Genomic DNA, 144,179 nt, shown 5'->3' on the forward strand with positions numbered 1-144,179 from the left:
TTGCTTTTTCTTCTGTGGATGCCCCTCATTTTCTTCCCAATGTTATAATTGAAAAGTGTAACATCCAATCATATTTGTTTCTGATCTTCGCGACGATCTGCGTCATCGCTAAGACTTGTAATTCAACAGAATAATATTTTGTTTGAAAAAAAGTAGTCAAACATAAATGTTAGTGGACTGATATTAATCCCCAAATGAGTATCATGCAATGTAACATTGTGGTTACAGACATCATTGGGACTTCCGGCATCGCCGCTATCAAACAAAACACCAATTGAAAGGCTTTAATTGAAAAAAGTCTTCCAAAAGTTAGGTTTAAAGTGTATATAAATAAACAACTTGTGTCAAATATTAATTAAAATATGTCCAAGTATGTGTCCCCGAGTTTTGAAAAACATGTGCACTTCGCGAATACCCCTTATAGAGCCATTTTGAATACAAAATAAAATGTAAAAACCTTAAAAAGTAAATTAAAAAACATAGGTTACATAAATGTTATAGTTGGGAAAAAGAATTTAAAAAACTTTAGAAATTCACTAAAAGAACCAAAGGTTAAAGGAAAGTTATAGTGAGGATTTAGCATTTAAAAAACGTTAGAAATTCACTGAAAAACTTCAAAGGTTACAGGGGCACTCTAGTTAGGAAGTAGAATTGAAAGAAACCTTGGCAATTCTGTGAAAAAACAAAGGTTACACGGATGTTATGGTTGGGCTGACATTTCACTCATACAAATCTAGAGACCTCACGTAATATATCACTCTTGACATGGTCAGTGACATCACTGATGATATCACTGATGACATCTCAAATGAAATCACTGATGACACCATCCAGTGACTATTAGTGTTTTTTAAATGTTTATGACAAGGTGTGTTGATGAATTAGTGACTGTATTGTTATATTCCATATAGGTACCCTGTGTAGGCACAGGTAACATTTCAACCTTTTGCCTATATCCTTCCCTACATTACATACATAACGGCTCATAGGGACTGACCTTTTACCTAGATACAACACTACATTCAGAATGCGGGTTATTCCCTAGTTCAAAACTCATACATTATTCATGAGGCTTCTTGTGAGCACAGCAGGACTGACAGCAGGAGGAACATCTCCTGTATAATATCTCTGTATAAAGTTCAGGCCCGACATCATCCTTTAGGCCAACACAGTAACACAGCAAGGTAGGTCCCCTAGGGAGACCTATGGGTATAAATACATCATGTCTTCCTTAGAACGACAGAGGAGACTGTAACTTCCCGGCTGACATACTGACCAGAGACGCTGAGGTTCCTGAATGCAGACGCTCTTGCTAGCAGAGGTCTAACATCCCTCACAGGGTGTCCATCTCGAGACCAGATAGGGGTCCAACATTCTCTAATTAAGGATGGGCGAATTTTGAAGATTTGCGGTCTGCGAAAATCTCGCGAAATCGTATCTACTGGCTAATCAGTAAGTGCTAGCTGGTTGGGTAAATGTATAGTGCTTTCACTTACTGATTAGCCAGTAGAAAGTACTCCAGTTGAGTAGAGGTATTGCACAAAATGGTGGCATCTTCGTGGATAACTATGCAGGGCAGTATTCATTCTGGCATGAGGCTCCTGTCAAGAAAATTAAACCTCAACAGGAAGCACTTACAGATATAAATAAAGCAGGTGCCCGAGTTGAAGCTCAAATTCAGTAACGTTTTAATCAGCCCAAAACATTAGTGAGTACGGTCGAGGCTGGGCAAGTGTGCTTTAACCCCATATCTGCGATCGAAAATTAACTGTAATAATTGAGGGAGGTCTTTGCATCCATGAGTTTCTCGAGTGCAACCCCCGTGTAGTTCCTGTGACCAGGAGGCTGCTTTCTCATCATCTGCTGGCCTGCTCGCTCTCTGACCCTTTATACATAAGAGGCATGTGAACATGCATAGCAGCCCCGCCCATTTGGCCCCACACACCACACACTAGCGGTATCAAACGTCTTCCCGCCCCTTCCCAGCTATGATGGACAGCTCACTCAGGGGACCTCGGCGCCTTTTGGCGCGGTGGCAAAGTTACAGGCACACATGGTCAGTGGAGAAAAATCTTCTGGCCCTTTACGCAGCTGCAGTGTAGAAAAAGCACTATACATTTACCCAACGAGGTAGCACTTACTGATTAGCCAGTAGAAAGTACTCCAGTTGAGTAGAAGTATTGCCCAAAATCTTTGTGGATAACTATGCAGGGCAGGATTCATTCTGGCACGAGGCTCCTGTCACAAAAATTAAACCTCAACAGGAAGCACTTACAGATATAAATAAAGCAGGTGCCAGAGTTGAAGCTCAAATTCAGTAAAGTTTTAATCAGCCCAACACATTAGTGAGCACGCTCGAGGCTGGGCAAGTGTGCTTTATCCCCATATCTGCCATCGAAAATTAGCTGTAATAATTGAGGGAGGTCTATTACATCCATAAGTTTCTCGAGCGCAACCCCCGTGTAGTTCCTGTGACTAGGAGGCTGCTTTCTCCTCATCTTCCGGCCTGCTCGCTCTCTGACCCTTTATACACAGGAGGCATGTAAACACACATAGCAGCCCCGCCCGTTTGGCCCCGCACACCACACACTAGCGGTATCAAACGTCTTCCTGCCCTTTCCCAGCTATGATTGACAGCTCACTCAGGGGACCTCGGCGCCTATTGGCGCGGTGGCAAAGTTACAGGCACACATGGTCACTGGAGACAAATCTTCTGGCCCTTTACGCAGCGTGATGGCGTTCATGTTGAAGGAAATTCATTGGCTGATGAAGCGGCAAAGGGGGTTGTACGCTCAGCATCTGTAGCTGCAATCACTTGTTCTAAAACGAGAATATAGACATTGAGATTATGGTACCTGTGATTGCTTCATGCAAAAACAGCGAAGCACTACCAAAGAAGTTTCCACTCAATTACTCATACAAGTTAGATAACAATAGCATTCCATTTGCTCAGATTCCTGGAGTGGGAAATTAGAGTAATACCAAATATGGATCTTAGGTTAGGTTAGGTTAGGTTCAATTCTAGCAGGAGACAAAGGGATAGGTTCTGTACATGCAGGAGTTATGGAGACTGTTTCTTTATTGAAAAAATGCTATCGGTGGCCTGGGTTAACAAAGCAGACTGAGGACTCTGTCTTGAAATGCAACATCAGTCAGCAGATCAAAGGTTCCACCGTAACTAACCCTGGGCAAAGCACTACGCTATGCTCGCGTAGTTTGCGCTACTTTGCACTACGCGAACAGCATGTAGCACAGTGCAAACACGCATAGTGTAGCATAGCATAGTGCAGAGATCTTTTTTTGCTTGCTCCTGGTCCTCAACGTCTAGTTGGCGACTGCGAGCAAGCAAAATGACATCCCAGCGAGACTTTTTCCTCGTTCGCAATCAGCAGCATCAAGTTGCCGATCACGAGCGTGGAAAATAAACCTCCTGGCGAGATTCTCATAGCAGGGAGGTCAGGTTTCTCATTGTGAGTGGTCGCGTATGCTCGCGATCTCTCGCGATGAGAAACTACCAGTCCGCATTGAGAAAGCTGCTGCTCGAGTAAAATCTACTCGAGTGGCAGAAAACTACGGCTCGCACTGTGCAAGATGCCTTTTTCAATGATTGCACAGTGCCGGATGCTTGTCCATACTGTGCAATATTTGAAAACGGCATCTTGCACAGTGCGAACAGGGTACTACGCAGTTCGCATAGTGCTACGCGTAGCTCGCATAGTGCGAACAACGCCCAGCCCAAACCCTAACACGTCCAGCGCAAACACCAACTTTATTTTATCTGACAAACCACTAGTGTGTGTTTATTTAGACCACTGCGGCCCCTTAAAAAGAGATGGGGCTTACATTTATATCATGGTTGCAGTGAATTCCTGCTCAAGATTCCTATGGGTGTTGCACCAGATCTCGGCTGACACTCGAACTGTCATCAAAGATTCGCAAGTCTTTATAGGGACATACGAAATTGGCACATTACATTCTGACCAGGGCCCCGCGTTTAGCTCAAGGCCTTACAAGGAAGCCATGGGAAGTTTGGGTGTAGCATTGCGGTACTCATCTCGGTACCATCCTGAGGTAAATTCTGTTGTGGAGAGAAAAAAACGAGACTTAAAGCAATCTTTGACAGGTAGAGCATTATGCACGGGCTAAATTTTCTTCTTTGGGATTTTTGCATGATAAGTTGCTGTGCATGGCAGTGCGTCTACAAGCGGCACCCTGACTGAGGAGCACCACAAACAAATTGCCATCGTTTGTCTGGGGACCGCAGTCCGTATTCTCCCTAATCAAACTCTAACAATAGCAATATTGTGTGTCTGTTTGCCACTGCGAATACTGCCAGCTTAATTATTTCTGATTTGATTGAGCAGTGGGTCTAATTTATATCCTGCCTGGTACCAACACCAGTTCAACAAAAAGAGAGGTATGGAAAACGTAGTAAAACACTCTTAATCCCCAAATATATCGTTCAAAACAAGGAAAGAGTGTAGAGAGACTCTCAATAAGACAACCAGAACAAAGTATACAAGACCAGTTGGGTTTGTATAGAAGGCCCTCACTCACCAACCTGGTTGGTGACATGCTTCATCATCCGGCCCCACTGGTAGAGGCCGAATGCCTCCCCAGTGTGCTTCAACGCCAGATTTACTGCAGAGCGGGTAAAGTGAAAGAGTGCTAAGTGATAGTGTTGATGGTGGGATTAAAAATCCCCGGGATCCGGTTATCGAAGGTGTATACAGGTTTCCAGTGGTTGCCTGCCGTTGAGGGCGGTGTGCCGATTTCACCACCACCCCCCTCCCGAGGTCCATGACGTGAGATTGTCTCACTATCTAAGTGCATTTTAATTTTTGAGCTCCGTAATTGATAGCACCCCTAAGGGATTATTTTTCCCTTTGCATGCACTTTTTCACTAATTTTTCACTTTGACGTCCGCAGGTCAGGGTGGGCCTTAGCATGCCCATACCGCTGGGGTTTACTTCACGATAGGTCCTGATGAATGCCAGGTAAATTAACACCTGCATTGGCAGAAACATGTTGACCACCTCTTAAGTCTATGGGAAACAACATAACAATGTATTTGGCTTAGTTTCCAACACATTGTTTTTAAACATGTCCAACTGATCAATTAATAAATCTTTTTTTGATACTTTTAGACATTTTTAATCCCACCATCAACACTATCACTTAGCACTCACAATTTCACTTTACCCGCTCCGCAGTAAATCTGGCTTTGAAGCACACTAGAGAGGCATTCGGCCTCTCCTAGTGGGGCCTGATGATGAAGCATGTCACCAACCAGGTTGGTGAGTGAGGGCCTTCTATACAAATCCAACTGGTCTTGTATACTTTCTTTGTTCTGGTTGTCTTATTGAGAGTCTCTCTATACTCTTTCCGTGTTTTGAATGGTAGCAACACCATTCATCTCCCGTTCATTTACCTTGGACCGTATGATGTCTCCAGCTTAGGTCCTGTTCGGACTGGGTTCCATTAAATGAAAGATCATTCGACCTGGCTTTGAGGCCTACTCTCTTTTAGACTAGATGCCGTCTTTTCCTACGCTGTGAGGGGAACGGCTGTGCTACTCCCTCTGCCTACTTCACTCACCTTGACTCCTTTTTGCGCCGTGAGGGCAACAACAGGCATACCATCATCCACGCCTCCGTGAGGACAACGACCGGGTGGAGACTACAGTTTCCAGGAGGCTCTCTGCGGTGACAGCATAAGGCGTCACTACAGGGCGCCAGAAGCACTCAAAGACAGCGCAGCACTCCCGCAACACGGGACGCCCCTGAACACTTTTCCTACGCCGTGAGGGGAACGGCTGTGCTACTCCCTCTGCCTTCTTCACTCACCTTGACTCCTTTTCATGCTGTGATGGGAACGACAGGCACACCATCATCCACGCCGCCTTGAGGGCAACGACGAGGTGAAGACTACAGTTCCCAGTAGGCTCTCTGCGGCGACAGCAGAGGGCGTCACTACAGGGTGCCAGAGGCCCTCAAAGGCGGGCGGCGCCCAGGCAAAGCCTGGGCCAAGGGCGGGCCCATCTGCGCCCATCAGAGCCAGGAGGAGGCAGGGCTGGGCCACCCCTCTTTCATCCGACTTCCCAGAAACTGGTCAGCATTTTCTGTTGTAAATACTTATTTGTAGTGTTTCGAGTGTCACCACCCAAAAATATGAGTAATGCTAAACGCAAGGGGGCAGGAGGACCAGGGGTTGTAGTCACGGTGGATGCCTTTCTGACACAGGCTGAGTCCGTTTTAATTCATGAAACAGAAAGGAGAATCTCTCTAGATCCACGTAGAGTCTCCTCTGAAGCCTTTCCGCCCCCCCTTGCTGATACCAGAATTAGACCAAGCAATTGATTGCACGCCCCTAGTGAACCCTATCTCCCAAGAACCCCAACCAAATGAGTCGTCTGTGGCAGCTAGCATTCCATCTCCATCACCCACACCCCCAGTAAAGATACTTACACGTCACCTAAGGTCTGTACATCTCACAGGTGGGGAAGGCAAAAATAAAAAACAGGAAGGTGCGTTGCTTGCCTAATACCACGCATCAGGCGTCAGGCATGCAAAGTAGCAAAAATGAAAGTTACTATCCGGGGTAGCGAGGGTGGTTCCAACGTTGTTTCGGCCCTGGGCATCATGGCTCTAGAGATGCAAGAACTGTGGCCAATGATAGACAGGTGTCTAGTGTTTTCAAGGATGTCTCTCTAGCTAAATTTGAAGAGAAACTTGCGACTATGCTTGACCCGTTATACGCAAAGTTGTCTGGTACAGACTCGAGATTAGCTAAAATAGAGCAACATCTTTTTTCCTCAACCCCCTTGGTTAGTGAGGGTGTGCCAGGTGGCTTGACTGAACCTAGACTGGCAAGTGCGTCTAAAACCAGAACACCCAACAATGTGGCAGGTCGCAGTGCACACGCTAAAGAGAAGGCCCCTATGGTAAATCCACAGAGTTTACACACTACTTCTGTTAATGCTACCCATATTAGGAAACAAGTAGAGCACCAAGACCCAGGGTTGTCACAAGGAGGTACAGAGAGTCCCAGTAAGTCTCTCCCCCTTCCACCTGAAGCCACACCATACACTATTATTTTATCGAATGTGCCAGTACTTTCCCCAGGTAGTGACGAACGCTGGTCATCACTCAAGAATAAGGCCCTTCATTTGTTGAATACCAGAACTGGGCTGGGTAACTCCCTATTTAGCGAATTCAAAATGATATGTAGAATTACGTGGTTTGGGAAAACCCTGAAAGCCTTTGGTGACTGTGTGGTGCTGAGCCTTGGGTCCCCGCGCCTAGTCCAAACTATATTAGATAGGGCTGGGTCCGGGCACCTAAGCAGGGATAATATTAATATTTAGCAGTTAGGATTTTTCTATCGGAACATTTCACCTCACGTAAAGGGAAGGGTCGGCTCTAGGGACGCATCCCTGTTTTCAGGCCCCTATGATTATGTGGTTCCCACACATAATAGATTTGAGCTTTTTTCCAACCTGGAGGATATTGACTGACTAGGGCTCTGCAGGGATAATAATAAGACTCTGCCTCCAATGGTCAATCTGGGTGAGGGTGGTTGGGTATTAGGTTCCTCCAACCAAGGAGATTTGTTACCACCGACACCGGATGGTCTGAACTGTGTCAAGGCTCTGGGTGTAACCAGGGCGGGCAAGGCAGGAGAGTGTAGCTCACCAACTATTGGTAATTATTCGAATGTAGGGGTAACCGCTCCAGTGGAGGCAACTAGCCCCAGCCATCCGCCAGGTTATAGCCACAATCCCAGTGCCATTGTAGGACTTAAATTAGCCTCATGAAACGTAGCTGGACTCCTTAAAAAAACAGCTTCAGTAGATTGGTCCATTTTTATCAAAGGCCTAGATATACTGTTTTTCCAAGAGACCTGGGCTTTGGACCATGTATATCGCCAGGGCTATTTAAAATTTTCAAAGGTTGCGGAAGGCAGGCAGCCTGGTAGACCAGGGGTGGGCCTTACAGCTTGGGTTAGACAATCCGATCATTACAAGGTGGAGGAGCTTCACATCAATTGTAGGGACATCCTCATAATTAGGATACAGCAGGCAAATGTACCAGTCCTTCTGCTTATTAAGGTCTACTCAAGGGGTGTGCAAGGTGGAAAAACCTCACCCACTGTTGATCTTTTAGACACATTTTAACAGAACATAGAGGTGATAATAATTTGATAATAGCTGGTGATTCTAACTGTACGTTCGGACGCCTGGACCCATATGATGTAAACCTTAGTGCAGAGGAGGATGCTCAGTGGTCCATTCCATTGTTGGATTTTCCCCCAATCAAAAAATGGACAAGTACAGCCTTACAATTAAATGTGTTCTGTTTAGAACCGGGAGTCAGGGCTGTTAATGGGAGATCCGCTTCAGATAAGCAGGGTTCGCATACGTTTAGCACTGGGCTGTGCAGCAGTCGTATTGATTTCTTCCTGCTTAATAAGGAATTTTGGTCCAACCTAATTGACATGGTGGTCTGTGAACGCACTGAGAGTGACCATAACCCGCTAGTGCTCTCTTTATATCCCGCTTGTACTCCATGTGGTGTTTGTATGGTACCACAAATAGATTATGTGGAGGCCCAATTAACAAATAATACCAGGCGAGTAAAATGGGTAAATGTGATCAAAAAAGATGAGCACATGAAGCAAATGAATAGTTTGGTAGTTAATTCTCTAGGCACATTACTTACATGTGTAACACAGGAAGAGCTTAACTCTATAGTAGTGCAGTTCCATGAGGAATTATTTAACCAGCTTAAAAGCTTTTTTATTTCCAAAATTAAAAAACCTCTGATGCACTTTGGTTTCAAGGCGGCCGCCTGGTATGACACTCCGTGTCGCACAGCCTATAGAACCCTAGCTAGGGCAATTAGGTCAAAAAACAGGGACGAAATACGAAGGGCTAGGGCTGAATATGAGGCAGCCCAACACCAAGCTAAAAGAGACTGGGATGAACAACACTGGGCCAAATTGCTTAAGGCATGTTCGGGGAGAAACATGACTACCTTCTGGCACCTGGTGAAGTGGGGCAGTGGGGCCCCTAGTAAGGTGCCAGTAAACCATGTAGATTCAGACCAGTGGGTATCACATTTTAAAGCCCAATTTGCACATTCTGGGGAGGTGCAAGATTGTTTTGACATGCCACCTCCCATTTCCACTTTGTACTTTACCAAGAAAGGGGTGGAAAATGCTTTACTCTCAGTCCCAAGAGGCAGGGCGCCCAGGCCGGATTGTATTCCCGCTGATCTGTTCCTTTATGACTACCTAACTGGGCATCTTACATTCAGCTCCTTGTGAACCCTATTGCAAGTGGAGCAACTGTGCCCGGTACTTGGGCAGGAGCAGAAATACTCCCTATTTATAAGATAAGGGATTGCTCACAACCAGGAAACTATAGGCCGATAAGCCTTATTGACTGCATACAAAAAGTGTCAGCTAGGTTGGTACTGAGCAGAATCCAGGCCTGGATTGAGGAATGTGACATTCTGTCCCCACTACAGGCGTGTTTTCGGTCCTGTACCAGCACCATTGATCAGGTGTTCAGGTATATCTTGATATATTGGCGTACTGTAGTACTAGGGGGAGGTACAATTTATGCAGCTTCTGTCGACCTTAAGTCGGCTTTTGACCTTGTTCCTCATACTAAGATGTGGCGGATCTTTTTGGCGCTAGGTATGCCGTTAGATATCCTGGCATTTCTAGTCAAGCTGCATGCTGCTAACTATGCGCAGGTGCAATGGGATGCGCAGGGGAGCACCACTGGGAAGTGTCCTGTAGAGAAGGGGGTTAGACAGGGGTGCATTCTAGCACCAACTCTCTTCTCATTATATATCAACATGGTAGTGCAGTATTTTCACAAATATTCCACGGATGCACCCACTCTAGCAGGGATGAAGATCCTGTTGCTTATGTTTGAAGACAACACCCTTATACTCTCCAAGACACGGAAGGGCCTTCAGTGTGCCCTTTCGAGATTCGAGGAGTTTTGCCAGGACCGTGACCTCGTAGTTAACTCACTTTGCCACTGGATTCAAGCAAGCCTGGCTGAAGACGGCTGGAATGCCAGAAACCGGTCCTCGGAGGCTTGTTTCCAGTCCAGGGAAGACACGGCTTGGCAGTTCGGGCTGGACTGTTCCCATGAGGCACAGGATAAGACTGATTTGCATATAGCCATGTCTGAACTGGGGTGGCAGAGTGGGCTAAAGAACGGTGATGGATCAAACCCAGATCTTTTGACTGGGTGTGAGTGTTTGATTGGCTCAGATGCTCCGTCCATCACCACCCCCTTTTGTACCTCGTAGTTAACGTAGGCAAAACAAAATATATGGTCCTACACAAACATAGAAATATTAGGGGCAGAGTCAAAATAAAGGAATGTACTCTGGAACAAACACAGATTTTTACTTATTTATGGGTAACCATTGGTAATAAACTAAGCTGAAAGCCTCACATAGATTTGAACTCTGTCAAGCATGCGCAACTCTCAGGTGCCTTGTTGAAGGAGCAGCGATCATCTTATACCAAACCAATTGCTCCCGCACTACAAATTTATTCCACAAAAGTTAGTGCCTCGATTTTGTATGGGGCGGAACTGTGGAGTTACGCCAACTTAGATCTGTTAGTGACAGCTCAAAATAAATGTTTTAGGTCATTAATTGGCCTCCCACAGTCCACCCCGCTACTACCCTTATTTTTAGATCTGGGCTGCTACTCGATTGAGGATGTGGCACACTTTAGGCCAGTGGCATACTTGAGAAGGCTATGGGTTACCCCGGAGCTCTCACACTATGCCCAAGCTCTCTTATAAGTTAGGGGGCTGACGGAATGAGCAAAATGCCATGGTTATGGCGAGTAAAAGACACTCTCTGTGAGATGGGGATGAGCAGTTTATGGACATTCCGTGCTGACAGTGTATTTCCAGCTAAAAATGAGTTTAAGGCAGCATACTGGAACTCGCTTGGTATGAGGCGGTTTGCTGCTCTATCTGGCCCCTCGTTATCCAGAGTCTTTCTTGAGATCAAGCATGAAGTAAAATATGAAGGATACTGGGATGTAATTACTACCTCTAGAGACAGGAAACTGTACCATCAGTTCAGGGTGGGTTAGCTTCCTATTAATGTATTTACCAACAAATGGCGTAGCTCTAATAGTAGCAAATGTCCATTTTGTTCAAGTTTTAACGAATCACTGGCACACATTCTGTTTGCTTGCCCAGCCTATAGTAAACCCAGGTCCAAATGGCTAATACCTCTATGTCTAAATCTGGGGACCAGGTCAAGTAGCGAGGCATTCAGGATTCTAAAAACATCCACGAAAGAGTCTATTGTGATTGCTGTTGCCAAGTTCTTGGGCTGGCTTTGGATGATTTGTTGGAAAGAGAGGAGCCTTAGGTAAATGTTTTATGCTCCTTAGTTTTAGATGATTGTTCATGCACTATGTACCTTACTGTATTTATACTGAATTAATTTAAACAGATTTGTAAGCCGAATCAATGAAAATCTGGCACCCTAGACGACAGTAATGCCGGGGTGAATTTTTAGTTGTTTTTAAGCCATTTCTGGTATAACTAAGAATTTTAAAAGATGGTTGATTCAAATTTACATAACCCATTTTTATGATGTCATTTGGTTATATTCTATACATTCTCACCTCTATGTATTATGTATTAACTTTTGTGATTTTTTTAAAATCGAAATAAAGTTTTTTGACTGACTGACTGCATTAGGCACAGGTTAGAGTTGGGTTAAACATCTGTATGGAGTAGACAGAGCTCTGACCCACATACCAAGAAGTTCTCAAGGGGGGGTGTCACTCCTTATGAGGTTTTATTTGGGACTAGAATTTAGGTACCTGATCTTGATTGTTAAGGCGCAGGGCGGATGGAAAACCTTTTGACGTACATGATCGTTTGGCTGTTTTACAGGATCTAAATGAATCCAGGACACAACAAAGTAATTTCCATCTGAAGCAGATTGCCACTGGGGAAGTCAAATCAGTCACTGCAAGACCTGTCTGGATCCCAAAATTTGGGGATATGGTCAGAGAGAAAATAGCGGACAAAAAAGAATGTGGGCCTTGTTACAGAAAACCTGTACCAGGGCTAGCAATTGATGGAACAAGAACTGCTTCTACTGCCTCTTGCCGTACAAAAGGAAAAAATATTTGTCTCAATCGACCTAATCAGACCACCCTATGGGGCCAATACTAAGTAGTAGGCCATGTGGATATTTAAAAGTAGCAGATGCCCTCTTCTCACTATAATTCAAGTAGTTCAAACGGAAAGACTCCTCACGTTCGAAGAGCCACCAGTATGGAATTATGGACTATGCAACAATGTTATTTAACTCCTTCCTCTAGAACCTGAAATTCAACTTCAAAATCTAACTCAAGATAATAAACAAATTGCTATTAAACCAGATACAGATGTCTACCACAACATGCTTCGACAAGAGCAAAGTACGATTTCAACAAATACTGATGCGGTTCCAACATTTGATCAAACTGCTTGTGGCTACTTCATAAACGTTGATATGTTTTCTTTGGATCCAAGTGAACCAGAAACAATGCCAGCCCAAACATCACGCAAGAAGCAAGTTAAGGACTTTCTGAACTTTCTTAAAAGAAGCTACCTGGTATCACTTTGGATAGAACTATGGATAGTTACCGGGGTACTTTATTTTATTTTCTGGTTAGGCTGTGTGATAGTTTTTAACATGCTTATTAATGGACAATATATTCAGCAAAGCTCTGCAGCCCAAAAGGTAAATTTACTTTTAAAACAACACCAATCATCTCATCGAGAATGAAGAAACTTGTCATCAGTGAACATTACAGTAGTTCCTACACCTGATGGTATAGCTTGGGACAAGGTTGATTTCGATATAGTCGGCCCAACTGAACTTTTCAAAATTCCACATTTATTTAAAATATCATTAAGTGATATCATTACCTCAAGTGCATTTTCCGATGATTGGGATTTTTAAATTAAAAATACCATGTTGTCTGATTTGGAGAAATCTGCTGCATTTTCAAAACTATGTATTGTTATCAACATTATGGTCATCACTTTCTGCATAAATTGGCAAGTCCTAGAAATGTATATACATACCACCAGTGGGAATATTGTCCAACACTGCCGGATGTCATGATTCCACACCTGGACAGTAGTAAAGCCCTTATGTCTAGTACCAAACCAGTGGTTTAAAGGCCCTTACAGGACAGCACTGGCGTAGAGTCTGCAGGATGTAAACTCTTAAGGGATCCCATTAAAAACCCACCCCATCCTGTGCTTCCAGCACTCCAAAGTATGTAAGCCTAGTGTTGTGTATATTTTATTTTGTAACTATTTGTTTACTCAGTATACATTACTTAGTTTATCACAGTTTGTTTTCATTAGGTATATATTGTTACGCTCTCTGCGTATGTGTAAGCGCTAAAGAACTTGTTTGCTTTAAAACACAAAGCGGTTAAAAAGCCTCACGTTTCAGCAAACAGCAAAATGGTAGAAAAATCCTTGCGCTGAAATGCGCATGAAAGACTGAGGCTTTTCCTGACCGCACGTCGCCTCGCGTCTGAACGCGGGCGACTTAGCAATCATTTGGGTGTGGTTCGGTTGTGGCAGGGTTATAAAAGCCACACCCGAATTTCCAGAAGCCGCTTAGCCTTCAGACAGCGTATGTGGTAATATCGTCTCTGCATACCTGAGTGTTTCCATATTCCAGGGATTTCAGCTTCTGCAGCATCCACAGTTCCTGAAAGGAGAAAAAGAAAACTAAGTTATTTCTCAATTCTTCTATTCATAAGGACGCCTCCGCAAGACAGCAGAAACTAACAGCGCACACAAGAAGGACAATTGTTGGAAACTCTTTTTGAATTACAAAAAGACATTTTGTAAAGCACAGTTTGTGTGTTATTAGTAGAACGGTTAATCCTAGGTATATTGTAGCATTTTCAGAGGAATGTTTTCTATGTTTTGGTGCATTTTCATTTCTAAGGAACACAATTGAGTGATGGAGTAATCAACTGTTGTTTTTGCATTTGTCACCCCGAGTGGGACGGGTATACTCAGACGTGACTCCCGTGCTCTCCATGCCACTGGTATCAAGCTATCCAGGCTGATGAGGGCTGAAAGCCCGAAACCGGTCCTTGGCTGCTTGTTTCCAGTCCAGGGAGGACCTGGCTTGGCAGTTCGGGCTGGACTGTTCCAATGAGGCATAGGGTCAAGACTAATTTGCATATGGCTGGGTTCAAACTGGAATGGCATGGTGAGCAAAAAAATGATGGATTTAGGCCCAGATCGCTGTACTGGGGGGAATGTATGACATTGTTCTGCATTCTGTCCACCAACTGTTGTTTTTGCATAGTACAACTCGAAGGCAGAATAATATTTAGTAAGTGAATAAGGGCAAAAACAGAATGTAAAAATATTACTAAGTTAAGTGATGGCATCTTCTGTACAGAAGAATTGAAAAGTAATATTTATCTTTTATTTACAAGTACAGGAGAGGACATCATACAACTTCTTACGGTCACATCCATCGAGACTCCATTTACAGGACAGCATCCTTCGTGACTACACTTACGACAACAACTTCCATCACTCAATGACAACCAGGACGCTAAGATCATTCCTGTAGATTCGCAGGTAGGACATTTACGCTATTCATTTCTCCTGACTAATACGATAGGGCCTGTAGAGCTAATAGTATTCCCCATCGAACAACATACCATAAAAGTATTTCTTGTTGCCTCGATGGTTGACAACAGGAATTAATCAGCGTCTGAGTCCGGCCCTTCACCCTAGTTTCTATTTTGTAGCCATAGTGTTTTGCACAAATCTCTGGTTATACTCTAGGGGTTCCAGGCGTTTGGCTCATAGCGTCTCTGCAAAACGCACCAAGCACCTTCAGGGCCGGACTGGCTACCGGGCAGTTAGGAATGCTGCTGAGCTGGGGGATGATTTTGTTAAAGGGGACCTGCGTGAGCTAAACGAAATTCGTTTTGCTTTCAGTATTTCGCAGCACACACAGGTCTCCATGGACGAAATTAGCCTCCACTGCAATAAAATCAGGCAGCAGCTCGGCAGCATTCCTAAATGCCCGGTAGCCAGTCCGGCCCTGAGCACCTTACAGGTAAGAGAACAACATCTTACAGGTAAGAGTGAATTGGTAACCTGACACCGAAAGACAGTTCAAAAACATTTACACAGGAGTTTCCCTATTTTTCAGGGTTTGATATGTCTGACCAAGCCTCATATTATTTTAAGGCTGCACCAACATCAGCACAGAAAAATATGTTAACATGCACCAAACAAATTTACTCTGCATCCTTTATTGCCCAGTTGTCTGAACAAGGTTTTGACTTATGGAGAGACACCATAGAACTAAAATCTGTCTCGAGTCCTAGAGATTGGCAGGTGCAGGGGAAAGAAGCATTATTTAGAGCATGCCTCATCCCTCCACAAATCATGTTTTTGAATAAGACAGTGCAACAGACGTCTTGCCTTGGACTAGCCACGAACAAAGACTTGAACACACCTCGGATGCTGACTCCTTCACACACCGAGGGTAACATAACATCACAGGAAGAGATTACACTAGATGACATATTACAATACAACAGGTCAGACCCCGATTGGAAGAAATGGTTGATTTGGCCCACAAACACCAATGGTTGTCAGGAAAGATTCATGGGTAAAACTGAAGGGTTCACAATCCATAGGCCAGATCAGAGCTTTGTACAGAGACAACATCCAGGGGTAGTGATGTCATACAGTGCTGAGAAGTTGTGCCTCGATTGGCTATAAACCTCAACACTCACACAGGTGAAACAACACTTGTCCTTATCACCCAGGTTATGGATCTTAGAGATGTTTTACTAGGTACTAGGAAGCCATATCAGAAACGTTTCATATATGCTGGCTTGTATACTGCCTACAATGAAATATGGAAAATATCCCAACAAGAGGCTGCAGATAGACTACAGGAGATAGACCGTATAAATCTAGAATAATCTCTGGCAGTGGTAGACAAAGGGTTAACTAGATTGACCTCCAGGATATATTCTTTAGGCATCTTCTGCGATAGACATACTAGAACCGGATTTAGCCATATTACAACATGGGCAATTTCAATTACGTTCTATTATGTTGTTAAGCTGGATGCTGCAATCTTTGCATGAGGCTATGTGCTTTGGCGTTTTATCAACTGCACATCTCTGTTTTCTGAATACAATCTAACAGATAAACAGATGGCACAAAGGGAACCAAAATATACAATGCTTCGTATCGAAAAACTGGATAGAGGCATTTACAGTGGCAGAATCACTGTCCACAGAATGGCTAATCCATGGCGACATAACTCTACCGGTCGCTACTTTTCAGTTTCGGTATTGCCTTGAACAAAAGCAGTCAGGCAGATATGACAAAATGGGTAAGGAATACATTAAGGAATATTGGGAATTACCATACAGAGTTTGATGCCGGAGTGGGGATTGAGAAGTGTTTCTAAGCGGAATAAACTGTGAGAACGCTTTAAGTGGATCACTCATATGCCAAGATATAATGCTGCACAGGGCTTGTAATGGTTCTGTAGCAAACTAGTCCTGTCATCTGAGGGGTGCCCCAGCTACAGTGATTTCTCCAGCATTTGGGCTACGTTTGAATGGGAATTACTTGATGCTGAACGGTCAAGGCTGCTGCAGAATGCTCTTGGGCACTGCATATCTGGTAACCGTGAGTTCCAGGGTTACTTAGTGTATGCAAGTATTGTTTCCACCGACACATACAGTCAGCGAGGCGCCGTTATGTCCTTCACTGAATGTTTCTTTAATATGGTTTGATACTCTAAGTAGAATGAAAGCCATGCTTCTACAGAAGTCGGTGCTCTTAACCTCCACTCCTTGATCTCTAGCTTGCAAGGTCTTCAGCAGAGATACAGGCGCTTAGTCATAGTAACTGCCCTTACCATTTCACAGAAATGGTAAATCGTATTTTTAATATGTCTGATACGAGTTGCATTGTTCACCTATTTAAGACCATAGGTTCTGGACTTATAAGCACCGTTCAGATGGTACTTGGAGTTATACCAAACTTCATGCACTCTGTATTTGGAAGCATCTTTGGAGGACGTCTCCTAATCCTGTTTATAATAGCAAGTACCTGAGTGTCTTCTATCTGCTACGCAATGGCTGTCTCAGTCACCAAGGAGATGGAAAAAGCACTCCTGGAGCGGAAATATGGTGACCCCATGATACAACATCTAGGCATGCCTCGCCTAAGAGAACTAAGTGCATCTTGGTTATTATCATTTCCACCATCCAGATCGACTGCATATTACCTGTCCTCCAATGCCTGTTTTGCAGAGAAGAATGTGTGTTAGACCTTTGTTTGACACTTCCATAGTGTGCACAAACGGATGTGAATGCTCTACTGGATCCGATAACAGCCCATGTTCTGCAATGTCCTCAGCGTATTCCTATGTTGATGGTGGCATCCCTTGAGCCACCCAGGTATTAACTGCACCTGTTGGTATGGACACCAGCTCCTCCACTGACATCCAGGCTTTGGACAGCACACAGGCTGCCCCAGCACTGGCTGCGGACAGCGTGGAACATCAGCTGTGCTCAATTTATGTGCTTTGCTAGGTGCTACAGGGTCATCCACTGCGGAAGCAAGCAACAAAAATGTTCCGTCTACCGGCCAGTACACATAAACATTTGACTCACATTTGACTTGTCGTGTGCTGGAAGTAATGCACCCTTTTTAAACAAGCTCAATTTGGAACTCAGACACATAATTGACATTCCTTTCCTTATTGGACATGCATGGCTTTCAAATGCTTATAGTGGTTCGGACTATATATACAGACACTTTAGAGCTATGGCTTGCAAATATTTTTGTAATCAAAAGAAGAGTGACCATAAAGATAAAGTATATAAAGGAGGTGGGTGTCGCACGTGAAGTCTGAGGCCAGTTGTAAGTGGTCCGATGGTAAGACCAAATTTCAAGAAAAAATACACTGTTTTTTCAGGAAACCCTCACTCACCCTAGTGGTGACATGCTTCATCATCGGGTCCACCGGGAGAGATCGAATACCTCCCCGGTGTGCTGCGACGCCAGGAGACTGCGGAGCAGGTTTTTGTGTGAAGATGAAGTGTGAAAAAATATACTGAGGTTAAAAATGTCAAAGGTTGTACCAAACAAAACTTTATTCATTGGTCAACCTGACATATTAAAAAATGAGATATGTGAAGGGAAACTAGCCAATTACTTTATACTGGTGTTTACCCTGTAAAGAAGGTCAACATGTTTCTGCCCGTTTTTATGTTTTACTTTACTGGCCTTTCATCAGGACCGGTAAGCGAGTGTGCCAATGACAGGAGGGGCGCGCTAAGGCCCGCCCTGCCAATGGTCGTGAAAGTTAAAAATAGCACTATGTGTAGCAGCGAGATCCAGCGAGGGTGAAGCTAGGTGCCGAGCGGGTGCTGAGCGTTGCGGGCGGTGTGCCATTGTCGCTCCCACCCCCCTCCTGTGTTCTATGGGGCGTGGATCTATTTCTTTACAAACTCCTAGGTTCCTCGCAAAAGAGGTAAAACCCCACTACTTATGAGTTTGTTTCTTTTTCTTTTTGCACCAATTTACACATAGTGCTATTTTTAACTTTCACGACCATTGGCAGGGCGGGCCTTAGCGCGCCCCTCCTGTCATTGGCACACTCGCTTACCGGTCCTGATGAAAGCCCAGTAAAGTAAAACATAAAAACGGGCAGAAACATGTTGACCTTCTTTACAGGGTAAACACCAGTATAAAGTAATTGGCTAGTTTCCCTTCACATATCTCATTTTTTAATATGTCAGGTTGACCAATGAATAAAGTTTTGTTTGGTACAACCTTTGACATTTTTAACCTCAGTATATTTTTTCACACTTCATCTTCACACAAAAACCTGCTCCGCAGTCTCCTGGCGTCGCAGCACACCGGGGAGGTATTCGATCTCTCCCGGTGGACCCGATGATGAAGCATGTCACCACTAGGGTGAGTGAGGGTTTCCTGAAAAAACAGTGTATTTTTTCTTGAAATTTGGTCTTACCATCGGACCACTTACAACTGGCCTCAGACTTCACGTGCGACACCCACCTCCTTTATATACTTTATCTTTATGGTCACTCTTCTTTTGATTACCTGTATATTGCTTGGGGACTAAGAGTGCCCTAAAACCCTCTCTCTCCTTTTGTTGAGATATTGCAAATATTTTTGTAATATATTTTAAAGGTTTTTTTAGAAAATGTTTAGACATTTTTAACATTTTAGCAAAAGAAATGTTTTTACACTTTGTGTGTACCAATATCTAGTTAGGATGATAGTACAATAATAGGTAACATATGTTGTCCAGTCGGAAGAGGAGTGGGTGTCATATTCCATATAGGTACCCTGTATAGGTGCAGGTAACATTGCAACCTTTCACCTATATCCTTCCCTACATTACATCCATAACAGTTCATAGGGACTGACCTCATACCTAGATACAACACTGCATTCAGAACACAGGTTTTTCATGGGAACAGACCGTCCCCAAACTAATAGATGAAGTCCCCCTTAAGGAAAACAAAGGCAATCCCAGTCTGTTTTTGGTCTTATTGGACCGCATCTAAGAGGTATAACTTTGATCCTGTGGCACAGTGATTCAATGGGCTTATGTCTGGGCATTATCTTACCTACTTAACGGATTACATCAGACTCACAAAAGGTGGTAAGAGTAATATTTGCAAAATTGTCTTAACCACTGTTAATCGCTCTAGGTAGCATTCAATCCTGTTTTTTATTTCACCCACTGTGCACCTCTAGACACAGACCCACCCAATGCAGATGAGCTCTGCCCCTGATCCTCATGGGAAAAAGTCATCCGGAAATGTCAGGTGAGGCCTCCTCCAGAAGGGAACACAAGCAATCCCAAACTCATCAATGACAAATGGCTTGGATTCTGAGGTACAGAGAGACAGGGACCCACATTTGGCCATACAGGATGTTATGTCAAACTCAAAAAGGGTAATTGGAGCAATACTTGCAAATAGTCTAAACCTCTGTAATTATTCTGGTTGGTAATCCAAATCTTTTTTTTAACACTGTTCCACCTGAGACACCAGCCCGTCTTACGCGTATCAGATGTGATCTTGTTCCTCTTAGGAACTATCCATCTCAATATATCAGATAGTGTCCCTTTTCTGGGGGAACATGAGCAAAACCAGATTGGTTTTTGACTTATTAGGCTTCATCAGTGAGGTGTGGCTTGGACGAGGAGGCACAGAAAGCAACAGGCCCACTCTTGGGCATACAGTGGCCCAATTAGGGCTTTAAATCAAACATACAATAGAAGTTAGGAGGATTACAAAAAAAATCCCATCATTTTGTGTTCTCTCTCCCATTCTACACAGAGCCCCGCCTTCTGCCAATCAAGTCTGACACTGCTCTGTTTAAAAGGAGTTCATCTCAAACAGCCAGGCAAGTTCTCCTCCAGAAGGGAACAAAAGCAACACCAGACTATAGTTTTGGTTGCAGCAGCTTACTTGAGTAGTTCTTCATATGAATTCCAGAAGTAAGCTAGGGGTAAAAGAGTAACTTTCCCCTACTCATAACAAAATCTTTGTGGATCGTGTCATGAACTTTTATCCATTTCAGAAACGATACTCAGGTTGTATAATTTACTCCTGAAAATCATATTATTACTCTCCCTGAAAATTGCTGGCTTTTTGAGTAAAGGGATATTCCAATGAGGTTATATTTTTAACATGGAGAAATGTAAGGAAAATTATTGGTTGCACAAAAGCAAAGGCATTTTCCCATGTTCATTAGCAAACTCTGTACAATTGTCCATGCAGATAGTCATTTGCGTAGATACAAATAGGATTTTCCTTTTCCAAGATTACTTCATGCTACTGTGGCAGGTTTCCAGGCGTACTGTCAGAAACCGCTCAGAATCCGCAAAATTTGTAGTTTTCTTAATTAATTTGTGAACAGAGCTACTAGTTAAGAATCACCCCCTCCCTTTAACAACATCTTAATTCAGAACATAAAAAATTCTAGATCTGAGGTGCTATGCAGACTACATTGAATAATGTTAATATTTATTATGCGGAACTCACTGAATAAATAACTTAAAACCTGGAAAACATTCCAATAAACTGACCGTGCCCTATTCACATATATATTGACTTACTCTTGTATTCTGCTGACTCCTTATTTGGGTCCATGAGTAACCCAAGAATGTATATAGCTTACTCTTAGGTTATATGTGTGTGTAGTCCTGAGAAATGTTCCAAGCTATAAAGTTAGTTAGATTGGCAAAAACTGAGAAGGTCATCTGAGGCAACTTAGTTGCAGAGCACAATCCCACACCCACCAAGTGGTGGCATTCTTCATCTTCTTGGGCTGTGCTCCTCGTTGGACTTGCGCTGCAATGCCCAACAGGCCCTTCAGAGAGGTTGTTTGCTGATGTTCTTTTCCAAATAGCCAATAAGTGTACAATACATTTCATCTACCCATAGCATAATCTTTGTGAATCAGGCCTTTGGATTCTGATTACTTATAAAGTTAAGTCTAAAGTGTTTTTTGCACAACTCACAAGGTATACTTCATCCCAAGCCTATCCCTAACATTAATTACCTGGGGGATAAATATTCCACATGCAGGAACACGTTCCCCTAACACCGACCTAATTTATTTCTGCCCTTGCTAAAAGCAAACTTGTGATCATTTCCGATGTGGATATATTTCCATTGCAAAGACTTGTGATTACTACAAATGTACAAAATTTGTGGAAGAAAATAAACTTCTAGATGAAGTTCAATTTGGGTTCCGCCCGGGACACGGCACCGAAGCTGCACTGGTGACAGTCCTTGATGACCTTCGAATGCGGGCCGACAATGGCCAAACTGCTATCTCAGTACTTTTGGACATGTTGGCCGCATTCAATACAGTCAATCATAAGATCTTGATTAAAAGGCATGAGGAGAATGGTATTAGAGATAAGGCACTGAACTGGCTGCAGTCTTATCTCTGTGGTAGGCAGCAGGCGGTAACCCTGATGCCATTTCTCTCTCAGAATTGTCCTGTAAAACATGGGGTACCACAGGGGTCGGCTATTAGCACGATCCTTTTTAACTTCTATCTGCAACCACTTATCTCCCTTATAAAATCCTTCGGCATTGAAGTCATCAACTATGCTGATGATACTCAACATGTTTTTTCCTTGGAGGACAATAAGGCAATTCCCCTGGAAAAATTCCATAGCTGAATGCAGGGAAAGAGAGGCTGGCTTAGAGCCAACTCCTTACAATTGAATAGAGATAAGACGGAAATACTCTACTCCTGCGCAAATAAAATTTCTCGTCCTCTCCCGTTTGATCTCTGGCCAGCCTCGGTAAACAACCCTCCAGTGCCTGTTAAGACAGTTTGCAACTTGAGAGTACTACTAGATAGTAACTTACAGCTAGACTCCCAAGAGGGCAAAACAGTGAGCACCTGTCTATCTCCGCTCCGAGCCTTGCAAAAAATTCTCCCTTTTTTACCTATTTCGGCTAGACCACAAGTGGTAAGGAGCATTATTATGAGCAGATAAGACCACTGCAATGTGTTACTACTGGGAGTCCCTGCCTCCCTGCTTAAAAAGCTACAAAGGATTCCAGTGAACACAGCTAAGCTGGCATTACATAGACAACACAGAGCCTCTGCCTCGCTTGCCTTGAAGGATCCCCACTGGCTGCCTTTGGCACAGAGAGTCCAGTTTAAGGCACTCTGCATCGTCTACAGAGCAGTTCACAAAATGGGGCTTAAGCCTCTGCAGAGGAAATTCCTCTGGTATTCTCCAACTAGAAACCTCGGCTCTTCCTCGGCTAATTTGATATGTACTCCACATTTCAACAAGGCCCGATTAGGAGGTAGATCATTCAGTCTGGTATCATCCAGACTTTGGAACTCACTACCTATTGAGATTAGACAAAGTAACACCTTACTGAGGTTTAAGAAGATTTTGAAAACCAGACTCTTTCTGAGAGACCAACTCTCAGCCTTCTGATCAGACCTTCAATTAAACACAGTGCAATCTTTTAATGGTAATCCCAGCGCCAGGATACCCGTTGGGTGGCAGCCACACTAAATAAGTGCTTCATACAATACAATACAATACAAGTGTATGGCTGTTCACCAACTTTCCGAAAAATACTTCCCTGTGGAATGCACACTCCCTCTGTCTCAGTTTTGCTCACATGGGATTTCACATCATGCTAAGGACATATCACTGACCAGAAATAGCAACAAAAAGCTTCTGATTTAGACAGCATTTCAAGATTCTTGTGTGATATACAGCCATTTTATTGAGCAGCATGTGTGGATTTGTGAAAAAATGATTCAGCAACTAAGGGTAAGTACAATTTCAACAGCTCCTGTGCTGGGTGAAAGCTGATCAGACATTGTAACATAACAACATTAGGCATATCAATATACCTGCAGGTGTACTATAGTAGTTTTGCACCAAAATGTTGCCCCTCGCGTGGAGGCAAATTTATTGTGTACATTATCTCTTCTAAATAAATAGTCTAAAGCTGTTACAAGCAGATATATTTCTGGAATCTGTTCTGCTAAGTTTTTTTTTAGCAAATTTTCTGGCTCACCGTTTTTCATAAAAACTCACCAGAAGTGAAACATTAATACCAGCTCTGCAGCTTTGAATACAAACAATGTATGCATTGTTTATCCCCTGAATGTGTACAGAATCTATTCAAAACACATCCAGAACATTGCATTCCATTTCTAAACTGATGTCTCTGTTTCATATTATTCTATACATCACTTACCCCCCAACCAGAGCTTCAAGTAGCAGACCTCCGACTACTTTTCAGAACTGCCAGTCATTAACTTCAGTACAATTGAGGAAAGGTGAAACACGTCTTTATGAGATAATTTCTTTAGAAGATAAGACTTGTTTTTCATTCTTATTGTGCATTTCAAAACGTTTGTTTTATCCTACATATTGTGACCTATAAGGTACCTTTCTGTCCTTGAATGAAAGGCAAAAATCCACTGGCATAAGATATCCTAACAAAGGCACCTTTATCTATTTCACTTGTGTTTCACTGGAACGCGTTAAAGTTATCTCTTTAAAGAGTGCAATTTCCTTCATAACAGGAGAGCTGCAGAAACATCTCTGACATTTCCAATGTATTTTAAAGAGAAATAAATATAAAAAGATGAAAGTGAAGGTTTGACTTTCCAATTAAACATCACTGCACATCACACAGTACGTTGTTACAGCAAATCTTGAGAAAGCCCAAAATGATAATTTCCATCATTCACGTAGAGAAGAAGAAAGGTTCATGAAATGTTGGTACAAAATTAATGATATAAAATATAGGTGCAAATACAAGTTGATCAGCAAACAGCATTTAAGTACAATCTGTTAACGTTAGACCTTCTCTTAGGCCTTCAAAACTGACGACAGTAGATCCTCGTGATCCTCGTGATCCTCGTGATCCTCGTGACTTCCTATGCTGACGACACTCAGCTCGTCGTCACCATTGACAAAAGACACCCTGACGCTGCTCTCGGATTTCAAAATTGCCTCTCCCAAGTTTTTTCCTGGCTTAACCTCAACCATCTTAAATGTAACAGTGCCAAAACTGAAATAATACCCCTAGGCAAAGACATCCTCTTTTCCCCTAAAGACTGGTGGCCTCAGAACTCCGAAGCACCCCCGTGTGTGGTCACCTCAGCCCGCAATCTTGGAGTCCAATTTGACTCGTCCCTTAGCTTCGACGAGCACGTACGCATTACTGCTGGGCGCTGCTTCAGCCTGATTAGGCAGCTAAAGAAATTTTTTGACTTTCTGCCCATCTCAGCCAGGAAATCAGTCGCGGTGGCCCTCATCCTCTCCCGGCTGGATTATTGCAATGGCCTCCTAGCAGGCATAAAGAAATCTTCCCTTAAGAAATTGCAAAGTGTGCAACATGCAGCGGCCAGGCTAGTTCTAAAGCTCCCCCGCAGGTCCTCGGCCTCTGCAGCTCTTAACACTCTCCACTGGCTGCCCCTCCATAAGAGAATTCTTTTTAAGCTCCTTGTCACTGTGTTCAAATCCACCAGGCACACCGGCCCATCTTACCTGATCAAGCGCTTTCCGCGCTATATTCCAACGCGTTGTCTGAGGTCTTCAGGAGCCAATTTAATTTCTGTACCCAAAATTAAACTGAAAACTAAAGGTGGGAAAACTTTTGCTTTTTTGGCTGCCAAGGCATGGAATTGTCTTCCCTCCAACCTTAGGCATGCCCCTTCAGAAAGCCTCTTTAGGAAACTCCTGAAGACCTGGATCTTCGCTCAATCTGACTCATCGGTCCTCGCAGCTATCTGATCCTGCTCTCTAACGCTGGTTCTCTGTGTGCTCAGCGCCAAGATGCTCCTTCCGGAGCGATAGCCGCGCTATACAAATTTTAATAAATATCAAATAAGTAGGGTAGATACTATATTAACCATATTTAAATAGACAAACCAAGATTCAACAGGTGAAATTGTACAGTAGCTAGATCTATCACAGTTCAATGAGAACTCAGATAAGAGAATAACATTTGGGCAATCATCAATTTGCCCGTAATGGTCTTCAATCATTGTGACAACCAAAGTTCTATTCCTTGTTGTTGTTTAAAGTCGAACCAAGCAACTGTGTAACAGTTTATTGTTTTATTCATTGTACTAATGTATTATTTAAGTGCAACAAATTATTTTACTCAGCCTAATTCTTTGCTTAAATTAACAATACTTATTCTGGTTGTTACAACTCACAAAAGGGTTTTGATTTAAACTCTAAGTGAATTTAATGTAATTAAAATGATAGTGTAAGTGGCAACGCACTTAGGCCCTCAATACTCGCTCTGCTTGCATCCTGATTCAGCTATTATGAATTAACAGCCAAATCAGGAGTATGAATTTGGATGAAAAAACGAACACTTTAACGTTTTCTCCAGGAACCCTTATTCAGTGAAAAGCAGTGGGAACACATGTGGACAAAATGTGTTGGTATTAGGAGAAAATATGCAGAAGCTGGTGCACAAACATTTATTTTTTTCTGCAATTCCTCATTACCTGTATCATTCATTGTGGTTTCAGATATTCATGAGCAATATGATCATAGTTTTTGTGATATAATACCCAGAAAATGTCTTTACCCGATTTTAATCAAGTTTATAGCATCATATCTTTTAAAATCACATATATCTATAAATATATATTTTACCTACTGGCGGTTGCCAGTAGGTAGTTATAGTTAGAACCTATTTTCCATAGGAAATCCGCAATATTCTATTCCCAATACCTTTGGTGCCGATTGACGAATCTTCGCAAAATGTTCCAAACTTATGGCCAGCTCCAGTCCGCTCCTATCCTGAAAGTTTCACGTTGATTCGTCAAGCGGGGCCTGGGAAAAAAGGGGGTCCCAAAACTTGTTTTCCCCATGCAATTTCCCATAGGATACTTTAATCGCAGCTACAGCCCGAACTGCTGACCGGACTTACACCAAATTTGGCACAGAGGTAGTCCTTGGTTCACACTCGTGCCTTTTGGTTAAATGGTCAATGGTCAAATGTAACACAAATATCATCCAGATGTAGCCCAAGCATAGCCCAATGACAGAATGTACCAGAGTGATCTAAAAAAACAACTAGAGTGCTAACAGTTTTACTTATGACAAAAGTATGGAACACCTGAAGCCATCTTGATTGGAATAAAGTGGTATCACTTAAAACATTTAATTTAAAAAGGAACAAAATGAGGGGGTTCATTTGGTCATAGAAATTATGGTTAGTGTTGTAGAAAGAAAAATTAGGGCATGTTTTAATAGAGATCTCAAATCCTCTTCTACTTAATTTGAAAATTCTGACAGGCAGACTGAACAATCACTTTCAATACCAGCAGTAGAATTTCTGTTAACTCCCTGGTGAGTTCTACCCCCTAAACTACCCAAACACCACTGCACTACCCTAAACCCTAAAACACTACCCGTAGCACGACCCCCTACACTACACAAACACCACTGCACTATGCTAAACCCTAAAAGCCTACCCCCTACAGTACACAAAAACCAATGCGCTTCTCTAAACCCTAAAACACTACACCCAGCAAGACCCCTATACCACTCAAACACAACTGCGCTACACTAACAGTAAAACACTACCCCACCATGACCCCCTACACTGTGAAGAAGTGTGGCTCAATGGTTAGAGTGGCAGACCCTGATGCAGAGGTCTAGCCCGGAACCAGGGTTCAATTCCCCGCCTCGGTGGGTCTTGGGCTCAAAATTCCACGGACCTGATAATTCTCGCCTCGGTGCCTATTCCAATCATGGAGTCCCACTCTGCAACTCTGGGCAACAGCTTGCTTAATCTCCACAACGGCCCCCACAACGCTAAGGATGCCTGGCCTCCACCTTGGGGGTGCCCAGGAGTGGACACCTCACAGGGAAAGCCTGGATGGGTTCCACAGCGGTATTCGTACAAGCGCCTTGAGACCCTTGTGGGTGAGTAGTGCGCTATACAAGTATCAATTTACATTTACATTTTTACACTACACAAACACCACTGCACTACCCTAAACCCTAATACACTACCCCAGCACGACCCCTACACTTCCCAAACACCACTGCACTACCTTAAACCCTAAATCGACCCCCAGCATGACCCCCTACACTACCCTAACACCACTGCACTACACTAAAACCTAAAACACTACCCCCCACACTACACAAACACCACTGCACTACCCTAAATCCTAAAACACTACCCGCTACACTACACAAACACCACTGCACTACCCTAAACCCTAAAAAACTACCCCCAGCATGACCCCCTACACTACACAAACACCACTGTACTATCCTAAACCATTAAACACTACCCCAGCACGAACCCACAAACACTACACAAACACCACTGCACTACCCTAAACCCTAAATCTACCGCCAGCACGACCCCCTACACTACACAACAACCACTGCACTACCCTAAACCCTAAAAAACTACACCCATCACGATGCCCTACACTACACAAACAACACTGCACTACCCTAAACCCTAAAACACTACCCCAGCACTAGCCCCTACACTACACAAACACCACTGCTCTACTCTAAACCCTAAATCTACCCCATCACGACCCCCTACACTACACAAACACAGCTGCACTACCCTAAACTGTAAAACACTACCCCCAGCATGACCCGTACACTACACAAAAAACACTGCATGACCCTAAAACACTACCGGCAGCATGACCCCCTAAACTACCCAAACACCACTGCACTACCCTAAACCGAAAAACACTACCCCTACAGTACACAAACACTACTGCTCTTCACTAAACCCTAAAACATTACCCAAACACAACTGCGCTACCCTAAACATTAAAACACTACCCCAGAACGACCCCCTACACTACCCAAACACCTCTGTACTACCCTAAGCCCTAAAACACTACCCCAGCACGAACCCCTACACTACCCAAACACCACTGCACTACACTAAACCCTAAATCTACCTCAAGCACGACCCCCTACACTACCCAGACACCACTGCACTACCCTAAACCCTAAAACACTACCCTCTATACTACACAAACACCACTGCACTACCCTTAACTCAAAAACACTAGCCCCAGCAGGACCCCTACACTCTACAAACACCAATGCACTACCCGAAATCCTAAGACACTACCCCTACACTACACAAACACCACTGCACTACCCTTAACCCTAAACACTACCCCACCATGACCCTCTACACTACCCGAACACCACTGCGCTACCCTAAACCCTAAAACTCTACCCCCGGCACAACCCCCTACACTACACAAATACCAATGCACTACCCTAAACCCTAAAACAATACCTCCTACACTACACAAACACCACTGCATTACCCTAAACCCTAAAACACTACCCCCAGCATGACCCCCTACACCACACAAACACCACTGTAAAACCCTAAACCCTAAAACACTACCCCAGCACAAACCCACAAACACTACACAAACACCACTGCACTACCCTAAACCCTAAATCTACCCCCAGCAAGAGCTCCTACATTAACCAAACACCACTGCACTACCCTAAAACCTAAATCTACCCCAGAACAATCCCCCACACTACCCAAACAACACTGCACTACCATAAACCCTAAAACACTACCCGCTACACTACACAAACACAAAGGTACTACCCTAAACCCTAAAACACTACACCCAGCATGACCCCCTACACTACACAAACACTACTGCACTACCCTAAACCCTAAATCTACCACCAGCATGACCCCTACACTACCCATTCACCACTGTACTACAATAAACCCTAAAACACTACCCCAGCACGACCCCGTACATTATCCAAACACTATTGAACTACCCTAAACCATAAATCTACCCCAGCATGATGCCCTACACTACCTAAACATCACTGCACTACCCTAAAACACTACCCCAGCACGACCCCCTACACTTCACAATCACCACTGCACTACCCTAAACTCTAAATATACCCCAGCTCAATAACCTATACTACATAAACACCACTGCACTACCCTAAACCCTAAAACACTACCCCAGCACGACCCCCTACACTACACAAACACCATTGCACTACCCTAATCCCTAAAACACAGCCCCCAGCATGACCCCTACTTTACACAATCACCACTGCACTTCCCTAAACCCTAAAACACTATCCCCAGCACGACCCCTTACACTACTGAAAGACCACTGTACTACCCTAAACCCTAAAACACTATCCCCAGCACGACCTCCAAAAGTAAAGAAATTCATGAACATTATAGTGTACATCGTTTACATTCAAAGGAAGTGATTGGAAATACTATTGAATTATTCCACATGAAGAAAGCAAAGGGAACTCCCATGAGTGTTTGGGAAAGAAGTTTGGAAGCCCGTTGTTTTCCACAGCTTTTCCCCTAGATGATATGACAAACGACCAGTACAGATTCCAGCATCAGAATATCGTACAACAAGATGGTACTCAGAAGATCGAATATTATGACAATGTTTTCCAAATATCTTTCACCATTTGTTCCATACGCCTACACTGCGGTCAGCAGGGCTCACAATTCAAATTCAGTCTTGATTCATTAATTGGAGAGTCACTCCCTGTGCACAAGCTGAGTACTTCAGGTGCCACTAACTCTGTGAGGCTCAAGTCAACGCCACATGGCTGTGTGCCCTTGCTGACCGCTGCCTCCGGCCTACACTGCAGTCAGCAGGGCTCACAATTAAAATAGAGTCTTCATTTAACTCCTGTACCGAAACCTCATGTGTACCATCATTTAATTCTCCAACTAGGGCTGAACGAACTGATGGGGGGGCAGTAATCCTAAAGGTGAAGAAATATTTGGGTTAGTTCATATTAGTAGGAACTACATTGAAATTGTGTTGGGGTCTCTAACTCAGTTTTTCAAAGTGGGTTTGTACAAATAAACCAGCTTGATCCTGTCCCCAAAACAGCTCACCCCAAAACCAAAAGCTTTAGAGTTCTTTTCTGGAAGTTAGCAGGCCTCAAGAACAAAGTGAAAGACACAGCTTGGAACAATTTTATGAATAATTTTAATATCTTGTGTACACAAGAGACCTGGGCTATCAATGAAATACACATAAGCGGCTTCAGGACACTGCATACACCAGCAGTTCACTCATTGAGTGGAAGACCTAAGGGTGGAATCTGTGTTCAAGTTCAAAAGACCTTTATTCGAATTTCTTAAAATTCATAAAAGTACCGATCAGAATAACAACACACAATAATAATATATATACATACAAATGATAAATATAACATATGGCATTAGATTCCATACAGTGACAATACAATATGCCTCAATTCATTTAAACTAAGTACCCAATGTAGCAAAGATAAAACTAATTATTATGTTCAGGGATTTTCCATCATTTTACGTGCTTGTATAGCCAATCTTAAAAAAGAAGTCATACGGAAAGTTAATTCATCACTGTCCAGAGTAATTAGCATACAATATGAATCTTTAAGTGACAGTGGTCTGAATTTTTTAAAATACGGAGTTAAAAACCATTTGATAAATTTGAGATAAAATTTACAAAAAAATAAAAAGTGCAAATCATCCTGTTTGCTCACTCCATCACAAGGACATAAAATAGAGTCAGCACTATGGCAATGTTCCAATGGAAAAGACAACATAAATTTTACAGTGCCAGCCCTTAAACGGAACAGTAATGATCGCTCCCACCCAGTCATAGGCAGGGAGAGATAGGGCGGCAAAGTCTGACTACACAGTCCATTTCCTAAGTATTTGCTGACACTTGATTTTTGTGATTCGCTTCTTATCCTTTCACTATTGTAAAGTGCGTATAGTGCATATTTGACCTCAGCTTTGTCCTTCGGTTCTATTGTCATGGGATTGTTGAACAGAGTACCTTTGTCAACTTCATTGAGTGATTTAGATACTTCCGAGAACCATGGGATCTTCATTCCATATACACAACTTAAGCAATCTTTTATGATGTTTTGTGTAAGAGCAGCGGCATCATTCCTCCAGATTCTAATCCAGAACAATGCCGGTCTTGCTCTAATAAAATCACTTATATGTGGTACATTTAATTCATTGTGACAAATAAAATTGGATGAGGAGATCGGTGCGCCCAACACTTTTCTGCAGAAGCGATTTTCCTCCCTTTGGATGCAGAGGCTGTTTCCTGATCCCCATACCTCTGCTCCATACGTGGCAACAGGTGAGCATTGTAATTTAAAAATCTTTAAAATGGATGTATGACGTTATAACGCATACTTTTACTCCGCAGACCATTACAACGCGACTTTTACACCGCATACCGTTACAACGCATAGCGCCTTGGGGCGCTGGATAGTGGTAAGTATAATTTACTATTCTAACTCCAGTCCCCGTGGACCCTAGGGAAGGTGTTGGATAGTAAATTATACTTATTCCCTATCCTAGAGCGCCCCCCAGCGCAATGCGTTGTAATGGTATGCGGAGTAAAAGTCGCGTTGTAATGGTAGTGCGGAGTAAAAAATGCGTTGTAACAGGTGTATACCCTTTAGGATAGCCTTAGTGGCACCTATTCTCTTTGGGCGAGGGAGACTCAAAACCGAGTTGTTGGCTTTCGAGAACTTGCTCGTGGCGTGGGCCAAATGCCCAATCCACGAGCCGTTCGCAGCGAAAACCAAACCTAGGTAAGGAAATCTAGGGACAGATTCCAATTTATCTGTGCCTATCTGAATGGTGTTGAGTTTCCTTTTGCCTGGGCCACAGGACATGATAAAAGATTTTTTTAAATTTACCCTCAGGTCTAAATCCTCCATAAAATTAACAAAACTATTTACAAGCAGACGAAGAGCATTAGGAGTGCGGGCCATAAGCACCGCATCGTCTGCGTATAGAAGCGCTGGAAGTGGTTTCCCTAAAATAACTGGGACGTCTGTAGTGATTTTATTCAGACAGGTGGATAATCCATTAATATAAATAATGAACAGCAGGGGTGCTAAAACGCACCCCTGTCTCACCCCCCTACCTATATCAATGGCTCCTGATACCTCTCCACCCATCCCAATACGTACCCGTGCTTTCAGGTCGGTATGGAGATAGGCAAAAAAACTTACAAGGGTATTATCAAGACCATTGATTGAAAGGATAGACCACAGCTTTGATCTATTCACAAGATCGAAAGCGGATGAGAGATCCATAAACGCGAGATAGGTGGGGCATGAGCGGGCAATACTGTATTTGTCGATTATCAATTTTAAATTTAAGCATTGCTCCACAGTTCCTACCCCACTACGGAACCCCATCTGACAAGGGTCTAAAAAGTCAGTGTCAATTGCCCATTCCAGTATTCTGTGGTATATTATGCGACCCAACACTTTTAGCGTGTTATCCAAAAGGGAGATAGGGCGATAATTTGCAGGGTCAGACCTATCTCCCTTTTTATAGATTGGAACAATAATGCTGGTTGCCCATGTGGATGGCATGCCTGTTTTTGAAAGGCTATTAAAGATATTAAGAAATGTGGGTGTCCATAAATCGGCATCATATTTAATGATATCAATGGGCAAGCCATCAGGTCCGGGCGCCTTATTTCCCAGACTTTCTTTTATAGCTAATTTAACTTCATGTTCCAAAATTTGTAAACCACCTGATTGACCAAAAATAAGAGGAGAATGCTCCTCTGAGGGGACAGCATAGATTCTAGAAAAATGGGTCTCCCAAGCTGCACTTGTTATGTTACAGCTGATTTGGGTAAGCTTCTTTCCCATTTCCCTCGTTTTTCTAACGGCTGACCAAAACGGGCCACTGCCACCCAAGTTTGCGCTAATTACCAAAGAGTCCCATTGTTCAGAAAGCAAATTCGACTTCCGTTCAAGTATTTTGGCTTTGTAATTTTTCCTAGCTAATTGAACGGTGGCTTTACACCTTGGTTTTATAAGGAGGGCCTTTCTTAATTCTCTATTTGCCAAGGAGCAAGATGAATCAAACCACCTTGGCTCCTTACCTTCCTTAGGTAATGGGACCGACAAGAGATTTTTAATTGTTGAGCACAAAACTTCAAAATCAGCAATTAGTTGGTCATAATTATCGCTTGGGAACATACAGGAGTCGATCAGATGTGGGTATAGTGTTTTCATGCTATCTAGAATACCCCCACAATCCACTCCCCTCCATTTTAATCGAAGGCCATCAATTGATGGGGTAATGTCCCTTGCACCATTTAGATTCGCAAAAATCTGACTTGGGGCAAGATCCAAAATTACAACCAATGGATTATGGTCGCTAAAAGATGTATGTATCACAGAAGTTTTAACTATACAATCTGTCAACAATGGTGATGTAAATATATAATCGATAGTGGAGCTGCTGTCCCTACCAATATACGTTGGAACATAGGGGGAGTCAGAGTTATGTCCTATTCTCAAGGCATCAGCCAGGTCAAATTCAGTGTGTAATTTGGACAATTCTGTACCCCTGCGCTCCGCTTGATCAGAAGAGATCTGATTTCCTAATCCAACACTCACTGCTAATTTTGCATTGAAATCGCCCCCTATTAAAATACCTGATTTATTATCTACTGAAAGGGAGCATTCCAATGTACTTAAAACCTTGGATAATGCCATAAAGTTCTTGTTCGGTACATTATAAAAATCATTATTGTAAAAATTAATTAAATAAACTGTGGTCTTTGACTTCAGCTTATATTCAAGAAACTGGATATTGGGATTGACAGGACCGTCATTCTGTAGGTTTCTAATTGTACCGCCTGCAAGGATCTTAATCCCAACAAATAGGCCACCCACTGCTCGGCCAAAACTCGGTTTAGGTGAAGTTAGGCTGAAACAGTGGTAGCCCTCAATATGCAAATCTCCAACAGCCCATGTTTCTTGAAACATAAGAATATCCGCATCATTAATTATCTCCATCCATGCAGGGTCCAAGAGCTTGGGTTCTAATCCTGCGACATTCCAACTTAGGATTGATAATCCATGGATATTACAGCATTTGCCTGGCCTTTCCCCAGCACTCCCTGCTTCCTCAAGGGTCGGGTTAACAACAACAGGGAAATTAAGGAAATTACAATTAGCAGGCAACGACTCCATAGTTTCCAGTGTGCCCTTCAAAACCTGCTGGTCTGTGACCGATGCTTGCTGTTCCTTTTGTATACTAACTGTGGCTTGACTAGGAGTATCCGTGTTAGGCATTATAACCAGTCAATCCTGTTCATCTAAGTTAGAAAAATATTCAAATCGATTATGTGTGGGAATGTTAAATATTGACCTTACTTCAGTTAAAGGCTGGAACTGATGAAGGTCAGGAGCAGGATAGGTCGTATCTCTGTAGTTATATTGGTGCATGTTTGAGAGTTGAAAATGATGATGCGGAGAATGGGAAAGGGGTGCTGACATTGGGATCTGATTCCGCCAATTGTGGCCATTAAAGTGGCCAGAATCCTGTTTTTGTAAAAAAAGCGGTGATTTGATCCTCGCACCAAAATTCAAATCTTGATGAGTAGTGATGGGGTTGTTCGTCATAACTTGTTTTGGGGGATTAAGTGTCTGTAAAAGTAGCCCAGTGGAAGGAGTGTGGTGTTGAATTCATGTGTTGAGGGTAATGGGGCATTTGCTAAAGTTTTCTCTGCCCATTGTGGGTTCTTAAAATTGATTGTAACACAATCACCCTCAAACTTTTTCCTTAGTGGACCTATCCAGCCCACTCTCTGGGTATTAATAATCTCCCTTGCACCTTCTATGGGAAAATTGCAGTTTGCAATCAACCAATGTAAGGTTTTGTTTTTCAGGGATGTAGGAGTTGGTCCTTCCTTAATCTGGAAACATTAACTAGAACAAGGACATAGGCCCCGCACTCTGGTGGAAGGTTAATGCGGGAGGGAACCTGACTAGTTGCTTTTCGCAATGGTTGGACCGAGGTGGGGGGATTCACAGGGTTTGAAAGGTGGCCCACCATAGTCACACTAGTCTGTTTGGTGTTCTGATCCTTCCTTGTAACTAGGGCTACATTATTACAATTAGCTGTTGGTTGGCTGACACTTATCCCCTTCGGGGGTGCTGGTGGAGGTTTGGGTGCAATAACTATATTTGTGGTTAGTGCTTGAGGGGTATTAAGGACAGGACCCACTGTTTTGGTGGATGTAGATTTAATTATATCATTAACAGTATTGGTTGTGGATAAACTCTTGATAGGAATAATTAGTTCAGCTATTTGCTTTTCTATCCGAGTGAGTCTGCTTTCAATCGGGGATAGATAGATGCTGAGAAGTTCACCCAGTTTTGCCAACATAAAGTCGGTTACAGCTACCGTGTTGTCATTTGTTGTACCATCCTTTGCTTCTATCCCACCCTGCTGCTCCTCCTCTCTTTCTTCATCCTCATTATCCCTAGTGTTCTCCTTTACCCTGCTCGTGTTTGGGTTGGATTTAGAATTGACATTACTCCCAATTTGATTTTGTTTATTAACCTTAGAGGGTTGGGGCTTAAGTGCGTGTTGTTTTTGAATGGCGCACTCATGTCTGCCCCTTAATTCCCTTGTGTTTTCTGCTGATATGGTTGTGGGGGTAAGGGTCATATGTAAATCCGGGGTCTTCTCTAGATCCGTGTCAGTATCAGTATCAGAATCTATCACGGGGATAGAGGCGGAGAGATTTATTTCATTAGGGATGGTGTGAATATCGACGCACGTGTGTAATAAGGGTCTAATGTTGGCTGGTAAGACCTGGGCGGGGGTAGTAGCCGAGGCAATGAGTCCCAGGGAGGAACGTTTAGCATTGGCAAGATCTTGTGAAACCCTACGTTCAAGAATAGATATACCCTGGTTTATGGCATCATTGGCCTTGATGATAAAGTTATCGATAGGGCCAGTTTTTGAGCTGCCCCCAGCAGCTGCTGCTCTACTGCGACTCCCCCTTGGAGACATGACGACAGTGGGTGGTAGTGTGCTGCGCCTATCGCGAGATGTGATCACACTTAGACACTTGTAAGGGACTTCAATATACAAATACACAAATACCCAGATACCTAGGGCACAATATAATGATAAATACCCACGCAATCTCCAAATCAAGTCACAAAAGATGGCTAGTCATCAGTATATTCGTACTCCCAAACCAAATGAAATGTTAATCGGATGGGACAGTACTCCTTAGTCCTCAAAACAGCTACCCATACTCGATGTCAAAGTCAGAGTTATCAAGTACCTTTAGGTTGCAATGTTAGAGGGCTGCGCCCGTCCCGTCCTCCTCCGGCCTCTGAGGGCAACAGAGGGCCCGCCCTTGTCCCGGGCTTCTCCCGCGCGCGACTCGCGTGGCGAGAGGGGTGTCAGCGTTTTTGTAGCGCCTCCGGGCGCTCCCAGCGCGTCACAGGCGCGCTGTCCCACAGGCTGCTGGGAAGTGTGGTCCTGGTCGCGTAATTACTGCCACCGTTCCCCTCACGGCACCGCCCGATGGCGTCCCGGCAAGGTTTAGGCAAGTACTGGTGGAATCTGTGTATATGTTTCAAATTTGATTGGGGCTTCAAAGATCGTAATAATTAGTACTGAAATTTATTATCTGAGTGCATTGATACACATGGATGTTAAATGCATTTTGGCTGTAATTAATTTCTATAATAATGTTGAAAAAGGGAAATTGGTTGACATAATGAAAAGGCTCAGCCAGGATATTAGCAACCTAAAATCAAAAGGAGAGATCGAAATAATCCCTTTCTGGGGCGTGGATTTTAATGTTGATCTATGTCTGTTAGCTGGGTTAGGAAAATGTGGTTTAACAACAGAGGAGGACGACCCGGCGATCCACTTTTCTCACTCAGATAGAGGCGAGGTGTTTAATAAGATAATATTCCTGTATGATTTCAATTTTGCAAACTGTTTATGTTCGCCCAGGTTGGAGTTTGGACACACCTTTATAGGCAGAGGTGCTAAATCCACAACAGACTTTTTAATCGTGCTAAATCGATATGCAAGATATGTTACTGGTTATAACATGCATCAAAATGTAATGAGTGATCACCTGCCCTTAAGTGTAAACATAACCATCCCAACTATTGCAGTAAGGAAACATTGCAATCAAGTGGAATGGGTACAAAATGTAACAATAAGAAGACAAAATGGATATACATTCAACTGGTCTAACCAGGACCAGTTGGAGCTGAGTAAACAAATCATTACTAAGGCGAATGACTCAATTCTAATGTGCCTAAACGACAGCCCATCGAACAATAACGTCCCGATTGCTTTTTCCAATATTACAAGGTTTGTGAAATATCCAGTTGCAAGTAGAAAGTAAAGGTACTCGCAATTACTGAAATGGAAGGTTTGATAATAATTGCACAAAAACCTATACTAACTTAAAAGAAGCCCAACATAAGACAGTAAGAGATAAGGAGGACATTAGGAAATGCAGGAAGCTGTATAATAAAGCTATAAAAACTATGAAAAATGAAATGAAAAAGAAGGGTTGGGAGAACCTTAAAGAAGCTTCAACGGGTAAAGACAGCTCCCAGTTCTGGCAGGCCATAAACGCGCCTTTCTTTACTACCGCACCGTCGATAGAGGTAGCAATAGAGGGAACATCTTGGGTGGATTCCTTTTCGAAATGTTTACACCCTACAGAGTACCCCAGAGAGTGAAACTGATTGCAGGCAAGAGCGCGAGGGGGACCACCAGGGTTTTCTGCCTATTGATTTTCATATCACTTTGGAAGGTGTAACTATAACTATAGATGCAAGCAAGAAGCTTTGTTATAACTTGTGGGAGAGGGAAACCAAAATCTAGAAGTTTTCAAGCTGGAGGTAGCAAGGTGGAACTTATTAATTCTTTTACATATCTGGGTTTTTATTCAGCGGCACTGGGTCTTGAGCCCAGGCGATTAAAACTAGGGCCCAGATGTAGGTAAATCTAATTTACCGACTCATAAATACCGAATTTTACCGATTCGGTATTTATGAATCGGTAAATTAGAAGGAGGCAGATGTAGGTAATTCTTAATTTACAATTACCGAATCTGTAAGATTCTGTATTTACCGATTCAGTAAATACCGAATCGGTATTTCCCATTGATTCCTATGGGCTTTGAAGCCCATAGGAATCAATGGGAAATACCGATTCGGTATTTCCCGAATCGGTAAATACTGAATCTGGCAGGAGGAACGGGGTGTCACTTTGACACCCTGTAGCACCCCAAGTGCAGGCTTTTGTGCCATATGGCACACACACATGCCCTAAGGGCACGTCTGTGTGTCACATGGCATAGGTGTACATGCACAGATGTGCATGTACACTGGAAATCGGTATTTTACCATCCAATAGGATTGGGTGGTAAATACCGACTCCTAAAAGGCCTGTGGCACTCTTTGAAGTGCCACCTACATCTTGATTTACAGAATCGGTAAATTTACCGATTCGGTATTTTACCGATTCTGTATATTTACCGAATCGGTAAATATACCGATTCTGTAAATAAGATGCCCCCTACATGCCAAATCCAAAATACCGGTCGGTAACGGCCGAAATCGGCCGTTACTGACCGGTAAATGGCGACCTACATCTGGGCCCATGAGCCTTCTGTTTATGAAGTCTAATGCAGCGCTAATTAACTTCACAAAAAAACAGGGCAAAAGGCCCCCTGAAAGTCTCATGAAAATTTACCAGGCTAAATGCATGAGCATAGCAACCTTCGGGCTGGTATTTGGGGATTCAATGACTGTGCACCAATTCAACATGTTGGAAACACCTTTTAAGATTTATTTTGGCAGTTCCTGCCACCACCCCAGTTTTCAATTGTCATAGTGAGCTAGGAGTTCCATATATTTCAGATCTAATAAAGGCACAAACAGGACTGCTCTGGCATAGAATTTGGACCTATACCAGCACAGTTCTAAACAAGGAAATCCTAACTGATCCAATGAAATTACATAATGGCAGTAAGATTACCTGGTTACAATATGTAAAAAAAAGTGTATGCATGACATTGGGCATCCAGAGTTTTTTTCCCTGCCTGAAGCAGTGAATTCCATACATAGGAAGGAATTCAAAAAGGTTTGTATGACTTTTTTAGAAGAGAACAGGCTAGCACTGGAAATTAATAAACCCACGGTGGTACAGCACCAAATAATTACTATAACGTATAACATCCAACCGTATCTATTGTGTTGTATGGAGGGATACAATAGATACGTGTTAACACATTTTAGATTTGGGACGATCCACTGCTTGATTAGTCAACCAGACATACCCAGACATGAGCAATTGGTCAAGGGCATTATGCCAGTGTCTCTGTGATAACATCTCTTTTCAAACAACTATCCATGCTATTTTATTCTGTAAATTTTATGCAAATGAACGATGTACATGGATTGCTCCTTTATTAAAACAGGGGGGATGGAGACAATGCTGCCCTGCTTTTTAGTATTTACAGATGTTGGATAACTATATTGTATTGGAACTATGGTGGGTTTCCTAAAAAGTATAAAGGGAACAAGAAAAATGCTAAATGTTTAGACTCCTGATGGAAAATATACTGGAGGTGTTGAAGTCGAGATGGATTATATTTTTAGTAGAGACGCCAATTCTTTTTACATACTAGAAATAGTTACAGTAAATTGAATTGATTCATGAAATTGTATACATTTATGTTTAAATATGCAATTTTTAGATGTGTGACGAGATGTTTTTAAATTGGCTGCTTTTATGAATGTATATGCCTAAAATCGAATAAAGCTTGTTTTGATTTGATTTGATTTGAGTTTTCATTTCTTAATTGCAGAGTCCAATAGGCAACATACATTGCATCCAGTGTTGCCCGCTCAGAAGACATACCATCACTGGCTGCCCACACACTGGGTGCTTCAGGTGCCACTAACTCTGTGCAGCTCAAGTCGACTCCACATGGCTGTGTGCCCTTGCTGACCGCTGCCTCCGGCCTACACTACGGTCAGCAGGGCTCACAATTCAAATTAAGTCTTGATTCGTTAATTACAGAGTCCAGTAGGCAATATACTTTGCATCCAGTATGCCTGCCCGGACGACTCATCATCAGAGGTTGCGCACACACTGAGTGCTTCAGGTGCCACTAACTCTGTGTAGCTCAAGTCAACGCCACATGGCTGTGTGAGAATGCTGACTGCTGCCTCTGGCCTACACAGTGGTAAGCAGGGTTCAAAATTCAAATTCAATCTTGATTCATTAATTGCAGAGTCCAATAGGCAACAGACATTGCATCCAAGGTTGTCCCCCCAGACGACACATCATCGCTGGCTGCATAAACGCTGAGTGCTTCAGGTGTCACTAACTGTGCAGCTCAGGTCAACAACACATGGTTGTGGGTCCTTGCTGACTGCGGTCTCTAGTCTACACTGCGGGCAGCAGGTCTCACACATATCCAATCCAATCCTGACCTGCAAGGACACACCATTATCGCTGGCTGCGCACATGATGAGCTCTTCAGGTGCCAGTAACTCTGTGCATCACAAGCCATGGACCTTTTATGATTGACTTTTGTGCTGTAGACACCGGACACAACAATGTCACCTCGGGCAGCAGGAATATCCCGAATGGACATTAACAATTTCTTCACATGAGCACGCTCATGTCCGGTTGCCCCTAGCTCAGTGCATAACAAGTCATGGACCCTTTATGATACAATCTTTTGTGTGTGATCTAAGATCTGGTTCCCTTACCTTAGTGCACTACAAGTCATGGACCCTTTATGATTGAATCTTTGTGTGTGATATGATGATCACTGTTGTAGTTGTTGCCAGCACCAACCGTTCCCTGAGGGCTGTCTTACACTCACCCCACATGCATCCAGCACAGGCATCACGGGACATGTTACCCTGGTAATAAAAAGGGTCCGGGCGCATGTGCCCGTAGCCAGTTCCACTATCTATCTAACTGTGTCCTGTGTTCATTATGTATGCATGATGGCCCCGGGCCCTACCACATTACATTGTGCTGTATATGGCAATCATCAACCAAGTGGCATACCAATAAGCATCTTATCGGTATGCCACTTGGTTGATGATTGCCTTCACCAAGACAACATTGAGACTGCAACTTGCCTGCATTTATCGTAGTTTTGCCTTGATGAGCGACACAATTCACTCGCTGAACTACTGTTTCCGCCATTTGTTTACCGCCACGCTGACTCTGTCACCAGTGTTTCCATCAAGATAACGTTGAGATTGCAACCTATCTGCATTAAACCTGGGGTTACTACTCTAAGACAAGATATGATAAATTAACCTGGTGACTCACGGTCATAAATACCATAACTGTCGGCACAGTTGTTAATCAAGATTACGATGATATGCTGTCATCTTACCTACTTTCGGAAATAACTCGACATCTCTTGTCTGAATCTGGCTCCACTGGTTAAAATTGTCGTGCTGCAGGGTATTACAAATACAAACTGCACAGTCCTGAAGATGGTCTCACAGATGAATTCATAAGAGACGGAAACGTCGACTATCGCCTTTTTCTGATATTAATTAGGTTTTGATTGGTATAGAAAGGAAAGGCATTTACAGAATTCACAGTGGTATATATTGATCTACTACAGTTATTCCTGTGGGTCTGTTATCTTATTTGTATGTATTCTTGCCCTATTTTTCATGTGATAAATTCAATATTTTTCATATACACCCGCTCTCTTTGTTTTTTCAAGTTGTTTCTGAAAGTTCATTTATGATATGTTTACATAATTTGAAGAAATAGACTGTGTGACTGGTTTTTTAACCTAGGGACCATTCATTTGTATATACCTGAGCTCATTTAATCCAAATAATTGCTATAAATAAATTCCCTTGAGATAATGGATGACCCACTGTGCATCATACATCAGGCATAGATATAGGAAATTATTGATAATCGCCCTGTAGTAATAATGCAGGATAATCATCATTCAAACCTATTGGTTCCTTGGTTATTGGGCCACTAAGGGAACCTCTACTTTTGAAGGAGTCGGAGCCTTGTAGATTTACAGTGCCACTTTATAAGGAATCAGATAGTTATATCAAGAAATATACAAAGAGAAAAGAATAGGACCAGGTTGAAGAAAGTGGAGAAAATGCCTATGGTGGCTGAGACTAAGGACTAGATACTGCAGAGCATAAGGAACAAAAAGAATTCCCTTTTCAGGTCACATGATGGGACAGGCACTTCCAGGGGAATTTGAGTAAAAGCATCTGGAATTACTTGGTGCCAAGCAACATGCTTCCTAAGTTAAGGTTCCTGGGTCTCTCTGTTACTTCAGGTCAGTGTTTTAACAGCTTTATTTTTATTGGCATACCTTTTGTATTTCATTCATGTAGATGATTTTCCATCCCACTGATGGTTCCGGTGGCATTTACCCTGCTGCTTCCTGCCCTCCTGTCTTGGAGAAAATATCTTGGTAAGGTCCACGATATTTACAGCCTGTCACTTGGAGGTAAATCTAATGTCTCATGAGAGCTCATGTTTGTCATTCCTATTGAACCACTACAAAAATCTATACTTTGTTCTGTAAGAACATACGATCTTTACAGTGGTATTCACCTGGTGAAGTACCACAAATGAGTATTTGCAGAAGTGGTGTTCTCTCCCTCTTCTCCTTTACACCCATCTTCTCCCTTCATAGAGTTTTTGTTCTCCAGATATGCATGATCTGTGTGAGCATGTAGGCATTAAAAAGGAAGGTTTAGTCCTGGCACAAGTTTATTTTGCTAGGGAGAAATGGAACTTCAACATTGCATACAGGCAGCAGTGACAAGCCTGAGGCATGTTTAAATAATGTATCGGGTGCTACAATGAGTGCTGCAACCGAACAATAGCATTAAACTTACAGGTCCAGTTACATATAGAACCATATACTAGAGCTGTACGATTAAATTACATGTACCAATATGGTTTGGGATAGTTTACAATGTTGTAAGGGGGGAGCACAAACACTTTCTCACTGTTTAAAAAGAAGAACTGCCAAAAGTCCTAAAAGCAAACAAAAAAATGTTGAGCAAAGGAAGGCAGTGAAAGGCAAAAATATATGACACTGCAGAAAGGACCCGGTCCAGCACTATTTCATTTTATTCTGTGTATGGGGACTCTGCTAAGCAGGCATCTGTAAATGTGCTATGACCTCTAAAATATATTTAATTGGTGTACTCACAATTCGAATTTAAAACATACCTATAAGTCACAAGTATTTGGTACAATGTGTACCAGGGCCCTTAAGGTAAATGTCACTAGTGGACTGAAGCACACATTGTTCCACCCAACTACAGTAGCAGTGTAACAATAGCAGGCCAACCACTGTAGCCTGCCTGGACATTTTTAAGACTCCAAACTGAAAATAGCCCACTTGACAGGCCTAATCATGCCTTTTAAATATAAATCTGACCCCTAACTAGGCTGTAATGCCCATTAGGCAGTGTGCATGAATTTAACTCAGGACATGTAAACATTACCTTTCAAACATGCCCTTATGGTGAAAAGAGCTCAAAGCCATATTTTACATTAGCAGTGTTAGCTGCTCCATGGGAAAGCATTGTAATGCAATATTACATTTAATCATGTTACCTCAGCAGAGGAAACAGCTTCGAAGTTTATTTTTGGACTTTCAGAAATATTTATCACAATGTCAGTTCACTGGTAAAATCAAAGTAGTGACAACAATTTTGGGAAAGGTACTTTAGTACAACTTCCCTGCCAAAAACCCTCTAGAAGCTCATTTGCATGTGCTTCAATCCAGGAGCTGAATAGCCCCTTGTTGAAGTGTGAACTTCCTCCCAAAGCGTAAGCAAATGCCTTGTACATGAGAGAGTGTTCTGTGCCTTTAACAGGATGACCACCTGGATTATACCTATGATCGTAATAATCTTCAAGGAGGTTTACCATGTCACAGGCAGAGGTAGATAACACTTGGTCTGCCCCCTTCTTTGTACATCTTATAAGCCAGGCGCAAATCCCAGTGGGAGAGAAGTAGCCTCTACAACAACTTTTGAGTGAACTGCTATAAAAGTGGATATGGATACTCCTGGGACCTTAAACCCTATTGGCTAGGAAGAGGCGAGGAGTCCCTTGATTGTCATATTTAATTTACTTATAATCCACTAGTAAATTTGTATACCATATGCCTAAAGCCTGCAAATGAAATGCTACTAGGATGATGTTCATAAAGAAAAATACGATGCAAATGTATGCCATGATATATTTACGTATAACAGCAAACTCACATTGCTGTTGTCAAATCTGCCCAATATGACCTCTCCATCAACCCTGAGTCAGAAATACATGGTCAGGAAGGCCCTGCGACCAAAGTCTGGAGCAACTGAATGACAGATGACAGGTGTTGTGACACGTAGCCCATAGACAAAGAATTGAACAGGGACAACTGAGATCAGTCTGCCAGAAGGTAGCAACACCACAAAGGTCTGAGAAGATTGGCCCCAATACCATTTGTTTGGCCGGAGGAATGCACATTTCCAAAAAAACATAAAGTTAAATGCCACATGTAGTTAAGAACACTCAGCCAATCAGAACACCCTATTTACGCTGCACACAGTGAACATGCGCTCACCGTGATGGGCATCTGGTCATGTTACCCACTGGCCCGCATTGTGTCCACGTAAGGTTGAGACCCAGCTGGACTCCTTATCAGGTGATCAAATATACAGTCCTGTGACTAGTCTTGCAATTCCTGTTAAAAAATAATGAAAACAACTGTTCCTGTTTTGCTAAATGCCTCTTGTGTTTTCTTTTTTTATGGTAAATCCACATTCTACCTACAAGGACCTGCAGCTCTTAGTGTGCTGAAGAAAATAGAAACCTTCTCAGGGTTCTCACTGATACAATCTTTAACAGTGCGACTCAGTTAAGCAGCCTCTTAAAACATGTCCCAGGGCTTCCATTACAGCCTGATTGCAGTTTTATAAGCCCTGTCTGTCCTTAAACTCCCCTTTCATTGCATATAAGTAATCCCTAAGGTAGGCCCTAGGTAACCCATAGGGCAGGGTTCATTATAATTGCTAAGTTGGACATGTACTTTTACATTTTAAATGTCCTGGTAGTCTAACACTCCTAAAATCAATTGTCATTACTGTGAGGCATACCTCTTTTAAAGGATAACATAGGGTTGCCTTCTTACATGTAATAAATGCTAACTTTTGATTGGGAAGAGTACGACTTTTCATGTTTTGTGTCTGTGAAATTTGTTAGACCTATCAGTCTTAGGCTGGTTTCCCACTAACTTTTGCCCGCTCACCTCCAACTTTTGACTGTACCGTTTTGTGGACTTAGGACTCTGGGCACCTTATCACTGCTAAGGTTCGGATGCTCTCCCCTAAAATGTGGTGACATTGGCAAACCTGCATCCTGCATCAGGCCTCTGCAATTGCAGTGGGGCTAACCCCTCCATAGTCCAGCATTAGAAATGCCCTTATATCCCTTTAAGTGATAACTCTTGCATAGTAAGGTGTAGATATATCTTGTTTGGTATGGTTAGAATCATCATGTGAAATATTCCCTGTTGGTGTATCGGGTTTTACCCTTACTGGCAGAAATTACACTTTCAGAAAGTGGACATTTCTTTGTCCTTCCATATACTCTGTGTACCTGCTGCCTGCCCCAATCCACGTCTGGCCCAGGGTAGCAGTCCTACACTTGCATATTCCGTAGACTCCCCCAAACACAGGAAGGGCTGCCACATCAACATACTGATAGTATTCTTGGCCTGAGAGGAGGGAGTATCGATGGGCTGAATGGGCTGAGCCAGCCACCCCTCATTAGGCTTACCTAATTTGCTTTGTGAGTGCAGACAAGTCAGTTGAGACAGGGAACTCACAAAACTTCAAAGCCCTCTCCAATAGCTTCTGGTCCCTTCTAGTACCTGGGCACCAGGGTATAATAACAGGGCCCTGAACCACATCTATGGGATACTACTGCACCTGCATGAAACTTTGCTTGAGTAAAGGTTGCTGCGGGGGGAGGATTGCCTCTTTGCTGTGTCTGATTATTCCTAGAAACTGTTGTCCTGCTTTGTGGAGCTGCCCTCCTGCCAACTGACATCTGCCCTGCAAGCAAGGCACAAAGAATTGCCTCCAGAGTGACTACCGGGGGCTTGTCAACTGCCCCATTTCACTTTGGAATCCCACCAGCCTTGCCGATCTTGCTTGCGATGTCAGCTTCCATGCTGTCCAGGCACAAGGGTTCTAGTGTGCTGTGGATCGCCTTAAGACCATGCCCTTGCCATGTGACAGCATCAACCCACATCCGAGAACGGAGTGCCTTCCTTTGCGCAGTTGTCAGGATTACACCACAGGAGAGTACTTGGGCCACGGACGTCCTGCCCAACACCGACTGGACTTTGAGGTCTTGGGCTCCTACCTGTGCCAAATTACCGGCTGTTCGGCATGATCTGTGTGTCTTTTACCTCGCCCTAAGTGCACCGGCTATGCCCATATGTGGGTCTCAAGCTCACTGTGCCACTGGCTTCAAGTTAGCCTGGTCCCAGGAGGCTTGTTTCTGGTCCAGGGAGGACCTGGTTTGGCAGTTCATGCTGGACTGTTCCCATGAAGCACAGGGTCAAGACTGATTTGCATTGGGCTGGGTCCAAACTGGGGTGGCACAGTGAGCAAAAGAACGATGGATTTAACCCAGATCTATTGACTGGGGGAGAATGTTTGATTTGCTCTGCATTCCGTCTGTCATCTGTTTGTCTTTAACTTTTAGAAACACAGCATTCTTCTGCAGAATTTGATGCCTGCTGCCTGCTCTTGGGCCATGTGAACGGGTGTAGTTGGCAGCTGGACTTTGTTTATTCCTCCCAGATAGCCACGCAATAGAGGGATTAGGAGAGCCAGGATTAGCCACATATTGGCAGGATGGGGACGGACCTGGGTACAGACTAATTTGGAACCAAACAGTCTGCGCCCTGCCTTCACAAAAAGGGGTCGATGACGATCTCCTCCTGAAAGCATTCCGACTTGTTCGGTTACGGAATCCTTTCTGGAAGGCTCAGATAGGGGGAATCCGACCAAGCGATTTGGTTGCATCTGGATGCCTCTGGGTACAATTTGGTCTGGACTCCCATTGACGTCAATGGAAGACTTTAATCCGAACAAGAACACAGACTCCCATTGAAGAAAGGGGTGGCTGGGGAAAAGTGTGCAACCTGTGTCGGGCACCACATGGTGCCTGCCACACTGTGCATGGTTGGGAAGAGTGGATTGATGGGTACCCCTAAGGGCCCGATTTGGATGGCCCCGGTTAAGGGGGCCTGACACGGCCCCCAACGACAGATTCTAACAGCTGTTTTGTTTCGGGCAAAACGAATGAAGCGGCTGTCTGAAACGATCATCGTAATTGCTCGCTCAGAAACTGTGTCCATAGAGCTGTACGAATCGGCTCTGAAAGGGTTGACCTGTCCGAAGGCCTTTTAGAACCAATTCCCACATTCCGAGCATCGTAATCGGTGATTCGCAACTGTGTACAATTCGGTCGGAAGCAAGGATTCCGAATCGGATTCAGCAAACCCGAATCCAATTCGGAGCACATCTGAATGGGGTCATAAATGACCCCAAAGTACTAGTTATCACTGCATTGTTCATGGAGCCAGTTTGGAAGCAAGACATGAGAGGCTGAGAATGTAAGGACTTGAAAAGGGAATTATCTAGAAACTTTCCCAACTTGAAAGTGGGCAACAGATATAAATATAGAACCATCAGACCTAACTCTTCAGTACACCTCAGGACCTGTGAAAAGCTCAGAAAGACTGTGGTGCTACTCAGCAAGAAGGACTGCTACTCTGTTGCCCGGCTGCCCTGGTGCCTGTTGTCCTGTTGCTGGAGAAAATGTCTTGATCGACATCTTAAAGTAGGACCACTAGAGTGACTACAAGGGCTAGTTGGCTGACCTCCTATTCATGATGAACTTGAAGCCGGACCTATACTCGGCTTGCTGTGAGTCCTTCACACTATGTGGTGGCACTCCAGTCCTGGATCCTTGGGAGTAGACATGGAGGAATTCTACCAGCCTAGGTGTGGTCCCCATCAGAAACAACACAGAGCGACACAAAGCCCCACAAATCCTCGCCATACAGTTGCCAGCCTCATTTAAATCAGTGTAGAGTGAAATAAAGCCCAACAAAGCTTCGCGGCTTCATCAGAACAGACTTCATACAATGTGAAGCCTTGCAAAAGAAAGCTGCACACAATGAACACCAGGATTTAAAGTACCATGTTCAGTGGGCCTAACAAGGTCCTTGTAGCCGGCCCACACTCCATTGTGGTCAACCAGTAAGCACATTTTTAACTCTATCTATTCTGGAATCAACATATGTCAAGAAATGATTTTCACCTCTTTAGGATTTTTTCTTTTTTTTGATTGATAAATGCATGTTTGTAAAGTAATTACATTTCCAATAGTCACTGTGTGTAGGACCTGCCCTATTTGCAGGGTATCCCTAAAACTTTTGCCTTAGTTCAGTGTTTTTCTGACTTCATTTTTTCTGGTCTGAGGACTCTGGGGCCTTTACCACTGCTGACCAGTGCTAAAGTGCTAATCCTCCCTGTGTAAAATTATATATGTAATTGGTCATCTGTGATTGGCATATTTGATTACTGGTAAGTCCCTATGAAAGTACACTGTGTGTGCACAGGGCCTGTAAATGAAATACTGCCAGTGGGCCTGCAGTACTGATTGTGCCACCACCATGTGTAGGCCTTCAGCCATGTCTCAGACCTGCCACTGCAGTGTCTGTGGGTGGCATTTAGAACTGCCATGTCAACCTGGCAAGTGTACCTACTTGCCAGGCCAAAACCTTTCATTTTGCTACATGTAAGACAACCCTAAGGTAGGCCTGAGGTAGCCCAATGAGCAGGGTTTAGTGTAGACGAAAGGTAGGACATGGATTGGAGTATTTTACTTGCCCAATAGTGAATGCTGCTAATTTCTTTTTTCACTATTGCACGGACTATATCCTCTTTTTTCACTATTGCACGGACTACATCTCACATAAGTTACTATTAAAGATTAATTCTAACCACGTACAAGTGTAAATTCCCATAGGGAATAGATAACATTTTGGAGTTTGGGGTCAATTTAAAAACACATCCTTTAGTGAACTTGGTTTTCAAATTGTGTGTTTGAAAATGCTTCTTTTAGAACGTGGGTATTTTCTTGCTTTAACATTGTGTGACTCTTCCTGTGGGTTGAATCCACGTTTAAGGAAGGGTGACTGTTGGGCTGTTTGCGCATTCACTCTCGACAGTCACACAAAGGGAGTTGAGGTGTGCCTGATAGGTCTTCCTGAGCTAGAGTGGTGGAAGGAGTTGTCAATGACACCTCAATTTGACCATGTATGTTCTCATACAAAGATGTCTCCATTCCCCTGTAGTGTGCCTAGAGCCCGGCGAGAGTAAGGTAGGGTCCTGTGCACAACAAATATTTTCCGTTGCAGTTTGCCTACTTTAAAGGTAGAAATTGGCGTTAGTACTGGAGCTGTTACACCATCACTTCAGAACACTTCTGGACTAAGAGGACATTTTCTTTCTACATCCTACTTCCCAAGGTTTTCCAAAGGGTATAGAGTCAAGATATCGAGTTTTTAATATCGACACAATATCGAGTAAAAAATATAGAATGGACATAATATCGACTAGACATAATATAGACAACAAAAATATTGACTAGAAAAAATTTATATCGAATAGAATGGCCATAATATCGAATCAAAAATATAGAATGGACATAATCTCGACTAGACATAATATAGACAACAAAAATATCGAATTTAAGGTAAGTTAATATTATTATTTTTTGTGTAATATAATTCTGTAGCGGGTTGTGGGTTTATAGGGGAATAGGGTGGGAAGTAATTTAATTATAATTAATTAAATATGTTAATTTATTTATTGATATTTATTTAGAATTAATTGTTAATTAATTATTAATAGGTAATTCATTATTATATAATTGGTAATTAATTATAATTGATTAATTGTTAAATATTTTAATTTTAGTAATTTATTTTCTGTAGCGGGTTGTGGGTTTATAGGGGAATAGGGTGGGAAGTAATTTAATTATAAATAAATAAATTTGTTAATTTATTTATTTAGAATTAATTGTTACTTAATTATTAATTGGTAATTATTTAAAATATAATTGGTAATTAATTATAATTGATTAAATGATAAATCTGTTAATTTTATTAAATTATTTTCTGTAGCGGGTTGTGGGTTAATAGGGGAATAGGGTGGGAAGTAATTTAATTATAATTAATTAAATATGTTTATTTATTTATTGATATTTATTTAGAATTAATTGTTAATTAATTATTAATTGGTAATTAATTAAAATATAATTGGTAATTAATTACAAATGATTAATTGATAAATGTGCTAATTTTATTAAATTATTTTCTGTAGCGGGTTGTGGGTTTATAGGGGAAAAGGGTGGGAAGTAATTTAATTATAATTAATTAAATATGTTTATTTATTGTTAATTATTTTGAATTAATTGTTAATTAAATAATAATTGGTAATTAATTAAAATATAATTGGTAAATAATTGTAATTGATTAATTGATAAATATGTTAATTTCATTAATTTATTTTCTGTAGCGGGTTGTGGGTTTATAGGGGAATAGGGTGGGAAGTAATTTAATTATAATTAATTAAATATGTCATTTAATTTATTGGTATTTATTTAGAATTTATTGTTAATTAATTATTAATAGGTAATTAATTAAAATATAATTGGTAATTCAAATTAATTGATTAATTTTTAAATTGTAAAATAATTTATTGTAATAGGTAATTAATTAGTATTAGTAGGTAATTTTTATAATTAAATAATTTTAATTTGTATTTCTAAATAATTATTTAATATATTTTATACAATTGTAAAATATTTTTATTAATTTGTAATTGGTATTACTATTTATGTTATTTATATTTATATATGAAGTATTTACTTTCCCTACTATTGCACTCACTGGAGTGGGAATAGTAAATTTTACCCCTACACTATCCAACACTTTCCCTACTGTTGCACTCTCTGGAGTTGGAATAGTAATTTTTACCCCTACGCTATCCAACTCTTTCCCTACTGTTGCACTCTTTGGAGTTGGAATAGTAATTTTAACCTCTACGCTATCCAACGCTTTCCCTACTGTTGCACTCTCTGGAGTGGGAATAGTAATGTTTACCCCTACGCTATCCAACGCTTTCCCTACTGTTGCACTCTCTGGCGTGGGAATAGTAAGTTTTTACCCCTACACTATCCAACGCTTTCCCTACTGTTGCACTCTCTGGAGTGGGAATAGTAATTTTTACCCCTACGCAATCCAACGCTTTTCCTACTATTGCACTCTCTGGAGTGGGAATAGTAATTTTTACGCCTATGCTATCCAACACTTTCCCTACTGTTGCACTCTCTGGAGTGGGAATAGTAATTTTTACCCCTACGCTATCCAACGCTTTCCCTACTGTTGCACTCTCTGGAGTGGGAATAGTAATTTTTACCCCTACGCTATCCAACACTTTCCCTACTGTTGCACTGTCTGGAGTGGGAATAGTAATTTTTACCCCTACGCTATCCAGCGCTTTCCATACTGTTGCACTCTCTGGAGTGGGAATAGTAATTTTTACCCCTACGCTATCCAACGCTTTCCCAACTGTTGCACTCGCTGGAGTGGGAACAGTAATTTTTACCCCTACGCTATCCAACTCTTTCCCTACTGTTGCACTCTCTGGAGTGGGAATAGTAATTTTTACCCCTACGCTATCCAACGCTTTCCCTACTGTTGCACTCTCTGGAGTGGGAATAGTAATTTTTACCCCTACGCTATCCAACGCTTTCCCTACTGTTGCACTCGCTGGAGTGGGAATAGTAATTGTTACCCCTACCCAATCCAACTCTTTCCCGACTGTTGCACTCCCTGGAGTGGGAATAGTAACTTTAACCCCTACGCTATCCAACGCTTTCCCTACTGTTGCACTCTCTGGAGTGGGAATAGTAAATTTTTACCCCTACGCTATCCAACTCTTTCCCTACTGTTGCACTCTCTGGAGTTGGAATAGTAATTTTAACCCCTGGAGTGGGAATAGTAAATTTTACCCCTACACTATCCAACACTTTCCCTACTGTTGCACTCTCTGGAGTTGGAATAGTAATTTTAACCCCTACGCTATCCAACTCTTTCCCTACTGTTGCACTCTTTGGAGTTGGAATAGTAATTTTAACCTCTACGCTATCCAACGCTTTCCCTACTGTTGCACTCTCTGGAGTGGGAATAGTAATGTTTACCCCTACGCTATCCAACGCTTTCCCTACTGTTGCACTCTCTGGCGTGGGAATAGTACGTTTTTACTCCTACGCTATCCAACGCTTTCCCTACTGTTGCACTCTCTGGAGTGGGAATAGTAATTTTTACCCCTACGCTATCCAACGCTTTTCCTACTATTGCACTCTCTGGAGTGGGAATAGTAATTTTTACGCCTATGCTATCCAACACTTTCCCTACTGTTGCACTCTCTGGAGTGGGAATAGTAATTTTTACCCCTACGCTATCCAACGCTTTCCCTACTGTTGCACTCTCTGGAGTGGGAATAGTAATTTTTACCCCTACGCTATCCAACACTTTCCCTACTGTTGCACTGTCTGGAGTGGGAATAGTAATTTTTACCCCTACGCTATCCAGCGCTTTCCATACTGTTGCACTCTCTGGAGTGGGAATAGTAATTTTTACCCCTACGCTATCCAACGCTTTCCCTACTGTTGCACTCGCTGGAGTGGGAATAGTAATTTTTACCCCTACGCTATCCAACTCTTTCCCTACTGTTGCACTCTCTGGAGTGGGAATAGTAATTTTAAACCCTACGCTATCCAACGCTTTCCCTACTGTTACACTCTCTGGAGTGGGAATAGTAAATTTTACCCCTACGCTATCCAACGCTTTCCCTACTGTTGCACTCTCTGGAGTGGAAATAGTAATTTTTACCCCTACGCTATCCAACGCTTTCCCTTCTGTTGCACTCACTGGAGTCCTTACAGTAAATTTAAACCTCTTGCTATCCTACGGTAAAAATATTGTATATGTTTTGTTAATAATATGTATATATATATATATATATATATATATATATGTATTCAAAATAAATTAATTTTTTTAAAGTTATAATAATAATTTTTTAATGTTACGTTCATTTAAGTATTTTAAATAAGTTAAAAATAATTTTATTTATTATTATATTACTTTTAAATTACTTTTAAGACATTTTAAAAATTCGATATTTTGACAGTCTATATTTTTTACACTTGATATTTTGGAGTCGATATTTTTGTACTTACCAGTTTGAAGATAGGAAGTCGATATTTTGGCAGTCGATATTTTTACCTCAATATTTTGTCATCTCGATATTGTGACTGTCGATATTCTGTCCGTGATCCTCTCCAAAGGCTTATGCATGCTTGCTTCCTTTTAAGAAGTCTCAGGGTCATCAAAGACTTCATTTGTAGCCCCTGAACTCCTCGGCTGGGAGGTCTGACCTGACAAGGGGTGCCAATTCTGATTTTGGACCATTTGGAGGTGGTTTGGTTGCTAAGAAACTAGAAATGACATGCATCGATTCTCAACAGCCTTTTTTCCACAGCAGCACCACTGTGAATTTGAAAAAGCAGCGTATCACTGATGTGCGGCCAGAGAATTGATGCAGTACCTACCGTGCTAATAAAGGATCTCTGCCATCCGAATCCCGAGCATCGTATAACAGATGTCCGTGGTGCATGCTCCGACTCTGGTCCTGCTGCGTGGCTTTAGAAATAAACACATCACTTTCTTCGTAGCGGTTATATCGATGCAATGCCTGCTCCTCCACATCGACACAGTAAGTCTTGATTTTTAATTCATCGTCCCTATGAGCCAACTTCTTCATCAACATGGCCCAGCAGTAAGGAACCGAGGCTGTGTATCCAGTGTTCGACACATCACCTCCCCTGACAGTAGGGAACAGACACATCACCTTCCCTGACGATGAGGAATCTCATCGTCACATCACCCCTGCACTGCAGTTAGAAACTGACACATCACGTCCCCTGGCAGCAAGGAACTGAGGCATCACCTTCCCTGGTAGTAAGGAAGCAATGCAATTCTTTGCTTTTACTGCGCTTCACCTCAGCTGAGCCTGTTTTCGGCTTTGATTTTAGCCCATCACAGGTACTTTGTGCTTAAAGTGACTCATCCATAGTTTCCATAGGACTGAACGATTCAGAACCTTTTAATAGTGATAACTTTACTTTGTATGCAGGATTTTTGGTGTTTTATTCAGATATTGTTTATTTTTGTCAACTGGAGTGGTGTCCTTTCGAAGTGTTTTCACTGTGTTACTATGTTTGTAGGTACAATGCTTTACACATTGCCTATGATAATAGTCTGACTGCTCGCACCAAACTACCAATGAGGTGAGCAGGGGTTATGTTAGCATTGTAATCACCCTACCCTGACTAGAGTGATGGTCTCTACTTGGACAGGTGCAAATCACTGCACACTAGAGACCCCATTTCCAACACTGTCTTTCTTAATACCCCTGTACCCTGTGAATTTCATTTCAAGCTCAATGACTTTTTTACCTTGATAGTATTTCAACTCTAAACAAAGAAAACAACAAGCTGTGAAACATATTTATGTTGCATTTATTGCGAAAGAGTTGATTTTCAGAAATTGAATTTCCAAAAAAGACAGGATTTGTGTGAATCTGTATGCTCTGCTTTAGTATTACAAGCTCCAATATGAATCTAGCTTGTAAACATGCAAACAATTACATAAATATGTTGAAAATAATCATAGTTTATGGTATAAATAATCAGCCAAGCTAGATTTAATGAGTCAAATAGGATGTAGCAAATGGGGGTGGGGTCGCACACTACTCACACACCGGCAATGTCGCCCCTAAGGACTCTGGTCAATGTAGTAAAGTGTTCGCGATGCATAATCTTTCGATCTTCTGCTATCTTCGCTGTCTTCGCCATCCCTGGACACGTGTTTTGGGGTATTACCCCTCATCAGCAGGGATAGGCCGTGTACTGGGGTTGCCGATGGCTGCCAATATCTGCCAGGTATAGTACCACTCAGGAGCGTAGGTGCGGGATCCCAGGCTCGTCAGCCCGCTGCTTAAGGGAGCTTTAAAGTTACAAATGGGGGTGGGGTCGCACACTACTCACACACCGGCGGTGTCGCCCCTAAGGACTCTGGTCAATATAGTAAAGTGTTCGCGATGCATCATCTTTCGATCTTCTGCTATCTTCGCTGTCTTCGCCATCCCTGGACACGTGTTTCGGGGTATTACCCCTCATCAGCAGGGATAGGGCGTGTACTGGGGTTGCCGATGGCTGCCAATATCTGCCAGGTATAGTACCACTCAGGCGCGTAGGTGCGGGATCCCAGGCTCGTCAGCCCGCTGCTCAAGGGAGCTTTAAAGTTACAAATGGGGGTGGGGTCGCACACTACTCACACACCGGCGGTGTCGCCCCTAAGGACTCTGGTCAATGTAGTAAAGTGTTCGCGATGCATCATATTTCGATCTTCTGCTATCTTCGCTGTCTTCGCCATCCCTGGACACGTGTTTCGGGGTATTACCCCTCATCAGCAGGGATAGGCCGTGTACTGGGGTTGCCGATGGCTGCCAATATCTGCCAGGTATAGTACCACTCAGGCGCATAGGTGCAGGATCCCAGGCTCGTCAGCCCGCTGCTCAAGGGAGCTTTAAAGTTACAAATGGGGGTGGGGTAGCACACTACACACACACTGGCGGTGTCGCTCCTAAGGACTCTGGTCAATGTAGTAAAGTGTTCGCGATGCATCATCTTTCGATCTTCTGCTATCTTCGCTGTCTTCGCCATCCCTGGACACGTGTTTCGGGGTATTACCCCTCATCAGCAGGGATAGGCCGTGTACTGGGGTTGCCGATGGCTGCCAATATCTGCCAGGTATAGTACCATTCAGGCGCGTAGGTGCGGGATCCCAGGCTCGTCAGCCCGCTGCTCAAGGGAGCTTTAAAGTTACAAATGGGGGTGGGGTCGCACACTACTCACACACCGGCGGTGTCGCCCCTAAGGACTCTGGTCAATGTAGTAAAGTGTTTGCGATGCATCATCTTTCGATCTTCTGCTATCTTCGCTGTCTTCGCCATCCCTGGACACGTGTTTCGGGGTATTACCCATCATCAGCAGGGATAGGCCGTGTACGGGGTTGCCGATGGCTGCCAATATCTGCCAGGTATAGTACCACTCAGGCGCGTAGGTGCGGGATCCCAGGCTCGTCCGCCTGCTACTCAAGGGAGCTTTAAAGTTACAAATGGGGGTGGGGTCGCACACTACTCACACACTGGCGGTGTCGCCCCTAAGGACTCTGGTCAATGTAGTAAAGTGTTCGCGATGCATCATCTTTCGATCTTCTGCTATCTTCGCTGTCTTCGCCATCCCTGGACATGTGTTTTGGGGTATTACCCCTCATCAGCAGGGATAAGCCATGTACTGGGGTTGCCAATGGCTGCCAATATCTGCCAGGTATAGTACCACTCAGGTGCGTAGGTGCGGGATCCCAGGCTCGTCCGCCCGCTACTCAAGGGAGCTTTAAAGTTACAAATGGGGGTGGGGTCGCACACTACTCACACACTGGCGGTGTCGCCCCTAAGGACTCTGGTCAATGTAGTAAAGTGTTCGCGATGCATCATCTTTCGATCTTCTGCTATCTTCGCTGTCTTCGCCATCCCTGGACACGTGTTTTGGGGTATTACCCCTCATCAGCAGGGATAAGCCATGTACTGGGGTTGCCAATGGCTGCCAATATCTGCCAGGTATAGTACCACTCAGGCGCGTAGGTGCGGGATCCCAGGCTCGTCAGCCCGCTGCTCAAGGGAGCTTTAAAGTTACAAATGGGGGTGGGGTCGCACACTACTCACACACCGGCGTTGTCGCCCCTAAGGACTCTGGTCAATGTAGTAAAGTGTTCGCGATGCATCATCTTTCGATCTTCTGCTATCTTCACTGTCTTCGCCATCCCTGGACACGTGTTTCGGGGTATTACCCCTCATCAGCAGGGATAGGCCGTGTACTGGGGTTGCCGATGGCTGCCAATATCTGCCAGGTATAGTACCACTCAGGCGCGTAGGTGCGGGATCCCAGGCTCGTCAGCCCGCTGCTCAAGGGAGCTTTAAAGTTACAAATGGGGTGGGGTCGCACACTACTCCCACACCGGCGGTGTTGCCCCTAAGGACTCTAGTCAATGTAGTAAAGTGTTCGCAATGCATAATCTTTCGATCTTCTGCTATCTTCGCTGTCTTCGACATCCCTGGACACGTGTTTCGGGGCATTAACCCTCATCAGCAGGGATAGGCCGTGTACTGGGGTTGCCGATGGCTGCCAATATCTGCCAGGTATAGTACCACTCAGGAGCGTAGGTGCGGGATCCCAGGCTCGTCAGCCCGCTGCTCAAGGGAGCTTTAAAGTTACAAATGGGGGTGGGGTCGCACACTACTCACACACCGGCGGTGTCGCCCCTAAGGACTCTGGTCAATGTAGTAAAGTGTTCACGATGCATCATCTTTCGATCTTCTGCTATCTTCGCTGTCTTCGCCATCCCTGGACACGTGTTTCGGGGTATTAACCCTCATCAGCAGGGATAGGCCGTGTACTGGGGTTGCCGATGGCTGCCAATATCTGCCAGGTATAGTACCACTCAGGCACGTAGGTGCGGGATCCCAGGCTCGTCAGCCCGCTGCTCAAGGGAGCTTTAAAGTTACAAATGGGGGTGGGGTCGCACACTACTCACACACCGGCGGTGTCGCCCCTAAGGACTCTGGTCAATATAGTAAAGTGTTCGCGATGCATCATCTTTCGATCTTCTGCTATCTTCGCTGTCTTCGCCATCCCTGGACACGTGTTTCGGGGTATTACCCCTCATCAGCAGGGATAGGCCGTGTACTGGGGTTGCCGATGGCTGCCAATATCTGCCAGGTATAGTACCACTCAGGCGCGTAGGTGCGGGATCCCAGGCTCGTCAGCCCGCTGCTCAAGGGAGCTTTAAAGTTACAAATGGGGGTGGGGTCGCACACTACTCACACACCGGCGGTGTCGCCCCTAAGGACTCTGGTCAATGTAGTAAAGTGTTCGCGATGCATCATATTTCGATCTTCTGCTATCTTCGCTGTCTTCGCCATCCCTGGACACGTGTTTCGGGGTATTACCCCTCATCAGCAGGGATAGGCCGTGTACTGGGGTTGCCGATGGCTGCCAATATCTGCCAGGTATAGTACCACTCAGGCGCATAGGTGCGGGATCCCAGGCTCGTCAGCCCGCTGCTCAAGGGAGCTTTAAAGTTACAAATGGGGGTGGGGTAGCACACTACACACACACTGGCGGTGTCGCTCCTAAGGACTCTGGTCAATGTAGTAAAGTGTTCGCGATGCATCATCTTTCGATCTTCTGCTATCTTCGCTGTCTTCGCCATCCCTGGACATGTGTTTTGGGGTATTACCCCTCATCAGCAGGGATAAGCCATGTACTGGGGTTGCCAATGGCTGCCAATATCTGCCAGGTATAGTACCACTCAGGCGCGTAGGTGCGGGATCCCAGGCTCGTCCGCCCGCTACTCAAGGGAGCTTTAAAGTTACAAATGGGGGTGGGGTTGCACACTACTCACACACTGGCGGTGTCGCCCCTAAGGACTCTGGTCAATGTAGTAAAGTGTTCGCGATGCATCATCTTTCAATCTTCTGCTATCTTCGCTGTCTTCGCCATCCCTGGACACGTGTTTTGGGGTATTACCCCTCATCAGCAGGGATAGGCCATGTACTGGGGTTGCCGATGGCTGCCAATATCTGCCAGGTATAGTACCACTCAGGCGCGTAGGTGCGGGATCCCAGGCTCGTCAGCCCGCTGCTCAAGGGAGCCTTAAAGTTACAAATGGGGGTGGGGTCGCACACTACTCACACACCGGCGGTGTCGCCCCTAAGGACTCTGGTCAATGTAGTAAAGTGTTCGTGATGCATCATCTTTTGATCTTCTGCTATCTTCGCTGTCTTCGCCATCCCTGGACACGTGTTTCGGGGTATTACCCCTCATCAGCAGGGATAGGCCGTGTACTGGGGTTGCCGATGGCTGCCAATATCTGCCAGGTATAGCATCACTCAGGCGCGTAGGTGCGGGATCCCAGGCTCATCAGCCCGCTGCTCAAGGGAGCTTTAAAGTTACAAATGGGGGTGGGGTCGCACACTACTCACACACCGGCGGTGTCGCCCCTAAGGACTCTGGTCAATGTAGTAAAGTGTTCGCGATGCATCATCTTTCGATCTTCTGCTATCTTCGCTGTCTTTGCCATCCCTGGACACGTGTTTCGGGGTATTACCCCTCATCAGCAGGGATAGGCCGTGTACTGGGGTTGCCGATGGCTGCCAATATCTGCCAGGTATAGTACCACTCAGGCGCGTAGGTGCGGGATCCCAGGCTCGTCAGCCCGCTGCTCAAGGGAGCTTTAAAGTTACAAATGGGGGTGGGGTCGCACACTACTCACACACCGGCGGTGTCGCCCCTAAGGACTCTGGTCAATGTAGTAAAGTGTTTGCGATGCATCATCTTTCGATCTTCTGCTATCTTCGCTGTCTTCGCCATCCCTGGACACGTGTTTCGAGGTATTACCCCTCATCAGCAGGGATAGGCCATGTACTGGGGTTGCCGATGGCTGCCAATATCTGCCAGGTATAGTACCACTCAGGCGCGTAGGTGCGGGATCCCAGGCTCGTCAGCCCGCTGCTCAAGGGAGCTTTAAAGTTACAAATGGGGGTGGGGTCGCACACTACTCACACACCGGCGGTGTCGCCCCTAAGGACTCTGGTCAATGTAGTAAAGTGTTTGCGATGCATCATCTTTCGATCTTCTGCTATCTTCGCTGTCTTCGCCATCCCCGGATACGTGTTTCGGGGTATTACCCCTCATCAGCAGGGATAGGCCGTGTACGGCGTTGCCGATGGCTGCCAATATCTGCCAGGTATAGTACCACTCAGGCGCGTAGGTGCGGGATCCCAGGCTCGTCAGCCCGCTGCTCAAGGGAGCTTTAAAGTTACAAATGGGGGTGGGGTCGCACACTACTCACACACCGGCGGTGTCGCCCCTAAGGACTCTGGTCAATGTAGTAAAGTGTTTGCGATGCATCATCTTTCGATCTTCTGCTATCTTCGCTGTCTTCGCCATCCCTGGACACGTGTTTCGGGGTATTACCCCTCATCAGCAGGGATAGGCCGTGTACTGGGGTTGCCGATGGCTGCCAATATCTGCCAGGTATAGTACCACTCAGGCGCGTAGGTGCGGGATCCCAGGCTCGTCAGCCCGCTGCTCAAGGGAGCTTTAAAGTTACAAATGGGGGTGGGGTCGCACACTACTCACACACCGGCGGTGTCGTCCCTAAGGACTCTGGTCAATGTAGTAAAGTGTTCGCGATGCATCATCTTTCGATCTTCTGCTATCTTCGCTGTCTTCGCCATCCCTGGACACGTGTTTTGGGGTATTACCCCTCATCAGCAGGGATAGGCCGTGTACTGGGGTTGCCGATGGCTGCCAATATCTGCCAGGTATAGTACCACTCAGGCGCGTAGGTGCGGGATCCCAGGCTCGTCAGCCCGCTGCTCAAGGGAGCCTTAAAGTTACAAATGGGGGTGGGGTCGCACACTACTCACACACCGGCGGTGTTACCCCTAAGGACTCTGGTCAATGTAGTAAAGTGTTCGCGATGCATCATCTTTCGATCTTCTGCTATCTTCGCTGTCTTCGCCATCCCTGGACACCGGTTTCGGGGTATTACCCCTCATCAGCAGGGATAGGCCGTGTACTGGGGTTGCCGATGGCTGCCAATATCTGCCAGGTATAGCATCACTCAGGCGCGTAGGTGCGGGATCCCAGGCTCATCAGCCCGCTGCTCAAGGGAGCTTTAAAGTTACAAATGGGGGTGGGGTCGCACACTACTCACACACCGGCGGTGTCGCCCCTAAGGACTCTGGTCAATGTAGTAAAGTGTTCGCGATGCATCATCTTTCGATCTTCTGCTATCTTCGCTGTCTTTGCCATCCCTGGACACGTGTTTCGGGGTATTACCCCTCATCAGCAGGGATAGGCCGTGTACTGGGGTTGCCGATGGCTGCCAATATCTGCCAGGTATAGTACCACTCAGGCGCGTAGGTGCGGGATCCCAGGCTCGTCAGCCCGCTGCTCAAGGGAGCTTTAAAGTTACAAATGGGGGTGGGGTCGCACACTAGTCACACACCGGCGATGTTGCCCCTAAGGACTCTGGTCAATGTAGTAAAGTGTTCGCGTTGCATCATCTTTCGATCTTCTGCTATCTTCGCTGTCTTCGCCATCCCTGGACACGTGTTTCGGGGTATTACCCCTCATCAGCAGGGATAGGCCATGTACTGGGGTTAGCTAGCAAAATACCAATTTGAGCAATCATTCCTATATTGTGTTATTCACACACTTTATCATAAATGTGAATGATTAGCAAATCTGTGTCCATGCACTACAAAGTGTGTCATCATAAGATACTAAACCTGCCTAACTACTGTTAGGTGTCCCCCTTAAAATGTAAGATACCATAAAATTCTATGTATGGGCAGTATATTACAGAGGTCTTTCTTTTTGAGAGTTGCTTTTCCTCAATCATTCATTGCCCCATGATAGTTGTGTAATACCTAAAGGAAGACTATCCTCCTACCAATCAGTGCTTCAATTAAGACAGTGGTTGCCGGTGTGAGACACTAGCACTTATTTTTGGGGACCAGCACTTATTTTTCCACATCTGTCATTTCAAGCGGGAACAGAGGGAAAAAAAGGGGAAAGATGGAGAAAAAGAAAGATGAGAACATCACAAAGGGGAAATGCAGGAGAGGCAAGAGTAAAATAAATGGGCAGATATATGTCTGGCAGTGAAATAAAGATGTATCATGAGTATTAAGACTACCAGCTTTAGTATTCGACACACCAACTTTTAATTGCACGTCCCACAGGCTTCTCATAAAAGTTGCGGTTACCAGCACTCAGTATTTTACAAATTATGCACTGCTACTATTTTTAAAAAAAATCTTTTTATTAGGGTTTTACATTACAGATTCCCATGTGAGACTTCAGACATATCACAGTTTAACCATTATGTATGCAATTGTTGAGCGTCAGCGATAGTTACAGAATAACAATTCCATTTAGGTTCTAATCCTTCAAGTACGGTAACATATCATTGCCCATAGATCCATTACTAATTCGTCCAGTTATGTGATGATGCATCCTGCTGTGTCTGGTCCCTTGGGCTACATGGTGGTTAAGACTGGTACAGCACCCTCCCCTCTATCTGTATAAGCTGTCCCCTGCAATGTGTCTGGCCATTGGTACTCTACTTCCAAACAGCCGAAAGAAACTCAACTGTGAACCGTGGGAAGAAACGTCTCCCAAAAAGGGAGGGGAGGGGGGACACAAGGAGCGGGCGAGGACAAGTGGTTGTTAGCTGGATACTGGTCTGAGGGGTGAGTCGTGGGTTCCTCGGGGGGGAATGGAGCGTCCACGGGGATAGACAATAGTCCCAGTGGCATCGTCTATCTACCCTATTCTACCCTCCTGCCTGGGTATCACTCAGCCGGTATTGGTGTTTGCGACCTGGGAGGCTGGTAAGGGACGCAGGGCGGGGGCTGTGTTGTCTCAGGTGTCTCCCCTGCTGTCCTCTCTTGTTTGAATTGGATTAATAACTGTGCCCACTCCATAGATATTGGGTGTTTGCGTGTACCTTTCACTTCTTCCTCTCTAAAGGTCTCCTCCTCAGCTGGCCATCATTTGTTTACCGGCCCCACCCAAGCTGCCTCCGGTGGCCCTGCAGGGGCTCTCCAGTGCATGGCTATGTTTCTTTTCGCCAAGAGGATGGCTAATGATGCAAATTGCCATTGTAATTTTTCGGACTTCTGTTTCCAGAAGACCCCTAGAGCACATGCCTCCCATGTGGATATGTGCAGGAGGTTGACCGTTGTTTTAAGCTTGTGATGTACCTTGTCCCAGTATTGCTGTATGGATGGGCAATCCCAGAACATGTGCTTAAAGTTCGCCTCTAGTGCCTGACAACCGGGGCATGTGAATCGTGCATCTGGATAGTAACGGTGTAGTTTATCTGGCGTGAGATACACGCAAATTATGCACTGCTACTAGTGCTCTCCTTATGATTTTCTGTACATCACCATGTATCATCACAATACAGCTGAAGTAAATTACGATAGTGTTCGGTAGTCGTACTTAATTACGCTGACTGAGCACCCATGTCTTCTCATCTGTGTATTTTTATGTAAGCATACTTGCTAAGAAACTAGAATGCCAAAGGTTTTCTTCATACTATAGTGATTTTTCCGACTGTAAGTCATGTCTGTTTCATCTACCAACATACACTTCATGCTTCTTTATCTCAGTTTTGCAGGTACAATTTAATTGTTTTGCTTTCTATCTTTCCCACTATTTCCTGTTTTTCTCTTCCTTCCTTGGTTTTTAACATTTCTCCATTGGTAAAGCCCAATTAAAAATATTTTCCCTTTAACCAAAAACATACATTTCAGTTTTTGCTTTACAAACTGTCTTTGATGAGATCACATTTAGGACATTACATACTCACAGAAACTGCTTGGTGATTTGGAAGGTTTTAGACACTAATCTTTGAGACCCAAACAGCCCCTGATCCAGGCCCATGCTTCTGCTTACATTATCTTAATGGCAAAATGTGGAGTGGCTTTGTCAGAATCCTGTTTCTGTCAGCATTTCTCCCAAGATGAGTGACACAAACTGCAAATTTCACTGCTTAAGCGGTAGAAGTGGATAGCCGATGAGGGAGATTATTCCACTGTATGGGAATATATTGGAAAACAACCTTACAAAAGAACTGGAGCTATTCCTTAGAGGAGGGCCTATCTATGAATTACCCTACTACTTGAAATAGAAAAGGGACTACAGTAATGTTATTGCATGCAAAACCCTTGCGACTAAATACTGGAACCAAAAAGCTGATTGATTGTCATACTGGGGTTTAGACTGACCAGTGGAATACTGCAAACGAGATTTTCTTACATAATTGAAAATGTTTAGAAACCATATTGTATAGAATGCATAGAGAAAAATTAATAGCTATTTTGAAGCTAACAGACTTGAAAAGTAAAAGCAAAAACATATTAAGACTGAAAAGGTGGGGGCTGGTGGTACAGTGAAAGAGAGGAAAGGTAATTGTCCTTGAGGCATTTAAAATACATGTAAAGTAGTGGCAGAAGTTATACAGAAAGAGTTTGTGAGAAACATTAATTTATGGGCTGGTATTAGAGTGAACTAGAGGGAGGATTATTTGTTTATAAACCATGAAAAGCAAGTGTTAATTTGTGGCATGTAAAATCAAAACAACATGAAAATAGACACAAGATAATCTTTTTCTGATCAAAATGCCTTGGGCAGTAGAAATTTCCAGAAAAACAGATGGTACAGTGGCAGTTCACAGGGGCTTTGAGTGCTTTTTGATTAGGGTTCAAACCCCAGCTGGGGAAATCAATGTTTTTATTCTTTTCCATGTTTTTCCTAATTTCCACAAATGAAAGCTGTGCTTTTGTAAATCACCACCTTAGCAGTGTCTGGGAGAATTATGGCCTCCTTAGTCATAGTGCATGTCAGGCATTGATGGCATGCTGTGGCATGTGGAAGAGGGGACAGGTTTGCTATGAAAGAAACCTCTTATTTAGTGGAATGAGAATTTGGGGATGATTGTGTAAAACAAAGAAATGCGTGGTAAGTGGCAGAGTGAAAGAAATGAAGGGCTATTTGTAAATAAAGCATGGAAATCAAGAGTGGATGTGCTTCATGTAAAAGCAAAACAGCATGGAAATAAAAGTAGGACAGCACCTTTTTTCGATGACAAAAACACTTTTGGGGAAGGATTTTAATAGCAGAGAACATGGTATAGTGTTAGATAACAGGGGATATGTGTACCTTTTCAAAAGGGTTCAATTCAAACCCCTCCTGGGGAATATTGTTTTTATATTGTTTTTATGTTTATTTATTTATTTTAGTAGAGTGAAAGATAGTAATTTGGAAATCATTAACTGACATTATCTCCAGTTATTCATGAAAGAGAATGTAAAACATCTGTCACATGAGCTAGGGCATATGCCACATGACAGAGTGAAACATGTCACATGCCAGGAATGGGCTCCAACCCTTACTGCAATACCGGGCGGTTTCACATGTGGTGACAATATTGGGAGTGTATAGTGCCTATAAATAAGAAAATGGCATAGCAGAGACTATAGTTTTTGCTTCAGTGAGATATGACACTTTCTTGTGTAGTATATCACCGAGACAAAATTCGGGAGGTATAAATATTTTTAGAGAATATGACTCTGGTAGTTAAGTGAAAATGAATCACACCGGACACTAGACCTGAAAAGTGATGTTGTTCTCTATCAATCGTTTAGCTTGATGGCCATAGAAGTTAAGTATAGTGCATTGGTATTGATGCGTGTTTCAATTTAAATAGGATTCCATTTTTATTGTATGTTATTTTAGTCACTGCGAAACATACAATCCTGGTATCCAGAGGACCCGAACATACCGGGTCGTACAGACGAGGGGGCCTCCATTTTGTTAACAAACGTCCTCAATGTGGAGTTAATCAAGGTAGTCATAGTAATATTTAACGCAAGGCCAAGAGGTAGGTTTCCTGATCATTCTTTCAGAACCTAATGATGAACATTAGGTCTAAGAGCGATTTGGTCTCTAATAGAGATATCAATTGTTCTTTATTTTTTAATTCACTCAGCTTTTTTATCCTTACATGAAAGCCACTAAGGAGAAGGAAGAAAGTGCCATAAATGATAACACGTGTTATCCAAAGATGAGCTATTTTAAAACGTAAGCTGTCTGTAAGTAGTCCAGACTAGATAATGGAAGGGATGTAAGTGAAATTTCCCCTGCTTGCTGAAACCATTAACCTAGTTATTCATGTGGTTTTCTTATCAGGTGCCAATCAGGATTGTTACTCATTATTTGGGAACTAGGATCATTGCTGCAGTTTCCTAAGTTTATTGTCTACTGTTAACAGCGTTTTTTTAGTAAGTATGTTCCTACTATTCTTTAGTAACACCCATGTTAGTGTGTTGGCAAATGGAGCTCTGTGATTGTGATTATATAATTAGGCTGAATGCTGGTTATTGAAGCTACAAGACTGTGAATAAATATCTGGTGTGAAGTTGTGGTATTATGTATGGGTGCTACTGTTTGGATCCAACTGATCGTTGTATTGACAGCACAAACAATACCACTGTTTAGTGTATTATAAGGCTGGGGATTGTTGGTTTTATAAATGACGTATATTGTTGATATTTATTTAATATTAAATTGTTTAAATATATATATATTTTTATTGTAGATGTGTTTTATTCAATGAGAGCCAATTGATTATAGTCTTGATAAAGATGGTCCAATCAGCATAACCATCGAAATGTGTCGACGTTTGTGTTCCACTAATCCGTAAAATAGATGTTTCTTTGGATGTTGACTGCTTGTGAGGCATCAGGAATCATCTTAATTATTTGCATAGGTGGATATGGACTGCTATGACAAAGATTAATGCATTTTTAACTCCCGTTTTCAATGCTGTGATTTTTGTATTATATGAAATCTTGTCATTCTTTTGATAATTTTGTGCTATGATAATGAGGAAATAAATGTTTGAATTATAGAAGAAAATATTTCATTAAACTGTGTTGTCATAAGCTTGGCCTTATAGGTTTTTGTGTTTATACATTGAAACGGTTAGACTGATCAGTGGCCCGGTGGCTGGATATCTGATGTATGATATTTAGTGGGTGAATGAATGTGCTAGTGAATAAGCTTTTTTTGCCAAAGGAAATTCTTTGTGTTTTTTTCTGTGCACACTAGTCCTTTGGGAATCAAAGGGGCCCCTCTCATTTTTCTTAAAGCCAATGGTCCAACAGCAGAAGATAGGGAGTGTCCTGGATTCGGCTTGGAGCAGTGGTGAATGTGATGATAGCTGGTGCGGTATGATGAAGGGGGGCCACCTGAAATGACTCTTCACAGTAGGACTTACAAGTAAGTCCGGTGAGTCCCACTGGGGGAGGAGGTCACAAGGATCTCAGGACCATGGGAGGACACTGAGTCATTGTTACCGCGGCTGATCGGGCTGGGTAAGAGCAGTTAGGACAGTTGGGAGCTATGCAGTGAGAAGCCGTCGCTGTTAGGAGCAGGCAACTTGGAGAGGTGAATTTGGTACAGCTGGGCTACACATGAAGTGGGTCTCAGGGGTCTCAACATCCTTCAATGCTTCTGGGGTAGTTGGATTCCAGTAAAACTCTTCATCTGGCTGTTTTCTGAAGGGTACCCTGGATATTGGTACAGTGTGGCTACAGTAGGTCCTTGCTTCGCCAAGCTTGGTAGGAGGACAGATGTGACCATCCAGAGCTGATGTACCCCTTTTGGTGTGGGTGCTATGTTAGAGTCCTGAGGTAGCAGCACATCTGCAAACTGGATTGGTGCCCGTGGTGTGCAGGGGTGTGATACCTTCACTCTAAGAGAGGTTCTTCGTGATTTCTCGAAGGCTGGAGTAGCTCTGGGTTTCGTGGAGTCTTCACAGCTTCAGGTCAAGACTGCACAATCATGATTGTTGAGTCCTTGTAGCAGCAGGCAGGTTTTTGCACCAATTTTCAATGCAGCAGGGTTTCAATTCTTGGGCAGCACCTCTATTTTGTCTGTGTCTTCTTTTGTCTGTTGAATGTGAGTTTCCGGGTCTCGGGATGCCACCTAAGTATTAGTTTAGGGGCATTATAGGGGAGAGGTATAAGAAAATATTCTGCCTACCTGTTGGATATCTACACCATCTAACTTACCACTCCATGTGGGAAGGGACACTACCCTAGCCCTGATAGGTTGTTCAGATCACCTGCCACACCTTAGGGGTGGTGCTCGCTGAACGTGGACACTCCTCTTCATCTAACTAATTGTCCTGCCTGTTCTTCCACCAAGTGTGGAGCAGGACCAGAGGATTGTCATCCCCCACTATCTGGGGAAGCTTGTGCTGAACTTCAAAGATGACATGTACTTTGACGTTTCCCATTCAAAAAGGCCCTTTGGGCATGGAGGAGGTGTGAAGCACCTCTGCCAGAGCAGGCTTTGTTTCTTCCCTCTAAGAACGTAGATTCTCACCTCATGAGGTTAGAAACATGTCTGGTGGTGGCAGGCTTGCTATGACTAGTCAGAGACCACAACAGTGCTTGGTAGGTTACCTAATTCTACTAGCTATGCAACAATACAATATGTCACTGGATACAAAAATAGGGGAAGTAAAAGCGGACATTTCTCTTCTCCACCAAAACTTCTGACAGATGGTTGAGAGAGTTTCAAAAGTCTAAGAAAGGATATCCACCCTGAAACACGTCATCAAGCATCTAACTTGGGACACAAAAAGCCAGCAAGACCGCATGGAAGATGTCGAAAACTGAGCCAGGAGCAATCATTTCCATTGTATAGGTTTTCTGAAGGGCACCAAGGACTAGTAACCTGAACACTTCTTAGAACAATGGCTTCAGAACAGATTGACTCCTCCAGCCTCTTCAACTGTTTTGTCAGTGAATAGTTTTTAACACACCCTTGCTCAAAGTTCCAGCAAAGCACCACTGAGACCCCTCATAGCATGCTTTCTGAATTATAAGGATTGACATGTCATCCTGAAAGGCGTGCATCTCACAAAGGACCTTCCTCTCCAATCAGGACACATCATGATTTTCCAGACAATGTCTGCAAGGTATAATCCCAGTGTAAGTCCTTTAACCAAGTTAAAAGCAAATTGTGGTCCAAACAGCTGCCCTACATTCTCCTATATTCCGCAAAGCTGTGGTTGGTTCACCAGTCCAAGACACTCTTCTTTGACTCCCCAAAAGAGGTATGGACTTGACTCACTGAGAAGAAACTATTGCTCCCAATCCACCAATTCAATGGGTCAACTTAAGCTCTACTCACACATTCACCCAGTAATCCGAAAGATGAACAGGTAAAAGCCAGCTTAAGAGATTGAGAAGGCAACCAACAGAACAATGTGAAATGGATCCTACCTTGGAGTTAAAGGGCAAAAAGAGGTCTCGAATAGAAGACGACACCTCAACATTTCAGCATGGCCCTCGCACATCCACTAACTGACCCTGGAATAATTGAACATATTTAAGATACTGACACTTTCAGCACACCAGTACCATGGTACCCTGTTACAATATTATTTCATCGCAATTTCAGGGGTGGCGAGGGAAGGTTTCCGGTCCTACATTCACACATCATCCCCCACTGTTGAATAGTTTTTTCTATATATATCAAAGAGATGGATGAGGGTAATGGTCCAGTTCACATTCTCCCACAGCCAACGTTATATAATATCAGTATTCTGTTTCAATGTGTGACAGCCCCAGAGAAATTATTCCTGGCTCTGTGCAGGTAAAAAAAGAAGCATGAGGTTTTGAGAACAGTTGCCCTTACTCACCCGAAGGGGAAAAGCTTCATCATCGGGCAGTGCTCATTGCTTGCCTGGCCAATGCTGCAATGTCTAGTGGGCCGTGCAAGAGGTTGCTTTGTCGGAGATCTTTTGATCAAAGCAGATGAATCACTGTAAGGTCAAGGATGGTAAACCCCGCAAAAGTGAGAAGATTGGTAAGTGGTGTGGGATTAAAATCAGCTACCACCCATATGTCGCCAAACTATTACATTTGGAATCACTGGTAGGTGTTGAGTTAAAAAGAACTGGAAGGGAACCCCACAATATAACGGTCCAGGTCCCTGCTAGTGAGTATTTAATCAGGCACTCATAGGCTAGCTTTTTGGCTAAGGTCTATGCAATGGGTCAATATGTTTCATACCACAAGCAGCCATGAAGCGGTCTATTGGCATTTCATCAGGACCAAATAGTGTGTTCTCTGACATATTCTTCTTGGTTGCTAAAGTTATAACCCCACCCTGTGTTTGAAGGACAATGTGTCAATTCACTTTATACCCTTGTTTCAGAGTGCTATACTAATTATACACTCAGTTTTGAGTTATCCTTCATCCACAGCTAGATGGCAAGGCAGAGGGTAAGTACAAAAGAGCGTACATGCACAGAGACCAGTAGCCTCCCATGTCCAGAGACCTAGCATTCTGGGTAAGATGCGATTCAACACATTGCCCTCCCAATACAGGGAAAACACCAGGACCCCAAGATACCCCATAGAGTTCAATCCCAAACGCCACCCCAACATTGTCCCACCTTTGCTTAAAGTATATGATTAAGCCATTGTCAAGGGCCATGTCGGATTTGAGCCTGTACTATTTGGCAACACAATTACTCCGTTTCAATCATTGGCTACATGGAGGGTGGGATGATCCTGGCTACAGAGGCAAATTAGCCATAGTGGGACTGGACAATGTACTCCACATCCTCTATGGTGCTCCTATTCCCTCCAATATCTCAGAGGTAACCCAAGTCCTGTTTAGAGCGTGGAGGCCTTTCCGGTGGTTGGCATGGACCCACAAACTGACAAAGGAAACCTTGCTGTAGGAGGGCAGATGGCTGTCTCAGGTGTCCAATTTAGCTGGGTTTAAGGGATGAGGCTCTGTTGGAATCCCAAGACTAGGGAGGCTTGGGGGGCAGCAACATAAAATCATTTTAAAGCACCAGGCAGAATCCCAAATGCCAAACTCCCAATCCTACCATTACCTACAACTCTGGCATGTACTACATACATATCAAGATGCTCTAATGGACATTCCTGAATATAGCCCATTGGAGCTCAAGATTCTTATGGGCAATTTAGACAAGGGAGGGATATCCAAGATCTATAACTCCTTTGTGGTGCATTTGGCTATATCACTGATCCCTCTGAAAGAGAGGTGGGAGTGTTGGGTGGGGGACCTGAATAATGCGGATTGGAGAGATGCTTGTATGCCCCATGGCACATTAACAATATCTGCCAGACTTCTTTTTATACAACTCAAATATTCACAACAAGCCGATAGGACTCTCCTCCATTTGTGGAGAGAGGGCCTCACTGTCTCCTCAGCATGCTACAGGTGTAAAGACCCTATGGGGGATGTCTTCTACATGGTATTTTAAGGCACAATGATACAGGTTAATTGGACTGCCATCCTTGCAGTTCTATCTGCCTTGATGACACCGGCCCAAGGATTCCTTTGCTTGGTGTCCTAGATGATATGGGGGCCCCAGGGGTGTAAGGCACTGGTGTACCTGCGCATGTTAATAGCCAAAATGGACAAATCCTGCTATGGGACCTCTCCAATGGCCCCCTTGGTCAAGGCCTCGACTTGAGGTATGGCTGGTGCTGCTAACTGAAGGAAAACATTTACAAAGCCAGGAAATGCCCCACACAAATATGGACAAATCTGGAAAAATTGTGGGACTTTCAAGGATTGACAATTTAGGTGAAAATAAGGGGGCTGCTCATAACAATGGGAGGAACACTGTGATGCACCTGTTCTGGGTACACAAGACAACAGTGTAGCCATGTGTATTATTATTCATATTGAGCAAGGCAAATATTTAGTTGTTACCTTGTAAAATGGCAATAAAATGTCACCAAAAAAAAGTTACAGACCTCTGTTCTTTCTATATGCTGAAAGTACACAACAACATATAAGAACAACCCTGTTATTTATTAGCACAACTAATGCATTCATTTCTTGCGCACTGTTATACCTGAGAATGCGAGGAACTATCCTCTGCTCAATAAGACACAAATAGTGACACCCCTGTAGAGGATAAAAGAAAACGGCGAACAATATGAGTGGGTTGCAGTCAATATGATGTCAGTAGTTCATCAATATTCAATGAGTCTCACAAGAATGGTACACTCTAGCACTCCAGAAGAAGCAAACAACTTCAGTAGAGTTACGTCACATTTACCACAATATAAACCTTCTGCCACAGCAAAGACGATAAAGGAAACCCTTAATACATAAAGGTTAAAGCTATCTTCCCTCGCATGAACTCTGAATATAGACAGTAAGGGGTTCGCCAATGTAGGGAAAAAGCTAAGATTCACCAGAAAGCCCGCAAAAGCCTTCACGAGGTATCCGGTGAATAAAGATCAGGACCAAACTAAAGTATAACTGGAGAGTCACAAAATCAGGAATCCTATTTGAAAGCATCCGAACAGTAAAGCAAAGCTCTCAAACAGAGGCAACAGAAGGTATATTACAGCGTGCTCCCTTCGAAGGATTCAAAGTCAAAAGCGCGGTTGTAATAATCAAATCAGAATACCAGGAAGTACAAGCAGAGCAATAAGAGGAGCCACGGGCAACCTTACCAGACCGGAAAACAAAGATACACTCAACAGAGATCCAGGAAGCAGGAGAATAATCGGCAGCGCTCATTCCTGTCTCTCGCCCTTTCAATCCTTCCGTATCAAGTGGTTTGCGGCAAGGACGCAGCGTCCAACGCATGGCGGCGTGCCGAGGATGCCGTGAAATGAAGTCTTTCCCACGCTCAGCACCTGCCTCCGCGATCGGAGCATTCATGACCGCTGACATACATCCTCCTCCCGGAGAGCACAGGCAGGTGCATGGCTTTCTAGAGAAACGCCTGTAGAAAGCAGCAACCAATTTAGGAGCATGTACAGACGATTCGGGCTCCTAAGAGTTCTCATCCGCACCATACCCCTTCCAAGTAATCAAAAATCCGAGTCTGTTACGACAGATCTTGGTTTTGAGGATCCTCTCTACCTCATACTCTTCATCCTGATCTATCCAAACTGGCGCAGGTCTAGCATGCGCCGGACCGTAAGCAGGCTTCACAAAGAAACATGGAACACAGGGTGGATCCTCATATGAGAGGGCAGAGCGACCTTTACAGCCACTGAGTTGATATGTTTTACCACCCTGTAAGGGCCTATGTATCTGGGATTACACACGGTATACCTCATGAAACGGATATTCCGTGTTGACAGCCACACTAGATCCCCTTTCCTGTATGGGGGCCCTTGCCTCCGGTGTTTGTCAGCCTGTCTCTTGTACTGCACCTTAGCCTGTATCAAATGTTTCTTAGTGTGTTGCAAGACCCGTTGTATTTGCCTTATCCTATCCTGCACTTCAGGGATGCGTTCACACCTGCCAGGTACACTGAATGGGATAAAACGAGGATGGAACCCATATGTGCTATAGATAGGGGTAATATAAGTGGAACTGTGTTGGGAATTATTATATGCAATTTCGGCTAACCAAAGCCACTCCACCCAAGCATCAGTATTGTAATCAACGTAGCTTCTTAAATACTGTTTCAATGTGCGATTCAATCTCTCAGTCTGCCCATCTGTCTGGGGATGAAAGCTAGTTGACAATGCTGAGGATATGTGTAGAGTAGCACACCACACCTTCCAAAACTTAGCAGTAAATTGGGTTCCCTGGTCTGACACAATTACTTTAGGTAAGCCATGCAATTTCACCACGTTTTCCATCAGAAGATTGACCAATAGTCCTGCCGTAGGAATTGCCTTGCATGCCACAAAATGCCCCATCTTCGTTAAAAAGTCAATGATGACTAGGATCATGGTATGACCTTTGTCAGATGGGAGCCCCACTATAAAATCCAATGAAAATCATTCCCAAGGAACATCAGGAGTAGGTAGGGGTTGCAAAACTCCTTGTGGTTTTCCTGATATGGTTTTGGTTTGTGCACACACTTTGCAAGCCTTAATCCATTCAGGAATGTTTTTTCTGATAGAAGGCCACCAGAATTGACGCAGGATCTTATCACAAGTTTTTTAATTTCCATGATGACCGGCACTAAGATCTATGTGGCACCATTCGAAGAATATGTGACGTAACTTAACAGAGGGAACCAGGACCTGCGCTCCTTTCCTCACCACTCCTTGTTTCTTAATCCATTCAGGATGATGTTTCAACCATTCTCTCCATCAAAAGGTTTGAAGTCCTCTCCCGAAGTCTTGTAGGAATTTGTCAATATGTACAACCCCAATGACCTTTTTGGATAGTTCTTTCAGGATGGGACCAGGGGACCAATGTGGATTCCTGTTGGGATAGAGCATCCGCTGTTTTGTTCAGACTTCCAGGGCAGAATGTTACTATGAAGTCGTATTCTTCAAAAAATGTCATCCAAAGGCAACAAAATGTAAGCCTGGGGTAAGCTGGCTTGCTGTCTTCGAGAACTGTAGATTACGGAGATCCGTGTACACGGTTACTGTATGTTGTGCTCCTATTAGCCAATGCCTCCATTCGCCAAATGCTTCTTCGATGGCGAGCAATTCTTTTTCTGTGATAGTGTAAATTTGTTCAGCCTTGTTTGATTTCTTGAACATAAAGGCAACTGGGTGCATTTGTCCTGTGTTGGTATCTCTCTGAAAGTACTGCTCCAACTGCCAAATCCGAGGCATCCGCCTCCACAATAAAAGGTATAGGATTGGCATGCACTAAAATGGGAGCTGTTATAAATGCTTCTTTGAGTACATCTAAGGCTTTCTGGTGTCCAATGAAATTGTACGTTCTTTTTAGTTAGGCGGGTAAGTGGTGCTGCTTTATTGGAAAACTGGGATATGAAACGCCTATAAAAATTGGCGAAACCCATAAAGCACTGGATATCTTTGACATTCTTTGGACAAGGCCATTCAGTGATCCCTTTCACCTTGTACTCCGCCATTCCCTGACCTGATGGAGTAAGCATTACCCCCAAAAACTCCACAGTAGAGACATGGAACTCATATTTACTTATCTTACAGAAAAGATGGTGTTCTCATAACGCTGTAAGGATCAGTTTCACATGTCTCACATGATTGTTTTCCTGTGTAGAGTAGATCAAGATGTCATCAATGTATACCATGACTATTTTGTCCAGGTATTCCCGTAAGACGTCATTCAGGAAAAATTGAAATGCCGCAGGCGCATTGCATAGGCCGAAAGGCATAGTGAGATACTCGTATAGCCCATACCTCATCTTAAATGGGTGAACAACCTTTACAACGAAACTTTTACAACGAACTACCATTACAACAAAACTTTTACAACGCAAACTATTACAACGCATAGTGCTTGGGGGCGCTCTAGGATAGGGAATATATTTAATTTACTATCCAACACCTTCCCTACCATCCACGGGGACTGGAGTTGGAATAGTAAGTTAAATAAATCACTATCCAGCGCTTAAAAGCACTATGCGTTGTAATGGTATGCAATGTAAAAACCTCGTTGTAAAGGCAAGGGTAATAAAGGTAATAGCCTGCATTGTAACGTCATACATCCCTTAAATGTAGTCTTCCATTCGTCTCCCTGACGCATCCTCACCAAGTGGTAGGCCCTACGAAGATTCAGTTTAGTGAAGATCACGGCTCCCTTTTCTTGCTCCAAAAGTACCGAAATCAATGGGAGCGGATACTGATATTGTATTGTGATGGTATTTAACGCACGAGGGCAATACACGTTCTTAACTCTCCATTAGATTTGGGTATGAAAAATAGAGGGGAAGCCGCAGGTTAACAGGATGGATGAATACATCTCAAAGCCAAATACTTATCCAAGTATTGGCGTAGATGTTGGTTTTCAGGCTCGGTTAACGCATAAACCCGGCCACAAGGTACTACTGAGCCTGGCTTCAAGTCTATCCTACAATCATAGGCTTGTGAGGGGGCAGCACTTCCGCCTTTTGGTCATCAAATACATCTGTAAACTGCTGATAGCAAATAGGCAGTTCAATCTCTTTTTCCGCAGCAGTTGCGATATGGAGATGGGTTTCCCCAATGGGAGTAAGTGATTTCCAACAATGTTCTTTACAAAGGTCAGAATTTAAATGCAAAGTTTTCTGTTTCTAATCAATTTTTGGGTTGTGAGCGGCAAACCAAGGTAATCCCACTATTACTCCATAGAACAGGGCTTGGATTATGTTAAAATATAAGAGTTCTTGATGTCCCTGTAAGCGTTCCACAATACAAAGTTCAGTGGCTTGGCAAATGGGACCGGATTCTAGTTGTTTGCCATCTACAGCAAATACCACCTCAGGAAATGATTTGGATACTAATGGGACACCCAATCTGTGGGCTTCTGTGGAATCCATAAAACACCCTGTGGCACCAGAATCCACCATCGCTTGTGTGGAAGAGGAATCTTGATGAATGAGCAATACTATGTGTATAATGAAGTGCTTCTTAATCACCCCAGGTTCCTTTTTGAGAGAAGGGATATATAATATGCTCGAAGATTCCCCTTCTATAAGATTCAAGCTTTTCAGTTTTCTGACGATGACTTTGGAGTATTCATCATAGATGTTCCCAGTCGTGTATGATTGTACTTGGGTTTTATCGGACACTCCCTCAAATAATGGCCTTTCTTCCCACAGTATAAGCACAATCCGCTCTTTCTTCGATGATCCCTTTCGTCTACCGTCAAGGATCGTTCCAATTTCCATAGGTTCCGGGGAAGATGCTCCTGTGTCTATGGGTTTGTTCTATCAAAACGAGTGAGGTATCTTTCTTTTCTCTTGCCTTCACCTCTGCCGTCCCTCAATCGGTAATCTAATCGCATGGTCAAATCAATCAATGCAGAACAAGACTGAGATTGGGGATCCACCTGAGAAATCACATTCTTTCATTCATCTCTTAAGCCTTGGTAAAAGATAGCAGATTTTTTGCTCTCCGGCCAATGTGTTTCCGCAACTAACCTTCAGAAGGTATTCAAGTAACTTAGGAGGTCTTTACTCCCTTGTTTTAACTCTAATAATTCTTGATCAGCTGAAAAGGTGTCTGCTCTGCGATCAAAAGTTTTCTCAAACTCTTCTTTGAAAGCGTCCCAATGATGCAACATCGGGTCATCCCGTCGGACCAATGGGACTGCCCATTGAGCAGCATACACAGCCAGGTATGAAATCAGAAAAGATACCCTGGCCTGGTTTGTGGAAAATAATTTTGGTTTACAATTAAAGTGTAATAGAATTTGTGTTAAAAACACTTGGTTCTTCTGAATGTCTCCCGTGAATTTCTCTGGTGGGGCCAAAGGTATTGGGGTCAGAATCTCTACTACCATGGAACTAGTTGTGGGTTGTGTAGGATTGCTAAAGTCAAATGGATTGCGCTGCATTCTATCTACTCTTGCTTGTAAAGCTGCAGTTTCAGTACGTGAATCCGTCAGTTCTACCTGTACTAGTGCAAGGGCCACCATGATGTCATCTAACGTTGCTATCTCAGCATCAACTCGAGCGAGAGGATAAATCTATTCGACGGCCGATTATTCTGTCCCAGGCCTGAACATATCCTCGGAATTGTAATTGATGCTCTAGTGGTCCACCTCTCAACGGCCCCAAGTCTGGATACCAAAATAACACAGACTAAAGGGTGGTTAAGGGGGGGAAGGGAAGGATGGGGACTTCAAGGAGGGAGACTTGTAGTAAGACATAAATAAGAAGGATTAGGTAAGGAATCTATTGATTCTATCTCTCTTTCCCTACCAAACCTTAGTACCCATACTTCCACTAATCTGTAAAGGAAAATAACTGTGACTTGTTAACAGGGGTGTTGGGCGTAGAACCTCTGTTCATTCTATATGCTGAAAGTACACAACAACATATAAGAATAACCCTGAGAAGGTGCAATTGTAAGTTCTCTTTTTTTTCATTTTGGAGGTTTCAGTAGTAGGGTATTGGAGCTTCTCAAGTTTCAACCGGAGAGCTCAAGTTTTTTTGACAGGCAAACGAGGGTATTGAAGTTTGTAGCTTTATGTGTCAGACATCTATCTTGAAGCGCATCCTCGCTTGAATGGAAAGTCAGTTAAGTTGAATTAAGTCAGGTATAATATGATCATGCTTTCTGGAGCCTGTGATGAGTCTGGCAGAGGCGTTCAGAGTAGGTCTTAGCAGAGCTAACCTAGGCTTAGGAAGCCCAGCTTGGACTGCTGATTGGATGTCCTTGTGAGGTAGGAAGGGTTTGATATTCCCAAGAATGTTGAGCTGATGATTGGCACTCCTAATGGTGGCGCTGATGTGCCCTTGCATGTTGAGGAATTTGTCCAGGGTGACACCTAAAGAACAAACGGAGTCCACCATATGAGGGGTGCAGTTGAGAGCTGAATTTTTTTTACCCAGTTTTGCATAGGGGCCGAGTGGTTGCGGGGGGGGGGGGTAATCAGGAGAAATTCAGTTTTGAGGGTATTTAGTAACATATGATTATGCGTTAGCCATTGCTGAGTTTTTTCAAGCATTCCATTAAGAGTTGTAATGTCCTCTGGAGAGGAGATCTTCAAATACGGTTGAGTGTCATCAGCGTACATATGGTATTGAATGCTAGCACCATTCAGAATAGCAGATAGAGGTTCCATGAAGAAATTGAAAAGCGTGGGTGAGAATGCAGATCCTTGAGGTACCTCAATAAAAACCAGGGTACAGGCAGCCAGAGATTGGTTGACTTTGCTTCTTTGGGTTCAGTTATGCAGGAAAGAGGCAAACCAATTTAAGGCAGGGCCAGAAAACCCATCCTATATTGAAGAAGAGTAATCAATTTATCATGTTTGATAGTGTCAAAAGCAGAGGACAAGTCTAGAAGGATTAGAAGACAAGGATCATCTTGGTCAAGAGCCTCAAGGTGTCATCAACAATGTGAGTTAGAGCTGTTTTTGTGCTGTGTCTTGTTCTAAAGCCAGACTAGTGTTGGTCTAGGAGCTGAGATTTCTCGATGTGGTGGCAAAGCTGTGTGTGAACGCATTTCTCAAGCAATTATGCTAAAGACATTATGCTGGTGATCTGAAGGAAGTTATTGTGATCTGCTAGGTCTGCATCACTCTACTTGGGGCTGGGTGTGACTTGCCCCATTTTAAAGCGGCCAGGAATCCTCCCCTGTAAGAGAGATTGCTGGATGACCCTGGACTAGCGAGAGAGAATGGCTGCATTGAGATCTTTGAGCAACTTTGGGGGAAGAGGATCACTGAAATGGTTGGATGGTTTACGAGATGCCAAGGAATGTGACAACTACTCACCATCAGGGAGCACGAAGGAATTCCAGGAGGCATTATTTTTGGGAGTGTACTCTGTGGGGTATAGCAGAGCACACACTGCCAAAGGTACTGCTGAACCCAGGGCGCTCATAGACATCAGGTTAGTAGCGGCACGTTGAAGCTCCCGATCGATGGGCCATATGCATGAACACATTTTCACATAGACACAGAATGGCTAGAAACCTTTGATACATCTGGCCCAATACTCGTAGACTTTTCAGAAATGTGTGCTGAGAAGTCCTCGTCACTGGGTCCAGAAGTCTTGCTTGCCAGAATAGGATTGGTATATTAGTTTGTAGTGTAGTTCCTATCTTCCCAATAGGCTCTGCGCATTGGAATAATACCTACAGCAGTAAAGGCCTAGGCCAGACGTTAACTAGGTCTACTACTGTCGATACTAGACTTAAAGTTTTGGGTTTGCCAGCTTAGCTCAGAGTTCACTAGAAACTTTCTCGAATGTTCAAGGAGGAATTAACTTTCCTGATTAGACAAGAAGGGATTTAGTTTCTGACAACCATAGAACATGACAACTTTGCTCTCCCCTAATCAAGAGTCAATCTCGAGAGTCGTGTGAACAAAAGGCAAATTATTTTACTCAGTCAGTACGTGCATTCTTAGTCTCATCAGAATGTAGAGAAAAGGAAGAGACGGGCGTGTTCAATAAAAAGGTGTTATTTATTGATCAGTCTCTTTTCTCATACAAGAGAAATGGATCGATATTATTGCAATACTTATAGCTAAGTAAAGTGCATACATTAAAAGCAATAGTATAAAATAATACTGTAAAAACATTGATATGGTTTCTAAGCCATAAGATGTTTTAAAATGAATAAAATATATTATATACACATATACATTTGACTAAACGTACTCAACTGGTGTTTCTAGATACGCCTACCCCGTGTACCTGACCTAAGTCTAATACGTGGGCGGGAATAGGTAGTTACAGTTTAAGTTAAGCTTGTTTTTGCCAAGTGAATAACTAAAGAATTCTCTGTGAGGGGTTATTCAGTTCTGTACCTGGAATTTAGGATGAATGAGGAATGGTATCTCTTTCTCTGGTCTCGATATTCCAGGCTGCCTGCGAGGGCTACCCGGAAACGCCGGTGCTGGATTCTCGGCAGGAGAAAGCAGCTTCTCTCAGCGCGTCAGGAAGGCGGGGCTGCTGCCAGCGGGGTCTGCTCTGCTCTTCGCTTCGGCAAGTATGGCTGCTCCGTCTCGTCACCACGCGTGTGTTTTGCATATGGCAAGATCGGTAATATTTATACCTTTAAGGTGCCGAGATTGACGTAAGGATGGACATAGATACGTCAATAAAGATGTCATACGACTTGCTCGTTAGCACATTCTTTTACTAAAGTTCTCGGTGAAATCAAAACAATGGCCGCAGGGTTTTGCCAGGTTGTCATAGGTTTGATTTGTTATGAGAACTCCGTATGCCTTATCAGGGGCTGGAGGAATATCGCTTGTCTAATTAGATCGCAAGTGTTATGACCTAATCAGATAACACGTTCCTGTGCCGTAGTGTGACTGCGTCAGATAACGGTATCTGCATCATGGGGGTTTTCTGCCTCATGGGCTGACTGCTAGTTAACTTGTTGGTTTGTTTAACTAGAATAGGGTCAGGAATAGGGGGATCGATTCAGGACCTATAGGAATACATGACACCCACTCCACGCTAACTATGGACATATTTACAAATCTAGGCATAGTATAACATAGTACAACATACTATAGAGTAGTGTGTATACCTTACCACCCCAAAATACATAAATGCATTTTGAAATTTTCAAATATACTGAAAAAAAATTGCAGACATATATATATGGTATGCACTCAAGCTGTAGAAAAATGCCAAAGTAATCGCATTTGTATACATTATTGCTTATTTGGTATATGAGAATTACACATGAAATGGTTTCTTACAGAAAAAAGTTTCGAGACCATTCCATCACAGAATAAAATATCTTTATGAACAAGCCAGCGGGCAGCTAATGTCTATAAGCTATCTAAAATTTAGAAACCTTAGTTCTCTAAGAATAGTTCTTACTTTAAGCAGAAGATAGTGTCCCGAAAAATATGCAAAAATATTTGGGGCTGCTGGAAAAACTGCTGTCCGTGAACTGGAGCGAAAATGTTCATGTGACTTTATTTTTAAAGTTGAAGGCCGAATTCAGGGAACGCCGTGTGCGAGCTTGCTCAAAAGTCTCTATTTCTGTTCGGGTGAGAACATCATATCATTTAGGCTTTCGAAAAAACTGTCAACAGCTTCCTGGGAAAGTTCCACTAACTCGGAAATAGGTGTAATCATGCATTCTTGCGCATGATTGTCTCCATTGACATTCTGATTTGCATTACTGACAGAAGGTCGTACCTGTTCGATGCTGCTTTCATCTTGAACTTCACTACCCATCAATCGTAGTGGTGAAGCTTCCACGAATGCCGTCATCAGGATTGGTAGCCTTTGAGGGCAGCACAAAGCATGAACCTTGATCGGGCTCAACAATGTTTCTGCATCCATCGGCGCATCCGATTGTAGCGTCAGACAGGTGTCTAACACGCATTCTTCTCCGCATAGCACACACCTCAATACAGGTAAAACACATCTTTGCCACATTGGTCGAAATGATAGAAACCAAGTCATGTTCAGGTCTCTAAGCCGGGAGAGTCCCAGGATTTTTGATATCCGGTCCCGGTATCCAATGGCTAAGATTGTTTCTTCCCTTGTCGCAAGAGTTTTGTCTGTGACATGGGTTGCCATAACGAAAAATAAGGACTAAGAATAGGATTCCTGCAATTAGTCCCAGGATCAGGGGAAGTCCGCCAAAAATCGAATGGACGAAATCTGGAAAAATACCCAGTATGGCTTTGAATGGTGTTAATGCCATCGAAAATACTGTCTTAAATACCTTTGAGACCCCATTGGTATCAGAAATATTTAAGATTTCATTCAGGATTTCCGCGAAATGTACGGGGGAATTAGTTGATAATAATGTATGTATCTCTGCAGTCGTCCTTGCGACTTGTAGATCGTACGTTTCTTTTGATGACGAGAGCCTGGTAGGCGTCTGAAGAAGGACTGTTTTCATTCTGCGTAAAGTATCTATTCGAATAGAAGTAATTTTCAAATCGGGCCATGCCCTTGCCTCCCTGTCTGGGAAGGAGCTGGGGAACAATGTGCGTCCACAGCACTTGACCTTCGCAGTAGTAGTTACTAGATAAGGAGTCCCGGGCATAAGACTACAACATCTGCGGTCTACAATAAGAATGTAACTCCCATTATAGAGTCTTTGAAAGAATGGTTCTATTTCTGTTGCAGGTGCGCCTTGCTGGTGACATGAAAGGTTGTATGAATTCCCTTCACAGGCTCCATGCAAACTAATTCCGTTACACAGAAGTGTGCCACTTAGTGACATCGCACAATTGTTGCCACTAAGAAACACTTTCTGTCCTTTATTACTGACACATGCATGTGAATAGGGCAGGTTCCATGTTGTTTTAAGGTACCCCTTTCCCAATTTCTCGTACATGCCAGCCTGTATATATTTTTGGCAGTATTGAAACCTGAAGGTTGAGATTGGAATATTTATTATCCCATGTATTATCCATTCATTGACAGGTCGTTCTGACATTGTCATTGGTAATCTTTCTAGTTTTTCAATGCTCAAGATTGTATAATCAGCACCCTTTTGCGCCATACTGATTTGTCTATCAGTAAGGTTAAAGATTTGGAATAGTGACGTTGTGTTGATTAAACGCCAAGGCACATAGCCTGAACGCAGATTTTGTAACGTCCAGCCAAGCTGTACAATAGAACGCAATTGTGACTGACCGTGTTGTAATAGCAGTAAGTCTTGCGATAATATATCGATTGCTGACGACACAATGCTGTCCAAAGAAAAAATTCTGGAGGACAGAGTCATTAACCCATTGTCCACTACAGAAAGTGATTTTTCCAAATTAATACGGTCAATTTCCCGTATTCTCTCTGCTGTTTCAATTTGAGTAACCTTCCAGGCCTCATTGTATGCTGCATATACAGAGGCTGCTATGAAACGCTTTTGACGCTGTTTGCGTGGTCCCAAAGTGAAATCACGCAAGTCAGCACCATCAGTAAGTAATGTTAGGTGTTGCTTAATTTCTGCCAGTGTGGAAGTTTGTAGCCATTGAAGGCATAATTTGCCCACACTGTAGGTGGTTATTATCCCTGGGTGATGTCTTTGAGGATATCTAGGGTCTGGCCTGGTCATTTTGAACCCCTGTGTTTTGTTCAGGAATCTGTCTTGACAGTTATTAGTATCTGTGGGCCAGATCAACCACTGTTTCCAATCAGGATGTGTTCTGTTTTGGTTTAATATATGGTTTACGTCTATCTCTTCATCTGTATCAGAGTTATTGCTAAACATTGTTGGCTTTGGAATAGACGGTTTATTTAAATCTTTGATTTTGGCTAAGCCAAGACAGGTGGTCTGTTGAACAGTGTCATTTAAAAATATCATTTGTTCTGGGATCATGCAGGCTCTAAACAAAGCTTCTATACCCTGTACTTGCCATTCTTTTGTACCCCAAACACTTTTCAATTCAACATTTTTGTCCCAATAATCAAATCCAAAAGTATTCATTTGTTCAAAAAATGAGTCTGAATATAACAATTTTGTGTTGGTTATCATGGTTTTGGTTCCTGTCTTGTTTGACAATTTAAAATAAAATGCTTCAGCATTACTTGTGTTAAAACCTGAAAAATATGAATATTTGTCGTAAATGGTTCTTGAGCTCCCTTTTGGAGGTGTTGCACAATGTTCCCATTGATTATAATTTAAAACATTTCTAGGTTGTGCAGATCTATGTAGAAAGTGGTTACCATAGTGGTTATAGCAATACATACTGTCATAATTTGTAGAACCCTGCAAATAATCATGTTTGGTAAATTTAGCAGACATTACTAAGTCAGACATCATGTTATTAATGCTTTCGAAGTCCCAATCATCAGCAAATGAGTTTGGTTTTGCAAAGTCACTCAATGAGATCTTAATTTGGTGTGGATATTTCAGGATCTCGACCGGACCATAAATTTCATAGTCAGTGTTGTCCCAAGCTACCCCACCAGGTATCGGATTGGCTGTGAAGTTGGTTGAAGAAAGTTCTCTTTTCTCGACGTGTGAAGATGTGTGTGGTTTGAGGATCAAGTTGATTTTCTGACTTGCTGTGTCCATTTTAGCATATTTTCCCTCAATGAAGCGTCCCAAAGTAAGTACCATGATGAGCCAAAGTATGAGGATAAATGCACCAAAACCCACCCAAAATTCAATCCATGGAGAAATCAGATATGTTTCTTTCAGTTGTCTCAAAAGTTCCTTAGCTTTGTCTTTAAAGGTTTTTGATGATGGCTGTGTGTTTGATTCGCTGAAGCCCTCAGAGGAATCATCGAAGTTAATGAAGTAGCCGGATGCAGTTCTGTCAATTGTTCCAATTGGTTCAGGATTTCTGTTTCTTGCATTTTCACTTGGTACTTCATTATAGATTGGTGTGTCTCTGCTAAATTTTTTATTTGGATTTTCAGAGGTCTTAGTTCTATTGCATTGTTGCATAGTCCTTGTTGTTCTTCTGTAGGCGTTTCGAATGTGATGAGCCACTTCGTTAGGACCTCTGTACTGGTAGCAAACCTTGGTGTTCTGCTACTTATTGGGAGTCCACTTGGCCTACTGTTTGTTATCGGCCACATGTTGTGGTTTTACCAGGTCGATTGATACAACTCGGTTCTCCTTTTTACCAGCAAGTGGCGGTAGTACAACTGATCTTGTCCCGTTGACAGACAAGACAGGAACTGCTTTTCTGTAAGAAGGCCCAAATTCCTTCTTTACCGCGATCTTTTCCCTGACTAGATCCCCGACTTTTGGAATCCAGACAGGTCTTCCTGGGACAGGTGGTGGTTCTTCAGTGGTTGTTGGCTGTTGTTTCAACTTTATGTTGCTCAGGTCTTTTCTTGTTTTGTTTAAGTCCTGCAAAATAGCCAAACGGTCTTTGATATCAAAGCTTTTTTCTTTCACCACTCAAGTCTGACTATCAATGTCAGAGATCATCATCCTAGTTCCAAATAATAATTCGTACGCACTGAATCCCTTCAGAGAATTTCTTGGCAAGTTATTGAGACTACGTTGGACACTTATTAGATGTTTGACCCACCCAGCTCCCGAACCTAATACCTTTGCCGTTATAGATTGCTTTATGTCACGGTTTTTTCTTTCAACAATTCCGTTCCCCTCAGGGTGAAATGGACAAGAGTACCGCAATTGCACGCCCATGCTGACCATGGCCTCCTTATAAGCCCGAGAGCTAAAAGCAGGACCATTGTCCGAATGCAGCATGCCAATTGCGTATGTGCCGATAAAGAATCGCAAATCTTTTATAACAGTTCTGGCGTCAGCCGTTCGCTGGGGCCACATCCATATGAATCTCGTGCATGAATCCACTGCGACCAAGATATATTTATAGTTACCATCCCTTTGTAAGGGACCGCAGTGGTCTAGATAAACACAGGCTAATGGTTTATCCGAGATTAGAAGGGGCGTCTGCGCTGGACGTCTCACCGTTGATACTTTAATTTTTTGACATATTTCACATTCTAGAACATAGTTCCTTGTTTGTCTTCTCATTTGTGGCCACCAGTATCTCTGCTTTAATAATGATACTGTGGCTGAGACGCCAGCATGAATAGAAGCAAGCCCTTCATGTGCCGCTATTATTAGTCCTAACCTATGTTCCATGTTTGGAATTGCCCTATCCCCCACTCCAGGGATTCGAGCAAAAGGAACATTGTTTGCATCAGTTATGTATGAGTATTTTACTGGAAAGCCTTTAGGGAGTGGTTCTATCGAATCCTTTTCTGAAGCACTGACAGCTTGTAATATTTCGCTGTCTATTTTTGTTTTTGACCGGGTGACGGCAGCTACGGAAGCCGTTTGCACAGCTGCCTTCGCGGCCTCATCAGCCAATGAATCCCCGCAACGTGAACGCCATCACGTTGATGACTCAGTGTATGTATCACGTGAGTCTTTGGTAGTTCTTTTTGTAAAAGAACTACTTGTTCCCAGAGCATTTTATGCTTGATTGTGCCACCTTTCGCATCCTTGAAACCATTCTGAAGCCAGATCTGCAAGTATTCATTGTAAGATTGAACGCAATAATACGAATCGCACACTATGAGTGTGGGGAATTCTCGATCGGTATTTTCAAGCGCCATCTTGAACGCCAGTAGTTCAGCTCGCTGAGCTGTACAATCTCCTAAAGATTGTGTTTTAGTGATTGCTGGTTTAAATTTTCCTTCGTGCCAGCGACCTTTAACGATCGCGCACGCAGCACTGTAAGCTTGCTTACCCCCCACTGCGGGTTGTGCTGATCCGTCTGTATATATTATACAGCCGTAGTGGTCTAGAGGCAGAATTTCGGTTGGCGGAGGACATTCAAATTCATATTGGAGAAATTCTTGTGTTTTTAAGTAAGGATCAAATTCGTACACCACGTCTGTTGCAGCAAGAGAATTAGCCCATTGTATCCATCTCGGATGGAGTGCTTTAGCATTTGGAATGCTTGCCTTTGTTACCGCCTCTAGGGCTGGTATTGGTGTCACGATTATTATTCGTTTACCTTGTGCCAGGGCTCGTTCTTTTGCTATAGCTGTCTGTGTTGCTGTAAGAATTTTTTCCGTTGGGCTAAATTTCATTTCAGCCTTAGTGTACAAGTGTGATTTGAATGCAATTGGTACCTTTTCTCCCTCATTAGAGGTCAGGTATGTGAATCCGCATCTCCCTGGGATGACTCGAATCACAAGATTGCGTGTGTTATCACGTGTTTCTAATTTTGTTTTAATTAGCATGTCTGTTTGTAAGGATCTCAAAATTTCTGTGTGTATTTGAGTCCAATTGGATCTTTTAAAATCTGGTTTAATTAGATCATAAAGGGGTTTGACCCTTTCTGCGTAATTTGCAATGTATGTTCTTCCGAAATTTAGGAAGCCTAGAATCGACTGTAAGTTTTTTAGTGTTCTAGGTGCTTGGAGTACGGCACATTTCTCTAGGAAATTGTCAGCCAGGCTTTTGCCTTCGCTTGATAATTCATATCCTAAGAACAGGACTGTCAGATGGGCAATTCTGGATTTTTTAAAGTTGAATTTGTAACCCTCTGCAGCGAACCCAAGTATTATGGTGTTCACTCTTTTCAAGTGAGTCTCCAAGTCATCATCTGTTAAGTAAATGTCATCGACATAAGATAATGCTTCATCATCATATAGTTGAAGTAATTCTGTTACTCTCGCTGAGAATACCCCCGGGCTGTTCTTGTACCCCTGGGCTAACCGACAGAATTGTTTTTGAGTGCCATTTACTGAGAATGCAGTTAAATATCTGCTCTCTGGTGCTATGTTTTGACAAAAGAATCCATTAGAGATGTCTAAGGTTGTTTTGTATTTTTTGCGCACTATGTTATTCATTAGTGCAGCACTGTGTGAGTTTTGCACTGCAAAAGTTTTGCAACATGTGTTAAGGTGTCGGTAATCCAAAACTAGACGATATGAATTGTCTGGTTTGGAGACCGGAAACAAAGGATTGTTCATTTGTGAGGTGCAAGTTTCAATCACCCCCTGGTATTCTAGCTGATCTAGTATTTCATTTACCTGTTTTTTAGCTTCTTGCTTAATTGGGTACTGCCTTTGTGCAGTAGGTTGTGATTTTAACTGGATTTTGTGAGGAGGGGAGTCCTCATCCCATCCTACATGATTTTTATATAAAGCAGGTGCTAGAGCCACTGCCCACTTTCTAGCAAGTGTGTATTTTTTATGAATTGGAATTTGATTTGAGAAGGCAGGCATAATTACTTCTTCGCCATGAGGGCACTCCCTGACAAACTCTGGTGGCCAGTCTTTTTCATCTAGAAGGATGTCATAGCCCTTGGAGAGATTATCCCAAAATAGTCCCCTTATTTTCCTAGTCTTATCTCCCTCTATACGTAATGTTATCTCATATATCTTGTGAGGTTTGCTAACCCTGGTGTCTGCAGTTTCCACTTGAAGATATTCATTCGTGTCCACTGTCTCCAGATGATTCATAAGGACTTTGCGAGCTATGCTCACTTCTGCTGCGCTGTCTAGCATTGTCTGAGCCCACTCTCCGTTTTTCAGGTGTGTCCTCAGTATTCTCGGCATTGTTAACTACCTTGATACTGGCTACCTTCTTTTTTGGAAATTGTAATTTCTTTTTTAGCTGAGCAGGTTCCTTGTCTTTGGACTTGGCGTGCTCTTCTCTTTGTTCTGATCGTCCTCTTCTTTCCGATTTCTGCGAGGAAGTCTGAAAAGATTGAGAGGGACGCGTATCAATGTCTTGATATCTATCAGTTTTTTTATATTATCCCTATTTCTAAGGTTATATCTTTTCCCAGAGGGGTCACTCTGGGGTGACCTGTGTCTTTGGTTCGGAGATTTCTCCCTTCGCCTAGGAGACCTTCCTCTGGACTGGAATTTCTTTTCTTTAGGATTGGATTGTTTGTTTCCATCCCAGTTCTTTTTTGGTGAATTATTATTAAAAAATATTTTTTCAGGACTTTCAGTCAGTTGCGGTTTTACTGGTATTCCACCTAAACTGTCCCTACCTAGTTCCTCATAGGATTTTTCTATGATTCTGGCAATTTCAGCTGGTTGGTCTGCTATATCTGTCTCTTTTAACCTCTGGCGGATCGCCACGTTGGCTGCTTCACCTTTTATGTTGGCTAATAATATAGCCGAGACCTGCTTGAAGTCTTTCAGTAATTTCATACCAAGAGTTAAAGCGGGTTCTGGACCGTATTCGTCTTGAATTTGTTTTAGCACATCTGGTATCACCGAAATGGATGGAACACCGTGCGTTTTTGTGTAGATGGAAGCAAAAACTGTACCCCAAGTGTCACAGTCCTCTATGTGTGGTGCGATTCCCAGTGGGAGACAGATAGTCAGAATCCTGTGTTTTTCTAGCGGGGTGGTGTCAGGAAACACCGCCACTATTTGGGTAATTTTCTGTGCCAACCAGAATGGTATTTGTTCCCGTTTAGTCGGTACTTTACCTAGGCAGGATTGGATGTTCTGTGGTGTAATTTTATTTGTGTTCCCTTGTTGAGGGGTCAGCTGTGGAAGTTTAATCGCTGGCTGAATTGTTGATGTCCGCATCACATACTGAACTAATTGTCTATGAATTTTTATTAATTGTTTTAGCTGTGTTAAAAGGTTTGGTGCAGACATCCCATCGATGTCTGGATGTGGTGTGTATCCGGCTAGGACCGGCCACGTTGCTCCTGGTCTACCTAAAGGACCGAGCCTGGTGATGTGATTATTATGTTTTAGGGCGCCATCAAATAAGAGCAAATGCTCTTGGAATTTGAGTGGTACTTCCACCTCCTCGAAAGGAGTGTACTCATTAGGAGGTTCCTCAATTTTGTAATAGTGGAAGTACTTTGTTACAGCATTTGCTGCTGGAAAATGTATCCATGAATAATATACCTCTGTCTGCCGATATTCGTGTGCCTCAATTACGAATATGACTGTGCCACCTCTAGGTGTCAGTCCATTTTCTATAAGTTTCAAGGTTATAGATTTTCTTTTAATGACCGGGATGAGTATTATATCCGGGTCTGCATTTTGTAGTGCAGTATCAGCTTCTGCTATGTCAGCTGCTAATCTAACTGCCTCTCTTTCTTCTTCATTTTCTGACATTTTACTGTCCTGAAGGTTCTTTTGTTTGTTTGCAGATCAGGTTTCTTATGGAAATAAAGATTAGATGCACAATATGTTGGAACTGTTTATCCTTCAACGTTGACTATACCAAGAACCATACATAGGAGTTCCCTCCGGCGAGGTCTGGCGGATATAACCTTTCACCCACTCCAGACGTCTTTGGAGTATTTGGGAAAAGGGGTCTGAGTGAGAAAGCACGACTGAGTTACTCTAAATGTCTTACGTTAGTTTTATCGCCCTTTCCAAACGCGTTGGGCGCCATGTAGTGTAGTTCCTATCTTCCCAATAGGCTCTGCGCATTGGAATAATACCTACAGCAGTAAAGGCCTAGGCCAGACGTTAACTAGGTCTACTACTGTCGATACTAGACTTAAAGTTTTGGGTTTGCCAGCTTAGCTCAGAGTTCACTAGAAACTTTCTCGAATGTTCAAGGAGGAATTAATTTCCCTGATTAGACAAGAAGGGATTTAGTTTCTGACAACCATAGAACATGACAACTTTGCTCTCCCCTAATCAAGAGTCAATCTCGAGAGTCGTGTGAACAAAAGGCAAATTATTTTACTCAGTCAGTACGTGCATTCTTAGTCTCATCAGAATGTAGAGAAAAGGAAGAGACGGGCGTGTTCAATAAAAAGGTGTTATTTATTGATCAGTCTCTTTTCTCATACAAGAGAAATGGATCGATATTATTGCAATACTTATAGCTAAGTAAAGTGCATACATTAAAAGCAATAGTATAAAATAATACTGTAAAAACATTGATATGGTTTCTAAGCCATAAGATGTTTTAAAATGAATAAAATATATTATATACACATATACATTTGACTAAACGTACTCAACTGGTGTTTCTAGATACGCCTACCCCGTGTACCTGACCTAAGTCTAATACGTGGGCGGGAATAGGTAGTTACAGTTTAAGTTAAGCTTGTTTTTGCCAAGTGAATAACTAAAGAATTCTCTGTGAGGGGTTATTCAGTTCTGTACCTGGAATTTAGGATGAATGAGGAATGGTATCTCTTTCTCTGGTCTCGATATTCCAGGCTGCCTGCGAGGGCTACCCGGAAACGCCGGTGCTGGATTCTCGGCAGGAGAAAGCAGCTTCTCTCAGCGCGTCAGGAAGGCGGGGCTGCTGCCAGCGGGGTCTGCTCTGCTCTTCGCTTCGGCAAGTATGGCTGCTCCGTCTCGTCACCACGCGTGTGTTTTGCATATGGCAAGATCGGTAATATTTATACCTTTAAGGTGCCGAGATTGACGTAAGGATGGACATAGATACGTCAATAAAGATGTCATACGACTTGCTCGTTAGCACATTCTTTTACTAAAGTTCTCGGTGAAATCAAAACAATGGCCGCAGGGTTTTGCCAGGTTGTCATAGGTTTGATTTGTTATGAGAACTCCGTATGCCTTATCAGGGGCTGGAGGAATATCGCTTGTCTAATTAGATCGCAAGTGTTATGACCTAATCAGATAACACGTTCCTGTGGCGTAGTGTGACTGCGTCAGATAACGGTTTCTGCATCATGGGGGTTTTCTGCCTCAGGGGCTGACTGCTAGTTAACTTGTTGGTTTGTTTAACTAGAATAGGGTCAGGAATAGGGGGATCGATTCAGGACCTATAGGAATACATGACAAGTTAGCCTGTTGTTTGATGATATCAAACAGTTTCTTGGGGCACTTTTTAGCACTGTCTAGCTGAGTCCTGAAATGATGTTTTAGCAAAGCGAATGTGTTTGTTATATGAGCTACTCATCTTCCTTAATTGCTTGAGACTAGAGGTTGAGGGAGAATTTTTCCAACATCTCTCAGAGACCCTCAGTTTGCGACGTTCATCATTAACATGCACCAGGGTTTGGATAGTTTGCACAGTATCCTTTTGAGTTGCTTCAGAGTGGCGGAGTCGAGAATATTTGACATAGAGTTGATGTAGTGATCTGTCAACTCTACCAAATTGTTCATGTTAGGGGGAGGTTCCAGCATATTCTTGTTCAAGTTGGATAGACTAGACATGTTGATGTCTCTCAGATTAAGAGACAGCTGTTTTTTGAGCGGTTGTCTGAGCAACACCTTTTCGCGAATGTGAAAGGAGATTTGGTGATGTTCCGACCAATCATAGGGTACAATGTCATCAAGTTGAATGATGTGATCTCTAGCTATGTTAACGTAGCAGGTGTGCCCTTCTAGTGGATGGGTCTATTGCAGGCCTGAATGAAATTGAGGTCAGAGAGGAAAGCCTTAAAAGAGCAAACTAGCAGATCATTTGTATAATTCCAGTGAAGGAGGAAGGTACGGCTAGGATGGAGGGCCAAGAAAGCAGAGATGGATTCCATCAATTGCTCTACGAAACGCAAGTTATCCCCAGGGGGATGATAGATCGTGTGAAGCACACAAACAATCTTGCTCTTGTTCCAAATTTCAATGACTAGGAGCCCACAGGCGTACAGCAGATCATTATGAGTCGATTTGATATGAGAGTTTGTAGTTGCTTACACTAGGTGAGAAGTGGCAACCTGAAGTAAGTTATCCTTATTCATGTTTCTAAAGTTAACGCTAGGTTCTCTATCTGGATCAGGTGAAATAGTGGGTATGTTGCTAGGCGAGACCACATAGGTCATCATACGATAGTAATAGTGCGAGCGTGTCATCATCTGACAGCTGAGGTTGAAACCTAAGGGATCTAGAATGTAGGTTGGGAGGAGGTTGAGAGGGCCAGCCTGGTTTGCTAGGGTAAGTGCCAGAGGACCTTACCATTCTACCAAGTATAATACTTGCTGGAGGAGTAGAAAGATCTGTCCCCGGAGGAAGTTAGAGTTTGCACAACTTCTCATTCTTCAGTGAGCAGTGTAGCAGGGTCTGGAGGTTATCCTTAGTTAAAAACTACATTACATTTCATTACTAACATTATAGTTGCATTTATATGGTGCTTTATAGCCTTGACGAGGCAGGAAGCGTGCTATTGATTAGGAATGTTGTAGTGGAAGAGGGTGGCTGATAAAGGTAGTGTTTGGATGTTATGCACGAGGACCAGAATTGTGTTCCTATTTTTCATTTTTGCTGCACCTATGGAATAATGGAAGAGGATAGAGATGGGCAGTGATTAAACTCAGTCGGTGATTGCAAGCAGGGATTACTGACATGCTTGTTTTAGGACCGGCACCTATGTTTTATCATCAGACTTTGATGCGGAAGAAAAGAGAAAAAAGGGGAAGGAGTGAAAGAGGAGGAAGAGAATAATGGACTAATAGGAAGAGAGGGAGAAAGGAAGAGTGGAAATGACCTGCAAGTGTTATGAAAAGGGATAGGAAGTGTTTGATGGTGGAGGAGAAAGTCATGAGTTGGAATCAAGATTAGCCAGCTATTCTACAACTCCTACATTTGGCAGTGCAGGTGGCAGGTTTGGAAAAAGTTTGGACTCAGGCACTTATTCTTTTACAAGCTAAGCACTTGGGGTGGGAGATAGGCCAGCTCTGCATGCTAGCATTTGAGTGCAGTGTTCCCTATGTGGGCAGTGTGTGATGGCAAAGGCTGCCCAAACCATGTCACAACAATTGTATACTCATGCCTTTTTCTGCTGGATACTTCTACTTCAAAATTACTCACCTCTAGAATCTCTTCAGGTGCCTGACTCAGACCCAGAAAGTTCAAATTGCGTTTCTATGCCTATGGATGGCACCACAACTCTGATTTGAGTTTGAGATGTACACAGACATGATTATGGATCCATATATGGTGACACCCTGCTGCATTGAAAGTAAGTTCCTTCTTTTCTGCACCATCAACGCAGATCCAGAGCTGCTCTGCTCATAACATTTCTTCACAAAATATATTTTTTGTAGTGCTTTCGACAGTTAGTGTCCAGTCTCCACCTAAAGTGTTAGGGTTTAAATGTATTATTGCCACAAGCAGATATTACTCTCGGAACCCACAACATCTGCCTCTGTAGTCTGGATCACATATGTGAATCTAGATCATGTGAAAAGTCTAGCTTCATGTACCCCAAGGCCACAAATGAGTGGTAGATGAGCTATTGATGGCCAAAGCTTATGAGGACCACCAGACCAGTTGTTGCTCCAGGTCATTCCCTGACTCACTGACATCAACGTAATCATCAGGCATAAACATAACCATTAGAGAGAATTTTGGCACACATGTAACTGGCTGTGGCTCCAGCCTTGGAGCCTTCTGCTTCCTACCTGGAGCTTCCATATACTGGCACTGAATTGCCACAGTTCGTTGTTTTTAACCAGGTTATGCTGGATCTCATCTGCTTCAGTGTCAGACTTGGCATCCCTGGCGTGTTTTTTTTCAGAATTTTTGCCTCTACTTCCTGTATTTTTGATGGAATGCTGGAACACGTTTTTGCTGGCGTAGATTCTTTGGGCACTTTGTCACTGCTTATCAGTGTCAAAGTACAAGTGCTCTTTGTGTAATTTGTGATTTTGATTGGCTATCCATGATTGGCATATCGGATTTACTGATAACTCACTAGTAAAGTTCCAGGTAAGTGTGCTAGGACCTGTAAATAAAATGCTACTAATTGGCCTGCAACACTGATTGTGCCACCCACACATAAAGACTTTCAAATGAGTCTCAGGCCTGCCACTGCATTGTCTGCACACACAGTTGTTAAACTGCCATGTCAAACTGGCAAATGCAGCCACTTGCCAGGCACCAACCTTTCCTTTTCTTACATGCAAGGCAGCCCTCAGGTAGGCCCGAGGTACCCCCATGGGCACGGTGCAGTGTATGTAAAAGGTGGGACATGTGCTGGTGTGTTTTACCTGATAGCGAAAGACTGCCAATTTCGTTTTCACTATTTAAAGGCAATCTGTCCCATAGGCTAACATGAGACTTACCTTGTAACATATTACAAGTATTACCTTTCATTGGGACAAGATAGAGAAGTAGAGTTAAGGCTCTCTGAACTCAGAATTTAATAACATATTTTTAGGGAGATGGTTTAAAATTATGTGTTTGAAAATGCCACTTATAGGAAGTTGGCATTTCCTTTTATAACCATTCTGTGTGCCTCTGCTGTTTTGTGTATTGACTGCCTGGTTTTGGAGTGACAGGGGGTTGGATATGTGCATTCACTGTAGACAGCCACGGGGGAGGGGGGGTTGAGGTGTGTCCTAACTTTCCTGGGTGACTCATAGCTGGGCTGAATAGACCTTGGCTGAATTTTGAATGGTGGGAGGAGTTTCACTTGCACCTTAATAGGCTATATTAGGCTAATGGGCTGGCACCCTGCCTCGAAGCAGTGGCCGGATGGGTGAAGGATTCTTACCTCCGCCTTAACGGAGATAAGACGGAGATCATGTTACTAGGCAACCCCTCCCCCTCACCACTGATTCCCATATGGCCCTCATGCCTAGGACCAGCCCCTCCGCCTAAGCCGCACATAAAGAGCTTGGGTGTGTGGCTTGATGATAAACTTAACTTCAGCCACCAAGCCACTGTTTTATCATCAACATGCTATGGGTTGTTAAGGATGCTACGTAAGGTTCTTCCTCTCCTCCCATTTGAAGCACGCAGGATCATGATTCAGGCGTTGATTTTATCTCGGCTGGACTATGGGAATTCCCTGTACTCAGGAGCCCCACCGTCTACTATGAACAAACTTCAAGTGGTACAGAACAGCGCAGCAAGATTGCTCCTGCAAGTCCAGAGGAGACAATCTGCTAGGCCCGCCCTTCGTCAACTACACTGGCTCTCTATGGGCGCTAGGGTTCAGTTCAAAGCGCTGTGTATAGCCCACAAAGCTATCTGGAAAACAGGTCCCACTATTCTTCATTCTATGCTACCACTTTACCAACCATCTAGATACCTCCGCTCCAGTAACCTAGTTTTAGCGACTACCAGGAAGGTCAAGAAAGCAAGATGGGGAGGCCGCTCCTTCTCTTATTCAGCGGCCAAGCTATGGAACGCTCTCCCTCAGTTAATAAGAGAGACCCGCAGTCTAGCTGCTTTTCGCAAACTTCTGAAAACGCACCTATTCGACAAAAAATGTTGCTAAAATCTCTGTAGCTGCTGCTTCCTGGTTCTGAAGTGCTACGAGGCCTCCGGGTAGTATAGGCGCTATATAAATATTCTTTCAATTCAATTCAATTCAATATCTCCTGTGCACAATACTGTCTCTACTTTCTGTGGTCCTGCTGCACCAGAGAGGACAAAACTGAACTGGGTTTAACTGGGCTCAGAGACCCTTGCCACAAAGAGAAAATGGGGTATACGTATTGGACCTTAAACCCTAGAAAATTAGATCACTTCTGGACTCAAGAGGAACCTCTGCCAAGGAGAAGAGCTGGAGAGCTGCAAGGAGGAGGACTGGCCCTTTGCTGTGTTGGCCTGCTTCCATCAAGGAGAAGACAAAGACTTTTCACTTTGCTGTGTACAGCTTGAAGAAGAATCTCCAAGGGCCTCTGTGTGCTTCCACAGCGGCCCCCACAATGCTAAGGATGCCTGGCCTCCACCTTGGGGGTGCCCAGGAGTGGACACCTCACAGGGAAAGCCAGGATGGGTTCCACAGCGATATTCGTACAAGCGCCTTGAGACCCTTGCGGGTGAGTAGTGCGCTATACAAGTATCAATTTACATTTACAATTTACATAATTAAATTCTGGATTTCATAATTATGAATAACGTAGATGTTAAAAGAGATTAACTTTATCACCTTCAAACATTGATTAACAGTCATTGTGACTCATAGTTAGCTGAATCCATGTTTCTCTCTTTTGGCCACTGTGTCCAGTGATTAAAATATCAAACTTCTTAAATGCTTGGACTATATCTCGTCATCCTGCCCGCTTTTTCTTCAGAAAGAATATTTATAGTTATAAGAAACGTTTACTCTGGAACTGTGGACGTACTTTGAATGTAAACCAATTAGTAACGAACGCACGGGCCTCGTGGTCATCTCTCAGCAGGGTAAGTTCGACTACTACTGAGGCTATTTTGCTTCCCAAAGAGGACCTTGAGAGTTCGTTTTCAGCAGGTATTGTGTCCAGTTAATCTGGCGTCTCGGAAGGAGCCGATTTCTCAAGCATGTCAGTCTCTGGAGTCAGGGCCAAGGCGGCACACCAGAAAAGGAGGTTTTAGAGTCCGTGGCAGAGCAGCGCCTGTCCATCCTGCAATGAGTGAAGGTGGGTGACACAAGCTACCAGGAGCAGGGTGCAACACTGGCAATAGCAATCATCATCGCCCAGGCCCGCTTACTTGTGAGGTGCCTGCAAAACACAGCTGTAGCACAAGCAGCCTGATCGGGACAATGCCTGTCTCTGTTGTATCTCAGGCCTACAAGGTCAAGTCTATCCAGTAGTGGTAGCCACAGGCGACCGCAATGGTTCCATGACGGACTATCCTCTGCACTCCAGCCCGGGGATTTCAGCAGTCAAGGGTGGTGTTAAGGGTACACAATGTTTTCGTGCAGCTATATGACACTTCACTAGGTGGCTCAACGGCCCGGGGCGCACCACAACCCATCCAAGTGTAAAATCATTGTGGTAGGCGTTGTTGGGGACCAGTCATGAAGATCAGCAGGACTTCAGCACCCAAGCCCCAGGGCGTGCAGAAAGCAAGAGAGGAAACAACCTCACCAATAAGATAACCTTCTGCAGGGCTCCCCTGGACTGGCCACTGGTGCTCACAGTGGTGTGCGGAGAGGGTGTCCTGTTCTGAGCCAGGCATCAGGCTGCCCTTATCTGGTGTCCTCGATGCTGGTGGAATGGCTTCCTCCCTCCCCAAGAGTAGCCAGACAAAAATGGTGTCCCCTCCCCCATGACCAATAGCATAGGCAGTGAGGGGGTTTGATGGGCTGCAAGACCAGCTACAGCAGGGGCTCCAGGTTCTGACAAGTTTTAATGTTATATGGGCTGCAATCTTGTAACTTGAGCAGGCCCGGCCCTCAGCAAGGCTGCCCTGAGGTTTAGGGCCCCTCTTCATGCCTTAAAGACCCGTCTCCAGAGTCCTAGCCTCATGCATTCAGGTGTCGTCCTCCCCGATCAAGGCACAACACAGGGACAGGAGCAGCCCAAGCGCTCAGGAGAAGCCCATTGGATGGCAAAATCCAGGCAGCCACAGGGCAGGAGCACCTTAGCCACAGCACCAGTCCAGCTCACCATGCTGCTTCTAGGCCGAATCATGCAGTGCAGCTATATGCTGACTGCCGAGCCTCAGCAAGGCAATGTCTTACTCTGCCTTAATCACCTCGGAGTTCCTTGACATTAAAAAGGAACTCGGCATTCGATCTTGTTCCTCTAAATGGTCATGGAACACTCTTTGTGACTTGCAATATAATTATAATGTACAGCAGGGGGAACTTTATCCCAAAAACAATCAGCAGCAGGGCACATCACAAGTCATCGGTTATAAAGAGTTTTTATGTAAAGGTTACAGTATCCCATGTATTATATATTTCTATACGTATTATTTTTGTGAGATCTTTCATTTTCGGTGTTATGCGTTTGTGTATTTATTGTAAATATAACCTTAGTCATCTATGACACACATACTCTCCATTCATTCAATCCTTATTGTGCTATTATCCCTATATTTTTTAAGAATGTGTTTCCTTTTGCATTTTTTTGTGTGTGTTAAAAGTGCACAATGGCTCGGTCAGATGTTCGCTTCCATGTAACCATCTTCTTTTAACTAGAATGACCCCTATGCATTTTTAAAGATCTCCATGCACTGCTTAATCACCCCAATGCCCACCCAATGAAGGATAATTAATTTCTGGATTACAAGATTATGAAAAAAGTAGATGTTAAAATAGATTAACCATTAAACTTGTTCACCTTCAGACATTGATTTACAATCATTGTGACACAGAAGCAAAGGCCTTTCTTATAATTAGCACAAGCCATATTTCTTTCATTTTTTGGCCGCAGTGTCCAGTGATTAAAAATATCGGACGAATTTTAATGCTTGGACTCTTTTTCCTCATACTGACCGGTTTTTCTTGAGAAAGAATATTTTAATCCAGGTTGCAAGAAAACTGTACTCTGTAACTGTAGATTTACTACTTTTGAACATGAACCAATTAGTAATTCGCACAGGCCTTGACTTTTTAAATGTTATGTTTGAGCCTCCAAGGCCATGGGGCTTATTCAATTGATGCTTCGTACAGAATTCAGTTCTCACTGCTGGTGGGAAAGCATCAATGTCTTTAAAAGGCAAGCCCTCTTTCCCCAAACGTTTCCTTATGTTTTGTATCTTCCAAAAAAAAAGTGTTTTTAGCATGTTTAAGCTTCCTTAAAATAATTTTCAGATCAATGCATTAAAAATTGAGTAACAGGGTGAAAGGACACTTTCCTTGAGAAACTCATAGAAAGAGGAAAACTCCTCTCAGGATTGCTTTTGTGCAGGAAGGTGTCCCTACCTGCACAAAAACAATATCTCCTACAACACAGGCACCCTTGCACCATTATACAAGTATATCAGCATTGGTGCTAGTCCGCGGCAACAGCCCAAGAGCTAGAGGAAAGGACAGTAGTGCACCATATTGCATTAAAATGGTACTTGACTGCCCTTTCCGTTTGATGCGTGCAGCACAGCAAGGTATCTTGCTGTGCTGTCCTGCATCACAATACCCATAAATATGCCCCTTAAGGCTTTTCATTATTCACTGATTTAGAGTTCGGCATACAGGGTACTCCCTGGCAAATGTGAAGGAGTACCGTATAGGCGAAATCCTAGGTCTGCCCGCCTCATTTAGAGAAGGGCAGACCTTAGCTTTTTCATTAACAGAGCCCACATTGACCTTCATGTTGGAAAACTTAGTCTGATGGCCTGACAGGTCGGAGCAGTCGAAGGAAGCGCATACCACAAGAAGGTAGAAGGTGTAGTGTCTTTTTTCCTGTACTGTAATGTGGTGAAGGACATAAAAACATAATGACTCCATCTCCCAGGGTGTGGGACATTAGTTTTCTGTTTTTCTGGCACAAACTGCCACTTTGGGAGTTTGTTTCAGTAAAACAAACCTTTTGAAAAGTTTGAGAAACAGCTGTAAAAATTTACGGTGGCCATCCACCAAAGACTTTCAGCCACATGCATCATTGTAGGAATTTGCGATTCCTAAATTGCGAAAATGAAGGAATCACAATTTAGGAATCGCAAATTCCTATGCATTAAGAATTCGCAAAAGTTTTTGCGATTTCTTCATTTTCCTTATTTGCGATTCCTTAATTGCGAATCGCAAATAAGGAATCGCTTTACATTGATTCCTATGGGCCTATAGGCCCATAGGAATCAATGGGAAGCCATTCTCATGTTGCGAATTCGCAATTAAGGAATCGCAAAATGAGAATGCAATTTCAAGGGTGCAGGGGGGGCACCCCTGAAATGTCACGTAAGTACATTTTACTCACACACATGTCCCAAGGGCATGTGTGTGTGTAAAATATAAGTTTCAAAAATGCATTTTTTTGCATTTTTGAAACTTTTCGCAAATTACCATGAAGGTTTACTTCATGGTAATTTTCCCCTTCCTAATTGCGATTTCGCAAATTAAAAAAAATCATGCATAGCATTTAAGAAATCGCAAAATTTGCGATTTCTTAAATGCTATCGCAATTTGAGAAATCGCTAAAAATTGTGATTTCTTAAATTGCGAAAAATGAAAAAAAAATGATTCATCCCAAAAAAGGTTTTTGCATTCGCAAACGGCCGAATTTTGCGATTCGCACCGTTTGCAAATGCAAAACAGCTTGATGCATGTAGCCAATTGTACATTGAAAGAACTGTTTTCGATGGTGGTTCCTTTCAATGTACAAAGATGGATGCAGGGACAGTGGTCCTCTCTAAATATGGCAAACAGTAGTCCATCAGGATGGTACTAGAGGAAAAGTCCTGTGCCACACTGATGGACTGATCTGTCTGCCAAACCATAAATTAGGCTCTAAATGAGCATGTCCAGTGCAGCATGGTTTCAGAAGAGCCCTTTTGTCTACACGAAAGAGAACGCCTCCCCCCCTGGAATTTGTTGTGTGGCTCCACCTCCCAGCCCACCTCACTGCATAAAGTGTTAAACCCACCTCAGAAGCCAAGCGCCTACCGTGCAATACAGGTGATTTACTTCTGGCTGCTGCCACCGTCATGCAAGCTGACAGCTTTGTCAATTATCCTCTGACACTCCCCTAAAATGTACTGCCTGCAATTCAGGAAGGATTTTCATAGAATCCTGTTACTTTTCTCACTTTATTTCTCCTTGCCTATCTGCAGTCACATAGCCTTGAGAGCTGATTGTTCATTACCCCACCTCCTTCCCTTCCTGGCTAAACTTTTAAAGACACACGTAGCGAAACTTCTTAGCACCTTCACAGATGGAATACGTTTTCAGACCCCCATCAGGCAGGTTTTCGACCATTCCACTCCACCAAATTTATTATACTATCTGTCATGGATGACCTAAAGGAAAAGGTTGATGAGGACTGCACTCATGCCGTGATCCTCTTGGACCTGGCTGCAGCCTTCTACACCGTCAACTATGACATTCTGATGGAACGTATTCCTGCAGCGCGTCTTAGAGGTGCTGATCTAAATTGGTTTGAATCCTTTTTACAGGCCTGAAAGCAATCAGTATGGCTCCTGCCCCACAAATCTGCCAACATCAACATGACCTGTGGAGTACTGCAGGGTTCCTCTTTGTCCCTTATCTTTTCAATATCTATATTCGCCCCCTTATATTCATGCTTCATCAGATGAGGGTAAAGATGCATAACTACACTGACTATAAGCAGCTGATCTTTACCATGGACGACTCAACAAACTCCAAGGAGTTTTCTTAGGAACACCATGTTGTTCATCAAGGTTTGGATGAACAATAATCAATTATAACTAAACTCAGAAAAAACAGAAATGATCATCCCTAACAACAAACTCTTGCACTGGACTATGGCCACTGGCCCCCGGAGCTAGGCCCCGTACCAACACCTAAGAACACGATTAGGAGCCTAGGCATATAAATTGACTCAGATGTTTCCATGAGCTCGCAGATACGTCCGGTTACTTCTGCCTGTTTTTGCCAACTACAGAAATCTAAAAAAATTAGGTTTTCCAGCAGATATGCCAGCATTCAAATCATCATTGCCATGATTTTATCAAAAATTGTCTACACGAATGCAATTTATCTAGGCCTTCCATGCAATCAGAAATACTGTCTGCAGCTGATACAAAATCAAGCTGCTAGAATCATCTACCAACAAGGTAGACAATGTCATGTTGGGCCATTGCTGAAGGAGCTCCACTGGCTTCCAGTGGAGCAGCGTTCCAGGTTTAAAACAGGATGTATCATGTTCAAAGCTTTTCCCACAGCGACCCTAGGATCTATGCATATGAATCTATTGGTGGTCCCTAGATTCAGACACAAACACACAGGAGGGTCATATTTCTCAGTACAGGGACCCCAATTCTGGAACTCTCTGCTCACCACTATGAGACAAGAAACACACCACATGCATTTTAGGAAAAAGCTGAAAATGTGTCTTTTTACCAAAGCTTAAAGTTAGACATGGACTTTCTCAACCGGTGACTTCGTAACCCAGCGCCAAGATACCTGATGGTGTTCTTGCGCTTTAGAAATTTTCTGTAACATAACATAACCTCTTCAGCTCACCAGTGCTTCAATAGCACCAGGCATCTATAGCAGAAAGGAACCGACAACCTCTGTTTTTTCGCATTAGGACTCACTTAACCCATCACGCTTTGACAAACAACCATAGCAGGATGACACATTAAAGACCATAAACCACATCATATAGGTAAGCACCTATCCCCAGCAGCAGAGAGTTTGAGTACTGTGACAGTGGTATGAGGTGGTCCCAGAGGAATTCTGCTTATCTATTTGTGCTGCTCTCGAGAGCAAAGTTGTTGTTAGATACCAATAAGCCGTCATTTCAACAAAAGTGTAACTTTTTATTTGCATGAATTTTATTTTGAATGTTTTCAACTTAGCATGCAAACCCTTGTGTCTACATGTATAATACAAATGCTAATTTAGAGAGTGTAAATGCTATAGATTGAGTTATGCTGCCCCCTCCTCCCTTAACAATTGTACTAAATAGGGTAATGCTTTGTTCATCTCCATAAATGTATGCATCAGTTGTAAACAGCAATATTTAAAGATAATCAGTGCCCAATCTCAATGCATAGGCCTATATTGTGAGTTAATGAAGACCCAGAGTATGGTCTGGATTTGTTTTGCCTGTACTGTGGTGATAAAATGAAATTTTACCCTTGCACTGTAGTTATAAATGTCTGAATCTGTCTTTATCCATATACTTGCTCCAAACAACCTGCCTTATTTGATCACATTTATTTTCACTGTACCTACCTACTTACCTACCTACCTACCTATACCCTTTTTAGGAGCACAGGACAACAACTGTAGCGGTTTGCTTTTGGTCTGCTGAGGTCCATCCTGCTACGTACGGCTCAGCAGACCGGGCCAAGCACACCTTTTCTGAACTTGACTCTCAAAGTAGTGAGGGTGCGCAGTCAAGGGCTGGATGTACGACATTACAACGCATGCTTTTACATCGCATGCTTTTACAATGCGGTTTCTACATCGCATACCATTACAACGCATAGTGCTTTTGGGTGTTGAATAGTGAATAGTTTAATTTACTATTCCAACTCCAGTCCCCGTGGATAGTAGGGAAGGTTATTGGATAGTAAATTAACCTATTCCCTATCCTAGAGCGCCCCCCAGCGCAATGCATTGTAATGGTATGCTTTGTAACAGTTGCGATGTAAAGGCACTGCGTGGTAAAAGTTGCGTTGTAAGTGATGTTTCCCCAAGGGCTTCCTCAGGAAGGTTGTACTGGAGATGTGCAAAGAGACTCAGAAGTTATTGTCAGCTGTCCGATTTCTACTTTTCTTCCATTATTGTGCTGTAGACAGAGTCCAGCAAAGCTGACAAGGGATCCAGTGTCTGATCAAAAGTGTAAAGTGGACATGGGTGAACAGCAACATGCTCTGACCTGTTTCCCCTCCTGAGCAGGACATATGGCACATACTAAGCAAGGTGGTATCCTGAGTAGTGAGCATTTAAGGAGGTGTGCCAAATGGGATAGACATTGGGACAAAAAGGAACTGGTCTGCAATTCTTTGTCTCCTCCTCAGAAAAGATTAACAATCAATTTTAAATAGAAACAGGATGTTTCTTTTCTTTAATCTCTTTAGGAGTTCTCAACAACCGAGTGAGATGACGAAAAAAGAGAACACAGATGTAAATGCTGAAATAATAGAGTTTTATTGTTTAACTCTTTCACTGCTGTTTCCTTTTTAAAAAATAATTATTCCCAGTAATCACGAACTTCTAGGGAGATTTTTAAAAAGTATAGATCATTAGGGTAGCAATCTGTGCTTTTGTCACGTTCTGTACACACATGCAGCTGCAGAATCAGTTGCCTTAGAACACGCATGCTATGCCACATTAATGCTTTCTTCTTACAATAATATTCTAGAACTGGCCCCTTCCTCCACCACAACAGAGATAAAAATCACCAGGTTGAAATTGCAAAGTCTACAAAAAAGTCGACAGAATACCATTCAGTGGTTGACACACACCATGGGAGGTAAAAGCCCTTTAGCAAAACAGTAAAACACAATGTCCTGCAGTGTGGGCAAGAATCGCGTGCACAGGTGTATAATCCTGGTAACTGTATTTCAAATCGTTTAGGACGCACTCGACTCTCAGTGATCCCTCCGCCACTGGACCAATTTTTAAACACTACATAACCTTGATCTGAAAGGAGCACTTTAATTCATCAAAATTCCCAAGTTAATTACTCTTTATGTAACTCAATTCACAAATAGTCCATCAGCAGTTTTATATGTATCTAATGAATGCATTTAATTTCACAATGTTGACTTCATAACTCAAGATCACACCATAATAATCAATGTCAGCCGACGTGTTTCGTCCATTAGGGACATCATCAGGGCTGTAAGTTAAAGAAACACTACATACATGAGTGATCCCCAAAAATATAAATTTCTCAATAAAACCATAAATCATACAATGTACAATCCATAGTAAACGTTAACACATAAAAATCTCAACAATAGTCCCTCCGTATATCCAATCTTCTTTCACCACAACACATAAGTAGTTGCCTCGTGAGAGTGCTTCAAAGTGTGAAACCAGTGCACATCCTGGACCTTCACACCTATACACATCTTTAGGTTCAAAATTGTTGTTGCAGTATAATTCGTGCGTTACTCTACCCTTAAAATCCTTCCTCTTCCTTCATTTATTCTTTATATTTGGTTTATTTTTGATTTTCACCACGTCCACCCAATACTACCCCACTTTACTCAGATAAAAGAGTCTCTATGTGACCAACCTCAACCAAAACATATTATGACCATATATTTCAAATAATAACCTTAGAACATTATTATTTGCAGTTAGTTTTTAACTGGCTACCCCTCTTGGCAGCATCCGTCTGTCACTCCATTTGTATGTGTGATCTGGGGTAAACGGGAAAATTAACTGTCAATCCAATGATGAGGGTGTCCCTCAATGCACTTTATCCCAATTACTCTTCATTACTATCTCCACCCTTGTTTGGAAAAAGTAAAAGGGATACAAATATTCCAAAAGCCTTCGATCATATTCTATTAGTGAATCGAGACCTGCCCCTTTCAATTCTTGGAAAGCCCTCCTTCCCCCTTTAGCAAAACAGTTACATCTGGTATGAATCTCTAGCTGGAGCGACGCTGGGAAACCACTAAGCTGTGCCAATACATCAAATTATTGAAACATGGCTCGATCAAGAGATTCATAGAGGAGCTAATCAAGATATCTCAGTGGTAGAAGCTCCAGTGCCTGATATTTTCGACACCCTTTGTTCATTCACAGGGCCGGCTTTAGCGCTGGTAGAGCCCTGTGAGAAAATGTTTATTGGCGCCCCCTCAACTACCACCTGCGCCCCGGATTCCCTCACTACCACCCATCAACAGTGCCCCTCACGTCTCCATACCTACTCACTCACTGAGATGCATTTAGTTAGGTTCATAGCGCCACTCATACCAGTGTAGGTGTCCGAGCACTTTACATCACACACACATTACACAGAGACAAACAATCACATGTATGTAAATCAGTGTACAGTAAATGTTACATCAGACAGAGGAGTACAAAGTGTAGGAGTCACATGTCATCCATACCGGTAAACAGTATAGCTTATGAGTGCTTGGTCTGGATAAGCACACACTCAGAATTTAAAACATAACACCATAGTAGGGGGTTTCATTTAATAATAAGAAGTGATTTTTAAATTATTTGTTTTTACAGAAATTAACCTATTTTGCAAGGTTAAAATGATGAAAGGCTGGGGGAAAAGCAAAACACTATAATAATAATATAACTTGCAGTTTGCATGCAGCCCTCTGATGTCAGTTATTAGTTCACTGTTCTATATTATGATTTTAACTTATTCACTGCAAGGGACAAAAGGATCTCTCTGACAAAAGCGCTGACCTCTTTACATTATATGCACTTTCTGATCTGCACGGTATACATACTTTGCATCAGTCATATTAACCCACTGCGCTACTTTTGGTTGAGTCAAAACGTCCACTAAACAAAACTCAGATCTCACTCCAGGAAGAACATTTAAGACCTGAGTTATCTAGACATTTTTATTGGTGTATGAAAATTGCTGGAGCAGGGAAAGCAGCAGCAGGGCTTTTAAAACTATACATACTGGAAAACACGGCGTCCCCAGAAGTCAGCACCTGGTGCAATGGCACCAGTTACACCGCCCTAGAGCCGGCCATGTTTATTCAGTCTAATCCTACCAGTATTGGCTCAATCTTTTAATTATAATTGTACTGTTCCGTTGATAAAACTTGAAAATGCAAGCTGTGTGCAACTCATGCTTTAGTTTTGTATTATTTACTCCTCATGGAAAAACATGTGTTCTTTGACTGAATCTCCTCTGCAGACAGGACCAAAGAACAGAGGCTGCAACCCTCCTTTGCTTTCACCTCAAATGGATGATGCAGTAGTCAAGGGTTATCTTTTTTGAAGGGATCCTATATGACTGACAGGATCTTAGGGGCATATTATCAAGAACGGCGTTAAAATTATCACCAGTTTAGCGACTGAAAACTGAAGCTGAATCAGCGATAATGGGCTTGATAATATGTCCTGGAGAATTCCAATAGAAGCCCATGTTCACACCAGTACATGGACTTCTATTGGAATTCTCCAGGGCTTATTATCAAGCCCATTATTGCCGCTTTAGCTGCACTTTTCTGCCGCTAAACTGGCGATAATATTTAAAGCCGTCCTTGATAATATGCTCCTTGGTACCCTAACTCCTCAGGGGGTGTAAGTCATTTGAGTTCTTCTTAGACCCCGAGGGTACCAAAAGGGCACAGATGTTTGTGCATCCTCTTCTGTAATGCCAATCTTGAGAGTACACAATTTGAGATTTTGCAATCTTTGAGGAGAATTCGAACTTTTGCACAGGGCCGTGGTCCCATAAAATTGAGAGACTATGTTTGCCCCCTAAATCCACATATTATTCACACCAGACTCACTGGTAGTATGCTGTCTCTGTGATAACTACAAAGTGACACTAAGGCAGGGCATCACCTGAGGGTGCCTTTGGGAGATGGCATAGAGATCTCGGATGTTTGACCAGGAATTCAGTACCTAGACGTTTCGGTCAATAATTAACTTCCTTCCAGGGGATGCCTTCTCCTTTCCCAAAGTGAGGTTAATCCGCTGTTTACAGTGATGAGCAGTGGTTGGAAACATTTGCTCTATCTTTCACTGGTGTGCACTCCCCAGAGCAAGTGTGGCCCTAGGAGTTTGCTCCTGGGCTAAGTAGAGTGCATTTTTTTGCTATGCAGCACAGGCCTTGTTCTGTATAGGATGCACCCAATGAGGTTGTGCACTGTGCACACTTGGACTATACCCCACGTAAATAGTATACAACCAATGTTGTGCCATGAATGCTGGGTTCAAGTGTGCCTAATAGGGAAAATATGCCCACAGAGGGGACATGAATGCTTATAAATGTAAAAGCAGTAGTTTCTCCCTGGGATTAGTTTGGACACAAAATAATTATTTATGGCAATATTGTAAAGTGTTGATTCCAAATGCATTAAACGTTAGTTATAACAATTATCTAATGATCCTTTGACCAAGGATATCAAGAGATATATAGCTGATGTCCTGAGTGGATGGTACTCGGCGCTTATACAAGTAGTGCGGGTGGCACAGTGTTCAGTGCCCATACAATTTTTTTGAATAATTTAAAGTTGTGTAAGCGCCTTTAAGAATAACCTGAAATAATATTTACATCCAGATATCTACACAAGTAGCTATCCTTTTTATTGACATTGTCATTTGAAATATGGCCTAGACATATGTCATGGTATATTAACCAGATCCACAAACTTCAGCTGAATTTTCCACCCACGTGCGAGTATTTTAAATTTCAAAATGCAAACACCTATCAACTACAAACACAGCAACCTATGCATGAGATCACAAATACCATAGGCTCATAGAGCAGCAATGCATTCATAAGTCAAGTCTCATTAGAATAAACAGTCCTCAATGCTTGTTTGCCCACATACAGTGGGTTACACTGAAGCGTAGCTCAGCAGCTTATGAGCTGGTAACTGATGTTTATTTGGATTTCAGTGCCAAAGTGCGATCTCAGTCCTAAGCTCATTTGGTAACAGCTGAAGTCACAAATACAATATAAACTCAATATTTTCATATTTTTCATTTTCACTCTTTGAAGGATAAAACGTTATCTCTGGGCAACTGTTTTTAGGATCCCCGTTCTGAAGAACAGATTTGCCTCCAGTGGGCGAAGCAGGGGACACATTCGAGATAAGTTTAACAATGAGCCACTGAGTGATGAAGAACCCCCACTGATGCCCAATTCTGGAAAAGCCACAAAAGTGTTATGGTGTGCCAGATGTCATTCACACTTCTCCAGTGTAGAGGAAAGGGACAAAGGTGAAGTGTGACTGAGAAGATCAAGACATGTTGGGTAAAATGTTCAATAGTCCATAATATTTGTTCAGTAGCTCAGTTACCCAAGATGAGTCAAGATGCACCTCACAATGGAGGGACTATTGGTATCCTAGTAGATGTTATACCCTCCCTAGATACTCATGTTGCCATAGTCTCAAAATATGATTAGATAGGACTGGGTGGAGGAGACGGGCGCCCTCAGTCCATACCAGGCGGGCTTTAGGAAGGGAGTCTCTACAGTGGACCAGGTCTTCCGTTTGAATATTATCTTTTGGAGGACAGCGATATTCGAAGGTGGCAGCTTGTACACAATATTTGTGGACCTGAGGGCCGCCTTCGACCTGGTGCCCAGAGGGAAACTTTGGAGCGTTCTGGCTGAGATGGGGGTCCCCCCGGACATTCTGACAATTTTACAGAGACTCCATCATAACAACTACGCCCAGGTCAGATGCGGGAAGCTTGGGGAGTTAACGGACAGATTCCCCGTTGACAGGGGGGTGAGGCAGGGTTGTGTATTGGCACCGACCCTGTTCTGCCTACTTGTCAACGGGGTAATCGCCCATCTCAATGGCATTGAATACACTGATGCTCCGAAGCTGAACGGCAGCAGGGTCCCTGCAATCATGTTTGCAGATGATACCCTGCTGCTGTCCAAAACCCCCATGGGGATACAGAGGATCCTCGATTCTTTTGTGTCCTTCTGCACGGAAAGGGGGCTAGAGATTAATGCTACAAAAACAAAGTTCATGGTCCTGAACCCAACCAAAAGATCACGCCTGAACCCCATACTGGGATCATCACATTTAGAGAGAGTCTCCACCTTTGAATACCTGGGTGTAACATTGAATGAAAACATGTCCTGGGGAACACATCAGACTAGGGCTAACCTTAAACTAGTGCAGACCACAGGTGGCATCGCACGCATGATGAAAAATTCCACATATCGTCCATTGGGGCCGGTCATTCAGATCTATAAGGCACAGGCCAGGGGTGCTATCATGTATGGGGCGGAATTGTGGGGTCACACATCTTCCCACAGTTTGTCTACAACTGAGAACAATTTTATTAGACAGTTAGTTGCACTCCCGTCTATTACACCGATTGTCCCCTTGAGGATGGACCTGGGACTGAGACCATTAGCAGATGAACTGGGTCTCAGGCCCATAGCCTTCTGGCGAAGGTTATGGAGTAGTGAAGAACTTTCTACCTACAGGGCGGAACTGAGGGAGTTTCTAATCCACCCCAAAGCTCTACAGATCCCATGGATAAAATATATAAAAAAGTCCTGTGTGAGATTAGGGTTCCCCGACCTATGGTCCGATCCAGCTAATGCTTCACTAGGGATTCCACGAAGAGTTCTGGCCAACGCTTATCACGAGCAGAAACTAGCTAGGGTCATGGAATGCCAGGGTGAGGGGTCACTAACATCTGCATTCATGCAAAGCAAGGATTTATACAGGTTGGAGAGGGTTTTGGATGGTATGACACCCGTGCTGGCCAGGAAACTATTCCTCCAATGGAGATATGGCACACTGCCTCTGCGGGCCTTTACTAGCTCCTGGTCAAGACCGCCCTCTACCAAGCAATGCCCGGCATGCATTTGTGCTGAGGAAAGTGATTTACATGTGGTCTTGTTTTGCCCTACTTACAAAGCCGCAAGGAAATACTGGCTCTTACCACTCATCAGAAACTTTGGTTGTAGGGAGTACCTCCCGATGTACAGAATTTTAAAAACTGATGTCTCGGGTCCAACGGTGTTTGCATTAGCTAAATTCCTAACAAATGTATGGCATACTCGCACCCGTATTTTAAAGTCGCAGTTGTTCACATAACTATAAGATCAAAATTTTAAACGTATAGTCTTTTATCTGTTTTCACTCTAGTAGTATTTATTTCTCAAGGTGAAATGATTTTATACTGTATAACATGTGTTCCTGCATATTTGCGATGTTTTATATTGTTTCAAACGTGTTTTTTTGCCTATCTTTGATGGCCAAATCGGCCGAAATAAAGAAAGAATACAGATTATTTTATCCAAGCAGTCATCGGTACAGAATTCCTTTTTGTCTATGGCCCGCAATGTTTCTATCAACCGTGCCTTTATTCACTCTTGCACTGAATGTTGACAACCTTCAACATGTTCAAAAGACTGCACTAATAATATTTTTTGATCTGTGCCAATATCATCATGCTTCCACTAAGATTAGATTTCTGTATTGGATGCCCCTTAAGGAAAGCATGGTCATCAAATCAGCAGGTTGTACAAGCATTTTAATGGTTGAAAATGCCCAATTTCCACGTTTACGACTGTTAAAGGGCTTCATTTTGAACACCATCTTGTATCCCTAAAGGAAGAAGGGGTCAATTTAATAATAAGTTAGCTTTATTGAAAGGTAATCGTTGACATGCTGGTTTGCTGATCTCAGCAGGCCACCATTCCTGTGATGCCCTTCAAGAATTCATCATCCATGGAGCTATTTCTTGGAATAACCTTTCTCATTGTTTCAAGGGTGAAGACAATCAGCTTAATTTTAGGAAATATTAGAAACCTGGGGGCAGATTTATGTCAGACTTGCTCCACGTTTACGCTGCCAATGCGTCACGCAACAGCAGCGTAAACGTGGCGCATCCCTGCGACCCATTTACAACGTGACGCATCAAGGCAGATGCGTCACGTTGTAAAGCCCTGCGCCACCTGTGGGCGTTCCGGCGCAGGGTGGGCGTTCCGGGGCAGGTGCGCCTCGCAAAAGTGCCTGCGTGAAATCTACAAGATTTCACGCAGGCACTTTTAGGCCAATGCTGCGTCAAAACCCTGCGCCTGCTTAAAGCAGGCGTAAGGCTTGACGCAGCATTGGACAGATAGGGCCCCCCAGAGCATTGCTGGAGCTGCGTCGCGCTTACGACGCAACTCCAGCAATGCGCTGCCTTTACGGCACAGATGCGTCACGCATCTGTGCCGTTTTTGCCCCATGGTGCGTCGCATTGTAAATTCGGCGCACCATGGGTGGCGGAGCTGCGGTGCACAATCACTGGCGCATCCCTGTAGATGCGCCAGTTATTGTAAATCTGCCCCCTGGTATTTCTGATAATTTTCTGTTTTGGCCTGCTACTTCCTGAGTTTTCTGCCTTGTGAAGTAGCATAACTTTTTTTTCCCAGCACCTAAAGACCACGCTAAAGTGTCTATTTTATGCTTGATGGAGCGCATACTGTTGCCTCTATCAATTCTCACTATTGGATGTGATCTATGACAATGATTTTGACAAAAATGTGCAAAACAATACGATGACGAAAAACATGAGCTCTTTACTCCATCATAAAAGCATGCATACGTGTTCTGATACATATAATGTGAAAAAATATAAATAAAGGGAAAAGAGAAAGCAGTTATATGCTTATGACATGTAGACACGTGCTTCAGTAATAAAACATGAACAACTTAGAAAATGTGCCACTGATTATCAAACGTGACAGAGTCAAAAGAAAACTCATACATAATGAATCACATGAAAATAATTAAAATGTTTAATTTTAAGATGATTAACAGTACACGTTTTGCTGCTTTGCATTAGTAATATGTGAAATAATAAATGTGAATAAAAACGTGACATGCATATTAATATGTTTGAAAAATAAAATTAATGAAATGTATTTTAGTTGTACTTAATATTGATGTAACTTTTGGAGAAAGGAATAATGACTGAATTTACTAAGAAAAAACTGTATTATCCATATTAATGTGTGTTTTATATTAATTCTAACATGGTAATGAATGGAAAAGTTTTCATGAATGCCTCAAAAGCTTCTTTTTCCTCATTTTGAAAAGCAGAATCTAGTTGGAGTATTCATTTCAGACGCTGTGAGAACTTTTCCTAGAGTTTCTTTTCATGTTTATGAACAATAGATCATTTTCTGATTCAGCAACACTTTTGACAGAAATATATCAATACAATTGCAAACCCAGAGAGAGCTTCTGGGAATGGACAGACACTGAACAAAATTCTTTTTCTTACTTCCAAGGAGAGGATGCAAATTATAAAGTTGTTGAAATTGATAATTTAACAAAAGAAGTACTTAATGTTTTACAGATTTCTTGGTGAGGTATTGATCACATCATGAGCAGCCCACAGTGGAAACCAATGGAAATCATAATGTGCGATAGAACTGATACATTGTGGACATAAACTAAGACCTTTTGGAAGTATAATTGCCCTCATGAATATGTGGTTAGGGCTGGTTATCATTTTCAATTTTCCTGCCTGGCATGCTGTCGGACTGAACTCCGATTTCTTATGACCATCCCATTTTGAACTGAACTTTTCAAACTGAATCAACCTGTACCTTACTGGCTGGTCAATTGTGCAAGAATAACTCTTCGTCTGGAGAGTTATGACCTCAATTCTGTGACTCGTTGCACCTCAATTGTGCACATTTTGGTTTGTATAACCTAGATGCTGAATTTGATTTTTGCTATGTTCTCTCTCTCTCTCCCTCTCCCTGGTATCCTTAGGTGATGGGAAAATGCTTTATTTCTGAATCTGCATAATGCTGTGTGTCTATTTGTACTAAATGATTTCTATAAACAAAAGAAACATTTCTGGACCATTCAAATGGAGGTTAGATAAATGTTTACATGAGCACTGCTATCGTTTTTCGGCATTTTTGGGTAAGAAATCTTTTGTAGATAATTGTATCAATGTGGGTTTATAGAGAAATTGGTCTGCATGAATTTGGCATCTTCGTATTCCAGGTCCTCATTAGGAAATGCTCCATGTTCTTTTAATATCCGAGTACCTGTTAGCTTACATAAATGATTCATCAGAGAATCTATGGTTTGTTATAGTTATTTTTGATAATGGGCCCACAAAGGAAATAGTTGGAAAAGTATGACATTTGTTTAGTTTCATTCTGTATCATGCTCTATAATCTCCCTATAGAATACAGTCAAATAGAAGAGAACATACTAGAGCAGATTCCACAAGTTTCTGCTACTCTAGAGTTACGCTAACATCAATGGTATTGGCTTTGATGAAACACCACTCCCAGCACTCAGTGAACGCTACCATGGCCCATGGCTTTATGCAAGAAATGAAACTAAGAGACAGAAGAATAGTGCAGGGAGTATGCCTGAAAGCTACACATTTCAGCTAGTACCTTTAGTGGGCTAGCTAAGCAGGTGAGAATATGACTCACAGGGGATGGAGTGCAGGACAGGGTCTTTGTCCATGTCCATGGTTCAGAGTCCATTTAGAATAGGTTGCATTCATGCACATTGAGTTGGGGGAAGATATAAGGGGTGCACGGAGTAGCCCAAGGATATGTCCTGCATGAAAACATGCTGCATATGTTCAAAAGAATAGCATAATAGAGGGCAGTGGAATTTAGTGGAAGGGTGAGAAAAAAGACACTGTAGGGCATATTTACAAGGGCATAACGCCACCGTTTGTGACGTTCCTGTGGTGGTAAGTCCCTCACCTTAATTCACTAAGTGGCATTAGGCCACTTAACGTGGCTTAACATCACCTTGTAAATAAGGCCCCCTTTCACCCAGCAATTAGCATGAAAGAGGTGGACAATGGGTGTTGCGGTGGGTGTTCCATTGCAACACCCATTGATTTTGATGCTGCCCCCTATTTGCTATGGTGGAGTAAATAGGAGGCAGTCCCAAAATCAAGACCAGAGAAAACCTGGTCTTAACATGGCGCAACGATTTTGCTATTTCTATGTCTGATGCATTGTGCAGCAAACATAGAAACAACAAATTGTAATGAATAATTGTTGATGTGCAGGAAGATGTCCCTTCCTGCACATAAACAATTATTTAAAAAGTGACGATTTGGAACTTGTATGTGTGCTGCACAATGCAGCACACATAAGAATTACACATTGGCATTCTGGATTGTTTATGTGCTGGAAGGGACACCTTCTTGCACATACACAATCAATCGCTCCAATGCAGGCACCCTTGCACCTGCCTGCGTTGGCGCAAGTCAGATAGATTTAGCACAGGTGCTAGGGTAAATGCAGGGGTGAGCCACATTCTTGTGAATATGGAGCATCCCAACGCTTTCAGAATGGTGGAGCGTGGCGTATGAATGTTTGCCTAACGCCACCCTTCACCATTCTGTTGTAAAAATACCCATGTGCCCATCATGTACAGCGAAAAGATATGCACAGAGGAATCATGTGCAAGATTCATGGGAGCAGAGTGAATCACAGGGCCCTTAATAGTGTTTAGAAACCCTGCTTGATAAAGAGTGCTCTCCAGTGTAATTCACTTCCAATTTTCCCTCAAAATAACCACATATCTCCACACCTCAGCAATCTCCACTGGCTCCCAGACCAGGAAACATGTAATTCCAAACTACTCATCTATGCCTACAGAGCTCTCCACAACACCAGCCAAGCTTACCTCAATCACCGATCCAACTTCTACCACCCCACCTTTGATCTGCATCACATGCAAGAGCACATCTCCCTCCCATTAAGAAGCCAAGAAACCGAGGATGCTCCCTTGTCATACCTCACAGCCAAGACCAGGAACAAGCTCCCGAAATACCTTAGATCCTCCCCCTCTCTCATGAACTTCCAAAGGATCCTCAAGAAATTACTCTTCCAGATGAGAATGGCATTATCTATATCACTCCCGACATGCATGCCCTACTCAGTACCTGAATAACCTCACAGGTGATTAGCTGCCCTCTACAGATTCACATAACATAACAACATAACTTAATATCTCATCTTAAATCCTTTACAAGTGACAGAAAACAATGTTTGCAAGTAACAATTCCGTTTGAGATGGCTACCCTTAAAATTAATTTAGCGAACACATTTCTTGTGCTGTTTGGTGCTTGCTACACAATTCAAAAAACACATACATTCCTCTGTTCTAGTAGCAGTATATATAGGAAAGTAGGATCTGCTTTTATGGTTACCTTCACTTTTTGCCTGGTGCTGTGCTGTTTCTGACTAGTCTGACTGGGATCCTGCTAATCAGGACCCCAGTGTCTGTGCTTTCTCCCCTAAATTGGTATGGTAGGTACTTAGGTACGTCCCACACCCTTGGGGGTCTAGAAATACCATTGGTGCATATAGACTTACCTGACATATTAGCTATAGATCTAACTATGTGCGGGGGCCCCAAAAATTAGAATCTATAATGTCTACAATAGAGTAGATTGTGGCTCCGAAGACACAAATGCTATCAAACTCTTAGACCAGATGCTATTGGTAACCATCAATGGAGTGAGAGTCCTGGTAGCAGGGGACCTTAATTGTACTTTTGAACCTATAGTATCGACCCCTAGAGATCTGACTAATGAATGGGATAAGCCCTGAAATGTCCCTCAGCTAGATCTCCCCTCAGTTAGGTGGACCAAGAGAGGTAGCCAGGTGCTAGCCCTTTCACAACAACCTGACTTAAGAGCAACAAATGGGATAACAAAATCTAACCAGAAAGGGGAGGTAACCTACAACAGACCTGGTTACGCTAGTAGGATCGATTACTGTCTGGTTGCACTCAGCCTCTGACCCCTAGTATATGATATGGGAGTGACCAAACGTTCAGATAGTGACCACAACACATTGACCTTGTCCCTATTCAATTTGGGAGCCAATACTCCAGAAAAAGATAACTGTGGCAAAAAAGAACTGGGAATACTCACTATTACCAACAATATTAGAACTATTAGATGGGATTGGGTGGAGAAACAACCTGAGGCACTCCAACTAGTGAAGGGTATGGCATACCAGATTGCGGAAGAACTGACTAAATGCCCCGAAGAGAGGTTATTTGAGGAGCTGCTATTAGACACAAAATTACCTTTAACAAAATTAGGGACAGTCTGGCAAAACCATGCAGGGGGAAGATGTCGGAACATAGACAGACTCAGGCAGTGCTTAATTTGTGCCGGTGCTTTCCGGTGCTTAGCACCGGCACTTATTTCACAGGTTGTGATGGTTGTGATTGCCAATGCTTGTTGGCCACAGCGTTGCGCTGTTTTTATTGTCCGTTTTCTGTTTCTCACACCCCACTATATTGTCTCTGCCTCGGAAGCGGAAGTCGAGTTAAATTGCAGTTGAACCAAGCAAGGGGTCAAGAGATGCTCTGCTGCTCGGACACTGTGCTTGTTCCGGCCGAGCTTACTAGAGAACGAGCGAATAAACTATTGCTCCGTTGTTGGTATGTTTTGAATGGTCGGTGAGAGGTAAGAGGAACAAAGGGACTGAGGCAGACGTGATTTTTGCTGCTGCCTTGCACTGTAAGTTCTCGGCAAACGCCATGATTTGTTTCAAAGTGGGAACTGGCACTCTGTATGCGAGGCTTAAATGTAGTGCGACATGAGTGAATGCAGTAAATTATTACAAGTGACGAGGTGTCACTTTCCCATTAACAAGCGTCATATGGCTACAGAGCATACCGTGGAGTATGGTAACCAAGTAAGGAATAGAGTTGGGCTGCAGTTTGAATAAAGTTAAACGTATATTTAAATTCAGGAGCATGGAAAAGCAATACAGTTAAATGCACGGTTTCGTAGGTGCTCATAAATCTTGCTGCAAGGCTGTATGGAAATCGAGGTGGGTACCTCTTGGACCTGCCCTGTAGTTTGCACCGCAAACTAATTATGAGAGGCCTGTGAGCTCGAGGTGGCCAATGAGGCGAAAACCTGTTTTTTATTTACGCTGTTCTCGCTGGAGGCTTCTTTGTGTGCATGCTTGTTTTCTGGCATTTTTCTGGCCTCAGCCTCCATATGTGGATCTTAGTCAATGTGCCCAGATTATTTTCAGAGCAAAGACACTGAGTAAGTGTTAAAGTGTAAGGTGTAGCAGTGAAGCATTAAATGATTTTTGTGTGGCTTCCAATTTAAGCACTTTCAAGGTAATGGAAAACGCTAGGAAATTCTACCTTCGCTAGTCTTCCCCCCTGTCGCCCGAGCAAAGGGTTGGAATCGAGATATGGTTCCTGATCTGGGCTGGCTTTTACCATGGGTGACGCAGGGCACCCGCCACCAATCTTAAAATGAGCTCTCGTAGCTGTCTCATTAAAAGTCCTGCACACAACAACGTCCCTCTATATTTCAGTGAGTCAGATTAAGCTGCTTAAAAACATATTTTTTACTTGCCTAGGTGCCGTTTAACACCCCATTAAACCCCCTCCCATCTCACTCTTACCCTCTGCTGCCACTTACCAGCACTGCTCTGTTCTAATCCTGTCTCATGCACAACACATTCTGAAATTGTAAGCAAATCATTTTATTCTCCACAATTGATTACAGCTCGATTCCTTCCCTACAGGTTCTACATACATTTATATTTATACCTAGTGTTTGAGAAGCTAAAACTACAATAGGTGTTCTCTGTACAGTGTTTCACTGCTCTTTGAAATTGGGCTTCTGTTAGTATCAAGCAAAATAAAATAAGCACTAACAAAACCAATAGGTTGGACTTTTGAATAGTGGAAGCACAGATGCATGCAAGCACACAATATTGATGGGCTTTTTAACAGAAAACACATGTTGAAGCAGACAGGCCAATGTCTCTACAAAAAATAATGCATTTACAACTAACCAAAAGAAAAGGGGTACACTTTAAGCACAGTATGCAAGTAGTGCCCCCTTGACTGGCAGCAAAGTTCCTCTGAAGTGTAGAACCAGAGCACGGATGACCTGAAGGTGCTTATATGAAGTTCCAGGTATTCAGCTTCTTGCGGTACTCAAGAAGTGCGGATCTGGCTGTGATGTGTTGAGGCGTGTGGGTGGAGCCAATAAAGGAAGTGGGTGGAGTCAGTGGATGAACTGGGCGGAGGCAGCAGAGTGGGTGTAGCCTCCTACAAAAAATGTGAGCACCTGCACTTAATATTTTGCAAATTAAGCACTGGACTCAGGCAAGGTGGTATGATCAGAACTGTAAGAAAGCAAAGGATGATCTCGTACGGGCAGCTAAATCAAATGCCCTCCTAGAGCTAGTGAAGTGTAGAAGGATTTACAAGACAGCCTTAGAGATGGCTAGGAAGGAATGGGAAAACTCCCTCTGATCCTCGCTCCAAAAGTCAGCGGCAGCTAAGGACTCTAAATCTTTTTGGAAACAGGCGGTCCTTTGGCTTAATGGTAGGGTACCAAAACCTGAGTATACAGTCCAACCAGGTGAATGGGGGACCCACTTTGGGGGGCTTTACGCCCAGGGTGATCATGGGCAGGAGATACCAAGAGGAGATTGGGGGAACAATGGGGAAAAAATCTGAGGAGGACCTGGTTTTCTCAATGGAAGAAAGCAGGGCGGCAATCTGTTCTTGAGTTTTAGCTAGAGCCCCAGACCATGACCGCATCCCAAATGATCTGTGTGAAGATGATCTCACTGCCTGGTCCCATATATTAATATGATCTCAAATGCAGTTCTAGTAGGAATCAACATCTCCCCATCATGGAAAATAGCAGAGATTGTCCCCATATTTAAAAAAGGCAATGGAGCAAGCCCGGCCAGCTATAGAACCATAAGTCCAATAGATTCACTGCAGAAAATCATTTGTAAGCAGGTATTGCAACGAGTGCAGGGATGGATCGCTGAACACACATCTTGAGCGATCTACAAGCAGGGTTTTGTGCTACTATTAGCACATTTTATCAGGTATTTCACTTCCTGTGCATCTATTGGAGGGAGGTTAATGTCAGAGGGGGCAAATTATGTGTAGCTTTCGTGGACCTACGAACTGCATTTGACCTGGTACCATGCTCAAGGTTGTGGAGAGGGCTGCCACACAATTTATTAGAAATCCTAATTCGGCTCCACTCCTCCAACACTGCTCAAGTTAGGTAAGGGTATAATAATGAGTTCACTGAGCTATTCCCTGTCATCTGTGGAGTAAGACAAGGGTGCTTTCAAGCTCCTACCATTTTTTCGCTTTTTATTAATCGGGTGACTGACTACCTGGACAAAGATGGATGTGATGCCCCAAATGTAGTAGAGCAAAGAGTACCAGGCCTACTCTTTGTGGATGATACTCTTTTAATATCCAAGTCACCTTTGGGTTGCAAAAATTACTGAATAATTTTATTAAATTCTGCAATGACTATGGCCTGGTGTTAAATGAGCAAAAGACCAAATGCATGATCTTTTCGAAGGGGACCTCTAAGCAACCCAAGAGGCAGATGTACGTAGGATGTATTCCCCTTGAATTTGATTATTTGGGTATCCATTTTACCTCTAATCTAAGTTGGATACCCAAATTGAAAAAGCCAAACTATCTTTAATTCAGCAAACTGCTCATTTAGGCAAGCTACATAAAAAACAGTGTCCAGGAATGTGGCTCCAGCGTTAGAAATTTATAACACCAATATATTGGGAGGAACCCTCTATGGGGCGGAATTGTGGGGAACTGGCAATACTAACTCCCTCGCACAGGTTGAAAATAGGTTAATTCGATCAATAGTAAACCTCCCCACCAGTACTTCCCTGGCTCCTCTGTTTTTAGACCTAGGCCAGAAAGCGTTAGAGCATAAGATGGGTTACAAGCAGATTATGTTTTGGCACCGCCTGTGGTCTGTAGACAAACTTATCCCATTTAGAGCGGAGACGATTGACCGATTAAAGCGCCCCCAGGTCAACTCTATCCCATGGTTTACATGTTTGAAGAAATTACTGATGGGCCTTGGGATGGATGAGTATTGGTCTACCCCCGAAAACTTGTGTGAATTCCCAAAATGAAGACTCAAAAAGATATACTGAGATAGTATCATTATCATGGAGAAGGAAGCGACCAAACAGGCAGGTTCTCTGACCGAAGTTTTTACACATTTTAAATCTGTACCTTTTTACGAGGAAACTATTGATGAAATTGTACCTCCGTTGGCTCTGAAATTATTTATCCAATACCGTTTTAAAACTTTGCCAACTAAAGTATTTTGTAAAAAGTGGTGTAGTAATTTCTCTGTTGAAGATAATTGCCCTGCATGTAACACTTGCTCAGAGACAATAGTCCACTTGTTATTTTTCTGCCCCTATTATAAAACACTGCGAGTTAAGTGGATTGTGCCCTTGTGTAGACTGGTAGGACCTGGGCATTATTTGGAGGTTAAAACAATCCAAGCCACGCATACGCGCAGGGTGGTGGTTTTTGGACTGGCTAGATTCTGGTATGCATTATGGATCAAGTGTTCCAAATGTTTTATTCTGCCCTTATAAACCTCTGCATTGGGCTATTTTTATCGAATTTTATCTTTGTACTGTTTTTCAACCATTGCTGTATATTGCTCTGAGTATAATCTTTACTGTGTATATCATTTTTATTCTGTGTGGCACTTCGCACTTTATAAGATCCTTGTGATCGAAAATAAAGTATTTGATGATGATGACATCCCAGATTGGACACTGGTGTACCCTTATCAGTCCCTAGTATATGTTACTGAGGTACCCAGGGCATAGGTACACCAGGGTTCCCCGATGGGCTTAAGCATGTATTATACCACCCATGAGGGACCACTCAAACTGTAACCTGCAGGCCTGCCATTGCAACCTGTTTAGGCTGGTACTAGCACCACTTACAAAATATAAAGGTTTACCTATATCTAAAGAACCTTTACTTAAAACCTATAAGTAACCCCTAAAGCAGACCTTTCAATCCTAAAGGCAAGTGCTCGGTTTTAAATGTGAGCGTGTCCCTGCATGAGCACCACACCCCTACAGCCTACGGAGGCCATTCTCCCGGGTTGTAAGTGCGACAGCAATATCACATATAGAGAGGCACCGACATGATGACCATCTCAAAACTGGCTGGATCAAACCTTATCATGTACTCCCGGTACCAGTCTTCTAGACCCGGGCAGCACAACATAGCTGCTGCTGACCAGAGATACGATTCTGCCCTCCTGCTGCTGAGCCAAACTCGAGCAGAGGAAGGCAGAACAATAGGAATCCCGTCATAAGGAGGTGAGACCACCTCCCAAACATGGTTTAGTGTATTGGGCTAGGTGAGGGAGCTTGCCAGCGCCACTTAGTCTGCTTGAAGGGCACATTTGGTGCCCTCCTTGCATAGTCCAGTTCCAATTAGCTCAGGGAGCCATTGGCTTCCACTCTGGCACACAACTGGACAAAGGACATGGGAATATCCTCCCCACTGTCCGACCCCTCCCCTGGGAAGGAACCCTGATTCATCCCAACCCTTTCGTAAGGGTAAATAAGGGCTTACCTGTGGGTGGGTCCGTAGATATGCCATGGGAAAAGATTCATTTTGAGATTCCTCTTCTTCCTCGACTGTCTGGGTGCTCCGGACATTGCCGGACTTTGCTCTGGGCATCAAGCCTGCAACTTGAAAGTCTCAGACTGCTCCTGATCTCATTGCCCAGCTCGTCTGCTGCAACCTCCATGCCTGTGCTCCATACAGGAACCTTCGAAGGCCTATGGGCACCCTTGACACCTCAAGGAATCTCCCTTGAAGTGCAGGAGTCACTTTCCTGCATCTACAGGCACTGCAACTAAGCTGACCAGTCTGCTGATCCTCGGCTCCCACAGACTCTGAATGGCTCAGCAACACAGGTCATGGTTCTTCACATCCCTAGAGGCCTGCCCTGCCATCTCAACAAGTTTGAGGCCACTATCCTTCACTGAACCCCTGTGCACTGCATCAACTTGCCATTGCCACGGCTTGTTGGCTTCTTTCTATCAATATCTTTGGACTCAAACTAGCCCCCACCTCAAGCACCTCCAGTGACCAAGATCTTTATCCTCACCACATCACTTGCATCATGGGCTTGCTTCTTTTGTGAGCTGCTCAAGGTCCTCTTGTGACTCCAGTGCCTCCGGCCTGTGGGTCCTTTTGAGGGTCATCTTTGAAATCAGCGGGCTCCCCTGATTGCTCGGGCCTGCCCTGACTCCCCTACTTGTGGTGTGTCACCTGAACATTGCTGGTCCCAAACTGCATCGTCTTTGCTTTCCACTTTGTTTGCAGTTTCCAGGGCTTGTTTGTGCTCTCTACGGACTCCGACCACTCAGCTCTCGACACCCAACGTGGTACAGTTCGAGAACAGCTCCTTGTCCTCCACAGCATCGCCTGGTCCTCAGAGCTGCAGCTCCAAAGACACTGTCATTTCTCCTGCAAAGCTCGACATTGGTGGGCATCCTTATTCTGTGCCTTCTTTTATTCCTGAGTGGCATAGACTCTGTCCCATCTGCTTGCAGGTACTTCTCAACTTGAATCCACCTCTGAGTTCCTCCGGACACTTTCATCTTCCCCAGCAGCAGCAGTTTCCTGAAGTCCTTCACTGGGTTTGACGTCTGTTTCCGACGCCACTTCACACCTATGAACCCGGCTACCCTGGTGTAAGTATCCTTGGTTCTAGGGTATCCAGCGGCGGGGTGGCTTTTCAACCTTCTGTCTTCCACAGGGTTTCTTTAGGGTCCACTGGGAAGGGCCCTTCTTCTCTAAAATTGCGACTTATCTATTAACTTGCACTGATCCCGTTGTTGTGTTCCCACTCTGCACACAACCTCCGTGGTGGTCCTCGTCACTTATCTCGGGTGGTTCCTTGGGTCCCTGGCACTTCTATGTCTTCTGGGTATAGGGCCAGATCTAACAAGCTATTTTGTGATCGCAAACAGTGCGAATCGCAGAAAATGAGCGTTTGCGATCGCAGAATAGCAATAAGCAATGCATCAACCCAAATCGCAGAATATCTCAAGTATTGACTAATTTTAACGATTACCAATTTTGCGATTACCAAAATCTGTGAATCCCTATTTGCGAATAGCAATTGTGTAGTTGCAAAGCTATGTATGACAAATCACAAATTGAGAAAAAATGAGGGATCGTAATTTTGCCTTCGCAAAATACCACCAAATCAGTCTAGGTGGTAACCAGGTGGAAACACTCAAAACAGGTGGGAAAGATATTGGAAAGCATTTAAACAGGCCCGGAAGGCCTCAAAATGTTTCACAATGGCAGCGCTCTACGTCATGTTGAGGAGGATGAGGCTAAGAGTAGCAATACAGCGGAGAAGGAGGATACAGGAATGCATTTTCAAAGTGCGCGTTACTCTGTTGGGGCAGACAGAGGAGGAAATCTATGAGAACTATAGGCTAAATGCATCAATGATAGATGATCTAATTGCAGATTTAGGTCCACTACTACAGCGTCACTTTCGCAGGACACATGCCATCCCCACCCATGTGCAGGTCCTGTGCTCCCTCTACCTCCCAGCATCTGGTAGCTTTCAGGGGATAAGAGCTACAGCTGGTTGAGTGTCACAAAGTTCACTTTCGCGTTTCTTCAACGCATTCCTGGTCGCTTTGATGCTGCGGATGTACCAATACATTAGATTCCCAAATAACCTACAGGAACTGTTTGAAACTAAAATGGACTTTTATCAGATAGCCAACATCCCCCAAATAATAGGTTGAATAGATGGGACACTTGTAGCCATATGTCCACCCTCGGTGAATGAGTATATCTTCAAGAATAGAAAGTCATATCATTCACTGAACACACAAGTGATATGCAATGCGAAGTACATAATCACGGACATAGTGGCAAGATACCCAGGTAATACGCTGGGGTCGTATATCTTTAGGCACAGTGGCTTACATACCGTCTTCTTGGGGGTGAATTTGGAGAAGGATTCCTGCTTGGTAAACACACTCCACTCTTTCATGCATATCTACATTTTAATGTGAAACATATCAGTGACTAATATATATGCTGTTTCTCCACAGGTGACAGCGCATGTGCTGTGTGTCCTTTTAACTTAAACCTTTTTTTACATTTTTTATTGGGAGTTCATAAACATTACAGCATAGAATAATATCATATATAACTACTTAATACCACAATTTCAGAAGAAAAGGACATTAATTTAAGTCTACAATACAAAATCTTATGGTATGATGAATATTCCTTTCTGAATACTCAAACATATAATCACAATATCCTTATAATACAGAGAGTTCATAATAAGTTAAGTTAAAGTACATAGCGCAGAATCAGGATGCAAAACCATATGCGTACCCTCTCCTTTTATATCAAATTTTCACTAGAGAGCAAAGGAAAAATTAAGGACTTTAGAATAAAGTACAAAGTGCTATCTCTGGGCCAGTGCAAAATATTACCGTATGATAAATATTCATTTCTAGGTGGTCAATCATATATTCACAATATTCCTCTAATACAGAGAGTTCATAAATGTCAGAATACAGAGTACAAGATCGGGATGCATAGATCCTTTTATATCAAATTCGGCAATAGAGCAGAATGAAACTAAGGATCTTAGAATAAAGTGCAAAGTGCTATACATGGACAAGTACACAATATTACAGTGTGATAGATATTAATTTCAAAATACTCAGCTATTAAATCGCTACATTTCTATAGTGCAGAGAGTTCCTAATAGGATAAAAAACAGAGTGCGCAATCGGTGCATATACACATATACATACCCCATCCTTTTATATCAAATTTGAGAAAAAAAGGACAAAAGAAAATTGAGAACCTTAGAATAAAGTGCAAAGTGCTATACCCTGGTAACTACATATATTCTTTCCTCTTATATTGACTGCAATTGGTTCTCCTATAGTTCAAACACACTCCATTAGTTCTCATATTTTCTCACTGCTCCTGATCTTATTGCATATTTCATTTCCATTTCTTGTACTCTGGTTAATTTTGCCCTCCAAGCATTAAAAGTAGGTACTCTGTTCTCCAGAGCTGTAGCATGAGAGATATTGCTATTAAAGCTGCAATAAATAAACTTTCCTTGTGGACAGAGATAACAGAGGAGAAGCCCAGTACTGAGATAGATTTATCAATAAAAATGAGGGGATCAATTGTAATTTTAAGATATTTCTTGATCTTCTCCCAGAAGCTCTGGATTTTTGGGCACTCCCAGATGATATGAGTCCAGCTTCCTTTCTCTGCGCAACAAAAGCATTTGTCTTCTATCTGCGGGTATATTTTATGAAGAAAAGAGGTTGTTCTATATATTTACCATTTCGAATAATATTGCATGCGTTTGAAATTTGCTCCTCTAAATAATGTTATATTAAGCTTATTATGCCTATTCCTGGTTGAATTAAGGATCTGCTTATCTTCCCTTTTCTTCCATCTATCCCTCACTTTTTCATATAGAGGGAGAGATTTATTGTCATTGAAGATTTTAATCCAATTACTAATTTTCCGCTGTATGGGGGAATTAAGAGCTTCAGTAATAGAGTATTTATAATACAGGTTTTCCATGTCTAATTGTTCTAAAATAGGTTTTAACCTAATGAATGACCATTTTAAAATTATGCTTGAATGTTGCAGACCTGTTTCAATCTCCGCCCAGGTTTTCCAGATATTCCCCTTAGCGAAATCCTAGATCTGAACATATCTATTTTCTTCCCATAATCTTAATATACTGCTCTCTAGCAGGTTTATTTCCCCCGAAGATAGATTTGAAAGCCTAGTTGAGATGTTGACTCTTAAAATAGAAGTTGAGATTTTTGTTTAAACATCCTTTGCATGGTCTTATAACGTACCTTTTTGGGGTACTTAATAACTCTTGTAGGGTCTCTTGTAGGGTCTACTATAGAATCTTTTCCATAAAAAAATTATCTGCCTCTCGAGTATCTAAAAAGAAACATATAAAACTATGATGTGCAAATGCTGCATAATAATAATACCTGATATTTGGTAATGATAGTCCTCCTTCAACTACAGGATGATTTAAAGTGCTGAGTGCCAATCTAGGTATCCTATTTGTCCATAAAAAAGAGGAGAACATACTGTCTATTTCTTTAAAAAAAGAAGCCTGTATTGCACATGGTACTGCGCTAAATAGAAAATGAAATAGTGGAAGGATAGACATCCGAATTAGCGCAGCTTGGCCTTTTATTGATAGCGGCAGGTGATTCCATCGCGTTAGCTGACCGCGAACCTTTTTCGACAATGGGATGTAGTTTAGAGAAAAAAGAACTTCTACTTTCTCCGTTACATAGATCCCTAGGTACCTCTTTGGGCTGGTATTATATGTTTGTCTGAATTCTGATAAAAGAGAATTTACCTTACAATTGCATAATATTATTTCAGTTTTGGTCTTATTGATCTTATAGCCCCCTCTTTTTTCAAAGTCTGCAAAAATTTTCATAACTTCTGTCTGAGTATCTATCTTTAGGTCCAAGAAGAGAACAATATCATCAGCATATAATTTTATGTTCGTCATTCCTTGGACTGGGACCGTATGAGCTCTTTTTTCCCTAATTGCGATTGCTAGAGGCTCAATAAATAAAGCAAATCAAATCGGAGAAAGAGGACAGCCTTTTCTGGTCCCTATATTTATTTGGCATGTCCCTATATTAACCGAATTAATTAAAATGTGTGCCTGGGAATTCATGTAGAACTGTTCCAATAAAGTTATAAAATCACTTGGGGAGCCAAACTTTTTTAAAATTGTAAAAAGGCAGTTCCAGGAAACAAGAGCAAATGCTTTTTCAGCATCTAAAACCAGACCTGTGCCCTAACCTTATTGATATTAAAAAATCAAGTCCCTCTAATAAAAAATTTGTATTGGTATAAAGCTGTGTCCCGCTATAAAACCGCACTGATCTATCCCGATAAGTGATCCCACCATCTTATTAAGCCTATTGGCAAGAAGTTTCGTAAACATTTTGTAGTCAATATTTAAAAGGCTTATTGGCCTATAGGCATTGACATTTTCACTATCTTTATCTTTTTTTAAAATACTTACCACTACTGCCGTACGAAAAGATACGGGTGGGTCACCAACTTGTAACAAGTAATTTGCTAGTTTTAAAAGCTCTGGGGAGAGCACTGTAGAGAATGCTTTAAAAAATTCTGCTGGAATGCCATCCTCTCCAGTAGCTTTACAGTTGGGCAAAGAACTGATAACCGTATCTATTTCTTCCTTTGTACATTCAGCTAGCAGCAGCTCTTTATATTGATTTTCTAAAATTGGAATTGGTAGTTCCTGTAAAAATTCATCAATTGTTTCCAAGGAGACCTGGTGAGATGCCTGATAGATATCTTTGTAGTGTCTAAGGAACACCTCGCCTATCAAAGACGTGGTCTTTAGACAGGTTTTGGTTGCTTTATTCTGGATGCATTCGACTCCGTTTCGAACTTGCTTTTCCTTTGCTTGCCAAGCTAGTAATCTTCCCGTATATTCGCTATCTTCGTAGCTTGCCTGAAGATACAACCTACTAGACATGTCCCCTAGCTCTATAACAGAATTCCCTCATTTTTGTTTTTGCATTGAGTACTTCTTGTTTGTTGTGCAAGGTCCTGTTTCTAAAATATTCTTGATTTGCATGGGCCAATTTATTTTCTATTGCCATTCTCTCCTCCTTCTTAGCCTTTTGCTTTGCTACATCTTTTGAGGTAATTATAGCCGTGAAGGCATCCCATATTATGCTAATTAGGGCAGAATCTTTATTTATCAAAAAAAAGAAACTGATCTCCTTCTTTAATTCTGCACACCATTGGGTATCTGCTAGATTGAGTTTATTAAAATACCACCTCCTGGCTGCTTCTTCTTCTTTCAACCCTAGCAGGATTTCCAATTTTATAAGGGCGTGATCTGAAAAAGCATTTGCTATATGTTCGTATTTACCTACTTCTAGATTATGGGACGTTAAAAAAAAGTCTAGCCTTGATGACGAATCATATTTCGCCTAATAGCAAGAGTACTCACGCTTGGTCAAATTATTAATCCGCCAGTTATCTAGAATATCTAGATCTGTCTTGAAACTCAATAGAGCAGTGGCTACTTGTGGTTTATTTTGACTTCTGGGTTGTTTTTGTCAAACCCAACATCGGATTATGCAGAAAATTAAAATCACCTCCCCACATAATCTGACCAGGTATACCTGAGAGTGCTTGTTTTAGCTGTAGAATAGGGAGCGGATCTTCAACTACTGGTGCATAAATTGTGGCTTATATCAGGCGTTTGTTATTTATTGTGCCATGCAAGAATGTCCACCTACCCCTCGTATCTGAGTGTGATGCCTCAACAATGATATGGGACATGTTTACCTATACATATGCTCACCCCCCTCTGGGCTGTCCCCAACACCGAGGAGCAATTGAAACCTGCCAGATTTTTAAACATTTTACTAGCATCTACTGCGGCTCAAATGTGTGTCTCTTGAATAAAAATCACATCTGGGTAGTGTCCTTTTAGCCAACTCTCTATTGCACAAGTTGTACGCCTATTATTCAAACCGTTAACATTTAAAGATAAAATTAGGAGTTTATTCCTATTCATAATATTTTTTACAGACGGGAGAGTATAGCTTGTTTTGTCCACAGTCATCTAGATATCCTGTCTAAAGTGGACCTTGCGCTGTATGTGCAAAATAAGTATCTAAAGTGCAACTTGTACAAAATATGCAAGATACATAAATGGTTGTCCATTAGCAAAGCTGAATCTTTTCTCCCTGTGATGCAGAAACGGACTAAAATATTAACTCCAATACAGACCATTTAAATTGTGCAAACTACGCCAATATACCAAATCTGCTATGGCAATTGTGCAAGTCATATGATAAAATGTTATATGTGCAAAACGCAAAATACAGACCGTTTAAACTGTGCAAACTTCGCAAATATGCTGTGTGCAGACCGTATATCTAAAGTGCAGAATACATAGATAGTTTACCACCAGAATTCTTGAGTCTTTTCTCCTTATAAAACAGTAGCGGTCTAAGGTATCTACTAAAATACAATCCAATAAATTGTGCAAATTGTGCAAATATACCATGACTTTCATGGTAATTGTGCAATATAGAGTAAATGCAGATTATGTATCAAGTATTCAAGTTGGTATAATACAGTACGAATTGTATCAAATGTGCAAAGAGTTATTTAGCATACAGATAAAAGAGCCATTGGGCCAATAAAACCAATATACTACATTTATTATGTAAGGTAAACAATAAAACACATTAGCAAGCAGTATTCAATGTGCACATTGTCAATTGTATGACAGCAGCATTCCATATCCTCTTCAAGTATTCTGTCTATGAACTCTCTTTTTTTTACTGCTTCACCCCCGCCACCACCCCTCCATCCCACCTCCCCCACTGCTCTCCCCCCATTGTCTCTCCCCCACCCCCTTCCCCAATTGTCCTTCTGTCTTTCCCTCCTTTTCCTTTTTTTTGCCGGATGCCATCTTATTTCATCCTATTGCGCTCCCTGATTCACCTTGTATCCGCCCCTTGAGGTAAGCTTTTACAAATGTAATTGATTCTCATTTCGCTGCTCGTTGTTATTGACGGCAGATCTTCAGCCATAAAGCCACAAAGTTCCCCTTTCCTTATGTTGCGCTAAGATCTTCTAAAAGGTTTTGGGCTTCTAGAATGTCTGTGAAGATAAAAAAAATGTCCTCTAGCTATCACTTTTGATTTAGATTGTTGGACAATCTTCGCCTGTGCCCCTTTGGCCTTGAAAGAGTCAATCAATTGAATAAAGCCCTTCCGTCTGTGAGCAGAGGCAGCTGACATGTCAAAGAACATTTTACAGTTCTTGATTTCGTTGGTCGCGAATGATCACCTGGATATTGCCACATTCAAAATTTGCTCTTTGATTCTATAGTCCGAAAAGCTGTGCGCTTTATAAAATACACAAATAAATGGTTCGAGGAAATTTAAGATTCAGAGGCTCGTGTGCAGGTGCCCTATGGGCTTTAGGTATTGTGAGATCACCTTTTAATTCGGGTATTGCCTTCTTCAACAAAGTCTCAGTCCATTTTACCATCTCTATACCTTCCTGACCTTCCGATACTCCCACAAGGTGTAGATTAGATCTCCTATTATAGTTCTCTAAGTCGTGTAACTTTGATAACATCTAGGACTTATTTTGACTAAATACCTGTATATCCTTTTGCATGGTAGAGATGGTCTCTTCCAAGACTGAGACGCGGGCTTCTGCCTCAGTGACTCTTCTCGGTAGGTTACCTAAGTTCTCCTCCATCTTTACCAATCCATTGTTCAGCTGTGATATTTCCAGCGCTTGTGATGTCTTCAGATCTCTTATTTCTTGCAAGATAGTTACCAGTATATTTTGCACTGAGATATCTTGTTCCGCTTTTCTATTTGCAAAGCTTTTATCGACTCCGGAGGGCTGACATGTTTCTTTTGCTCTTTCTGCCTCTGTTTCCACTTCTGGTTCTGGTTCTGTTTCAGGTGTTGATGCCAAAGTGAGCCTATCCACCAGTGGCTCTTCTCCATCAGCCTTTTGTAAAGGTTGTAAGAGTATCTGAGCCTCCTGAGTCAGCGGCTGATCAGTCAGTGGCATACTGCCATGGGAAGCTGTAATTAATTCTAGAGGATTTGGTCTTGCGTGCGATTTTAAGTGAGTCTATGGGTGTGGAACTTGATCTGACGAAGCGTGAGAGGGTGCCAGGGTGTGAGTAGGGGTGAAGAGTAAACTCTGGCCTTGCGGATCCTGTAGAATTTGCTCAACCGTTTGATCCCTACTTGGTTGTGGAGTGCTAGTAACCTTATCCCGCGCCACTGGGGGTTTACTAAAGAGAGGATACTGTTTAGGGCTCACCGGATTAACGTTGTTCCTGTTAGGTGTATCCCCGATTGTGTCCCCCTCACTACTGTCTTCTTAATTACCGCCCACAGCTAGCATGCTTAGGTCTGCTGAAAGTTCAGACAATGTCTCTTCCTCCTCTTCCTCTTCCACAGAGGCATTTTTTTTTCTGCCAGAGCCAGCGCTTTAGCTTTTAGATCTATTCTTTGCTGGGCGTTTCTTCTCAGTCTTCTGGCACCTTTGGACACTACTGCAGGTGTTGGTGTTGGTGAGGATAGACCAGCCTTTAGAAACTCCTTTCCTGCCCCTGCCTTAGCTTGTTGTTTTCGCAGTTTCGTTGCCACCGCTACCTTTTAAGGCTGCCGACATTTTGTTGCTCTCTCTTGCTCTTTCTTGGCTATTTAATTGCTCATAAAATCCAATTACTTGGAGAATCGTGAAGGTGAATACGCCCTTAATACCTAAGAAGGATCTTGCAATAGTTGAACCTGCAGCCAAACCTTCTGTAGCAGCAGCAGAGCAGAGGACTTTCTCTTTTTTTCCCAACAGAAATTCCAAAGCCCCTTCTTCTATTGTTCGAACGTATCAACACCAATGCTTAAAGAGGGCCTCCGCACCGCTCCTCGCAGGGTCACAGCTCACAGACTTCTCAACTTAAGTGCAGAATGTCCTTTAATCAGCCATAATCTTAGAGTAGGATAGAATAGAAAATCAGCTTCATTGCCAAAGAGGGAACCCCATCTACAAGACCAAATATTACAGAAGTAAGGTCAAGAACAATATTAGTTCCAATTGAAATTGATAGAGTCTTACTTATGGATTCCCAAAATATACCTAATTGGGGGCACTCTAAGAACATGTGGGTATCAGCTGTGGCTATAAGACCACATCTTGCACATGCTACTCTGTTCCCCTGGTCAAATTTGGACAATCACAGGGGCGAGTAGTAAGCTCGGTGTAGGGAGTGCGTGGGTCTCATTGGCCACAGAGTCATCACCACCGTGTGTCCTTTTAACTTGACACTGTACCTGCATCCAAGCACACCTAGTGAAGACTGGTTCAATGCAGCACACATGACAACTCAAAATGTCGTTGAGAGGACCTTTGAGCTACTGAAAAGTCGCTTTTGCTGCATCCATAAAGCTGGCGGTGCCTTGCATTACAGGCCAGAGCGATACAAAAGGGGATGATGGACGGAGCATTTGAGCCAATTAAACCCAGATCTGTGACTGGGGGTTAATGTTTTGTCATTGTGCAACATTCCGTCCATCATCTTGTGTGTTTTGCTGTTCACCCTATGTGGGAAGGGTATGTTCAGACATGGGTCCCGTGCTCACTAAGCCACTAGAGTCAAGCTATCCTGGCTGATGAAGGCTGATAGCCAGAAACCGGTCCTAGGATGCTTGATTCTGGTCCAGGGAAGACAAGGCTTGGCAGTTCGGTCTGGACTGTTCCCATGAAGCACAGGGTCAAGAGTGATTTGCATATGGCCATGTCTGAACTGGGGTGGCTTGGTGAGCAAAATACCAATGGATTAAACCCAGATCTGTGTCTGGGGATGAATGTTTTGCCATTGTGCAACATTCCGTCCATCATCTTGTGTGTTTTTCTGTTCACCCTATGTGGGAAGGGTATGCCCAGACGAGCTCACTAAGCCACTGGAGTCAAGCTATCCTGGCTGATGAAGGCTGATAGCCAGAAACCGGTCCTAGGATGCTTGATTCTGGTCCAGGGAAGACATGGCTTGGCAGTTCGGTCTGGACTGTTCCCATGAGGCACACGGTCAAGACTGATTTGCATATGGCCATCTCTGAACTGGGGTGGCTTGGTGAGCAAAATAACGGTGGATTAAACCCAGATCTGTGACTTGGGGTGAATGTTTTGCCATTGTGCAACATTCCGTCCATCATCTTGTGTGTTTTGCTGTTCACCCTATGTGGGAAGAGTATGCCCAGACGTGGGTCCTGTGCTCACTAAGCCACTGGAGTCAAGCTATCCTGGCTGATGAAGGCTGTTAGCCAGAAACCGGTCCTAGGATGCTTGATTCTGGTCCAGGGAAGACATGGCTTGGCAGTGCGGTCTGGACTGTTCCTATGAGGCACAGGGTCAAGACTGATTTGCATATGGCCATGTCTGAACTGGGGTGGCTTGGTGAGCAAAATAACGATGGATTAAACCCAGATCTGTGACTGGGGGTGAATGTTTTGCCATTGTGCAAGATTCTGTCCATCATCTTGCGTGTTTTGCTGCAATACAGGCCAAGCATCTGTTGTACGATATTTGCCACATTGCACAACATAGCAACTGCCAGAGGTGTACCACTAGAAACATCGGATAGTGGCCCCGATGAGGACGAGGATAACATACATCCACAACAAGCACAAAGTGCTGCGAGTGCAGCTGAAGGTCGAACGAGACGTGCAGAAATCACACAGAATTATATTTGATGTGAGTAATAATCCAATCCATCAGAACACTGTTACTTTGCCAACTAGATTTATTTCAAACAAGATAAACTGTAGTGTTAATGCACACTTGCATAGCCTGAAAATAAGGATGTCTACACATATTGGTATGTCATGGTACTTTACTTCAGTCCAGACAAATGTAGTTTCTGGTTGCTTCACCAGAAACAATTGCTGTGGACATGGCCACACTATTTCCGGTCCTCTCACTCCCATTGCCCATTCTGGGGGGTCAGACACATCCCTTTGTGAGCTCTCTGATCCTGCCATATTTTGTGTGCTGTGCCTCCTGCATTCTGTCACTGGTGCCAAGCTGCAACTGTGGCTGGAAGCATCCTCACTTTCCCCTCCACCCACGACAATACTGCCAGCAACAGCATTAGTCTGCATCTACTCCACAGCATTTAGGACTTGGATCAGTCCCCTGGCAACATCTCTGCAGCAGTGGCTCTTTTCCAACTGCATGGCTATTGCAAGTCGGGATAGTTGAGCAGTTGCAGTGCTAAGACAGTTGGTGGCCTTAGTGTACTCATCCAAGCGTCCATGTGTCTTTTGCGATGGGACACCTGATCATCTTTCAGAACTTTTCATAGGTCCCTGAGTGCTACAGTCATCTCTCCAAAATGTTCTCTCCTTTCCCTGCAACATTCCTGCAAAGCTGTTGTTAGATGCTTGATGCTGTCACTCTCCCATTTTGCATGCAAGAGTGGAAAGGTTTCCCTGCATTAACCACATGTGTTTCACCTGCTGGCCCTGTACCCTTAACATGGCACTCTCTAGACCATCATGCGATGTGGAACTCTCGCCTTCACCAGATCTCAACAGTGCTGCTGCCCTCCTTCTCCTGAATTGCATGTTCCCACGTTGCAGCTGTCCACGTGGTCTAGATGCGGGTCTATCCACTGGTTGTACTATTGTGGGCTCAGGCTGTCCCTCATCCCCTGTTCCCAGTGCTGGCACTGGAGCCACAGTGGTCCTGCTTTTTTGGGGGGGCTGGTGTTGTGGGTCCTGGTGAGACTGCATTCTCCTCTTCTGACTGAGACTCACTCTCTGGTGGTGCATGTCCATCACTGTCCTCAGACTCTTGGTCATGTGCATCTGTGATGTAGAACAGTGCATGATTAGTTGGCATTTAGGACATGTTTTCATTTCTGTACACTGTTTTGTTCAATAACGTTATTTTAAAATACACTGTGTGTGTAGACTGACTTCCCAGGCACAATGGATTTGAACTGATCTTGTTTGCTAGCCACCAGACTTCCCTTGAGGTTTTGCTGACTACAATTCCCATAATGCATTAGTGTGTCTTAAGTAAAACATTGACTGGAATACTATTTCCTGCACAAGCCAGATCTGACTTACACTGTTTGCTTGCTAACACTAAAATGTGGATATAGAGTGGCATGCATCTTACCTTGGTAGGTACTGGGTAGTGCTTAGGAATCTATTGTAGGGGTTGTTTGGGTTGAATGCCACCTCCATTTTTTGCTTCCCCAAGCCTTGATACAACACTTTCTTTGGCACGACTACGCAGGTCATACCACCTTTTGGGCAAATCTCCAATGCTGCGTTGAACAACTCTCACTGCATTCATTTTCCTTTGCATTGCCAGCCACAATTTTCTTTTTTCTGCTTCAGGGACTTGCAGTGACTGTTTCCCAAACAATTTGTCATGGCTCCTCACCACCTCGATTAGTAACTTCAATTCCTTTTCACTGAACTTCTTTTGCCTTTTTCTCTCCTTCTCCTTCACAAACTTTTCTTAATTGCAGTTCTCCAGAAGTCTGCTTCCTCCTCCTCACTCGCAGCACACGAGTTACAGCATGGGTGTGGCCACTTCCTCAATCTGACATCATCATGGTGAATGGTATAATGGGAATCTCTATTTGCAACTCGGTAATTGCGAATTCACAATTTATGTATTTCGGTATTTCTATATATCGCAAATAGCGATTGCGAATATTACCGATTATACTATTTCTTAATGCATTGCTTTTTGTGACTCACAAATTGCAATTCAGTAAAAATCGCAATTTGGTAATCGCAAAACACAAGTGTGATGCATATTCCTCATATCCTTGAGTCAAGTCGTGGTTCGAATACTACAATTTCAGTATATGGTTTGGCCTCCTCTGATGACCACTGTGTAGTTCATGCTACTCAGGGCTGGACTGACTACCGGGCGTTTTGGAATGCTGCCGAGCTGGGGGCTGATTTCACTGTGGTGGTGGCTGATTTTGTTCATGGAGACCTGGGTGTGCTTCAAAAAATTTAAAGCAAAACAAATTTCATTCAGTACACGCAGGTCCCCATCAATGAAATCAGCCCCCAGCTTAGCAACATTCCAAAACGCCTGTAGCCATTCGGCCCTGAAGCTACTTACCTATTTCTATTGAAAAGTATTGTGTGCATTGTATATATCTCCGGCTAGGAGATGTCTGTGTGTGTTAGTGAGTGTCTTATGATGAATACATATTTTTGTAAATACACTGTGTAGTTCTTTTTCACATAATCTATACCTATACGATTAGTTTCTGGTAAAACAAGCTGCTTTACACTCCTTCTGGATTAAGCCTGGTGGCTGCTCTCTACAGCTACCACTTGGTGAGCTTTCTAAAGTTGTCTAAGACCACTAAAATCACCATAAGGGTTGTATGAACTGGTGCAGGGTGCCTCCTTACACAAATGTGCATCATATACCAAGCCAGCCACTCACAGTATGTCACTCATGTAATACACTGGTCACGACCTCACATATTATATTGCACAGGATATTACAAATTGCATTATTGGTGACATCACACATGACCAAAATGTGTAACTTCAGAGACATTACTTAAACTTCTATCTCTCAGGGTGGATGAGCAAAAATACTTGGTGGGGCTCCCAGTTTTAGGTGAGGGATGGGAGCACTTTTACTACATTGTTGGGGCAGCAGGCTCATGCAGCCCAGATGATGTGTGGGATCTTCCTTTTCAAGCTTAAGAGCTCTGTACAGATGTGACCATGTGGGACCAGCACAAGAGACCGGGACACAAGCCGTGAGGGCAATAGCAGTTCCTACCTGTGTCGTGGCGAGAGAGGGTCCGGTCACGCCGTGAGGGGAACGGCAGTCATCACCGCCAGTAGACTACATTTCCCAGCAGCCTTGGGGGCCGCACATTCTGCCCACGCCACCAACGTGCCCGGAGGTGCTTAAAGCAGGGGGAGCACCACTCGCCCAGCGAGTCGCGCGCGGGAGTGTTCCGGGAGAAGCCCGGGAAAAGGGCGGGCCGTCTGTGGCCGTCCGGGGCAGAAGGAGGCAGGGCAGGGCCCCCTCTCTAACGTCCGCCTAAAAAGACTACCACCGGCCAAAAACTGTAAGAGGAACTTGTTGCTTTGTTTGTCACTGGGGGTGTTCTGGATAAAGGTTGGGGCTTAGCTGTTATATCTTTCGTATTAGCAAAAGCAGCTTGTATACAGGCTTCATGGGGAAACGTAAATCAATGGAGGGGGGGAGTGGTGCTGGTAACCCCCCGAAGCTCCGCAAAGGAAAGAAAACAGTAAAGAGGGCAAGCCAGTGAGCTGGAAATAGTGTAATGGATCGTATTAATAATCTTGTGGACGAGTGCAGGTAGATCCTTGTGGCTGATCAAGGTCATACCAGCGAGGATGCCACGAGTAACAAGGGAGGGGCTTCCCTAAAAACAGCAAATGATTCTGTTGAATCACCAACAATTCCAGATATGTTTAAGGCAAAAAGGAAACCTAAGGATGGCATGGTTAACCTCATCGGGGACTGTTTAATTACACCTAACGAGACTCCTAGCAAGGAAGGTCCGATTATTCCCCTTGATTCAGTGAGTGAGAACCTGTCATCGCCCCCTGCCCCCCAGGTACTTCTTGGTAACAGGTTCACGGTCCTGGCTGATATTCATAAAGAGCCCCCTGCCCCTCCAATTACCAACAACAGTAGGGACAAAGCAATGTCCGTGGAAGTTAGTGCTCTAACTAACCTTGTTATCCTAATGCGGGATGAAATAGAGTCATTGAAGTCATTGATCTAACTTCTATGGTCAATGACAAATGTGAGGGTTTAATAAGGTCCACGTCTAATGTGACCCCTGCAGCACGGAATTTCTTCCCCATAAAATATCGTGAAGTAAGCAAAGTACATCTAACTAAGGCCATGGATAAGCATAGTGACTCGATCACGGTGCATGCTACTGATCTTAGCTCTGGCCACCTACCCCCGATAGATAGAAAGGAAGGGCTGTTTATTCAACGCTCTAGAGGAGAGGGGAGTGGACATGAGTGAAGACAGAAATCCATTGGTCTAGCCGGATGTCAAATAAAAGCAACTGGGGAGGCTGTGAGTTCGACAATTGTAGAGGCCAACAATTCAGGGAACAAAGGGAACATCTTTTCTAATAAAGCTCATTCCCAAAGGAACAAAATATATATGACAAAGGTTCCTAAATTAGGGAAAGCGAAATATGGTAACAGCGAGCACCCAGATTCTCTAACCAACAAAGCCATTCACTGGCTGCGCCACGCTGAAGGATGCCGCTCGGTGATTAGGGAGGATATCTTAGAGGCAAAAAGGATAAGTTCCCCAAACTGCATATGTGACTCTATAGAGTTAACTTTGAAATCTGCATTTCTTGCTGATAACCTCTTTACACTGGAGTTTAGATTCAGTGCTCCATCTCAATCGCAGATCCAACTAAGTAAAACATGTCCCCAGTTTCTGGTGCCCACTTCTAACGCCAGAGGAAGAGTAAGCGTGAGGAATTGCTCTGGGTTAGATAATAATGATTGACAAACACCGATCCCACCGTTAGCCGATAGCGGAAATTTGGAGGTTCTGAATGTTGGGAAATGCATGGAAGCACCAGAGGTAACAGAGGTAGCAGGGGTTGAATTGTGGGGTGCTGCCCTTTCATTGAGTCCCAATCTAGAGGTTGATATCAGGAGCGGGGTTGGTTCTATAATCAATCGGTACCAAGGAACACCATGTGAATTATATCAAGGGCAGTCTACAGATACCCCTGTAATTACATCATCAAAGTCATTTGAAGGTACTAAGGATGGTGTGGGGAAGTTAGTTTCATGGAACATTGCTGGGTTGCGTTTTAAAACAGGATTCTCAGGACTGGCTAAGCTTTGTTAACAGTTTTGACATATGCATTTTCCAGGAGACGTGGCTATGTGAACCATATTTTGCCCAGGGATACTTAAACTACTCTGTGCCAGCATCCAAGGGTGCCAATGGAAGACCTATGGGTGGCTTAACCATCTGGGTCCGCCAGAGTCTTTCATTAAATGTTAAGGTGGTAGACACCAGAAATAGAGATATCCAACTTATTAGAGTAAACTCAGGTATTCTGGGACAGCTCGATATCTACAATGTTTATGCGAGGGGTAGCAGGGGTGGGAGGTCAGAAGTTTTAGCGGCTTTGGGTTCCCTCCTTGAAACCCACTCCCAAGATAATAACATTGTGATTGCTGGTGATTTAAATCGAACCTTCGAACCCCTGGCTATTGGCGATGACTTCCTTGGGGATGAAGAGGATAGGCAATGGGGCGTCCCCAAATTAGATCTGAAACCTGTCTCTCACTGGTCCGAGGATGTCATTTGTCTGAATGCCATATGCTATGAAAGTGGTCTAAGAGCACTAAATGGGAGGACTCCGAGCAATAAGGCTGGGGCCTGCACTTTTGATAACGGGCGGCACAGAAGTAGAATTGATTATGTATTATGCAGTATAAAATTATGGTCCCTGGTTCGTGACATGGAGGTTAAATGGAGGATCGAAAGTGATCACAACCCATTGTGCGTAGAGCACAAATGGTGGACACATGCTAATGTGATCACAAATCCTGAGGGGGCTATCCCACCTTCGATTGTCCCTACAAATGATATGCGCAGGTTACGATGGGCACATGTTGTAACCAACCAACAGGCCATCGCTAACATTAACACTGAAGCTGACAAAGCAATAAAAGCTATTGAAGAAATTAATCTGTCTAATCCAGGAACGAGTAATGTGTCTGTGATTCATGATACCGTCTTTTGTGCCATCAGGAATCATTTCTTGAAACCAGCGAAGAACAATAGAGGGGGATCCCGTAAGCAGGCAAAATGGTATAACGCCCAGTGCAGGAAGGCACGACTAGCTTTAAGAAGTGCTATCAAAGATAGACAACCTATGGCCGTTAGAACTGCCAGAAAAGAATATAAGGAAAGTGTAACAAAGGCAAAGAAATTATGGGACAAGCTCCATTGGCTAGAGTTAAAGGAAGCTAGTGATAGGAAAGACTATAGGTTCTTTTGGAACATTGTAAAGTGGGGGAGAGAGGGAGCACCCGACCCTCCTAATACCAACGTACCTGAGGAGGAGTGGGTCAATTATTTTAAGCCCCAGTATGCAGAAACACAGCATGCCACCGTGGTGGTCGGCTTAAGACCTGCTTATTATAAAGATAACTCTTTTAGTACTAAAAGATGAGCAGGGCGCCTTAACAGTTGTGGTCCTGTTTATTTCTGGTTTTTCCATAGAGCGGTGCCTCCTTTTCCTGAGCCACAGCCAGGTGGGGTGAGGTTTGAACCCCATGCGTTACGGGTAAGCATGGAATGCTTGTTCATTATTTTGTAATAAGGTAGATCATGATGAGATACATCAGTACCAGAAGCAAATTATAAAAAGTTGATTGATGATGTTGAGAATCTTGACTTGTAAAGTTTGTTAATCTCACAGACAAGGGAAAAGGACTGTCTTAAGACTTGATTTGTTTTAAGTTACGGTTGGCATTTGCATCACGTTATTTGCAGAGGAGTTGGTTCACACCTAGGACTTTAGATGATAAGGTTGTATTGATTCCTACCTGTAGATTTCACGTTGTTATAATTTTTTCTCCTTGCAGTAGCAATATTGTTAAGGTCCTGAAGGAGGCAGAGGATGAGTTGTTTCCTCACTTTGCTGAAACATGTCAACCTAGTTAATTATTGTGACAGTTATTTGTTGAATTCTGTCCATTTGCACTGTTTTTAGATTTGAGCACTGAGAGACACCAATAAAAGTTTTTTCTCTCACTGCCCAATTTGAATCTACTTTTTTGAAATATTTTCTTGCACTGCACTCATTTCCTCCACACTAAGCAGGTGTTCACATCTGTAGGTCAATCTATTACTCACGTTAGTTTTAGAACATAACCAACAGTTCTTTAATTCCACATCCGCGAGTCACCTCCCCTTTTTCTTGAGAGGGGTATAGCCCTTAGAGTCACTACTGTGACACTAGGAGAAGACCCAGATGATGATACATGGCACAATTGGTGACTGATGGGAATCCGTCCTTGTGATTAGGACAAAAAAACATTTCTGCTTAGGGACTTTCTTTTTTAAATTTTCTGCCAACTGCTTCTATTTAACTTTCTTGATGGAAAACGGCCAGTAAAATACTAGAATCTCTTTAACATTCTCTAGATTCCAGTCCATAGAAATTGTCTTCCATGAGCATCCCTAGACAATAATATTTTTTTCAAATCTTGTATTTTCAGTGATATGACCACCGAAGGACCTGATTTCATATTAAAAACAGGGCTTTGGACTATACCATTTCCCGCTGAAAGGCAATATTTCTCTCTATGGGTTCCCATACCTGGCGTGTCACATAGTTTGGTGCTTACTTTCCCTCCATGTTAAAGAATAGTAGATGTTTCAACACCCAGGCTAATGTGCTGCATAACTAAATACATATAAGGTCCCAAAGGCGAGACCGATTGCATTGAAAATGCTTGTTTTGTATTGCTGTTACTGAGATCATAATATACTCTTTGCTGTTAAGGACCAATATTGCAGGACGCATTAGTCTCTCAACTGGAGCCTGCAGAGACATGCAGCCCCTGCTTGGGGCCCCCAAAGTCCCTTTCTGACAGGCTTCTCATGTCGTAAAGCCTGACATGAAAAGCCTGTTGGTAAACAACATCATTATCCTCACGGCGTAAACGCCATACATAAGGGATTATGAGCGGCTTCCAAATCCGTCAGAAGCCAATCGGTCTGACCAGAATATTTTGATAAAGGCTGTCGCATTTGAAACCTACGTTGTGAGTGGGAAAGCCTCTGCCCTGTGGACAGAGCTTTCCGACTTACATCGTAATAGGCCCCTCCGACTTTTATTGTTTGATCCTAATGATCATACTGTACTTTGATATTTATATTGCTGCTAAGCCCTCTTCATCTCAGGCTACAATAAATGTCTATTGACCATAGCTGAATTGGAAGAAACTGCCCAGAATGTTGTCAGGTGCAAATCTGGTAGTAGATGACATTGATGGTGCATGTGGTAATTGTGAAACACATCCTGAATGTGTTTTGAAACTACCTGTGGTAATTTCACGAAAATGTCCTCTCAGTCATGGTTCCTGCTTCACACCACTCACAGACATTGAATGGTGATGGGTGAAGTACATGCACTTGTAATGTTTGTGATGATGAGGTAAAGGATGATGATGTTCTATCATATGAATACCGCCACCATGCTGCAACACATGCAGTTGCAGCGCAGGCTGTCCAATCTGCACTGTGTGCCTCAAAAGTGGAAAACTGGTCTAAGTGTATTCAGTCTGGATTGTGTAGTGGTGTGTGTGTAAGGAGTTATGTGATGTGGGAGGATTGTACGTTTGAGTTATGAGTATATCAATGAGAGAGGATTTATAGCAAAGAATGTTTAGAGAGTGTGTATTCAGTAGTCCGGGATGTGAGTAGAGTTGGATTTGTGCAGGCTAGAGTTCACGTAGAGTGAATACTGTGTGAGGAGTCTGGAGCATTTATATATTTTACAGGTGTTTATGTTTGTGTAGAATTATGAAGGGGTACAGTTAGAAATCTATTGTCTGGAGTGTGTGTAGAGAGTATGCAGTGTAAGTGTATAGTAGGATATCAAACCAGTTGTTTGAACTTGTTTGTGAACTGTTCTGAAATATATGTAAAAAAATACAAGCAGTAAAGCTCACTACCCAGAGTAGCTGAGTTGAGCAGATGTTATGTTAAATATTTTTATATAGCGCCATGGCTGCTCCAGCACCAGGGCGTCCCAGGGCTGGCGGATGGAAAGCCAGGGGAGGAGAAGCTAGACAAAAGAACAGCGATCAGGTATAATCAGTATCTGAATGTCCAGGGAAGATGTGCGCACCAGGCGCGCACACCATGAAGCTAGATGGACGAAAAACAGCCAGGTTTTTATCTGTTTTCTAAATGCCCAATGATCCTGTGTGCTGCGAGCGGCTATAGGAATGGAGTTCCATAGGGCAGGGGCCAGAGCCCTAAAAGAGCGCCCCACGCTCTGCTCCTATGTACTCGAGGAGTGCAAGCCAGGTACAAATCAGCAGAGCTTGAGCTGGGACATAGAATGTGCAGAGCCCTTGCAATATCTGGGGGCCCATGGCCATGTAGCATCTTATGGGTGTTACAGAGTGTTTTGAAGTGGATTCCTTGTTCAATAGGTGGCCAGTGAAGACAGCGCAAGAGATGCAAGGTATGGCAGTACTTAGGGAGGGCAGCAAGTATGCGGGCAGCCACATTCTGTGCCCTTTGAAGTCTCTTAGTGACAGTTTTATTTACTTCAAATAGCAGCCCATTACAATAATCGAGCCATGATAAGACCACCGATTGAATGATCACTTGTCGAGTGGAAGCTTTGAAAAACCCCAGTTGTGTGGCTAGAGTCCACTGTGTGTGGTTAAAATCTGTGAATGACAGGTTATTTTGGGCATAGCGGCTGAGCACAACC

The sequence above is a fragment of the Lissotriton helveticus genome, chromosome 4_1 (assembly GCF_964261635.1).
Source record: "Lissotriton helveticus chromosome 4_1, aLisHel1.1, whole genome shotgun sequence".
Lineage (NCBI taxonomy): Eukaryota > Metazoa > Chordata > Amphibia > Caudata > Salamandridae > Lissotriton > Lissotriton helveticus.